Source organism: Otolemur garnettii, unplaced genomic scaffold (assembly GCF_000181295.1).
Source record: "Otolemur garnettii isolate 467f Iridium unplaced genomic scaffold, OtoGar3 scaffold00023, whole genome shotgun sequence".
NCBI lineage: Eukaryota > Metazoa > Chordata > Mammalia > Primates > Galagidae > Otolemur > Otolemur garnettii.
Window position 1 is genome coordinate 17353795 of NW_003852418.1, and position 142416 is coordinate 17496210.

The 142416-nt window shown below is 48.3% G+C and overlaps 3 protein-coding genes across 4 annotated transcripts; all 3 read left to right on the top strand.

The window, feature by feature from the left end:
* The first annotated feature begins 43267 nt into the window (after positions 1-43267).
* Positions 43268-57036, top strand: SPO11 (SPO11, initiator of meiotic double stranded breaks). 2 transcript variants are annotated; one of them, XM_003787722.1, is made up of 13 exons: positions 43268-43398; positions 45347-45460; positions 46794-46882; positions 47303-47369; positions 47601-47709; positions 48023-48109; positions 49589-49625; positions 49957-50066; positions 51921-52020; positions 52321-52358; positions 54300-54376; positions 56302-56413; positions 56917-57036. In XM_003787722.1, the coding sequence occupies exons 1-13, from the start codon at positions 43268-43270 to the stop codon at positions 57034-57036; spliced, it is 1191 nt and encodes a 396-aa protein (XP_003787770.1). The 2 variants fall into 2 exon arrangements, with proteins under 2 accessions (XP_003787770.1, XP_003787769.1); XM_003787721.1 differs by lacking the exon at positions 45347-45460.
* Positions 57037-63497: 6461 nt separating this feature from the next.
* RAE1 (ribonucleic acid export 1) lies at positions 63498-86179 on the top strand. The gene is made up of 12 exons (XM_003787723.3): positions 63498-63667; positions 67052-67148; positions 67703-67807; positions 69915-70007; positions 73341-73427; positions 74484-74570; positions 74688-74759; positions 75666-75773; positions 81311-81417; positions 81502-81577; positions 82158-82352; positions 85724-86179. The coding sequence occupies exons 2-12, from the start codon at positions 67059-67061 to the stop codon at positions 85808-85810; spliced, it is 1107 nt and encodes a 368-aa protein (XP_003787771.1). The 5' UTR covers positions 63498-63667; positions 67052-67058; the 3' UTR covers positions 85811-86179.
* A 13026-nt stretch (positions 86180-99205) lies between these two features.
* RBM38 (RNA binding motif protein 38) lies at positions 99206-114346 on the top strand. The gene is made up of 4 exons (XM_003787725.3): positions 99206-99553; positions 100396-100519; positions 100950-101004; positions 112718-114346. Exons 1-4 carry the CDS (start codon positions 99314-99316, stop codon positions 113019-113021), a joined length of 723 nt encoding a protein of 240 aa, XP_003787773.1. The 5' UTR covers positions 99206-99313; the 3' UTR covers positions 113022-114346.
* The last annotated feature ends 28070 nt before the right edge of the window (positions 114347-142416 follow it).

Genomic DNA, 142416 nt, shown 5'->3' on the forward strand with positions numbered 1-142416 from the left:
GGTGGGTACCGGGGTGCACCACATGCCCATGGGTGCTGCTCTTCAGGAATCTCCAATGATCCCAATCAAATCTAGATCTGATTTTGGAAAGAAGCTGGAAAATTGAGCTTGAATGTGGTAATTCTCAATACTCATCTATTGGTAACTAACTCAATTTGGTTGACTGTTAGACCAAAGAAGACACGCCAGCCTGCTACCAGTCAGATTCGGCGATTCCAGTTTCCCCCTGACCTTATAATGGGCTCCGCGGGGCTTGGAGGATGCATCCATCGTCTTCCTGACCCACCTGCCCCCAAACCAAAGGACCACCAAGGCTGGCTCCCTTCAATTCACTATGCAAGGATCACTGTGAGAGTGGTTGGAAGGCTGAAACTGCACACTCCCGAGGCACCACCTGACCCTGACCCTCTCCACAGTCCCCTTCCCACTGACACCCTGTTGTTTGGCCCTAGGGACTGAGCTTCTGACAAGCACCCTCCCTTCTAGAAACATCAAAGAAAACAGAACTCTATCTTTATGATCAGGAGTGAGTGTTTAGTGCTCCTTCCTTCAGCATCTCCCTCCTCCCAGAAATATCTGAACCTGTTCTTTTTTTTTTTTTTTTGAGACAGAACCTCACACTGTCGCCCTGGGTAGAATGCTGTGGCATCACAGCTCACAGCAACCTCCAACTCCTGGGCTCAAGCAATTCTCCTGCCTCTGCCTCCCAAGTAGCTGGGACTACTGGCACTTGCCACAGGCCCGGCTATTTTTTGGTTGCAGCTGTCATTATTGTTTGGTGGGCCCAGGCTGGATTTGAACCCACCAGCTCAGGTGTATGTGGCTGGCGCCTTAGCCGCTTGAGCCACAGGCACTGAGCCTAAACCTGTTCTTACATTTAGAGATTTCCCATCTGGTGAAGAAAAACCTGCCCCCGCCTAAAATAGGAGCTGAGCACGCAGGAGATGAGCTGTCCCAGACAGCTGTGCAGTCAGAGTACTGGGATGTGAGCAAGTCTTGACCACTCAGAGGCACCTGTCTCAGAAGCTATCAGTGCGTACCCAGCCCACCCCACTCAGTGCTCTGGGGCCATGTTCCCAATTGCAGAGCCCCCAAGCTGGGTTCTCTCATCTTCTGTCTTCCGGGGGCTTCTGTGAGCCCCTCAAGATCCCTTGGTGAACTCCTTCCCTACATCAGTCAGCCAAAGATGGTTTCCTATTGCCTGCAGCTAGGAGCCTTGCACGGTAGAGCCCTGGAGAACTGGCAGGGGATGGGGAGATCATGTCAGTGATAAGACATTCTTTTCTTTCAGCAGCTGAAATTTTTGATCAAGGAAGTTTTTCAGACACCTACCACAGAATCCTGAAATAGAGCTTTTCTGGTTAAATAGAGCAGGGAGGAGTTACAGTTGCCACATTAGGCAAATTAAAAATACAGGATGCCCAGTTTAATTTGAATTTCAGATAAACAATGAATGAATGTTTACTATAAGAGTATAAATATGTCTCCAATAATTCACAGGATATACTTATACTACCCACTCATTCATTGTTTATCTGAAATTCTAATTGCCTGGGCATCCTGAATTTTATCTAGTAACCCCTAGCAGGGGCCAAGAGCCCTGAAATGCTGTTTCCTTTCTCTCCCCTTTTCCCTGATTCCAAGATTCTACAGAAAACTTTTTGGAAACTGCTCATCTAGTTTGAGACCCCTGTCTTTTTTCTCTTTCTTCTGGTAAGAGTTCTTTTATTTTCTTCAGTGAAAATTCCCCTTCTTCACTGTCAGCCCTGCATTTTAGGATGGACTACCCCTCTCTCTAAGTTCCGGGTGGAGGTGAAGGAGGCGAAATCAGGCGCATGACCAGGCCTGGCCAATCAGAGCAGCATATGTGATTGGCTCAGTGAAGGTCATGTGATTCAACCCAAGCCAATGAGACTCAACTTTAGAACTTTCATAGAAGCTACTGAAGAAAAGGGTCCATCTTTCCACTGAGGTCCCTTAGTCTGGGCCTGCTGCCAACCACCTTTCCTCTCTTCAGGGAGAGCCTGCCAAAGACAGAAACTATAGGGGGCAGCAAAACAAGAGAAGGCAGGAGGCTGACACCATCTATGAGCCCCTGGAGCCCACTGTGCCTGCAGCCAGCCCCACTCAGGACTTTTCAGCTCAAGCCACTGTGTAGTGAGTCTGCAGTCAACTCCATCAAAAGTCCTGCAGACACATGGTTCAACTCCTTCATCTTAAAGACAGAGAAATTGAGACCCAGAGAGAAACTGTTGGGCTCAAAGTCTTACAGTGCGTCAGGGCAGAGCTGGAATTAGAATCTGGGCTCCTGGCTCCCACTGTCCAAGGGATGTTTACCACTCCACACGGCACTTTCCCTCTTCTCTGCTCGTTTCTTCCTTCTGTGTCTTCCCTCACTGTTTCTGCTCATTGTTAAAAATATTCTTTCTTCTACTTCAATGTTCAAAATGAACATTGTTATCTTCAAATATTATCTTTATTCATTTATATTTTTTAAATCATAGTTGTGTACAATAATGCAATTATGGAGTACAATGTGCTGGTTTTATATACAATTTGAAATACTTTCATGAAACTGGTTAACATAGCCTTCATGGCATTTTCTTAGTTCTTGTGTTAAGACATTTATACTCTACACTTAGTAGATTTAACATGTAAATGTGCCATAGGTGTGGTCCCACCAATTACCCTCCTCCACCCATTCTCCCCCCTTCCCTCTCCTCCCCTTCCTCTTTCCCCTTCATCTTGGGCTATAATTGGGTTATAGCTTTCATATGAAAGCTATAAATTGGTTTCATAGTAGGGCTGAGTACATTGGATACTTTTTCTTCTATTCTTGTGATACTTTGCTAAGAAGAATATGTTCCAGCTCCATCCATGTAAACATAAAAGAGGTAAAGTCTCCATCTTTTTAAAGGCTGCATAATATTCCATGGTGTACATATACCACAATTTATTAATCCATTCATGGGTCAATAGGCACTTGGGCTTCTTCCATGACTTAGAAATTATGAATTGGACTGCAATAAACATTCTGGTACAAATATCGTTGTTGTAAACTGATTTTTGGTCTTCTGGATGTATACCTAGTAGAAGAATTGGAGGATCAAATAGCAGGTCTAGTTTTAGATCCCTAAGTGATCTCCAAACATCTTTCCAAAAGGAATGTATTAGTTTGCATTCTCAGCAGCAGTGCAACAAATATTATCTTTATTGCCTCCTCCTTGGTAAACCCTCACTCTAAGTAGGTTAGTCTTGACTGATGTGAAAAAGATAATATGGGATGATTAACGGGTTGGAGCTCATCTTACATATGATGCAAAGACAGCTGAGAATTAGCATCAGTGACACTAACTAATGTCAAAGCTGCACACAGTATCTCTAATCTTCTAGTCACCCTGAAACTAGATGTGATGCCTCCCATTTCACAGAGGAAGATATGAAGGCACAGAGGTCAAAAGAATCTGGCCAAGGCCCACAGCTGGTGAATGACAAAGCCAGCATTCCCACTCAGGATGACCCACTTCGGAGTCCCCTATTTCGTCCAGCCAGTCGCCCTTGTAAAGATGGCCTGTGATTTTTATTTCTGGAGTTCTCATGTTACCTGCATGCTGAGTGGGGTGCCATATTTGGCAAATAACAACAGAGAACACTCAGTTAAATCTGAATTTCAACAAACAGCAACTATTTTTTAAAATATAGATATGTTCCAAATGGCAAGCAACGTACTTATATTAAACATTAGTCACCGTTTATCTGAAATGCAAGCATAACTGGGCACGCTGTACTTTATCTGGCAATTCCACACTGAGGAGCTCTTATTTAAAGCAAGAAGCATTAGCTGAGTTCTCATTTCTGTCTTGTAGCAAAACACCCACCCCAGGGCCTTAGCACTTGCTGTCTCATCTGCCTGGAAGGCTCATCTGCCAATATTTAACGTCCCCCTCCTTCACCTCCTCTGGGCCTCAGTCCAAACGTCATTTCACCATGGAAGTTTTCCCTCACCACTCCATCAGAAACCATCCATGGTTTCTTTTCTTCAGTAACAACACTTATCGCCATCTGAAACATCGGATTGCTACATGTTTCTATGTTTATTGTCTCTCGCTGACTGAAGAAATGTGGGCATGGCGTTGTTCACTCCCCTGAGCAGAGTTGCATTTGCTGAGTGCGGGAACAAGCTCTCAGAGACCACATCCTGGTTTCTGTCTGGAGCGCTGCATGACTCGGGATCAGGAGCCAAGACTGTCACCACACTCAGTCACCTGGTGAGTGGCAGAGGGCATGACCCTGAGCTCCCCACTGCTTGGGTGGGGCTCACCATGCAGCCCAGCATAGCTGGGAGATCAGGAAACAAAGCAGCCTTGACAGTGGGCTGTAGACTTGAATGAGTGGCGTTCAAGTGCTCAGATGGCCTTTCCTTTTCTCCTTCAAGGGCTCCTGCCCCAGACAACTGCACCTCGGGAACATAAAACCCTAAAAAACATCCTTTCCCATTTGTACTAAGTGGGCAGGGTTATGCAAACTGCCCCACTCCCAGTGTCACTATGGACAGTGGCATGAAGCACCCCTAGGATGGAAAGGACACTTAACAGACATCAGCACGCTGGCTACAGTCCAGGTTTCTAGCTGTGTTACCTCATGCCCATTTTACAGATGAAGAAACTGAGGCTCAGGGAGATCAAGCAGTTTTCCAAGGGTCACACTACCAGAAAGCAATGGAACCATGTTGAACTCAGCTATCCTGAAAGCAGTCTCTGAGCCCATTTCTTCACCTGTAAAACAAGTATAAGAATAGCGCTACCTTGTTGGAAGGTTGTAAGCATAAAACACGATGTCGTGTATAAAATATCTGGCAGATTATGTACACAGGCAAACTTGTCCCTTTTTAGCCAGAAATGATTAGGTTAGAAGGTGTTGCATGAGGACCACCATTCCAAGCTGGCTAGAATAACTAATGATGTGGCTTAGACATTAATAAAGCCAGATTTATTGGATTCACTCCATCAGGTATTTGTAGAAAATTCTGAGTAAATGAGGTGATAGGAATGAGGCTTGGTCAAGAAGTAGCAGCAAAGCCAGGATGGCCACGATGAAGGATGAGCAAGCTGGCATTACAGGGAGCCCAGGGCCACTGGGTCCAGTGGTATAGTTTGTGCGCTGCACATTCTCTGATCACTATTCCCATTCTCGACTTTGACAATGGTGCAGTGCACACCCTGAGCAACTGTACCCAGCAACTCTGAGATTTTATCCATTCATTGATTTGTTTACATATATTAGTATTTATTAATTTCCACTAAGAGACAGTTTCTTTTCAAACCCTGAGGCAGTAATAGTGGAAAGCCATTCAAGACCCTTTATACAGGTATTTTAGCTAAGGAGACAGACAAGAAATAAGAGGGATAAGTGGCAGACAAAAAGGTGGCCAAGGGAGGGGCTGAGAGCAAAGGCTGAGGCAGTGAAGCCTAAGGAGCAGCCAGGGGAAGGGCACTTCCAGCAGGGACAACGTGGGGCAAAGGCCCTGGGGGTGCCATGAGCACATCTGGGGCTACTTTCTTCCAGAAGCCGCTTCTAACTCTGACTCTTCCTGGAGCCCGATGGTCCCTGTGCCCAGGTCCCCAGACACACATGTCTATATAATACCACCACATTGTTCAAGTTGGCTTCAGGGAATGCCTAACATTTGCAGCCAAAAGTTCTCCGCATAAACTCCCAGCCTGGTCCCTGTCCCTGAATGGAGTTCAGATATGGGTGCTGTTGGGCCTTAGTCTGTCCTCACCAGCCCCCTCTGCCCCTGACAAGCACCCAGTGAGCTGTCTCCACTGCAAAGCCAGGGAACATGACAGGCCCAGACATCAAATGGTCTGCAAAAGACTGCGGTCAAACCCAGAGCCAGGTGTTGTGCTAACCCCCTTTCCCTTAGGCTCCAACAAAGGGTAGAAGCTACCTTCATCTCAAGCCACCAGCATCTCCCCACCCCCACGACAATCCATGGCTCCCCAAAGCCTCCACCTCTCTAGCTAGCAGTGAGGCCCTAATTTGTTTCTATGGAGCAACATCTTTGATTCCCAAATGCCATGTAGGGATTTGCTGGGGGTGGGGTGGGAACCAGAGAAACAAAAGGATGATTTCCAGGAGTTCAAAAGCCTTATTATAACCAGAAAATTTAATTTGCAGACATTTGGTTCTTTTTTCCCCCATTTTTTAAGGAGAGGAAAAAAAAAGTCAGTCTAGCGCAGTTGTACCACGTCCCCCTGGCTTGGAGGTTAGTTCAAGGCATCTGTGACTCCAGAAAGCTTTCTTGGCGTTAAGCAGTGAACAGGCTGAGCAGATAAAACCATCCTGTGTTTAAAAAGTGGGTCTGTCTCTGAGGCAGAATTTTTATAGATAAAACAACAAAATGTGACTCAGAGAAGTCAGGTTATGAAAATGGCTGCATGTAGAGGCAAAACTCCTAACTCAAGGGCTAAGTCTGAAAGCATCCCAGGAAGGTTTGAGGGATCCAGATAACTCTCTGCCTGGCTTCCAGGAGCCACCCTGAAGTTTTCCAGATGAGTTTTATGCTGCAAATCTCACACCTGTGCTGCTTCCCTGCCTGGAGGGGCCTCTGTCTTTCTCCTGGTTCATCAAAATCTCTGCACATGGCTTGTGTGGAAAAAGGACTTTCTGTCAAGCAAGTTTAAGAAATGATGACTCCAAGAGAGACAGTAGGTTTCTTCACTGCAGGATTTCTCAAGTGTTTAATCAGAAAGAAGAGGGGACAGTGTTTCCAAAGCTGTAGACTCAGGCGTCCATCAAGGGGACGTGGCATAAACCCAAACGCAGCAGACTGATCCCTAACAGAGAAGTCCTGTCCGGGCATGCCATGCCCAGGGTGACCTCTGTCTCCGCCGCTCTGTCTCTAGCTCCATCTTTCCGCTGAGCTTCCCTCTGAACCTTGACTTCACTATTTCTTACCACGACAGGCTTCCTCCGCATGGCGGGGGACCAGGTCACTGATTGCTCCAGATGAACAAGGCCAGCTGGTGACCCTGAGGACGTCAATGTCTTGGCTCATCTCTGGACAAGTGATGGTGAACAGGGAACAGACCATCAGGATTTCCCAGCCTTGGCCGCCTGCTCACCCCTGAGTCAGGGCCGGGGTCAGGGTACTGGGTCAGCTCTACCAGAGACCCATGTCATGGATCCGGAGCAGTTTCCCCGAAGTAAGGGGTGCTCTCATCAAAAATACAGGGAAGGGATAGTGGGTGGATGACAAGTTTGATCAAGGAACCCCTTTTATGGCCACGGACCCAGCTGAGCTGGGGTTTTACAGACAGACAGATGACCTGGGGACAGGCACTAGCCACTGGCAACAGTTCTCCCCCTCAGAAATTCCACCTTCCGGCAGCTGTTGGCAGGTTGTTAGCACTTATCCCCCGTACCCCGGCGCGGGAGGGCGCTGCACACACAGTCTTCTACTTTCCAACACAGAGCTCTGCACAGCCTCGCTCCTCTCCCTCGGTGTACTTTCTGGCTTCTGGTCCTCCCCCCTCGAGGTGATGTTGGCCTGCCCACAAGCAGAACCCGACTGCCGGGGTCACCTGTGACAGTGCCTGGCAGACCATGGCAGTGGAAGCAGCTGCCGAGCTGGGAAACAGGCGGCATTACCAGTGGGTTTTGCTTGCGGGTCCGTTTGCTTTTCCCCGTCTTTGTTCCGACCTTTGATCTTAAGCTCCTTTCCTCCTCTTCTTGAATTTATTTTTCTAGGGGTTCATTCTGTCCTCACATGACGAACACTCGCTGGGTGTTACTCTGTGCCAGGCATTGCCCTGAGAGCAGAGGGAAGAGGAGACAACAACACAGACCAGATGTCCTCACGTGCGGGGCTCAGACCCTCGTGGGAGTGTCAAGCTGGTGACATGGAGCAGGGGTTCGGAGAGAGACGAGCATGTTACTTTAGCCACAGTGGTTAGAAAAGGCTGCCCAGAGGAGATGTACCCGAGCAGAGAGCCCTGGAGGCTGTGGGGAGCAGCATCCTGGGTAAAGGGAACAGCAAGGGCAAAGGTCTAAGACAGGACACCTTCACGGGTTCAAGGAACAGCCAGGGCTCCCTGTGACTGGCGCATTACTGAGCTCAGAGGTGGATCAGCGGCCACATTGAGGGGGGTCTTGGTCAACACCATTGTCACAGACAGACCCGAGGGTGGTTCCTAGTTATTCCTACCGCCCAGTGCTCACACCCTGCACCCTCCCTGCCCTTGATGTGGGCAGGACTGTGACTCACTTCTAACCAATAGCATGCAGAGAAGGTGGTTACGTCACATATGGTGGTATCTCCTGTCTTACCGGCTGACTCGCTTCCTTGCTGGCTTTGATGAAGACAACGCCTTGCCGAGAGCTGTGCTGTGGAGAGACCCACGTGGCAGAGCACCAGGGGCAGCCTCTGCCAGGAGTCAGCAAGGACCTAGGACCTGTCTATGACCCTGGGAACTCGGAAGAAGATCCTTCCTCAGTGGAGCCCTGTCCACCCCCTTGACTGCAGCCTTACAGGGGACTCAGCTAGGCCAACTGCCAGACCCCTGGCCCACAGAAAGGGTGAGGGATAAACACGGACTGTTTTAAGTCACTAAGTTTACAGTAATAGTGTTAGGCAGCAGCAGATGATGGACACAGATGAGGACTCTGGGTTTAAGTCTGGAAACCAATGGATGGTTTTGCGCAGGGAGAAGCAAGATCAGAATGACATATGAAGGGCTCAGCCAGGTGGCCAAAAGGAGACTGGATCCTGGGAGAACTGGAGGAGCAGCAGGGAGCAGTGGGAGTCCCGGGGGCATCTAGACCAGACTTGGGTGGGGCCGTGGAGGTGCTGACATGTAGTCAGATTCTAGATGGTCTCTGAAGGTGGATCCACCAGGTTTTCAGAGGGATGGGATGTGGGATGCAGGATAAAGAGTGAGCTGAGGATGGTGCCATTTCCTGGGGTAGGGGGGACATGGGAGGACGAGGTTTGGGGGTGGGGTGGGAGGCATCGTCAAGAGTGATGCTTACCCGACTTAAAGTTTTACCATATAGAGGGTACTCTCACGTGGGATATGTTTGGCTTCAGGGAACCCCTGACCCTGCAGGCATCTTGAATGATAAAGACCATGCTGTGCTCTGCAGCCCAGGTGGTAAATGGTGGTAGAATGGGGCTGAGGAATCCAAAAGAGCAGCACAGAGTAGTAGTGCACAAGGTCCAACCTTCAGGGGCACAGGATGAAATAAGGTTATCTGCATCTTCAGGAAAGAAAGAGAAACGCAACTACAATTATGACAGTGTTTAAACTACTATGCAGAAAAGTGCTAAGACATCAGTCCTTCCACTTCCTCATGCAGCCTCCCAACTGCTCACTGAACTGGAGAAATAAATGTTGTCATTAACATTCATTCCGTGTCCAAACATGTCGCCTTACCACCCCTGCCTGTGACTCAAGATGCCCCAGAGGACAAGAGATTTTACCTCTGACATTACCAACCCAAACACTGATCGCCTATGAAGTATGGACTCTGTGCCCAGCACCAGACTCAGAATTTGAATCATTAGGATTGTGTTTGGCTGTGACAGAAATCTGTCCATCGCAGCCTGATCACACAGGGAATATGATTTTTCCCCCTATGATAAGTCTATAGGGAGGAAGTCCAAGGCTGTTGGAGCTTCTCAGAGAGACTGAAAGTACGCTCCTCCTCTTACTCTTTTTCTTTGTGTCCTGAGCCTGAGTTGCATCCTTGTGGTTGTATTATAGCTGCTCCAGCTCCAGCCATCACATCAGCCTTCCAGGCAAGATGCATAGAAGAAGGAGGTGGTGAACTTGCCAGCTGAGTTTGTCCCATTTTATTGGGAAACTAATAGCCACTCTCGATACCATCACTTCTTCCTCACATCTTTTCAGCCAGCACAGGGTCACACAGGCATGCTTAGCTGACTGGTGACCATTTTTAAGTGGCACAATGTCAGTTCTGGTAGAAAGGAATGGATACTGGGTCAGTAACCAGCAGCATCTGCCCCCATACCTCACAAGCCTCACTCATTAGATCCTTCCACATCCTTCCAGCACTGAGCACAGCCAACTATGCCCAAGGGCCAAATTCACATGGCTATTTTAGTAAAGCCTCATTGGAACATGGTTCCCCCCGGTGTTTACCTTGTCATATATGGCTGCTTTCATGCTGCAATGGCAGAATTAAGAAGATGTGACAGAAGCCAAGTGGTCTATAGATCAAGGATATTTAGAATATGATCCTTTATGCAAAGTTTGCAAGCCCTTCACTCACTCCCCTCCCTCTCACTATGCTCAGCAGATGAGCCGGATCTCAGTCCCTCCCCACCAGGCCTGACTCAGCACTTGCCACTTACTCACCAGGAGCTTGGACAATTTACCAAACCTTTCTGAGTCTCCATTTTCCCATCTGTAAAATGGACAGATTATTTCCTTCATATATCTCTCTCCTGTTGCCAGGAAGAATCAGTGAGATAATCCACAGAAAGTGCCCAACACAAATTCCTCAAGAAGTGATGGCTGATGCCCATGACCAGGCTCCCGTCAGCCTCACGATCTGCATTTCCTCAGGAGGGCACCTTGGAATCCCTCATGGAGGAGGAAACCTGGGCTCCTGTGCAATCCTGGTTGCAGGGCTTGGTGGGAGGAGCACCCCCGACATCCATCTAGTACAGAATTCTCTTTGGGGTTTTTACTGGACGCCACATGGAAATGCTTCCATACACCTGTCGGCCTGTAGCTCTGGGACCAGTTCTCAGGTGTTTGCTCTCCAGAGTCACCCTCAAGGGTTTGTGGACACATTTTCCCTCAAATGTCCAAAACAGCAACATTGTTCCCACGACTCCTTTCACAGGAGCCCAAAAGAAACTGGTTCTGAGCAGCCTTAGACCTCGCAGGGCCTGTCTAGCTGGCATCGTGGGGGAATGACCATTCCAGAAATCCAAATGAAGAGTCCTCAGAAATTTCAGTACAGAAAATAAAATAAAATAATTTTTTAATGAAAACAAAAAATTTAAAATTTAAACTTCTTTTAGGCAGTCCATTCTAAGGAATAGATGGCACGGCCTCATTTGATGTCCCAGAAAGCTGACCACAAAAGTTCCCATCCCCATGACACAGAAACTACTCCACTTTGGGGCAATTCTCCTTGCTTCCAGAAGCTTCGGAAAGTTTACCACAAATACTCCTGCCTCTTTGGTGCTTCTCAGCAGCAGAAAATCGTTAACCACAAAAGTTTCAGGGCAAAGAGGGGCACAGTGGCTCACGCCTATAATCACAGTACTGTGGGAGGCCGAAGCAGGTGGACTGCCTGAGCTCAGGAGTTCAAGACCAGCCTGAGCTAAAGCGAGACCCCGTCTCTAAAAATAGCCGGGCATTGTGGCGGGCGCCTGTAGTCCCAGCTACTCCGGAGGCTGAGGCAAGAGAATCACTTGAGCCTAAGAGTTTGAGGTTGCTGTGAGCTGTGATGCCATGGCACTCTATCCAGAGGAACAAAGTGAGACCCTGACTCAAAAAAAAAAAAGTTCCAGGGCAGGCATCTAAAATCAACCTAAAGACACTCCCATCTACACGCCCCTCCTCCGTGTGCTTCTTCACCGTCCAGTCCCACACTCCTCCTCGCAGACAGGATCAGCATTCAGCCCAGGAATTCTTTTAAGGCGCTCTTTGTGGGTACGTGTGATCACCTGAGCCTGTGTAGTAAGAGGAGAGCTCCAGTTACCAGGGGCTTCCGAAGGCTTTTAATGGAAAACATTTGAGACAAATAAAAAGGCTTTTCCTTGTGTTTTGCTTCAGCTGTAAATTATCTGCTCCGAGGATCCATCCAGAAATCTCTGCTGAGGGTGAACTCGGCAGCATGGCCGGATCCAGGTCTGTTGCTTGGTCCAGATAGATTTTCAGCTGCTGCATCCAAACTGCAGCCAGGGGGACAATAAGAACAGAACTTCTTTTGTTCTGATGAAACTGTTTTTAATGGTCCCTTCTAGGCCGGGCCCTGGTGGAAGCGTCAACAAGGCTGCTCATTGAAATGCCCTTGAAAGAGCTGAGTGGGGAGTGTGAGGGAACCCTAGGGAGGGGCTGGCGGCCCTTTGCTCAGCCCCGGTGGTCCTGCCGCAGATGAGAGCTGGGCTGTTTTATTTGTTGTCTGAGATGGAAAAGGGGGAGGGGGGTCAGTGAGATGAGGACTGTCCCACAGATTTCCATAATTACTGCCTGCAAAGTGTAAGGGACTCAAACACACACACATGCCACAACATCAAATGTCATCCTGGAGGCATAGGGGGTCCACAACGCTGAAAACCCAGAAGCTGGTAGAGCAAATCCACTAAATGGAACAACATGTGTTCCCCTGGCCCGAGAGCTCTGACTGCATTAAGGGAGTCACATTTCTGACCACTTTGCTTTTCATCTGGAGGCCTCAGGCAGCCCCTTGGTTCATGCAGATTCAGGAATCCAGGACCCAGATGGAAATAGACCCACCGCTCCTGAGGCACCAGCTGCTGCCTGCTCGATCTGCTGTTCAACTCTGAGGTCTGCAAGTGTCAGTCCTCCAAAGGGTCTCCTGGTGGCACTTGAAGGATGCTGTCTGTGATACAACAGGGACAAAAGGGCCAAGAAAACAAAATCTGCTATTTGTCTCTCAGAGGAAGTGAGGGTTTTAAATAAGATTTTAAGTTTGCTTCTGAAGAACATGCTTAATTCCCCACAATAGTGAAATCTAGATCAGTGGTCTCAGCAGGGGGCACACATGGGCCCCACAGAGGACATGGGGCAACATCTGGGGACATTTTAATTGTCACAGCTGGGGAGAGGGGGTGCCACTGGCGTCTGCTGGGTGGGGGCCAGAGATGCTGCTCAACACCCTCCAGGACAGGAGATGGCTGGCCCGAAGGTGAGGACCTCGAGGTGGAGAGAGTGACCTAGACCCCGTCACAGCACCACCCACACCTGTACCCTGAGATGGGAAGGATCTGCGTCCTCACTTATTTGAAGGTTCGAGAAGATGAAATTTCTGCCTGACTGGCGGAGGCACAGCTTCCCTTTCCGGAACACGTTAGAACAACAAGGAGACTGCGGCTCTTTGAAGAAAAGCTTTAGGGTTTGTCTTTATTTGGCATTAAATCATCTTAAATTGTGCAGGGGAAATGGAATACAATTCAAGTTGTATTACTAATCAATCTTTATGTGGAATACATCACAAGGAATTATATTCCATTCAATCTGTAAGTAATTAAAGGTCAGGCAGACTTTGTAGAGAAAATTCTGGACTTTCATCAAGTTTCTCCCCCCCACCCCAAAGAAAACACACCTGCTTCTATCACCAGGGACTGTCTGGAGGTAGAACATGCTTATTATTTGACATATTGATTTATTAATCATGTTTCTTTTTCTCCAAGAAGTAATGGGAAGGGGCTGACATCTGAGAACCTTGAACAGAGAAGGAGGGTGAGACGTGGGATCTGGGTCCCAAGGTTTGAGTTCCAGCTCTGGCTGAGGTGTGACCTTGGGCAATCTGCCCAACCTTTCTGAACCTTGGGTTTTCTCATCTGTAAAAAGAGAATAAAAGTAATTCCTTCCCTGTCAGGTTCCTATAAAGATGAGGGCACATTCCTGGCTCCTGGGAAGTGGTCAAATGGTGTCAGTCATCGTTATGGGCCAGCTTTGTTCTGTGCAGGCTCTGGGAAGCCTGGAGCAATGGGCTCTGTCCCCTGCCTCATGTTGCTGGGCCACCGCACTTCTCTGCACCTACATAATTATCTCAGTCCCAGTGACATTTGTGGTATGGAGTCTTGAGAGTGGAAGCTCTATGAGCACAGAACAGGGCTGTCCCAGCACCAGGCAGAGGGCACACAGTAAGCACTCAATAAATGCTTGTGGAATAAAAGTATGGCAGAGAGAACATTTGCCCCACAGGAAAAGACTGAGATTCTAGACCTTTCTCTACAGCTTGGACTTGGCAGCTGTGGACTTAGAGCAATAGAGACCTCTTTCTCCCTGGCACATCTAATTCAACAGCAGGCCCTGCCTCTTTAAGGTAGACTCTGACTCCATCCACTTCTTCCACCTGCCCTGGGTGCAGGCCACATCTGCCTGGCCCACAGCTGCAGCCTCCTTCCCAGCCCTGCAGTCTATGCCGTGGTCCAAGTTTGCCTCTCCTTATTCACAGCCCTTACCACTTCTCCCCCATCCAGATGTTCTGACCACCTAGCCTCCCCCTCAAATATGACCACCCAGACCACTCTATCAAGATACACCCCTCTTTAGTGTCCTTCCAGCTACTACCACTCTCTGTAATTGTAATAACTTCCCATTCGTCTGCTGTGTGGGGTCTTTCCCTCCCTGTGCAAGCAGAGTCTCTCTCTTCCTCACCTAATCTCTTTTCCTAGTGCCTAGAACAGCACCTGACAATTTAAAAAAAGAAAGGCTCCAGAAATATTTCCTGAACAAGTGAATGTATCGACTTCTATAGTTGATGATAGACTAACAAACAGTAAAGGGCCCAGGTTCTGAACCGCCTCGGGCACAGGATTTGGGCCTTAGGAGCATCAGTTGCTTCCTCCACTAAATGGGGGACCAGCTGTATCCACCATGGAGTTGCTACAAGAATTAAGCTGTGTCTACAGCACACACTGATGGACTCTCATGCTGGCATCTCAGTGAATGCGTGAGGACGACCCCACACATTTCCCTTCACATTGACTCAGGTGGAATGTCATGGAATTGCCGATATTCAACAATTCTGACTTACAAAAATGGCAGCTTCTTAGGGTTCAGAGGGGCGTTTCATAGATCACATCACCGGGAACTGTCGGAACCAGTCTGGAATCAGGGTCCTGCCTGGAGTTCTAACTGGACCCTCTGGACCGTCAGACAGGGCATCTGACGCTAAGAAGTTCAGGTTCACATTCACTTTGTTCTGTCTGATGACTGGGAAGAGGCAACTGCCCAAACAGAGGTGGCAGTGGGCTGGTGGCCACCAGGAGCATCTGTATGGTCCTGGTTCGTGGCCCCTGGTGGCCCGGAGCATCTGTATGTGTAACAAGTCTCCCAGCATCAGCAGGGCCCACTGTCCATCTGAGTAAGAGGTGGGCTCTTCTGCAATGGAAGGAGACGCTCCACCGGCCTCCAGAGCCCCCTCCCTAAGCACATCCCTTGGTTCCCTCCTTTCCTCCTTCCCTTCTTCCCTCCCTTCTCCCTTCTTTGTCTCCTTTCTTTTCTTCAATTTTTAATTAAACAATGACAGGATTCCATTCTAGCACTTTCACAAGGGGTGAAATCACTTAGCAACCTTAATTATTTTCAACTTAATACCTCCCTGGGGTGGGGGAGGCCGAGCCCCTGTGGGTGGAATGCCTCCCCGGCTCAGCTGCTCAGAGGCTGGCTCTGGAGCAAATGAAGCGTCTGACTGAATGCTTCTCATATTTTCCCTCTCCCTGGGAAGGGCTTTTGTTTGGAGGGAGCCTTTCTTCTCCCTCCGATAAACATGAGTGACTACAGTTGATTGCAATTTTTTCAGCTGGCTGTAGCTTCAAAGGTTTGAGGGTTTTTAAATTCCAGGCTTTAAATTACATTTTTCCCCCCCTTTGCTCTCAGATACACCTATAGTAGATAGCAGAAATATGAATCTCATCTTCAAATAAGAGTAATAGGGAGGCGTGTTGTGGGGAGTAGTTATCAGTGAGGTCAGATCAGTGCGAACAGTTTCCAGTGGTGGAAACCCCATAAATCATTGCAACCCACTGAGTAATGACAGAGCGCCCAGCATGCCCCTGCCAAATGTCCATAGGAAGCTGGTACCAAGCCCTGGCCATGGACAGGCACTGGGCAGAGCCCTTCATAGACAAAGTCACTGAGCCTCAGACCACCCTAGAAGGTAGATGCCAACATTCTCACTGGAGGAGCTGAAGCCCAGAGAAGTTAAGCAGCTTACCCTGGGTCACACAGCTCCACAGTGAAGCTGAACCCAAATGTGGCTTGTCATCAAAGCCTACCTGCCTTCCTCAAAACCACTCTTTGCAGCGAAGGGCTAACACTCTATAAACAAGCAGCCATAAATCAAGGCAAATAAAATATCTACTTTGAAGCTCTGCTATGGTGATTCAAGGAGATAAAGGGCATGAGATTCTGGCTCATGATTCCTTAAGAAACATTGGCCCATTTCCTGCCTCTCCCAACTGGCAAGACACATTTGTAAATACTGAAGGCAAAGATTCAGACAGATTAGGGTTCACGCTGGGCACACACATCATTTACTGGCCATGTGATCTGGGACGGATCACTTAACCCCTTCTAAGCCTCAATTTTCCTCATCTGGAAAATAGGTCTGTGGAGAGAAGCAAGGGAGAAAGGAGATCGAGGGCTCGATAAATGTCCCCTGTATTTTAAAAACAGACCGGTAACAAGCTGACAGAATTGCAGAGGATGCACTGGCCAGACGGTTTTTGCAGAAGCAGAAATCCTGTAACACAACCTGGAGAGAGCACCACGGTTCCTTTCCCCAGCATTTGCTTTGTGCTGGACACAGGGCTGAGTTCAGTCCATGAACTGGCCTGAGAACATCGCTGCCTTTCTCTCATTTAGCCCTCCCAACGACCCGGGACCATGCACAAGCTCTGTTTTATAAGTGGGAAACTGAGGCTCAGAGAAAAGTCACTTCTTCGAGGTCACACAGTGAGGGGAGGCAGTGAGAATTTAGGGCTAGGCCAGTTCAAAGTACCACTCTCTGCGTCCAGACCCTGCTGCCATCACACCATGGTAGCCATTTCCTTCCTATTAATGTTTTCTAAAAGCTCAGTATCCACCTACAATGGGTCAGCCACTGAGTGACCAAGAGCACTATGGCCAGAACAGTCACGGCAGGCCTGTCTGACACCTTTGTGATGTAGAAGGGACAGGAGAGCAAATGATCGCATAAGGAAAAGGCTTTGGGGGAACTTCTGGGACCCCACCATAGCAAGCCAATGGGTAGCATCACTTAGGGGAGAACAGCAATGCAGTGTGGAAGCAAATCCTGGAATTCTCGTCCCTGGCCCAGAGCACTGGTCTGCTCAGACATTCCCATCCTCCTCAAGGGTGCCTGGAGACCAGGCCATTCTTTGTCATGCTAATGAATCATTTTAATAGGGTGTTTTAACAGAAACATTCATCACCTTTTGTGCAAGAAGGATTTTCTTTTTGGTCCTACTTAAATGGTTAAGTAGGTAATAAACGCCTATCAGCTCCACCAGCCCAGTCCAGTAATCCCTCCAGGCATAAATCATAGGGGGATTATTAGTGTCCTCATGAATTAACACGCGGAGGGACCTGAGAGGCCAGGGTTTGGGGCTGTCAGTCCCATGGGACTGGGAAGGAGAAGCTGGGTTTTCTTGGAGCCCAGTGGATTGGCCAGCCAGGGTGTGCCCGCTCAACAAGGCTGTGGTGCCACCCAGGAGATGGGTGCCTCTCTCCCCCTGCAAATCCCCAACTTCTTTTGTCCTTTACAAAAGCCTTGCAAGGTATCTGGAACTTTGCTGGGTCGTCGGGCAACCAATAGAAAGAAACTGAGGACACTCTCACCACTGGACCCTGAGGGAGCCGGCAGGACTGTCCAGGAACGGAGAGTGCTACTTAATCACCGCTGAGGGTGGCACCAGGAAGCAGCTAGGCAGGGGCTGGCCTAGATGGGTGCACAGGGCAACCTCCATGAGGAGGCGACATTCAACTAAGAAGCTAGGGTGGCACTGATGGACCCACGGAGCTGGGCCAAGCCACAGTTCCCAAAATTCCCTTTTCCGCAAGTATTGGGTGAGGGGCTCAGATTGCCTTCCCCGGGCATCTGTACGTAACAAGTCTCCCAACACTCATTCGGTGGCTGAGAACCACAGGCAGGTGTTCTCTCACAGGGCTGGGGGCCCGAAGTCCAAAGTCGAGGTGTCAGCATCACTTCCTCCAGCTCCACACTGTCCTGCAGTCTTCCCGCTCTGAGTCAGTGTCCACATCTTCCCCTGATGAGGGCGACATCCTATTGGATTAGGAGCCCACCCTGCTCTGTACGATCTCACCACCTCATCTAACTACACCTGCAATGGCCCTACTTCCAAATAGGGTCACGTTCTGAGATCCTAGGGGTTAGGATGTCAACAAAGCTTTGGAGGCCACAAGAGAGACGCTCCCCGTCACCAGCTGCTGGGTCTCTTCCATGGCCTGACGCAGCCGCTGTTGCTCTATTTTCCCCTGGCTTGCCCTGCAGCTTCTCCAGGGCCTGGGCCAGGTGTATTCGGGTCCCAGCTGCTGCAGGACATGCTTGTCACCCTGGTCAGAGGCAACAAGAACTGACACAGTTTCAGCCAGTCCTCGAGGGCTCCAGCTCACACTTATGGATTTCAGCTTGTCCCTGCTGTCCCCAGTCTGCACCTGCCTTCCGTCCCGGACTGTTCTCCCAACTCCAAGCGCCTGTGTCTGCCAGGGTCTCCTCAGACCCCGGTTCTGCTTTCATGCTCTCCTCCCAGCTGCCTCAGGCCCCCTCACCGGCCACTCCTGCACAACTGCCACAGCCAGGAATTCCAGCCCCTACCTCCAGGCCGAGCTGGAGCTTTGAGTGAATACTCCAAAAGGAATTCCTGTGGGATCAGGCTTATCTGGGATTGTGCCTAAAATCACACCCATTTGTTTGACTTCTTCCCCTCCCTGCCCTGGATGCTCACACATCCTCAATAAATCCCCAGCAAGCGAATCTGTGTCTCTGAGTTGTCTTCAGATAGATGCAGAGACATTTAGCAAAGTGGTTTCAAACAGCAGGTTAGGAGTCAACCAGACTGTAGTTTTTGGAAGTTAAAACTGGGGTATCCGCGAGTCAACAGGTATCTCACATCTGTACATCACAAGAAGCTATGCTGGTTCGGCCATGCTTTGTATTAATAGGGGACACACCTGGCCAGGGCTTGTGGCTTCATGAAGAAGAGACCTTAATCCACAGGACCAGGAGGTCCAGTCACACAGGCTGCTCTGCCCATGGGACAAGTGGGGGCTGAAATAAAGCCCACTAACTGGAGGGACAGGAACATTTGCTTGTTAAATTGTTTTGGAAATCATTTTAGGCTTTTAGTAAAGTTGCAAAAATAGCACAGAGTCTCTATGTACCCTTCACCCAGATTCCTTTAGTGTTATCTATCAGAATCACGGCACAAAGACATCTTTTTAAGGCTCACACTAAGGTACCTGTGGCCAGCAGCTAATGTCCATCTAGAGCAAGTGGGCAGGTCAAGGAAAATGTTACCTAAGATGGGACGGATGGGTGGGGTTCTCCAGGAAGGGGTAAGGTGTACCCCAGGAACAAGGAAAGTGTTCTGGGAAGAAGGAACAGCTTCTGCAAAAAGCTCAAGATCTGTTGGGTGCAGCTAGATGCTGGGGTGAAGGCTGCCAGGCTCTGGGGAAGGCTGGGGGACCCCAGACGGGTTCCTGGGGGCCCTCTCCAACCCCAGAGATTGCTGTCTTCACTCCAAGAGAGTGCACAAGGTGAGGGCAGGGAATAGGTGAACTTGAAGTCCAGGGCTCCACAAGTACATAAAGAATCTACAGGGAAGAGGATTCCCAGGACCAGACTCAGGAACATGGGGTAGGGGATAGGGGCATCCCAGCTGGGACGCCAGGAAATAGGCTTCCAGATGCAGATGCAGGAAAGGCCACACCCCAAGGGCTCTGTGGGCTCTTGGGAGGGGCTCGGAACAATCCCACCTCTCCTCCAAACCTTCCTCTGGCCCACCCTGCTGGGAAGACTCCACCCCAGCCTCCTTCCTAGGGGTCAGGAAAGGCCCCTGGAGGCAGCTGTCTCCACACTATCAGATGGTCACCCCCACTCAGCCCTGTAGTCTGTCTCCTTCCTGATAAGCCTCGGGGAATGGGATTGTCCCTCCTTCCTACAGCCTTAGGCCCACATTTGGACATCCAGGAGGTACCTGGGAAGGGGGGAGGTGCTGATCTAATAAGCCCAGTAAAGTAATTGGCACTGAGGTGTGAATACCTGCAGCCTTCACCTGGAGGTGGATGTTGGTGGCTACAAAGGGAAGCAGATGGGGACGAACATGAGGTGGCTTCCCCAGAGATGTTAGAAAACCCCAGAAGAGATTCACCTCGGGGTTATCTGATAGGGGAAGGCTTTCTGCCATCCTTCTTCCCCTTTGCAGGAAATTCTCTGCCCTTCCTCTTCTGGCTAAGTGGTATCCAAGTCTCACCCTGGGAAGAGTTTTTGCCCTCCCGAGGATAGAACGCTATCCATGTCTGACATCTGTTCCCAAATTATCCAAACACCCTATACGTTCATGGGCACTGTCTCTGCCACCCCAAAACGTTACCAAACCAAACAATGACACGTACCAGAATAATTGGGAGAGGAGTCACTTGAGTGGTCCAGGAACCCCTGGGTGGCTGTGGACTTCTTAAAACCACTTCCCTGTAGCTTCTGTCTAATAGATTCATGATTCAAAATCCCTTTGTACTGGCAGGGTGGTCATAAGCAAGAATCTAACCTCCGTCATTTAACCTCCATGCTTTGCTTTCCCATTGGTTCCTATTCCACCTGGTGGTTGTGAAGAGCACAAGGGCATGGTCTGTGTGAAGCATTTGGAAGTGTCCCACGAGTGTGAGCCCAGCACAAGGAGAAAGGCCCTGTTGGCAGTAGCAGACTCGAACACCACCTTTTTGGAAGTCGATATTGGGATACAAGTCACAAGTTAAAAGACACCTCTTAAGAGCTTTGTGATCTTACTTAACCACCCTGTGCCTCTGTGTCCACACCTGGCAATGGGGCTAATCGCGCCTGTTTTCTAGAACACTATAAGGATCAGATTAATGAATACCCGGGAAACATTTTAAACACTCCCCAGCATCTAGTGAGCACTTGATTATATTATGACTATTATTTGACCCAGTGATTCCATTTTGTCCAATTCTAATTTCAATTTTCAATTTTTATGATCCCAAGTATCTTCTTAGACACGTAGAGGCTATTTGTCATGGCAGAACTGTTTGTCGTAACAAAGAATGACTTAATTTGGAAGGATGTCCAAGATGTGTCTGAAGTTAAAAAAAACAGGTGACTAAACAACATGAATAGTGTGATCCCATTTTTGTTTGAAAAATACTGTCAGGATAGGCAAAGAAATAAATTCTAAAAGAATTTTCACAAATTGCTCACTTTAGGAGAAAGAAATTTATTTTCTATATCCATGCCTTTACACTTTCATGGTAAGAATATATGACTTTTGTAATCTAAAAGTAAAAATACAATAATAAAGATACATTGAAATAAAAATGTCGGCTCGGCGCCTATAGCTCAACCGGCTAAGGTGCCAGCCACGTACACCTAAGGTGGCGGGTTCGAATCCCCAGCCCGGACCCGCCAAACAACAATAACGGCTGCAACCGAAAAATAGCCAGGCGTTGTGGCGGGCGCCTGTGGTCCCAGCTACTTGGGAGGCGGAGGCAAGAGACTCGCTTGAGCCCAGGAGTTGGAGGTTGCTGTAAGCTGTAATGCCACAGCACTCTACCCAGGGGGACAGCTTGAGGCTCTGTCTCAAAAAAAAAAAAAGAAAAAAAAGAAAAAAAAATGTCTGTCATTGCTCTCCTTGGAGAAAATTGGGAACAGACTGGGGGGAGACACTGGAGGGGACAGCCAAGTTCCTGAGGTCAAATTCCACTGCAGTGACCTGGAAAGGACTGTCAAAGACTTTGCAAAAGGAATCTCAGGGCATCGAATGTGACTTACATGGGTGATCTGTGGGCGAGGCTGGGAGGCATGTTGCTAAGCCGAGGTGTGGGCAGGCAGGGAGTGGGACCTGAGGTGCTGGTAGCTTACCAGGGCCAGCCAGCCAGACCTACTTGTTAACTTTTTACAGTTTTTACAAATTGTAAAGGCAGGAATTTCAACTCATTTTATGTTGAAACCAGCACAAAAGAATAAATCAATCAACAAACAAGAATGCCATTGCTGGGAAGCTCAGTAGACCCCTCTCATCACCCAGTGAGTAACCATCGAGCACCTTCTACACACAAGACACCGTCCAACCAATCTGGATCCTGAGGTCCCTCATTGTACTGCAAACATTCCTGAGATTGTGCAGGACCTCAGCCGTGCCACCTCCAGGGATGAACCCTATAGATCCACTCTCAAGTAGGAGGAAAGTCATTTTTGTGCAAGATTATTTACGGCAGTTCTGATCCACAACCTAATATTTCCAACAAGGGGGCAGTCCTTACGGTACATCTACTTAGTAACCGCTGCAGAAGGAACGGCCTTGTGGGGTGCGGGGTGGAGGGAAGCAACCCTGGCCACTAGTGACGGCTGCGGGGAGCCAGGAGAGAGGGGTGAGATCGCCCCCAGATGGGAACCTCAGGGAACAAATACCGAGAGTGTCACAGCAAGCCTGGCCTTGGAGAATAACAAAGTTGGGACAGCCTGGGGCGTGGGAGGAAAGGGTTGAACCCAGTGGCGCATCTCCTGCCTGGTGTGGAGGCAGGACAGGGAGGGAGGCTTGATGGACAGAACAGGGTGTGAGTCCTGACACCCTTCTGTCTGCATGAAACAGACCCACTCTCTTCATCTGGGAACTGCTGTTCCCCAATGTGCTTCTCCTACCTGGCCCTCGTGCGGACTGCCAATCCCTGTGCCCATGGTGTGGGGTGTGGGGCATGGGACTCACAGCTCCACATCCCCCGCCACAGTTCTGTGCATCTTCACAGAGAGATTTAATGATGCAGGTGAATGGATACATTCCTTAGGTGAGGAAGCAGCACGCACAGTCCTATACCTACAATGGCCTCCATTACATAAACTGTAACGCATAGAACAAAAGCTGGAAAAAATATGGCTTCCTCTGAGTGTGAGATGACAGCCATTTTTTCTCTAGGTTTTCCAATATGGCCACACATTATTTTATAATCAGAAAACATTATCATAAGGGGGAGCCCACCCCTCAGGAGGAGCAGCTGCCCAGAGACTTACACGAGGGGCTGTGGAAGAAGGATTGGGGCTACGGCCAGAACTCCCCCAGCCAGAACCCTGACAACAGAAATGGGGAGGAGTGAACATTCTGAGAAATTTTTATTAATATTTAATTTAAAATTTTTGTAGAAGACATTTAATGGTTTTTTCTCTTAATATGTTTAGCACTTTCTTCTAGAAATTTCCCTTGCAGACTGTTATAAACCCGAGTACTTCTGTCTCCCAAAATTCATACATAGACACTCTAATCTCCCCCCACCCCCACACTGTGACAGTATTTGGGGATGAGGCTTTGGGGAGGTAATTAGGATCTGATGAGGTCACAGGCCCTGGTATGATGTGATGGGATCAGTGGCCTTCTAGGAAGAGATGCTGGAGAGCTCACTCTCCACCCCAGCTCAGCTCCATCCACACCCCCTGAGCAGAGGCCATGTGAGCACACAGTGAGAAGGTCGCTGTCTGCAAGGCAGGACGAGAGTCCTCACCAGAACCCAATCATGCTGGCACCTGGATCTCAGACTTCCAGCCTGAGAACTGTGGGAAAATACAGGAGTTTAACCCACCCCGTCCATACCGTGTTGCTATGATATCCAGAACAGATGAACACAGATACCCATCCTCTCAGCCCATGCAGTTCAGGCAGAGCTGGCCCTGGCTCTGTCTGGGGTGAGCCAATCAGGCAATCAGAGTTCTGCCTCGTCCCCACCACCCAGCCACAGTGATCGGTTCAGGGATGGACACCTGACCCAGGCTAATTATTCAGAGTCAATGCCACTCAGCCCTAGGATTTCTTCTGGCCTGCTGGTGAGAGGCATTTTTCTCCTCTGGGGTTACTGAGAGCTTGGACATAGCCTGCTGACCACCATCTTTCTGAGAGAGTGCCAGCCTGAGAGAGGGGACAATACAGAGAAAAGCATCTTTAAACACCTGGAAACAGCCTCACCTGAAGCCATCTGATCTCCACTTTTCAGCTACATGAGCTAATGTTTATTTTTTACATTGGGCCAGTTTGATTAGGTTGTCTGTCACTTGCAATCCAAAGAGTCCCACTGATACCCAAGGACAACACACACATAGTTGCTTTTGAAGTTGCTATGGTGACCACACACCTCCTGGATTTGTCCTTGGAGTTCTAAAGATGGCTGTAAGCTGACCCTCCTGCCAAACAGGTCAGGCTCCTCTGGGAGGCCAGGGGCAAATCTTCCCAAACTCACTCCCTGACACCTGAAGCGCTACCTTCCTCTGATCCTCCCCCTTATACTCTTTTCTCTTCTTCCCTTCACAGGCTGTCTTCTTTCCTATTTTCCTAAGAGAGAGACTCATGGACCAGCCAAGGTTCGAGAGAGTGGAGTTATAGTCAGACATCCCAGCTATGTGGCCTGGACAGATTACTTAACCTCTCTGAGGCTGTTTCCTTTTCTATAAATGGGGATAACAAGTCCTATTCAAGGGGAGTTTTCAATAATTCATGCCCAGTGCCTGGCCCATAGGAAGTACTAATTAACACTGACCACTCACGGCTCCATGCCTATAGCTCAGCGGCTAGGGCTCCAGCCACATACATGGGGCCTGGCGGGTTCAAACCCAGCCCAGGCCTGCCAAACAACAATAACAACAACAACAACAACAACAACAAATAGCTGGGCATTGTGGTGGGCGCCTGTAGTCCCAGCTAGTTGGGAGGCTGAGGCAAGAGAATTGCTTAGGCCCAAGAGTTTGAAGTTGCTGTGAGCTGTGACACCACAGCACTCTACTGAGGGCCATATAGTGAGACTGTCTCAAAAAAAAAAAACACTGACCACTCACTACTTCTAGCTTTTACCTTTTTGCTCCAATTTATCCATGCCCATAGCCTTTGTGACCTTGAGCAGTAAACAGCCCTTGGCCATCTCCTTCAAAGTCTCTGTGAAGTCATCTGCAGACTCTGTTAGCTGATGGCTTAACTCCTCAAACAGGCCCACCCCAATGAAATGTCTGCTTGCCCAACCAGGTTTTAAGAATATAAATACCACCATCGGCAAAGTTCAAAGGCAAGGACTGGCTAATGACTACCCTGATGGGCCCTTGTCTAAGGCAGGTCTCAGCTTGCTATGCAGGGGATGGATCGGAGAGGCTGCAGCCCATAGTCAAGACTTGCAAGGAGCAGTTCATCTCAGCTCATGGGAGCTGCACTGTTTGTCTTCTGGGTCCCTGGGCTTAGCACTCTTAAAGCAGAAATGAAACACAGTCAATGCACAGACATTGCTAGAGGATGGTAGTAAGTCTCACAATTGAACTTAGCCTGTGAGTGAATCAGAATGGCATGGCCACCCTAAGCCTTCACTGAGAAAGCTATTGGGTAGTGATCTGTCTTATTGGAGCTTTTTCTAGTCACTGAGCTCTCTTTTTGTAGAATGCTTAACCCCTGATGACACTGAGGTCATATCCCAGCCTGTGTCCTTGCATAACTGGGGATTCCCTTGGAATGACAAAGGAGTCAGTCCAAGGCATGAGGATGTCAAGGAATACAGGTTTGTGACCCGGGTATAGGCTGCAGGGCTGGTCCTTCTGTAAGGAAAGGGATCTGGACGGTGGAAATGAAGTGCCTCGTCTGCATCAGACCCTTTCTTACAAGTGTGGTGCACAGCACCCTCATTTGTGCAGCCGTCCCCTCGCCCAGACAAAACTGCAAACTCCTTGAGGGCAGGCTGTGTCTTCCTGGGCTCTTGCTTGGCATTTCTGAGTGCTCTGGCAGCTCCCTTCTTTCCTCATCTGCTAAATGGGGATCTTAATGGGTCACAGGGCTGCAGTCAGGGTAGCCGCCTTTGGCACATCCAGCAGGGTGTCTTTCTAAGTGCGTTGCAAGCGCAGCCTCATTTAATCTAGCAGCATCCCACTGAGACAGGTGTTCCTATTACCCCCCTTTACAGATGTGTAAACTGACACAAAAGGATCCTGAGGCACTTGCCCAAGGTCACGGAGCACCAAGTACTGTGGCCAGAAGTGAGCCCAGGAATGTGGCTACTAGAGCCCAGCTTTCCGCCCACAAGCCCCGCTGCTCCCTGGTTCAGGGTGACAACAGATGTGGAAGATGTAGCTCAGCACCTGCGCCCAGCTGTCCACAAACCGCACCCATCTGATCACTGCCTGTGCCCCCTGCGGTGCTCAGCTCATGCTGCGGGACAGCCCATAACTATACAGTACTTAGTGAATGCGTTAGTGCCAGTGTTCCTCAAATACTACTCGAGCTCCTGCAAGGCACAGGGCACTCACGGCTCTGGACACTGGGAAGGAAGCAGCAGAGACTTGCAAGGCTTCTATTCTGAAGCTTCCACCCACGGCTGGCAGCAAACCAAGAGTCAGATACGACATCAGATGTGCTGCCATGTCAGGTGGTGACATGAGGAAAAGTGAGGCAGCCCCAGGGGAAAGACATGGCAAGGAGCTGCAAAGGGAATGATTTCCAGTTTGTTTGAAATGTATTATTTTTAAAGTGGGAGGGGCAGTGAGGAAAGTCCCCAAGGAGATATATTTGTGAGTTTGTCACAGTTTGGTCAAATTAAATACCACCATCTAGCAGTGAAAACGATAAGAGGGATTTTGAAATGACAATAGAAAGAGATGGCTAGACAGCACCTGTGGCTCAGTAGGGCGTCGGCCCCATATACCCAGGGTGGTGGGTTCGAACCTGGCCCCGGCCAAACTGCAACAAAAACTAGTCAGATGTTGTGGCAGGCACCTGTAGTCCCAGCTACTCAGGAGGCTGAGGCCAGAGAATCGCCTAAGCCCAGGAGTGAGGTTGCTGTGAGCTGTGATGCCACAGCACTCTAACGAGGGCAACAAAATGAGACTATGTCTCTAAAAAAAAAAAAGGAGATGGCTGATGAGGTTGCCCTGGGGAGTGGAAATCTAATACCATACCCTCTCAGCTCAGTGTGAGGACAGGGACCACTGTCCACTGCCCCTTACCTGCAGCTTAAATGACGTGGGAAGCGGCATCTTGAATCTGCATTTCGCCTTCTTTGGGGTGAGTGTGAAAAAGACCAACACAACCTAAGATGGAAAGTTCTAGAGGGTCATGGTGCAGGTGCCGTACCCCAAGTGACAGCATCTGGACACAGAGTGAAAGTTAACCGACGTGGAATTTATAAGCACATGATAATGAGGACAGCGTTCCTCGTTGCATATTATGCAAAAGAGGGTGGGTACAGCTGCAGATAAGTGGATAAGAAGAAACAGAGAACAGATCTGCGTGCAATTATCTGTCAGTGCTGAGTCACGAGGCACACAGGCCTATTGCCCGTGGGAGGCTGGGACTTACAGGCTGACAGCCCTGGCTGGTGGCCTCTGCTGCCGTCTCCCAGCTTCCTCCCTTTCTTTGAAGACTCCTGGGAGCTCTTGGTGACTTCATTAGAGTCCAGGTCTAGCACTCCAGACAGAACTGGATATGTACAGTCCAGGGTGAAGCTGGCCAAGGAAATCTACAGAGACGGCATGGGATTTTTTATATATAGAGAGAGAGAGTTGTACTCTGTCACCCTGGGTAGAGTGTTATGCATTTAGTAACCTCAAACTCTTGGTCTCAAGTGATCCTCTTGCCTCAGTCTCCCTAGTACAGGCACCCGCCACAACACCCAGCTAGTGTTTCTATTTTTAGCAGAGACAGAGTCTCCCTCTTGCTCAGGCTGGTCTCGAACTCCCAAATTCAAACAATCCACCCACCTCAGCCTCCCAAAGTGCAAGGATCGCAGGTGTGAGTCACCATGCTGGACGAGGGATGGAATTTTAAATCGTAAAAAAGGAAGAATTTTCTGACCCAGAAAATGAGTTTGCCCTGGGGAGCAGAAATCTAATACCACACCCTCTCAGCTCAGTGTGAGGACAGGGACCACTGTCCACGTACCCCTTACCTGCAGCTTAAGTGACTTGGGAAGCGGCATCTTGAATCTGCATTTTGCCTTCCTCTGTTTCCCTACAGTCAGTCTGGGAGTTTCGTTAAGATGGTCAGAGAAGCCCAGCAGGGGACCCTTCCCACAAAGGTGCCTCAACCTGGCCTTCATGGGCTGATGGTCATAAAGACTCCCAGTAGGGGTCATCACACCCTTTTCTGTCCTAGGGATTGAGGTCTTGCAAGCTGACATGGAGAGCACCCTCAGAAGAAAAGGGCAACATCAGACATAAGTAGGAAGTTCAAGTTTATAAAAATCATCAGTGCTCCTCAGTGAAGTCAGATTCAGTGTGCATCTAAGAGCCGGCTCTCTGCATGCCTAGCTCCGGAGACTGAAGCATCGGCTGCTGAATGACACGTCATGTTTGTCCTTTGTCTCTAGCAGCTGAGGACGTGGCTTACTGGGCCATTCCCAAAAGAAATCCTTGACAAGAACATTCTCCTTCCATTGAGGAGGGATTTGAGCCAGCGGTTCTGGCTCTTCCCTGCCTCTTCAGGGAACACACCAGGACCAGCCCTAACACAGAGAGGCACAGAGACTGACAAGGAGCCCCTGGTGACCCCACTCCCCAGGGTTTGCAGATCATAGGACAACACTTCTTCCCCACTCCTGTCCCTGGAGGAGCTCTGTGCTTTTGGAGACACGCCTGGATTCAAGTCCTGGCTGCACTACTTTCTCGCTGCAGACTCTCTGGCAAGTTGCTTAACCTCTCTGAGCAACAGTTTCCTGGTAAAATGAAAATAACAGCACTGATCTCAAGTGACTTTAGAGGGACTCAGTGGGATAATGCACCCTGAATAGTAGCCAGAGACTCACACTGGAGCTGAGAGTGTTTTTTTCTTTCTTTCTTTTTGAGACAGGGTCTCACTCTGACACCCTGGGTAGAGTTCTGTGGTGCCATAGCTCACAACAACCTCAAACTCCTGGGCTCAAGTGATCCTCCTACCTCAGCCTCCCAAGTAGCTGGGACTAGAGGTGCTTGCCACAATGCTTGGCTAGCTTATCTATTTTTAATAGAGATGGGGTCTTGCTCTTGTTCAGGCTGGTCTCAAACTCCTGAGCTCAAGGGATCCTCCCACCCTGGCCTCCCAGAGTTCTAGGATTACAGGTGGGAGCCACCTCACTCAGCCCTAAGAGTATTTCTTAATGAAACTCACTTGGTTGATGGAAAAGCCAGGACTGGCAGAAAGACTGCAGTGACAAGAACCACAAGGGCATGTGGAGTGGCACTGGGATGAGTGAGATCAAGGGGCTGCCCAGAGCCCAGCACATGTGGACAGAATTACAAGGCCTGTGGGCATGGCTTTCATGGTAGGTAAAAGAAAGAAGCACGAGGAATGGAGAGGACAGCTCTCATCACTGCCACCTCTAGAACAGGAGCCAAGGGCATGATTCTCACCTACACCATTAAATAAGACAGCACTTAATTTTGCCTAAAGACAGGTGGGCTGAGCACATGCCTACAACAGGCTGTTAGGCAACAAAGCAGGGTCTTGCATTCTGCCCCTACTGTGGGGCTTCATAAAGTCAAAGGGGAGGGAAGCTGATCCAGCTGACCTGCTGAGGGTCCTCGGACACAGTGATGATGGAGATCAATGCATCTTCTGCAGTGCCCCAGATACACAGGTCAGCAGGGAGGCAGGAGAGCCTTGTGGTTAGTTCTCCAGCTCTACATCTGGATGGCCAGGGCCTCAGCTTCTCTGGATGACTAGAGCACCCGGGACAGTTCACTGCTTTAGCTCCCTCCTCTGCTCAGTGGGGATTCCCTCAATGGGGATTCTGACAATACTCATGAGTGTGACACAGGACTGCATGTGCATCTCCCTTAACACAGCATCTGGTGCCTGGTAACGATAATACTTTTGTTATTTCCTGCCATCGTTACTCTGTCCTCTGAAAATGATCACCAGGCCTTGTCCCCACTGCCATGCCTGGACATAGTGACTCTGCGCGCCTCTTCATAAGTAGCTGGGCCCATCATGTCTTCTCAGAGGTCAAGAGGCTGGTTCTGCCCACACAATTGCTGTGTGACCTTGGACAAGGGTCTTAACCTTTCTGAGCGTCATAGAAATAGGGGTCGGACAGATCTACATGCCCCACAGGGTTGAGACGAGGATCAAATGAGTAACAGTGTGAACAGCACTCAGCATGGCACTGAGCACATGGGCGCAATCTCAGATCTTATCTATGCACATTACTCTTGCTCCATCCATCTAAAACCTGAGTGCATTCTGTGTGTCAGGAGGGCTCTAAATGCTGCAGGTGCAGCAGTGAGCAGAACCAGATGAAGCCTTGTCCCTGGGGTGGCAGTATTCTAGGGGGAAACGGGCAGGAAGAGCAGAAGGGGAGCAGTGAGGAAGGACATCAGAGCAGGGCCCCACTGAGCATGTAGGGTGACTAAGGAAAGGGTAATGCTGAGCTCTGCACTGATATTTCCGGCTCTCCTCCCAGACACCTGTGACTTGCTTTGACCAAGAAATGTGAATGGGAGTAAAGAGCCACACTCTCCCTGCCCCCAGCACTGTGACCATAAAAGCACAGACAGAGCTGGGCTCCTCACCAGTCTGGGTCTCTGACAGACCATCATTGGCCCACTGGCAATGACGCTGGAGGTACAGTGTGCATGAGAAACAAAACTTGGGGCTCGGCGCCTGTGGCTCAAGTGGCTAAGGCGCCAGCCACATACACCTAAGGCGGCGGGTTCGAATCCCCAGCCCGGGCCCGCCAAACAACAATAATGGTTGCAACCAAAAAATAGCCAGGCATTGTGGCGGGCACCTATGGTCCCAGCTACTTGGGAGGCAGGGCAGGAGACTCGCTTGAGCCCAGGAGTTGGAGGTTGCTGTGAGCGTGATGCCATGGCACTCTACCCAGGGGGATAGCTTGAGGCTCCGTCTCAAAAAAAAAAAAAGAGAAACAAAACTTGGGTGTGTCTGAGCATAGAAAAGTGCGGGGTTGCTTGTCACTGAAGCATAACTGAGCCTGATACAAAAATCCTGAGTTTGGAGGGGGCACTTGGGCAGAAACCTACAAGCAGTGAGTCCTCTTCCCAGGATTAGGTGTGAGAAGAACATCACAGGCAGAGGGGACAGCAGAAGCAGAGGTCTTGAGGTGGGAGTGTGCCTGGTGTGTCTGAGGACCAGTGAGGGGCTCTTGTGGCCAGAGCCCCAGCAGAAAGAGGTGTTATGAGAGTGTGCCAGAGAGGAGAGGGGCCTGATAATGTCCTGTAGGCCACTGCAAGGCCAAGTGGAGTGATTACAAGTATTTGGGAAGGGGTTCTCCAAGCCAACTAGCGCCTCTCCTTCCGTATCTGTTTCCAATGCAGGCTTTTCTTTCACAAGATGTAATGGTTGGAGCCCCTATCCGCCCCCTCATAGGCTGGTGTAAGTCGGGCAACCCTCCCCCAACCCCTGTGGTCCCCTGGCTCTGGGGGGGTCCCTCCTTACTAGCTGGGGAACCTGCAGCTGGCTACACGTTTGGCTGCAGGTCCTCATTTGTTTGGGGCTTGGACAGACTTTGTGAGCAGCGTCCCTCTATTTACAAAGATGACGCTGCTGTACGCACCTCCTGGAGCTGCTCTGTTCGTTATCCAGGCATCTGCTCAGCCGATCGTCTCCATTTATCTCTCCAGTAAACAACCAGGGCAAAGACATGGCTCTGTTGTATCTCCACAACTCCCGCCGCCTGTGCCAAGATCTAATAGGACATAGAGATAACGAGGGCTGATCTGAGAGGAACAGAGCGGGAGGCTTTGGAGTCTCCACACAGAAACCAGGTCTCTGCTGTGGGCACCGCAGGCCCAGAGGTATGGGCCGAGCCAGCTCCTCCAGGGGACATCTGCTCCTTTGGCCACCAGTGTCTGTTCCCTCTCTGGCTGCACAAAGCACCCCAGGGGCCCTCTGAAGGAACACCCTCCACTTTCCCATTCTGGTGGGTCGGCTTAAAGTCCCCTGCCCCCCTCGCCTCCAGGAAACGATGCACGGCCCAGGCCCAGTCACTAAATTTACTCTAACCTCTGGCCTTTGTGGTTGGTTTTGCAGCAGTCATGTGACCCAAGGCATGTCATCTCCAAGAATGTTAGAGGAAGCAGTGAGGCAAGTGCAGGATGGTAGGATGCAGGCTCCCACCACTGCTGAGCCCTGCCTGAGAACCAAGATGGAGCAGCGTGAGGGATGGAAACAAGAGTTTTCTGAAAACGCTATTTGAGCTCCTTGATCCATCTCGGCCTAAAGTCCCTGGATGCGGGGGTTAAGTAGTTTGTGCTGATTTCCTGTCCCTCACAATCAACAGAGCCTCAACATACACACACTGAGCGGTAGATGGACAGATGTCAGGAACTGGGCAGGCTGGAACACAGGAGGTGGCCGCGTGAGCAAAGCCCAGGGCAGTCTGAGAGCTGCACCTTCCCAGCGGCTTTCTACTTCCCTGGGCATAAACTCCAGTGTCCTCACTGCGCCCCCAGAGCCCCACAGCCTCAGTCTCCCTGGGCCTCGTCTCCTCTTTCCCACTATGCCCTTCTCCTGGCCACACAGATTCTGTATCTGTTTTCTATGCTATGGACTAAACTGCACCATAAATTTAAATTTAGCAGCTTAAAACTCCTGCTAAATTTTAGCAGCTAAACACCCACTTAATTTTTTTTATTAGCTCCTGGTTCTGTAGGTCCGAAGCCCTGCACAGTGTGCTGGGTCCTCTGCTCAAGCTGACACCACGGTGTTGCCAGCTGTGTCCTCACTGGACCACTGGTTCTCTTCCATCGTTCCTACAATGGGCAGAATCCAGGACCACATGGTGCAGAACCATGCTCCCCATTTCTTGGTAGCTTCTGGTGGGGGGCAGCTTTCAGCACCTGGAGCAGCCACCTGCCTTCTTTGTTTAATTGCTCCCTCCATCCTCAACCCAGGCCCCCTCAAATTCTTCTGTTTCCAACCCCTCTGACTCTCCTTCTGCCACTAGTCATACAGAACACTCTGCTCTAATTGGAGCAGGCCACCAGGGGCAGCTTGGTATCCTAAAGTCCATTGACTTGGGCCTTTAACTATAACTGCAAACCTTTCATAGCAGCACCCAGACTCATGACTGAAAACAACCAGAGAATGAGAACAGAGGACCAGTTTCACAGTGCTGCCTTCCCCTGCTTCCTTCTTGTTCCTGAAACACCCCAATCATGGTCCTCTGTGAGTCCCCAAATGTGCTGTCCCCTCTGCCACAAAAGCACTGCCCATAAGTGGCCATGAGTCTCTCTCTCTTGCTCTGTCCAGGTCTCTGTGCAAACGTCCCTTCCTCAAGAAGCTTCCCTGACCTTCCAGCTCAGACATCTCCTGCCCCTTAGCCTGCTTCCTTTTTCTTCCCGGAACTTACGTGGTTTTACAGACTTACTTGGTCCCAACGCTGAGCCATAAGCCCTAGGAACAGGGATTTTATTTTGTTCATAGACCTGGCACAGGGTAGATGCTCAACATCTGTTTGTTGAACGAGAGAAGGAACATGGTTCTTAAATTGCTTGTTAGTCTCAAATAGTCACCCAGAGGTCCTCCTCTTGTTTATTTGTGAGCCCCAAGCTGTTGGAGTCAGACTGCCTGGCTTCGAGTGTTATAGGCCACCCTCTTGAGCCCTCAAAGCCTGTTTCCTCTTCTGCAAAATGGGAATACTACTAGTAATTACCTCCAAAGGTGTCTGCAAGTGCTAAATAATCCAGGTAAAGGACCTAGCGTTCAAATTAAAACCACAAGGTGACACTGTGTCACACCTACAGAAAGCAGGAGATGCTGGCGCTATCACGGGGCTGGCAAGGATGGCGTGGCCAGGACTCTAACCTGGGACTGTACCTTGGTTCAATCACTTTAGAGATTCGTTTGGCAAAATCTAGTGGGGGTGAAGAGATGTGTGTCCTGTGTCCCGCCAAAGAGACAAGCGCAGGAGTCCTCACCTCATGTTGGCAGCTGCACCTGCCAGCACGTACCATGTCCAATGCCTGCATTTCACAAGAAGATCTCACAACACTCACTCATGGATGCTACCGGCAATCGTACAGCTTCAACCAATTGACTGCTAGGCAGGAGAGCAAGCCCTTTACTCAAACAGCCTCATTTCATCTTTATACCCATTTTGCAGATGAGAAAATGAAGCTCCAGAGAAATATGAATCATTTGCTTCAGATCAAACAGCTGGGAAGTAGTAAAGTTCTGATCGGCAGCCAGGACCATGGAGAGGACAGTGGAGGCTGGGGGAAGAGGAGGCAGGAGGAAGGAAAATGGCCGGGGAGACAAAGTATCAGCACCCCAGATCTCAGAGATGCTGAGCACAGAGCTGCCACATGACCCAGCAATTCTACACCTAGGTATCTGCCTACAAGAATTAAAAACACACATCCACCCAAGCACTTGCACACAGGTGTTCCGAGCAGCATTATTTGTAACTGCCAAAAAGTGGATATGACTCAAGTGTCCATCAACTGAAGAACAGGTAAGCAAATACAGCACGTCCACCCAGAGGAATATGATTGGTCAGAAAGAGGAGTGAAGCACAGCACAGGCTTTCAAGCATATGCAGTGTTTTCAAGGGTCACATGGATGACCTTGAAAACACTGGGTGAAGAGAAGCCAGTGGGGAAAAGGCCACGTATGATATGAGTCCATTTACACCAAACATCCAGAACAAGACAATCCCTAAGGACAGAAAGTATCTTACTGGTTGCCAGGGGCTGAGGGAAGGGACCTGTGAGACAAGGTGGCTAATAAATACAGAGTTTCTTGCAGGGGGTGGGGGGAGAAGAGGAGGAGCCAAAAACAGTCTAAAATTAGATTGGGATGATGGTTGCATGACTCTGGGAATATACTAAAAACCATTGAATTGCATACTTTAAAACAAGGAATTTTATGGTGTGTGAATTATGTCTCAATAAAGTTGTTTTCAAAATGTTGTCTAAGATCCCTGATTCGCTGAGTGTTTGGGGGGGGTGAAAAATAAATTTGATAAATACAGACTAAACAGGTTCAGCAAGATCTTTCCTGCAGGTCTTCTCCAAGACCTTAATTTGTCGATATGACACTCCTAGGAAGGTTTGTTATAATATATAATGTTTACTAAATAGTCACAATATTCTAGGCATACATTAGCCACTTTGCATGTATTAACTACTTTACTCCTCACACCAGCACTCTGAGGCAGACACCATTATTACCCCCATTTCACAGGTGAAGAAACTGAGGCCCAGAGAGGTTGAGAATCCTGCTAACAAGTGACAAAGCCAAGATCCGAACCTAACAAGCCTTGCTCTGGGATTTGAGTGAGACTGCTTATCTTGATATAGTATAAAGCATTTCCAAAACACGTTTGACCATGGCTTACCTTAATAAAAAAAGAAAATCCCCAAACATTTTCCTTCTCTCCATCCTCAAGGCCAGCACTCTGGTCCAGGGGCATCTCTCACCTGGACATCCGCAACACTTTTCCTGAGTCTCCCTGCCTCTACCCCCTCCTGCAATCCAGTCTCTTTTCTTAACATCATTCCCTTGCTTCAGATTCTCCCAATGGCCTCCCAAACTCTTAAACCAGGGTTTCTCAACCTCAACACTGTTAACATTTGGGATTGACCATTTCTATGCCCTGCAGGACAGCAGCAGCAGCCCTGGCCTCTTCGCACTAGCTCCCAGTAGCAACTTCCCCCAAGTGGTGACAACCAAAACGGTCTCCTGATAGTGCCAAATGTCCCCTGGGAGCAAGGTCAGCCCATTAGAATCACTGCCTTAGTATAGAGTCCCAACTCCTCACAGGGCTGACAGCCCCCTGCCGGGCTCCTGGCCACACCTGCTGCTTTCGCTCCCACCTTGAAACTCCCCAGTGAATCTCGCTCCTTCCTCTGCCGACAGAGCTAACCCCCAGGCCGTCCTCTGTGTTCAGGTTTGAGAGAGACTCCCCAGTCACTTGCTTTCCTGTCACATGAGTTTACCGTCGTGATTGAATTTACATTGTGTATCTGTTTTGTCCTTTACATAATTCGCCTTTCCCACCAAAACAGCAGCAACATGTGTGCAGGCATCAGCAATCTTGTGCTTCGTGGACTCTCCTTCTCTTCCTGGGAACCACGAAGCTGCTTACGGTGTTCTCGGATGAATCATGAATCTGCCAACATGTAAGTCAGGCAGTCCTTCTGAGGGGGAGAGATGGGATTTCCCAGGCAGAGATGGGACTCAGATGGAAAATGCCTTTGGGGTTTCCTCACCTTGGTTTTGACACTGAACTTTCGTAGTCCTTCTGGACCTTCACAAAACAGTTTCTTTCTATCAAAACCAGTTGCTAAGAAGCCTTAGAAAGAAGGGAAATAAATAATGAAAGGAGAAAAGGAGAGGAGGAGGAGGAAAACTGCCTTAGAATTTTAAGTCTCCTTAAATCAAAGCAAGTCTCTGTGTAGAGTTGACTGATTTTCAGAGAAAGCAGAGACGAGGTTTTGGAGCATGGCTGCACACAGTTGTGTTGTGGTGTCTCTAGGTCACAGCCTCAGCAAGTCCAACCACGGGGGAGGGTGGAGGAGAGCAATTAGCAGCCCAGTTAGGGTGTGAGGATAAAAGAAATAAAAAGCAGAGAGGATGAGTCAGGCTGGGCCTTGGCAAAAGCCACCCTGTATGCATCGAGCAGGAAGGGGACCAGTTGAGAAAACTCCCTGAAGATCCACAGGAGGCAACTTGCTCCTTCTAAAGCCCTCCTTGGGCCGGGTGTGGTATCTCATGCCTGTCATCCCAGCACTCTGGGAGGCTGGAGCAGGTGGACTGCTTGAGCTCAGGAGTTTGAGACCAGCCTGAGCAAGAGCAAGATGCTGTCTCTACTAAAAATAGAAAAAAAAAAAAATCCTAGCCAGGCATTGTGGCAGGCACCTGTAGTGCCAGCTACTTAGGAAGCTGAGGAAGGAGGATTGCTTAAGGCCAGCAGTTTGAGGTTGCTGTGAGCTATGATGTCATGGCACTCTATCCAGGGCGACAGAGTAAGGCCGTGTCTCAAAAAAATAAGTAAGCGGGCGACGCCTGTGGCTCAGTGAGTAAGGCGCCGGCCCCATATACCGAGGGTGGCAGGTTCAAACCCAGCCCTGGCTAAACTGCAACAACAACAAAAAATAGCCGGGTGTTGTGGCAGGTGCCTGTAGTCGCAGCTACTTGGGAGGTTGAGGCAAGAGAATCGCCTAAGTCCAGGAGTTGGAGGTTGCTGTGAGCTGTGTGATACCACGGCACTGTACTGAGGGCGATAAAATGAGACTCTGTCTCTACAAAATAATAATAATAATATAAAAATAAATAAATAAATAAGTAAAGCCCTCCTTGGGCTTCTTCCTCTGGGTCAGTCTTCTGTGAAGGGATTTGCAGGCCACAGGGATTCTGCTGAGCTTGACTTAGCCTCCTTTAGTCAATAAGAGGCTTAGGCTAGCTCTGAAGTTCTCAACTTAGAGGCCCCAGCCACAGACGTTCTAGAAGGTTATAATGGAAGTCCTAAATATTTCAAGCCACCCATAAAATATTTTTACTAAAAGAAAAAAAAATCAAACTGGAAACAGTTAAACCTCTAACCACTAATTTGCAGGAAATATCTGGAACATAAAAACGTGTTAAATGATACCACAGGGATCTAACCCCCAAATGAATAATTGCACAAAACTCCCTGGGACAAATGACTCAGTTTCTTCAACACACAAACTGCAAGGAAAGAAAAGTGGAGGAGACCCCCTAGAAGTAAGGAGACTTAAGAGACATATCAACCAACACCCATGGACCTTATTTGCACCTTGATGAAAACAAACTATAAAAATAATTTATGATCCACATCTTTGCTATTGTGAGGAACGCAGCAATGGACGTGGGAGTACAGATATCTTTTCAATAGATTGATTTCATTTCCTTTGAATATATATCCAACAAGGAGTTGCTGGATCATACGGAATGTGGATGTGGATGAAAAAAGCCTGGCCATGAGCTGACAGGCCCAGAAGCTGGTGTTGGGACCACCATAGTACGTGGTCTCCACCATGGTAGTACGAGGATCACACTCCCTCCTCAAGAACAAACAGACGTCCTGTCCTCCCTACTAAGAGGACCAACAGGTTTGCACATATTTTGGTGGTCCTATTAAATTAGATTTAACTTAATTTCTTCAAATTCTTTTACATCACACATCCCACTGGCTTAAAAAAGAAAGGCAAATTATTAAATAATTTAGCATACAAAATGACCTTGACTTTGAGGCAACACAGCAACTTAGATGAAAGAAATCTTCCCATTGGTGCTCTGTCACTTGCTTGTCTACGAAGCCCAGCAGCTTTATTTATACCTCTCAGAGCCTTGGCCTTCTCCCCTGTGAAATGGGAGAGGGTAAGTGAGCTTCCGTTCACAGAGCACTTGGTCCGGTGTTTGACGTCAGCAAACTGCAGTTGCTATTATCACCCCCAGCAGCAATATCAGAAGCACACAGGATGAAGTCTTATTCTATAAACAATTCACACTAATGTGGGCATGTGCAGAAATATATCTGGGATGGAACATGATGAATAGGTAACAGAGATGACCCCACGGGGAGTCATTCATTCATCCAACAAAGGGTTATGCCACATGGAACAGTGGGGTACAGGGTCAGTCCCATCCATGTTCTCCTTGGGCTTGCAGTGTAGGAAATATAGGTATGTCAAGACAGGAGGAAAGCAGGAGCTATAACTTGGGGGGCATGGTGGGTCCAGGGAGATGTTCAGAGGGTGACCTGAAGCCGGCAGAATTTGCAGGTTGGACTGGGTGGGGAGGGGAAGTGTTGGGAATGAAAAGGAACAGAGGATGCCAGGCAAGGTGGCTTACTCCTGTAATCCCAGCACTCTGGGAGGCTGCGTTGTGGATTGATTAAGCTCAGGAGTTCAACACCAGCCTGAACAAGAGCAAGATACCATCTCTACTAAAAATAGAAAAACTGGCTTGGTGCCTGTAGCTCAGTGAGTAAGGTGCCAGCCACATATACTGAAGCTGTCAGGTTTGAGCCTGGCCCGGGCCTATGAAATGGCAATGACAACTGCAACCAAAAAATATCTGGGCATTGGGTGGCGCCTGTGGCTCAAAGGAGTACGGCACCTCCAGTCCCATATACTGGAGGTGGTGAGTTCAGACCCGGCCCCAACCAAAAAAAAAAAAAAATAGCTGGGCATTGTGGCAGGCACCTGTAGTCTCAGCTACTTGGGAGGCTGAGGCAAGAGAATTGCTGACACCCAAGAGTTTGAGGTTGCTGTGAGCTGTGATGGCAAAGCACTCTACAGAGAGTAACAAAATGAGACTCTGTAAAGAAAAAAAAATAAAAATAAAAAAACTAGCTGGGTGTTGTGGTGGGCACTTGTAGTCCCAGCTACTTGGGAGGCTGAGGCAGGAGGATCACTTGAGCCCAGGAGTCTGAGGTTGCTGTGAGCTATGGCACCACTGCACTCTACCCAGGGCAACAGAGTGAGACTCTGTCTCAAAAAGGAACAAAGGATTTGAAGCTGCTAAGGGAAGGGCAAGTGCCAAGGAAGGAACAATTTGGGGATCCCAGAGGTGGCAGAGTAAAGAGCAGGACAGATAGCAGTGGAGCCAGGATGGCTGTGTCGGTAGTGGGGGGCTTCTCTTTCACTTTTACTTCACACACTTCCGAATTATGTAAATATTTTATGAGCAGCGTGTATCATTTTTATAATTGTTTGAAAACTAAACTAAAAGACCTTAACCGAAAAATTCTGGTAAATTCTCAAAAAGTGAAGAAAATAGAATGCATCTTTCTCTACTTCTTTTTCCTTAAGAATCTAGATTAGTTTAAAATTCACCGGCACTTGCTAAAGAACCGATACCGGAATTTTGCTCCTCAGTAGGTTCTCGGTCTCGGTGAGTCAAAGGCTGACTCTGCGGCCCACAGATCACTGGTAAGACGGGATTTATTTACAGAAAAGAATACAGAGGTGCCAGAGCTCCCGGCAGAGACAGAAAACTCTGAGTTAGGAGAGAAAAGTGCTCCCTTTCTCTCTCTGTCTGTCTCTAGGCTCTTTGTGGCGGGGTCTATCTATATAGTCCCATGGGGCCCTCAGTAGTTACATTTAGCGGGGCTAGGTAGTTACATTTAGTGTGTCTGGGACATCGTTTCTGGGACATGTCTGGAACAACATGTGTATTTGGGGCATGCCTGGCCCTTGGTAGTTACATTTAGTGGGTCTGGGACATAGTGTCTGGGACATGTCTGGAACAACATGTCTGGGTTGCAAATGAATGGCTACAGTCCCTTTTATTCCCAGGTCTAGGAAATGGGGACCCTCTTACCACCCTCCAGCCTGCTGGTTCTGCTGCTTGCTGCCACCGCACCAACATTGCCAAGGCGGAGGCAGCCGGTCCGTGGCCCCCTCCAGCTCCACAAGCTGGCTGGGATACCACTTGTCCTGTATCAGAACCACCTTAAATTTCACATGCCTGCTGTCCTCCCCACTCTTCATCTCCCACCTTTCCCTTTTTTTTTTTTTCCAGAGGCAGAGCCTCATTTTGTCGCCCTCAGTAGAGTGCTGTAGCATCACAGCTCACAGCAACCTCCAGCTCCTGGGCACAGGCGATTCTCTTGCCTCAGCCTCCCAAGTAGCTAGGACCACAGGTGCCCGCCACAACACCCAGCTATTTTTTTTGTTGTTGCAGTTTGGCCGGGGGGGGGCGGGTTTGAACGTGCCACCCTCAGTACATGGGGCCTACCCACTGAGCCACAGGTGCCAACCTCCCACCTTTCCCTTTTAACCCATGCTGCATTCCAACCTGCAGGGAGTTTTGGCCCTAAGACAGGTTTTGGGGCCTGGGGTTGAGCTTGGAGGAAAGATCCACGGGGAGGGGGGGTGGGGGGGAAGTTGGGGAAAGTTTAGCTGGCCCAAAGGTAGAAAGAACTAGGTAGCTGCACTCCCTGCCAGTTGGCATCGCCAATTTCATTTGCAATCTGTTGCGAGGGGGTAGAAGGTTTCTCTGGTTCCTTCTCACAGCCTGAGGCTGGGACCTTTGACTTGGATGTGGAGTTGGTACAGCAGCTGCTGGGGCTGGGCCGCCAGTTATCTGAGAGGTGGGGGGATGCCCGCCCAGGGAAGGCAGGGCGCAGATGGGAGGGAGGTGCTTTTGTCAACACCCAGGGAACTCCAGCCTACCCCAGCCAGGCCCTTTCAAGTGCACCCTGAGGTTTCTGCCTGCAGGCTAGGTTTATCACTGGTCTGTTCCCTTCACCTTTCTGGTCCCCTCTTCAGCCCCGACTCAGCTCAGGGCTTCAGTCTGTCAGAGATAGGAGGCTACTGACATCTGTTTGAGTCTAATGTTGGGCAATCTCCTCAGGAGACAAGAAAAATGGACAAAAATGTTTCTAGTCCTGAGAGAGAAGCACCTCCCAGCAGACAAGCCTTGCTGATGTCACTGACTCCCCTCTCTCTTCATCAGCCTTTGGTTTGCTCGTTCCCACATGCTATAACACTGCCATCTAAAAGAGGAGAAAACTGAGGCTACCACCAATGAAGCCCCCACAAAATGATGACACACTCTGAGCCAGTCCTCCAGAGGTGTCTCATATCCTAATGGTGAAATGTATGAACCTGGAGTCAAGGTTTACCTCTCAGCTCTGTTACTTACCAGATGTGCAATCTTGCACAAATTGCTCAATCTTTCTGAGCCTCTGGTTCCTCATCTATAAGATGGGGACAATAATTTTCACCTCTTAGGGTTATATTGATCTGTTTTAAGTGTACCTCTCACCCAGTCAACTGAATTTTTTAAGTGTTCACCTGATTGTGCTCCCTGAAATGAAGGACTCTGCCTGCCTTGTGCACAGTGCGTCCTGAGTAACTAGTGTGAGGTACGTGGTGAGGAAGTATTTGTGATACTGGTAATGGTGCTTGGTACTGGAGAACCACCACTAACACAGGCAACCACCAGTCTCAACAGAGAAGGTCCATTGTTCATGATGAAAAACTAGTTTTAGTTTGAAAACAATCAGATAACCAGGAACTGAAAGAACCAACTTTTCTGGGGTGACTCTGGGGCGAAGCCCTCAGCACCCCATCCATGCAAGCTCAGAGCCACCTTGCTCCAGGCTCTCATCCCCAGAGTTAGGACTCCTTTCCTAGGGCTTCGACATTCCTACCTTCTGGTCTGGAAGGCTTGGAGCAAGTGAGAGAAGGGCATGGGTCCCCCAGTCTGCACAGGGCGAGTGTGGGAAAATGGTAGCATGGCCAGATAAAACTCAGGATGCACAGTTCAGTTTGCATTTCAAATAAACCACAGAATAACTGGATTCAAGCCATATTCCCGCGTAGCGGGGACTACAGGCATGAACCACTGTACCCAGCTATGAAATAACGTTTTAGTGACATATATTCCAAATAAAAAAACACAAGAGGTTATCTTTTTTTAAAAAAGTTTTTGTTATTTACCTGAAATTCAAATTTAGTTGGCTGTCCTGTGTTTCAAGTTACTAAATCTTCCCTACAAAGTGGGAGCGCTGGGGTTGTAACTCAGGCCTGCCTGTGTGCACCTTTCTCGGGTTCTCGGGATCACATCAGGAACTTCCTGGGGATCTCGAGGGAATTAGGAGAGGCTGAGTGAAAAGGGCCTGGTAGAGGACCACGATACGTAAACATTAATAAAGGGAGGAATTTTCCTTCATCGGGGCGAACCCAATGCCTAGACCTGCATGTGACATAGTTGATGTCCACAATTACTGGCCGCGGTGAAACCCTGGGCTGGGCGCGGGTCGCTCACCAGTAATCCCAGCAGCCCGGGAGGCGAGGCAGGCGGATCGCTCCGGCCCAGGAGTTCCAGGCTGCAGTGGGCTGTGACCCGGGGACAATGAGACGGAAAGAGAAAGGGAAAGGGAAAAGAGAAAAAAAAGAATAAGAAGGAAGGGAGGGAGGGAGGGAGGAGAAAGGAAGAAAAGAGAAGAAGAAAGGAAAAGAAGGAATGGAAAGGGAAAGGAGAAACATCGCTGGAGCGCAAGAGGGCCCACCCCCTCAAAATATTAAAATCATCTCAATGAAATCTGGGTCCAACATCCCAAGCAGGCTATAAAAATTGTCTCTCAGCTGAGCGCGGTAGAGCCCTGCTCCACGCAGCTCCGGAAAGTGCCCCCTCTGTACCCGGCCTCCCAGGTGGGACCGCACCTGAGAGGCTCTGCGCGTGCGCACCCTGCTGGGGGCGTGTCCGCGAGGCCTCGTGGCGGGGGGAGGGTGCAGCGTGCGCAGGCGTCACCGGCTCCAAAAGCGCGGGAAAGGCGCGCGCAGCGCCACTTGGGAAGCCGCGGTAAAACGCACGGAGCGGCGTGTGGGCTTTTTGCTGCCATCCGCCATCATGGCCTTCGCACCTATGGGGCCTGAGGCCTCGTTTTTCGAGGTTTTGGACCGGCACAGGACTTCCCTGCTGGCCGACCTGAGGAGTGCTGGTGGGGAACCCGCCACCCGGGAGACCCGCCTGGCTTCTAGGTACAAAGCTCCTGCCTGGCTGAGGCTTCAGCCGGTGGCTGGGGGCAGCTGCTCCGCTGGGGATGTGGGCGCCACCTCCCGCCGCAGCCTCCCCGGTGCTGAGGTGGAGCAGGGGCCCAGTGGCGGCCAGCCCAGAGCCCAGAAAGGACTCCCTCAGTTCTCTACCCCCAACTGCCCCCTCTGTGGTTATATAGGCACCTCCATGTAGCCTAGCTCCTTTCTAGAATGTTCCGGGCACTTACTATGTCTTCTAGAATGTTCCTTCTAGAACGTTCCAGGAGCTTCCCCATGTCTTCTAGAATCTTCTGGAATGTTCCTGGAGCATCCCTGCTTTGAAGGTTTCCTAAGATACTTACAGCTCAGGGAGTTTGGGGCATAGCTTGGCTTTACATTTTAATTTTTTTCCACATAAAATTTTTAAAAGCTTCAGGACTTTGTAGAGGGAGGACAGTGGGCGCAGGATGTTGTGGGCCCTCCATCAGCTGAGCGCCACAACACGTTTTAAGACATTTAGAATAATTCCACGTTTTTCTTGACTTGGGCGAATGAATCTACTTTAAATGACTTATTTGCAGTTACAGGGAGTCACCAGCTCCTCAGGTCAGGACGCGGTTCCTTTTCTGGCCACTTTCCCTTAAGCTGTTTGGTTGTTTTGCTCCTTGAGCTGCTTTTCTGGTCATCCGCAACGGTTTTTCAGCCCAAACGAATTTCTTTTATTTTTAAGCCCAACCCACAGGCAGACTAATTTTTGCCAAAGGGTCTAAGATTGAGAGAGAACTTGGGGGTGGGGGGTCGGAGGAAGGCGACAGCGGGGAGTCCCTTGTCGCAGATGCAGCTCACCCTGGGGTGGGGGCGCCCCCGTCGGGGTCTGTTTTTATCCTCAGTGTTAGAAAACGGCAAATGTTTTAAAGTCCATTTCTGATAGCATTAATTTTTCAGTAAACGCTCTGCAGTCCCTGTGGGAAGGATGGCCCTCCACGTTTTGCCCATTTTCCAGATTCATGTTGATTTCTCTTCTTGGACGACGCAAGTGGTGCTCACAGCAGAGCAGCAGGTTTTGAAGCTGATGGGTTGTGACACTGAAAGTCAGCTGACAGAAAACTGGGCTCAGCCTTAGCGTTTTGCCCATAGAGGGGTGTAGTGGTTGCCAAGTCAACTGGTGCGGAAGTTATGATTTATTCTTTTCATGGTAGTGATTAAACTTGTTCCTTTGTGTAGCCCTAAAATTCGAAAGGGCTGGTTTTAAAGCACAAGATTAACTAGGATAATGTACGCGGAGATGATGTGTGTCTTCTGAAGTATTTTTTTCATTCCATTTTTGGGAAAGAAATTCAAAGCCAATATTGCATCATTTTTAATTGAAACATTTATAAGTAGTATTTCAAGCCAACAGTTTGTATTTATGTACACCCAAACTAGGTTAATATGAAGAGGAGACAAAAATATATCCGTAAATCAGATAATCCAGTCCAGGAGTGGGAAACCTGCGGCCTTAAGGCCACACATAGCCTTCTAGGTCCTTAGTGAGGCCTTTAAATTTGTTCTGTAAAATTTGGGTTTAGTTAAAAAGGCTGCACTTAGGGGCCTAGAAGGCCATGGGTTCCGCACCCCAATCTAGACATCAGCGTAAAGGGAGATCTTAATTCAGTGGTAATTGAGATACAAAATTACAAGCATCTCAGGGTAAGAGAGAGGAAAAAGAAAAGATCGCAAGTAAACAAAATTTCTTTGTAAGTAACCACTGTAAACAGTTGTTTTATTGCAGTACTGATGGCAAGATTCAATGGTAGCGATCATTATTGATATGGATTATCTAGTCTTAAAAAACAACCAATGGAAAAAACCTCAACCAATGGAACAGAAAGTGATTTTAGTATCAACTGAGAAAATCTGACATAAAGTTATAATTAATTATTAAGATTGAATCATGATGTGTTTATTGTTTTAGTTCTGAGGTTCTTGCATCTATAGAAAATATTATCCAAGACATAATCACAAGCTTGGCAAGAAATGAAGCCCCTGCATTCACGATAGACAACAGATCAAGCTGGGAAAATATAAAGTGGGCATTTTGCATTTTTATTTTTAAATACATTATATATGTATGTCATTATTCGAATTTATAGTTGGATCTCATTCTTTTTATTGACTTTACCCTGCCAGATGTAGGAAGTTTACGAAATATGTACATACTCTACAGAATATGTAAACAAGAAGTAGGTGTGAAAAATAAAGCAAATGAAAAACAATGCTAGCAACAACAACAACAAACTAGGGCACTAACAGAGGTTACAATTCAAAATGTATGTGATAAAGTCTTATAATCTTGCTTAAAATAGACACTAAGCTTCGATCTGAGCTTTCTAGTTCTCAGAGGGGGAGATAGGATGGGTTCACTTCTCACCTATACTACAAAAGCAAACCACTTGCTCAGAGGAAGCATAATCAGTCCTGATACTTCAGATGCAAATAAAAGTATCCTGAAGGTAAAGCATGTATAAGAGGCTTTTTTTCCCCGGCATATTTTCTACCCCTGCTAAGTCATTTGTTGGAGAGGGGTAAAATCAGCAAATAACAGTATCAAAGTTCTTAAACCTAGTTATCTATGTATGGATACATTAGGCTATAAAATCTTCTCTACTAAATAATGAAAAACTTTGGAAGAATGGTTCTCATAGAATAAAGGGAATTTTGAGGCTCTTCACTCACTATTTTATGATCAATATAATTAATATAAACCATATGCTTTGAATCATATTTCACATCATTTTGAAAGATGGATTTCATCTAGCTTTGAAGCAGCGGACACCTGGTATCTTTGCCTGGTGACTTCTGCCCCCTTTAGGGGAGGCTGGGCAGTTCAATTTAACAACCTAGTATAAATTGTTATTTTGTGTAATGTAACTATCCAGGCAAATAAAAAATAAAATATTTTATATTAAATTGAGTAAAATTATTAAATGAGTAAAATAAGTATATTATTAAAATGAGTAAAAAGCTCAAATTGTGAAATATTTGAAAACAGTTTACCTACACTAAAATGTCTTCCCAGGAAAGAAATACACGTATACATAAACACACACACACACACACACACACTCTCTCTCACACACACATACTTTCTCTCTCTCACACATACGCCCTAATCAAAGATATTTAACTGATTTATTTTAAATGCTTTATCTTGGTGCCTCTCTATGTTACAAACCTAATCACCTAGTTACCACCTGGAATCAGGTGCTTACAATCCAGCTGATCTTAAAGCTTTAATGCTCAGAGCCAGGAGAAATGTGGGATTTAAATGATGTGCAGAAGAGAACATTAAGTGTATGTTGTTTGGTCTTCAGATGTTAAGTCTTTTTCACTTTATTCTCTTGCTTTAAACAAAATGACAGGTTTGACGATTCTGTGGGACTGCAGATGGTACCTCATTGTATCACAAGAAAAGTCAAAAGTGATTCACCAAAATCAATTCAAAAGTTTGGTAAATTAGTCTTCCTTAGCTTTTAGTAGTAAACAATAAATATATTTTGTTACCGTCTAGATTTTATTTGCTCCTAGTTAAATAATTTTACTTGTTCTTCAGTAGATCACACGTGAATTTGAAATAAATTTCTAGAATTTTTCATGTCAATAACCACGGAAGTAGATTATCATTTCAAAATAAATATATTTTTCAAGGAATATAGTTCAGTGAAAAATTATGCTCTCAGTTCTGCTGTCCATAGAGCAACTAACTTTGTCTAATTCTTTAAGCAATTATTCTGTTCTTAATCCTTCTATTTTGGAAAGATAATTTTTTAAATGTTATGGAAAGTAACTGAAAATAAGTTAAAATCCTTAATAGCAGTGTCCTTTAGTAGGAGAAATGATGAGTAATTTATTTTTGCATCTCATTTTCCAGCTCTAATTCTTAAAATATTGTCCATGATTTATAAATTAGTACAGAGCAACACTTATGCAACCAAGAGGTAAATATATTGTTCTAGTAAATTACTCTTTAAAATGTAATACGAGATTAATTGGATTAACTTTTTTATATGCTTTGAAAAGTTATGTAAGACTAAACTACGGGTAATAAATTACTTTCTTTATATGTTGTGTTTTTATTCAGTTAAAGCTTTCTTCAAATAGCATTCCAATACTTGTCATATTTAAAGAGAATATAGTTAATTAAGAGTATATCTTTTAAATTTTCATAGAGACATATATTACACTGACAGCCAACTGTTTGGTAACCAGACTATTGTGGACAATATTATCAGTGACATTTCTTGTATGTTAAAAGTGCCAAGGAGAAGTCTGCATATAGTAAGTAGCACTTAATATAAAATATTGTATTGTAAAACAAAATGTATAAATTATATAAATATAAGCTTTGCCTTTTGATATTATTTGATACTATTTTTTCTCACTATAAATTTAAATTATCTGTTCTCAATATATCCTTTTGGATGAATGGATCAAAACAGATGGATTACTAAATACTTTTAAGTCCTAAATACCTTTATATATTTTCTTCTTCATCTCTTAAATTACAAATAATTTAGCAGATGAACACAAAGAGTGACAGGGTAAAAGACATTAGTGAAACGATTTCAGGTATGTCTATTATTTTTTCTAGATATCCACATCAAAAGGTTTAATTGCTGGCAATTTAAGATATATTGAGGAAGACGGCACCAAAGTGAATTGTACTGGTGGTGCAACAGTAAGCATCATTAATGTTTTTACACTTTAATTCCCTCTCAATTCCTTTGATTTTGAAATTTATTTATTTATTTATTTAGACAGAGTCTCACTATGTTGCCCTTGGTAGAGGGCCATGGCATAACAGCTCACAGCAACCTCGAACTCTTGGGCTTAAGTGATTCTCTTGCCTCAGCCTCCCAGGTGACTGGGACTACAGGTGCCTACCACAATGCCCAGGTTTTGTTGTTATAGCTGTCGTTGTTCAGCAGGCCTGGGCTGGGTTTGAACCCGCCAGCCTCGGTCTATGTGGCAGGTACTCTAATCACTGAGCTACGAGTGCCAAACCTGAGGTATATTTATTTCTTGCATTGTTGTAGTTCAGAGCTTAAGATTTTAAATAAAACTGAAAGATGACTAGGTGTATGCTTTACAGCTATAGGTCCCAACCCCTGGGCCACCAACAGATACCAGTCTGTGGCCTGTTAGAAACTTGGCCACACAGCAGGATGAAGAGCTGCTTGTCACCTGCATCTCTGTCTGAGCTCTGCCTCCTGGCAGATGAGTGGGGGTGTTAGATTCTCATAGAAGTGCAAACCCAACCGTAAACTGTCCTTGCAAAGAATCTAGGTCACACACCTTTAGAGAATGTAATGCGTGATAATTGGAGGTGGAGATGTGATTCGCTTAAATCATCCTGAAACCTCCCCACCCTACTACCCTGATCTGTGGAAAAATTGTCTTCCATGAAACCAGCTCCTGGTGCCAAAAATGTTGGGGATAACTGCTTTATGGGGTGTACATTACATAGTTGCAAAATATAATTGTCAAATGTCTTATTGAAATAAACATACAGCCAGGCATGATCGCTCACTCCTGTAATCCTAGCACTTTGGGAGGTTGAAGCAGGAGGATCCCTTGAACTCAGGAGCTTGAGACCAGCCTTATCAAGAGAGAGATCCCATCTTTACTAGAAATAGAAAAACTAGCTGGGCATGGTGGTACATGGCTATAGTCCTGGCTACTTGGGAGGCTGAGACAAGAGGATCACTTGAGCCTAAAAGTTTGAAGTTGCTATGAACTACGATGCCACGGGCACTCTACCCAGTGAGACTCTGTCTCAAAGAAAAACGAAAGAAACATATACATTTCTTTTAAAAATGTACTGTTATTTTAAGGTAGAATGTGGCTTGACCATTTTTAGCATGGTTATTTAGTAATCTTCCTGATGTTTTGTGGTTCTGAAAGTAATTAATACTAAACTATTTGGTGGGCTTTGGTACTAGGGCCCACAGTCCTAAACTAGTTCTCCTGCTGGGAAAATTCTGTGGATCAGGTGCCTGTTTTCTCCCTGAGGGGCACATCTGTTTACTACTACTGTCTTACTGAGGAATAAGTTTCTAATGACTGATAGAGTTGAAGAAAAATGAAAACATTGTGATAAATTGTAAAATGTGATTGTGCTTGCTTTTTATTTAAAATTAAAACTTTTCTTAATTAGGCTGTTGCTGTGCCATCTAATATTCAAGGAATTCGGAGTATCCTTTAAATGGGAAAACTATTTAAACTTTTGGAATATGCGTTTATTCATTCTCATAAACCAAGCCTTCATAATGTGACGAACAAGTTAGACCCTATAGCAATCAAGATGAACACACCATAGTCCCCTCTTTGGGAGTCTTTTAGGAGCTCATTATATAGTGAGAGACAAATATCAGAATATATGAATGGATATGTTTATATATTTGAAGGTAAAAATGAAAATATTATATCTGTAACTGCTTTGAATTGATCTATGTGGCACGGTAATTTAGTTAGTGATTAAATTGAAATACTCTTGCCTCTAATTCATCAGCCTTAACTTCAAAGATTTAATTACAGATGCAAAATTTCTATTAATTGTAGAAAAAGATGCAACATTTCAGCGGCTCCTAGATGACAACTTTTGCAAAAAAATGTCTCCATGCATCATGGTTACGGTATATTATCCACCTTTACTAAAATTCCAAAGCTAGCATATACCAACATGGTGATTCATTGTCTTTACAATATTCTGTTTTCAATATAATGCATCATTTGGGGTCATAGATCAGGAATTTCCAAGGTGTTTAAACATCCTCAACTCTGGCTATTACTTCAAGTTCATATTTCTAAAACTTCATGCAAAATCTTTCTTCTATGAAGAGCTGAGTTCCTGTCACTTGTCCAGGAGTTATCAATGGTCATATCTCAGCAGAGGCATTTTGACTCACTCCTTACACCCACAGTCAACAAGGCCTTTTGAATTGGCCTTGGGAATGTCCTTCATTTCAGTCCTTTCCCTTTAACAATTCTGCTTTCACCCTTACACGAAGACAACCCCCTGATAGCCTCTGGACAAGCTGGGGCTCCAGTTATCTCTCACTCGACCTAATTGATAAGCTCCATACTAGTCCTCCTTAATTCCCTTCTTGCCAATTTAAACACTTTTGTTAGTGCCTGATATTTCTACACTAAACTTCCCAGATGCCTCCTTGCAACTGACCAGGCCCTCCAAGATTCTGTCCAGCTGCCTAAACCTGCCTCCTCGCCTGGGCAGCTCTTTTCACTGCTTCCACAAACATCCCTCACAAACACCCAGAAGAGGGGGCTGGGGATTGAGGACCAGACTCAGAAGGAACCATGTTCGCTTTGGTACGGTTTGGCTCCTCTACGACATTCATGTGTTATCATTTCCCAGAGGAAAACATTAAAATACATCACTGTTCACCAAGTGCTCATGATGAGCTGGGAACCCTGCTAAGCACCTTACATAATACGAGGTCACATTTACTGCTATTTATCATATACTAACTTGTAAAGACACAGGCAAATGAGGTAGGTATTACATCACCAGTATTTTAATAACGGTACCGGGATGTAGGTAAATAATTCACCACAATCCTACAGCTGATCAAAACCAGGCCAGTGATTCAGATGGCTGACCCCATGTTGCTATAATGCCATATCTTTATGTAGCAGACATACTTATCCTGCTTTTATAGATAAATCCACAACTGAAAAAGACCAAGAAACTTGCCCAACGTCATATCACCAATGACGGGCAGAGGGGGATTCAAACTCAGAGCTATCAGATCCAGAGCCCATTCTTAATCCATGTGTGTGCTCTGCCTTCTGCCTCTGCTCTGTGTGTCACTTGGTTTGCTGCTTCCTTAACATCGTTGTAACACTTTAAATTGCTTTCCTACATAATTATTGTTTTAATGCTACCATTTAAACTTTATTAAACCCTAAATTTAAGCCAGGTAGTCTTCTAAGTGCTTTATGATTATAAAATAACTTAATTCCAATAATAACCTTATAGGGGTTTACAGAGCCCCAAACCACAAAGTGGTTTCCTTGCTCATTTAAGTTCCTGATGCTAAGGAGCGGCAGAGCTGAGATACCTGCCCAGGCTACCTGGCCTTGCAGCTGGTACATATCACCACTGTACACCATGTTCCTGTGGCTAGATATTCTGGTTATTTATATTAGTTTTTGCCATTTTAAGTGATATTGCAGTGAGCATGTGTAAGTCTGTAGGATTTTTATTATTTCTGTTTTTAAGTATTTCCTTAGTCTTATTTTCTAGGACTGGGATAATCCCCATCCTTCAACTTGTTATATGTATATATTATACATTTTTTTCACAATTAACACCAGTCTTTCACAACTTGAAATTTAAGATAGGGGGACATATCCTTTAATATCCTTATTTTTATATAAGGATATATATTTTTTAATAAAATAAGGATATAGTTGTATTCATTTCATTCTGCTGAAATTGGAATGCCTAATTTTCATCTTGCTTTTAGGGAAAGGGAGTTCCTGATCTGAACACGAGACTTCTGGTCAAGAAGCTGTGGGATACGTTCCGCACACCAGTGTTCACACTCGTAGATGCCGATCCATACGGTGCTTAGCGCTGGGCTGTTCACTATGGTAGTCACAGCTGGGTCACGTTTGCAGTTGTGTTGCAACTCTCAGAACACTTTCATAAAACATTTTAAAAGAAAAGGATTCTATTAAATTAGAGCTATAATCATTTGAGGCAATTTATAGTGGGGTTTTTTTGCCATATTAAACTAAGAACCATACATTTTTCATCAGTAATGTCCACAAAATTAAAACTGCAGATATTAGATAAAATTTGAGAGTACAGATTATTTAACTTATACAGCAAGACTAATTTCATATTTAACTTTCTTTTAACAGGCATAGAAATAATGTGCATCTATAAGTATGGATCTATGGTAAATATAGAAGAGTGGTTTTCCTTTTTTCACTGTTTAAATATTTTGTATTAATTAGGATTGATACCTGCATTTACTTATCACCCTCAAGTAGACTGAGAGTTCCTATTTTAGGATCAATATGTGTTTCAGGGGCTGTGATTCCAGGCTCCAGCATGACCACTGCAACCACAGATGACAGTGGGATCAGCTAGGAGCAAGATATCCTACACTTTCCTGACCTATCAAAGTAACAACACTGATTGCTAAATATACTCCAAATATTTTTTTACTTAAATATTATATACAGGGTGGACACAAAGTTCATGTGCAATCTACTGTATTAAACTGTTTTAAATTGCACATGAACTTTATACCCACTCTGTATATAGCAATTTTTTTTTTCTTTTTTTGAGACAGAGTCTCACTATGTTTCCCTGGGTAGAGTGCTGTGACATCACAGCTCACAGCAACCTCAAACTCTTGGGCTTAAGTGATTCTCTTGCCTCAGCCTCCCAAGTAGCTGGGACTACAGGCACCTGCCACAATGCCTGGCTATTTTTTGTCATTGTTGTTTGGTGGGCCTGGGCTGGATTCGAACCCACCACCTTAGGTGTATGTGGCTGGTGCCCGAGCTGCTGAGCTGCAGGCGCTGAGCCACACCATGTATAGTCTTTAATTCTGCCTTTGCGAATCCCTTTTCTCCCACCATAGGGAGAAATGAAAACACCAAATTTCACCACTCTGAGTCTGCAATTACCATATATCAGTGGTTCTCAAAGTGGGGCAGCAGGATTAGCATCATCTGGAGACTTAGAAATGCAAATCTCATTCCCCATCCAGACCTACAGAACCAGAATCCCTGGGGGCCCTCCTAGTGTTTCTGATGCATGGTAAAGTTCATAGCAGATAAAAAGGACTGGTGGGAGGGAGGGGGCTCACTTAGTTCCCACCTGTCTCCTACAACATAGGAGTATATGGCACATTTCCTGGGTGAAGGACTCAACTACAGCTCAGACTTTGGACTTTACCTTAACAAACACAAATAATGTAACATAATCATAAGTACCTGCATGTTAGCTCAAAATTAAAAAGACAGTGGAGAAAGGTGTAAGATGAAATCACAATAATTAATGCAAGGTGGTTTTGGTTTATAAAATATTTTTTATTTTTTTGAGATGAGTCTCACTCTATTACCCCAGGTAGAGTGCTATGACATTATCATAGCTCACAGCAGCTTCAAACTCTTGGGTTCAAGTGATCATCTTGCCTCCTCTTCCTGAGTAACTAGGACTACAGGCCCTTTGGCTAGTTTTTTCTACTTTTAGTAGAGTTGGGGTCTCACTCTTATTCAGGCTGGTTTTGAAGTCCTGAGCTCAAGCAATCCACCCACTTCAGCCTCTCAGAGTGCTAGGGTTATAGGTGTGAGCTACCATTTCTGTCCTGCTTTATAGAAAATTAATACAGAAATACAGAGAAATTTTAACACCTTCACTGAAAACCAGCTTCCAGTTTAGTGTAACTCCCAGTGATTTTCTTACTTCTGTGGACTCTGGACATTTGAAGCCAGTTTTATTTTTTTTCTTTGTTTTAAGACATGGTCTCCATTTGTCAACTGGGCTAGAGTGCAGTGGTTTCATCATAATTCACAGCAACCTCAAACTCCTAAGTCAAAGGATCCCCTTGCCTTAGCCTCCCAAGTAGCTGGGATGACAGGCACATGCCCAGCTAATTTTTTAATGCTTTGTGGAGATGGAAGTCTCACTCTTGCTCAGGCTGGTCTTGAACTCCTGGCCTCAAGCAGTCCTCTCACCTCAGCCTCCCAAACTACTGAGATTACAGGCATGAACAACCATACCTAGCCCTGTCCTTCTTAAAACGTAAAATAATTGGCTGCAAAAACAAGTATGCTAGTTTTCTGCAATTTAGCCTCACCTAACATACTTTTGTTCTTTATTTTAGTCTATGTCTTTTGAAGCTCATAATCTCACAGTTCCAGCTATTAGATGGCTTGGTCTCCTCCCTTCTGATCTGAAAAGGTTAGACAGTATAACAGAACGAGGGTATTTAAAATTACTCATTGTGTCATATGTGACAGTTAGCCTAAAGTCACTATAAGAGAAAGCTCTTAATGTCTTTTAATTTTACTGTCCACTGTGACTCAGGATTATGTAATTATGAATTAACTTCATTAACATTCCTATTTCAACTTCTAAAATACTTAACACATGAATTTGGTTATCTGCACTTTCAGCTGGCTAAAAAATGTTTGTGTTTTTTGGTTAAAATATTTTATAAATTTTTATACTTAAAAATACAAAACATTGAATCTAATTACATCATAACATTGACATCATTTGCTGTGTGAATCAATTTTATCATTTTAAATTTTAACTTCAAAAGAAAAATATTTTAAGATTATTAAAGTTTAGGAACCTCAAATTTGACAAATCTATTGTATTGGTTCATTATAGAAAAAAAAATATCATGAAGTAACAAGATAAAAATCACCTCCAGATGTTTTACTTTTGTAGATTATTATCTGTGCATAACCGTAACTTCTTTTCAAAAATGCCATCATACTCTATTACTTTGTTATCTGTTTTTTATTACACAATACAATGTAATCACTTTTCCATGTCAATAAATATTTCTTCTTTCAATGTCTCCTATTACTGAGTTATGATTCTGGATATGCCAGTGTTTATTCAGCCAATCCCTCATGCCCAGACATTTAGGTGGTTTCCAAATCTCTTGCTCTGATAGATGCTGCTTTATGGGCCCTCTTGTAAATAAATCTTTACCACATCTTTAATTAGGTCCTTAGGCTGAATTCCCAGAAGAATTGGTGGGTCAACAAGTATATGTATTTTAAAGACTTTGATTGCCCTCTGGATAAGTTATTTTGCTCTCCCTGGAGAGTAAGAGGCATTAACACTTTTAAAAATCTGTGCTAATGTGATATTTTAAAGTGTTTTCTTATTGTTTTAATTAGCCAGTAAGAATGAACTTCACCAGGTTTACTGGATTTTTTAAGCAGTGAGCAATTCTTGACAACAGGTGTTTGTTTCCTAAATATAATATGTGAACAGGTTGGGGGGTGATCAGCTCCTTACAAAATGAGAGTCAAGAGGAAACATCTCATTTTTGTCTTTTGAATATTTATACTCCAGTGAATCAAAGTTTTGTTCAATTTAGTGTATATATAATGGTCAAAATCCCTTGGCCATGATCTATTTGTTTGAAGACCATTTTATTAATAAACACAAATTCAGAACAAATGTTCTGATAATTATTAAGGTGGAGGGCTTGGAGAAACTCTTAACTATACCTCATAAATTCTATCAGTGCTCTCAAAAGCCAGTAGGAAAAGCAGTATAGCTGCTACACAGCCTGGCTTCAAGGGGAATCCTCTAGGCCTTCCTTTCAATCAAATTGTCACCCCCATTCAGAAGCTGCCCCTGGCAAATTCAATAGTCATTAAAAAGACTATTTGAAACTGCAACTCTTCTGGGAAATCTAGGGTTTAACTTTATAAAGTAGACCACACCATAAATCCCCAGCTTCTCATGTTCTCTTTTTAAAACACATATCACAGTAAAGTTATCCACTACTTGGTGTCCACATCACATGTTGTCAGTGCTGACTGCCCTTTGTTCAGTAACTGATGTCTGCTTTCCTGTCATCATCACATCATGAGTGTGACATCAAGAACACAAAAACTTACAACAGAATTTAATGTACTGTGGAAACACAAACTTCCACAACAAAACTGAAAACTTTCTGGTCTAGAACATGACAGTTTCTCAAATCCTGGATTTAAGAGGTAGATCTATACTAATTTTCCTATCTGTTATTTCTGAGTTTCTTGAAATAGTAAAATAAATACAAGCAACATACATGTGATATTCTTGTTATAGAAACACTTTGGTTTTTACTAATTTTTCTGCTCTATTTTTTACAGGTTAAATATACCTAAAGATAGTTTGATCCCACTGACAAAACGGGACCAAATGAAACTTGACAGTATCCTACAGAGACCTTATGTTACCTGCCAACCATTTTGGAGAAAAGAAGTATGTTTCTTTTTAAAATTCAAGCATAGTATATGTGTCTTTCACTTCAGTAGTGACTATTCATATAGTACTTTGAAAATAACCTTCTTAAAAGTTTATTTAACCAAAAACAAACATTAATGTTGTTTGGCAGTAAATAGTTGTTGAAATGAATCTTGTATATGCTAATAGATGACATCAGCTGAATGGAGCTGGTCTATTTATATTTTTTTCTTAGTTATATACCTATTGTTGATGGCTGTATCACAGTTTGGGGAATTAAAAAAAGAAGAAATTATTACAAAGATCTCAGACCATTCCTAATTATTGAAAGCATCCATACTAGGTATTCTCAAGCCTGATATTCTTAGCTGTGGCACCTCTAGAATATTCTGGCTGACTTTAAAGGCTATTTATTGCCCACAGTTTTAGAGAATAAAACAAGTGTAGATTTACTAGTTTGTTGGAATGAAAGAACTGCAATGAAGAACTTTGATATGATTATATTTTACTTTTATTGACAGATGGAAATAATGGCAGATTCTAAAATGAAGGCAGAAATTCAAGCTTTGACCTTCCTATCATCAGATTATCTTTCCAGAGTATACTTACCTAACAAATTAAGATTTGGAGGATGGATATAAAAATATTATAAATCAGTTTGTGATTGCTGGAGGCTTTTCATTAGTTTTAATTGGTAAATACTGTTTTGTTTTGTTTTTTGAGACAGAGCCTCAAGCTATCCCCCTAGGTAGAGTGCCACGACATCATAGCTCACAGCAACCTTCAACTCCTGGGTTCAAGTGAGTCTCCTGCCTCAGCCTCCCAAGTAGCTGGGACCACAGGTGCCCGCTACAGCACCCGGCTATTTTTTGGTTGCAGCCATCATTGTTGTTTTGGCGGCCCGGGCTGGATTTGAACCTGCCACCTTAGGTGTATGTGGCTGGCGCGTTAGCCACTTCAGCCACAGGCACTGAGCCAATTGGTAAATACTGTTGTGGAAAGAATATATATTCTAAACTCTGTAAAGGTAAAATAAAATAATTTTCCATTAATTAGATTTTTTGAAAACAAATACTATACACCAATTTTATTTACAAAACTTTATTTTCTCATCTGTAGAGAATTATTTCTAGCCTATGTTCTAGAGTAAATCATAAAAGGATATATATTATTTTGACTTTTATGTTTTATTTGAAAATATTTTATACATGTCATCAAAGTCTATAAAAATATTTTACTTACCTTCTACAATAATAATTAGTGTTAAAGCATGAAATACCTTATTAATAACAATAATCATCATCTACATCTGAGGTGTTGCTAATGAATTAAGAGCGCCCAGTATTTTCATATTACGTTTCCTTTGCCTTCCTGGTGTAGGGGCCTTAGTATAGGGAATTAACTCCATTAATTCATTTGTTAAATTAGTAAAATGTATTATGAATAAATATTTGGGTTGATGTAGCCTTCAGTGTTTTTGCTTATTTTGTATTGCACTTACTTTTTACTGATTATATTACTCATTTGAAAAGGTGCTCCAAGGTCTTATGGGTTATCACCCAAATTCAAGCATTTGAATTCTTCTCTAGTCTAGGTCTATAGAACAAAGAACTTCAGTTTTAACATTTATAGAAGCTTTAAATTTTAATGAGGAATTTCTGTAATAATAAAGCTGTGATCTTTTCCCTTTATAAACCTAGCTTAATTTTGCTAACGAGTAGTTTTATGGTTTTACTCTGTACTTTCAGTAAACCTTTAACTGCACTAAAATTTTCTTATAATTGAAAGCAAGAATATGAATTTATAGAAGTACAGAAATATTAGGTTATTTTATAAAAGTAAATGGTAATAAAACGAGGTATCATTTCTGAGAATTTATATGTGCCAATCACTGTCATGTAGTAGCTCATTAATTCTCCCAAGAACCTTGTGATGGCTCAGTAATGACACCGTAAGTGACAGGTGAGAACAATGAGGATATTACTTGTCCAAAGCCACAATAATACTAAGGGACAATTGTACTGTCTGCCTGAAAAATATGCAGGTCCAATGCAAAATATAAATGCTGGTTCTCTTGTTCAAAAATTGGGCAGTGCCTGTAGCTCAGTGGGTAGGGCGTTGGCCACATACAGTGAGGCCGGCGGGTTCGAACCCAGCCCAGGCCAGCTAAAACAATGACAACCAACCAAACAAACAAAAAATAGCCAGGCATTGTGGCAGGCACCTGTAGTCCCAGCTACCTGAGAGGCTGAGGCAAGAGAATTGCTTAAGCCCAAGAGTTTGAGGTTGCTATGAGCTGTGATGCCATGGCACTCTATCCAGGGCTATAGCTTGAGACTGTGTCTCCAAAAAAAAAAAAAAGTTATTATAATTTTTAAGATAATAGCAGCAGAGAATTAAACCAAGCATGGGCCCTTCTAAGCGTGGGTGCTGTGGACTGCACAGCCTGCACACCCACAATGCTGGCCCTTCTCAAGAGGCTGTAAGAATTAAATAAGGTCATATAAAAATAAAGAAAAGTACCTGTATAGAATTTATTTTATGCCAAGTATTTTTCTGGGTGTTTTGCAAACAACACCTCATTTCATTTTCACAGAAATCCTATGAGCTAGGTACTCTTTTTATCATCCCCATTTTACAGATGAGAAAACAAACGTATAGAGAGATTAAGTAACTTCCCCAAGGTCACATTAACTAATAAGCAGTGGAGCTGGAACTCCTCTGGAGAGTCTGGGTACTCACTGCTACACTGGTGCATGTAAAGTGCTCCTCACATGGTCTGATGGGCACTCTGCTGGGGAAAGATCTACCTATCTCATTGTTGGCTAGTGTCAAATCAAGACCTCCTGATGCCATGCCTGTGACATTAACAAGTATGTTATTTCCCTGGTCAACAAAGAGTTAATTTTGAGAACATTCTGATATGCTGTTAATTTAACTGACTTGTGAGATTATCAAAATTTCTAAAAACATTTTTATAAATTGCAAACATTTTATAAAAATTTATACCACAATTCTTAACATGCAATAACATCATTGAACTTTGACAAGTTCTGTAAAGGAAGAAATTACTAACTTAAAAATATGTTTAATCCTCAACACATCTGGATAAACATATACTATTAAAATGAAAGGAAATGGAAAATCTACAATAGTCATTCAAATTTAAAATAAGTTTTAAAATGGCTTGCAGATATATCTTAATTCAGAGAAATTATTTCAAGTTTATTACTAGAAATTTACTTATATAATTGTCAGTAATTTGGGAAATGAAAATAAAGAGAGAAAAATACATTACAGTTTGACTTTACCACCTTTATTAGGTGAAGAAAAATTACTGGTAGTGCTAGTTGATATTTGGAAACCATCTAGACTTATAGTTCTTATCATATGTTTCTAAAAAGGATTACTATAAAATAGCTATTTAATACAGCAACAGACAAGTTATCCCGTGTACTATGATTTACTATATCTAATTTGAATATTTCCATAATTTTAATCAGGAAAAGAACATTGGATTGGAATCAGTTTATAATTAAAGTGAATAAAAACTAGTACAACAAATGGATACAGAGAGATTCAGTTTTTCTTTAAGGGCTCATAAGGACCCTCACAAAATAAAATTCCATATCCTGAGCTTTCTGGGAAATTTGTCATTGGTGGTTCTAAGTGATTTCAGCAGTTATGATTTCATGAAAACAAAACAAAACATAGTAAATGCTCTACAAAAACAAGCAAAATCTTCCAGGATTTCTACCTATGACATCCTTGTTAAGTGTCTCAGTTGAACTACTAGTTTACTGTAGATACGGATTCCGTGCTGCTGAGAAGAGCAGATGCTTTCAAAACTAAGCTGCGTGTACATGTACATTAAAATATTTTCTGTGTAATGTTTTAATAATGAAATACTGAGAAACGTTTACTTCTGTTTGCTAAATGAGCTGTTCACCAAGAAAACAATCCTATAAAAACAAACCAATGTTGCCCTCTGCTGGCAAAAGCTCATTGTTCTCCCAAATCCACTATTTTGGGTGGAAATTTCTTTAAAATATTTTTGAGTCTACTTCTGAGCAGTTGTAAATGTCAATATATAAATAAATAAGTCATTTTCATAAGGAAGGAGCTGAAAGAGTTTGAGACACAACAAAAGAGTTTGTGGAAAACAGTGAGGATTTCTGGGTGACGCTGAGTATTTCTAGACAGAAATCTGCTTTGTCCATCAGCTTTGGATGCCCTAGTTGACAGCGAACCTATGTTTTATGTGCTTCTTTGTAACCAAGCTATTTACAAGACTTTACACCAACATGTTAGAACTTTTCTATTAACTTTTCAGAACTAAGCATCATTTAAAATGAAAATTAATGCTACAATTATAAGCATGTTCAGTTTCTATTTGCCTAGAAATGCACACCCACAAGGTGGCCCTTCTCAAGAGGTTATAGTAAGAATTTAATAAGGTAATAATAATAAAGGAAAGTACTTATATCGTGTTTATTTTGTGCCAAGTATTTTCCTAGGTGTTTTGCAAACAAAACCTCATTTCATCTTCACAGAAATATCCCCTGTAAAAATGTCGGAAAAGTTTACTAGTTTCATACATACTACCAAAATTTAATTTTAATCATTTTCTATCTTTATTTTTCACCCATACTGTGTGGCTCAATAATCACCCATAGTGGGTGGCGCCTGTGGCTCAAAGCAGTAGAGCGCCAACCCCAAATGCTGGAGGTGGTGGGTTCAAACCCAGCCCTGGCCAAAAACTGCAAAAAAAAAAAAAAAAAAAAAACACACACACACACACACAAATCCAGAGATACAAATTTTATTGATCTTGCTTTGTGTTTCTAGAGGGGTGGAAATGAATAATCGCTACAATCTGCTTCCTCTGTGTGCATAGAGTTAGGTTTGAGGGCAGGCTGTTTGCACTCCAGTTCTGCCTCTGCTCACTGCCTCTGTGGCTGGGATAAGTTACAACCTGGTCTTAGTTTCACCAACCATAAAACGAGGATCATAGCAATAATAATACTGATCTGATAGGGTCATTGTGAGGATTGAGATTTTTCTTTTTTCTTCTTCTTCTCTTTTTTTTTGAGACAGAGTCTTACTCTGTCACCTTTGGTAGAGTGCCGTGGCATCACAGCTCACAACAACTCTTGGGCTTAAGCAATTATCTTGGGCTCAGCCTCCCAAGTAGCTGGGGCTACAGGCGCCTGCCACAACACCTGGCTATTGTTTTTGTTGTTATTGTAGTTGTCATTGTTGTTTGGCAGGCCTGGGCTGGGTTCAAACCTGCCAGCCCAGGTGTATGTGGCTGGTGCCCTAGCCGCTGAGTTACAGGCACCAAGCCTAAGATAGATTTTTCATGCAAAATATGTGTTTGAATAATACACTTTATAAAGGATGTTAGTTAGTATTATGTTTGGGTGAGTATATTGCTGCTGTTGTTCCACTGATGGCATAAGACATGCAAAAGTAGTTTATCAATTATATACCTCTAAATATAAGGAAGATTTTTGAAGGTATGCTGAATAACCAGGATTATAGAAAAATCTATATGATACTAGAAGCTTGTGGAAGACTCTTTGGGCATAGGGCCATATAACTCAACAAATATTAATACTGGATATATGTAAGACACTCTGATTGGTGCTGTGGAGGATGTACATAGGTGTAGACACAAGTTTTAAAATCTAAGAAGCTGGACAAGACAAATATACACACTATATGATGGGGGCAGAATATGCTTTGTAAGCCCTGAGAGAGCTTTTGAGCGTTTAAAGGAAGGATGATGGTAAGAAAAGATCCATCAGGGAAGAATGAGGAAAGATGGTTGAAGAGGAAGTATCTTTCCGAGATGATTCCAAGACTTCACTTGTAGAAGAGTTAGACACAGGACAGATTTCACTGGCCCAACTGCTTGTCAGCTGTGTGATCTCTGATAAGTCACATCACCTCTCTCAGCTTCACTTTCCTTATCTATAAAATGGAGACTATTATAATACCTATCTTTTAGGGTTGCTCCAGAAATTACAAAAGATGGAACATCTAAAGAGCTTAGCACAGGAAAGCGCACAGTGTGTCAAAAAGGTTTTATCATCCAGAAAAGAGGTTCTCAATCTTGGCTGCATCTTAGAATCAACTGGGGAGTTTTTAAAAAATATTAATTCCCTCAATCCTACCCTAGACTTACTAAATCAGAATCTCCGAGGGTGCAGTCAAGGCATCAGTTTTTAAAAAGCTCTTCCTAATTCTAAATGCCTGATCTACATCTTTGGTACTTAGCTGTGGTTTGAGGCCCAGCAACCTCAGCTGGGAGCTTGGTAGAAGTGTGGTTCTCTGGCCCATGCTGGACCTACTAAATCTATATTTTACAGCAAGATCCACAAGTCCAAAAGCTTCCTAAGGAGGTCAAGGCATGCAGACCACAGTGAACGGAGGAGAGGATCCAGTGTTTGCACCACAGTCTCATGAGATCCCTTCCTTGTGGTTTGTCCTTCCTTCCCTCTCTCCCGCCCTTCTCTTCCCTTTCTCTTTTCTTTCCTTCGCTTGCTTCCTGCCTCCCTCCTTTCTTCCTCAGACACTTCTAAAAGGGGAAGAAACAGTCAACAGCTGTAATGTGTGAAGTGGTCCTGTGTCGACCCTAATTACGGACAGCCCTGGAAGTTAGGCATTATTTTATCCCTATTATGCAGCAAGAAACTGAGACCCAGAGAGCCCCGGGGTGGCTCGAGGTGCCCCCGTCTGCAAACGGGGAGGTCGGGGCAGGAACTCTGGCATCCGACTTGCAAGCAGCTCCTCGGAGGACGGACTTGGACGTGAGTTGACAGCAATCGGAATTTTTTAAACGTTTTAACACGCTAATTAATACACAGGCGAAAACAACTATCTACCGACCACCAATACAAATTATGGATTTATAAAAGCGGTCGCTTAGCAACTCTCAGCGGGCACAACAACTTTCGACCAATCCGCAAACTGCTGGCATAAGAACTTCCTCTTGCCATCAACAGGGCTATTGCGCATGTGCGACCGCCGAGCGGAAAGAGGCGGTTTCTTCTTGGGTGTTTTCCGGACGACGCCGGAAGTGGCTTCGGGCCCCACGCGCACCGTCTCTGTGGTAGTTAGGGCAGTTTCCATCACTGGAGTGAAGGCACCTCCGACTCCTGGGATCCCTGCTGGCGCCACCGGTCTTCTCCGCGCTGGAGCAGCTCCATAGGCTCTCCAGTGCTCTCCAGTCCCTGCTGCCACTTCCCGCCCGGGTGCGACTCACAGGTAGGCCCCGTCCCCACGGTACCTGCCGCCATGGCGCCTGCGGAGGCCTGGTCCCTTCCTTGGGGAGCGCCTCGCTGCGAGATGCTGAAGCGCGAACCGGGCTGTTGACCGAACTTCTTCAGTGGCCCCTGGAAACGAAGTCAGAGCTGAAGGGACGTTAGGAGGTCACTTAGGGTCCAACCAGCCGTTTTCCTTGTGGGGAAACTGAGGCCCCGGGAAGGACCACACTGAGTTAATAGCGATGTCTGTCGCCTCTGTCTTCCGCTTTACATGTGTGGCTTGTCAGACACCTATCACTTTCTCGGAGAAGCCTTTCTGCAGAACAGCATCCTCTTTATTCTCTCCCATGTCAGCCTGCTTCGTGTCCTTAGCAGCACTTAGCACTCTCTGAAACTGTTTGCTTCGGCCTTCCCCAGCCAAGTATGTATTGCATATGTATATGTATATGTATATGTGTACAGTTGTACAGGCAATACTTCTCCGGGTAAGTGTTTTTTAAATACCAGCAGCTCTGGGCCAGTCATTGTGCCATGGGACCAAAAGCACATTTAGAAAAGAACCCAGGCAGGTCCCTGCCCTCTTGTAACAAAATTTAGATGAATTTGAGAAATTTTATGTAGTTGCATAAACATCACAGCAGTGCAGTTTTAAAACATTTACATCACCCCAAAAGAGTTCGGAGGAGGCAACTTTGAACTGCCATCTGAAGGGGCAAGGTGTGTGGGACGGGAAGGAGGCAAATCATCCCAGGCTGAAGGAACTATGGGCGATAACGCTCCAAGGCACAAAGGAGGGGCTGGAGTGCGGGGAAGAGGAAGAGTGAGAGATTAGGTCGAATTGGTTCTGCAGGTTCTTGTGCCTTCTGAGCTTTTTGAAGCCTCCCAGTGCTCAGCATAACACGTGGTCCACATGGGCTGATTAACAGGTGAATGCCACTTGTCTACCATGTTCTTTTCCCTAAGTTCATCCCTGCTGTTAGAAATGGTCTTTGCCTACTTGAAGGTTGAAGAAAGGGAATGGAATGGAAGTAACATTTGTTACAAATTGATAGTGTTTTAGGCACTGTGTGGAACTTTGCAAAGTAAATGTTAGTGTCCCTATTTTACAGATGAGAAAATCAAGGCTAACTAACTTGTCCAAAACCCTGTTGCTAGCTCCTGGATCTGACTGTGAAAGGCTTGTCGTTCCTTTGTTCATTCATACAGTTAACTAGTGTTTCAAGTACATTTGAGGGCAGACGTGTAGTTGGCAAGCACCATGGCTTCTCACAGAGTTGCTTTCTGATATATGAATGTGCTTTTAGCTGTTTGCTCTGACCTTTTCTTCTGCACTTGCTTATTTTTTATGAAGCTGGGGAAACTTAATGCCTTCCCAAATTTCTTGCAGTTTCTCCATTCAGTGTTGGTGAAGATGCTACACTTGTTAGCAAGTATAGCTGTCAGCTATTAGACCCCTTTTGGAGAGGTAAATGCTACTGCAGACTTCTGTGTGTACAAATTTGCTAACTGGTAACAATTAGAATGTGGCATCAATGTATGTGGATCATCAGGGAGTTATAATACATAGACTTTCTCCTTAGAAGGAAAAAAGAGGAGAAAGTTGTTTGTTGCCCCCACTATGTGATAGACATTGCAGCTTCTGCATAATCTGATTTGATCCTCAGAGCAGCCCAGGAAAAAGTATTGATTTTTCTCAGTCTGTGGAGCAGGAAAATGAGGCCTGAAGAGATTAGAGTCCCATTCCTTGTGAGTGGTAGAGGCCATATTCAAACCCTCATGGGCCTGCTAGACCATGATACTCAAGAAAAAACTCAGGATAGGAGAAATTCTTACTGGCTAGACATCTGCAATATAATGCAGATGCTTTGGTACTCTCTCTAGCAGACTAAAGTGGATTACTTTCTAAAATTTACCCTCAGGCGGTACCTGTGGCTCAGTGAGTAGGTCGCTGGCCCCATATACTGAGGGTGGTGTGTTTGAACTCCGCCCTGGCCAGCTAAAACAGCAGTAACAACTGCAAGAAAAATAGCCGGGCGTTGTGGCGGTCACCTGTAGTCCTAGCTACTTGGGAGGCTGAGGCAAGAGAATTCGCCTAAGTTCAAGAGTTGGAGGTTGCTGTGAGCTGTGACTCCACGGCAGTTTCCCTAGGGTGACAAAGTGAGACTCTGCCTCAAAAAAAAAATTATCCTAGAGAGAAATTGCTGCCAGGACTAGTTATTCTAAGTAATTTCATACAGAGACATTGACCTAAAGCAGAATGCAGAAATTAGTAAGAAGTAGTAAATTCCCAGTAGTGTCCTCTGGTGTCCTAGAGACACTAACATCTACTTTGCAAAGTACTGCACATACAGTGCCTAAGGTAGAGAATGAGGACTTTCTGGCTCGGCGCCTGTGGCTCAAGTGGCTAAGGCACCAGCCACATACACCTAAGGTGGTGGGTTCGAATCCAGCCCAGGCCCACCAAACAACAATGATGGTTGCAGCCAAAAAATAGCCGGGCATTGTGGCGGGCACCTGTGGTCCCAGCTACTTGGGAGGCTGAGGCAGGAGACTTGCTTGAGCCCAGGAGTTGGAGGTTGCTGTGAGCTTTGATGCCATGGCACTCTACCCAGGCGGACAGCTTGAGGCTCTGTCTCCAAAAACAAACAAAAAAAAAGAGAATGAGGACTTTCTGTCTTGTTTACTGTTGCATTCTTCGTGTACTGCTTGGTGTCTCTATGTAAAGAATGAGTGAATTTATTTTTTAACTGTTAACTAAAAAAAAAAAATCTAATGCATTGATACAGGTTCATTAATGGTGGTAAAGTTACTATACTAATATAAGATTATTAATAGGGGAAACTGGATATGGATTGTATGGCAATTCAGCCATCTTTTATAATTTTCTGTAAACCTAAAACTGTTCTTTAAAAGTTTATTTTTAAAAAGCACTCTGCAGCCTGGTGTAGTGTCTTACATCTGTATTTTGGGAGGCCTAGGTGGGAGATCACTTGAGGTGAGGAGTTCATGATTATCTTGGGCAACATGGTAAGACCTTATCTCTAAAAAAAAAACTTAAAAAATTAGGCAAACATGATGGTGCACACCTGTAGTTCCAGCAACTTAAGAGGCTGAAGGAGGAGGATCTCTTGAGCTTAGGAGTTCAAGGTTGCAGTGAGCTGTATTAATAACAGTGCATTCCAAGAAGACCCTGTCTCTAAGAAAATTTAAAAAGTTTAAAAAGCTCTCTGCTTATGGTTTATTTAGATCTCTTCTAAAGAGAAGCCTGGCATCAAGCCATTTAGAATATTTCCCTTATGTGACTTAATTTATTTTTACACTGCCTTGCAGTAATATTTATTACTTAAGAAACAACCTGTCCTTAACATTCTCTATTTATTTTTAGGGCCAAAATGAGTCTGTTTGGAACAACCTCAGGTTTTGGAACTGGTGGGACCAGCATGTTTGGCAGCACAACTACAGATAACCACAATCCTATGAAGGTACCACATAAAGCTTCACAGGGAGAGTTCAGGCAAGACTTTCTCACACCAAGGACAGCAAGGGAACCCAGGATGGCTTGGGAGCCTTCCTTGAAGTGAAAGCTCTGAAACTTCATCTAGCCCAGCTTTCTCAAACATTGGAGCATAGGAAATGTTTTCCCTAGACTAGCGTCCTGGTCCTCTTGACCTGGCAGATCTCCAGAATTATCCAAATTGTTTGTTAATGCTGCATATTCCTAGGGCCTAGCCCAGGACTGTTGAATCTGAATTTCCATGGTTGGGAAGAAGGGAGAATAGTTGATAACTACAGTTAAGCTCTGGGGCAGAGTGACCTTGTGGAGCCTTATTTAGAAAATGAGGCCAAGGCCATTTATTTAGAGTTTTAGTTCCTGTCCTGGCAGCGCCATTATCACTGGCTTGTGTGTTTCTGCTCTTTTTGATCAAAGTAAGAGAGGTCTAATTCAGTTAGTTCTTGAGATGATTAGTGAGAGAGAAAGCAATTTTGAATTAAATTGTGATTAAGCATACATTTTAATATTGACTTTTTCCTCCAGGATATTGAAGTAACATCTTCTCCTGATGATAGCATTGGCTGTCTGTCTTTTAGCCCACCAACCTTGCCAGGAAACTTTCTTATTGCAGGCTCATGGGCTAATGATGTAAGTGCTCCTTAAATGCATGTTTTATGAAGCGTATCTCTTGTGCAGGCAAGCCTAGCTTTAGTGCCATTTTTTCCCAAGTCAGTGAATCAGAGTTAAGATTTATTCATAGCCTTTTTAAAGAAATCAATTTAGAGGGTCTAAACCCTTCTGAATGGCAGACATCACTGATTTTGTTAGGAAACCACAACCATTTGATTGCTTAGAAATTTTTACTGTAGAATTCTTATTGTGTCGAAATGTATTCCCAAATCAGATGTAGTGTTCAGCAAGAGAGAATGCTATCCGTGGTGACCCACCAAAACGAATTTTCTTGGCATCCTCAAAGTGTTCTCCAGGCATGTTAAACTTTTCAACTTTAGATAATATAAATCCTTTATAAACATTGTACATTTCTCTTGTGTAGGAAAAAGGACAAAATATTATAGTGTAAAAAAGAAACATAAAAACTGGTAGAAAAGGGCAGAACCTGTGGCTCAAATGAGTAGGACGTCAGCCCCATATATTGGAGGCGGCGGGTTCAGGCCTGGCCCTGGCCAAAAAACTGGTAGAAAAATAGAGGATGTAAAGAGGTACTTCAGAAAATAAACTTATTCTGGGGTGGCACCTGTGGCTCAAAGGCGCCAGCCCCATATGCTGGAGGTGGCAGGTTCAAACCCAGCCCCGGCCAAAAACTGCAAAAAAATAATAAATAAATAAATAAACTTATTCCATCACATAGGTAAACACAGATTTACATGATAAATTCTTTTTCTATCAAATTAATGAAAATTAAGTTTAAAAGAATAATACGGTACCAGCAAGGATAAGCTGGAACTTCACCTGTACTGCTGCTCGGTGTGTTGGTTGGTTGAACTCTTACGAGGATAACAGGCAACATTTATCAGAGATCATTAAGTTTATATACCCTTTGTGTCAATGATTCACCTTCTGGGACTTCAGGAAATCTGTAATATAGTTTATATACATTATCTAAATTAAATTAGTCTTTATGACAACTAAAGCACTTTGAATACATTGTGATGGCTATTTTATGAATCAGGATGCTGAGGCCTCAGGAAGTAAAATAACTGGCCGTGAGTCACTTGTCTGGCAGTGCAGGAGGCAGAAGCCAGCACAGTCACGCTCGTGGTCTGTGCTCCTAGCCACTGCCTAGTATTGCTTCTCATAAAAACATATTCCTAGAGAAAGTTTTGAAAATTATATCCAATAGTAAAGTCAATTTGTGGTATGCAAATTTGGGGGGAAAGATTCAAACTGGTCTGCAGCAGGGAGGCAGGGCCTGTTGGAGGAGGAGGAGAGAACAGAGGGAGGAATGTTGTCAAGGTTGAACAAGTTTGATTTTTACATATAGTTTCTGGAAATACCAGTTAATTTGCTGCTAAAAATGTTAGAATGTTTAAAGACAATAGACTAATGATGCAGGTGAAAGAAGTGAATATGCCGTGTAGTTTAGTGTTTTCAAAAAAATACCTGCACATGAAAAGGAGATTGAGCACACAGAGCTGATAGCCATGCTTGTCTTTGGTGGAATTAGGGCGATTTTTATTTTCTTGTCATATTTAGAAAATTTATAATCTGGAAAAATTATAGTAGAACCTCCATGGTTGACCACCCCCTACAGTTAATCTAATTTTCATAGACCAGATAGGCACCAGTACTGTAGGCCTGGTTCCTTATGTTGTTCTCCTTTGTATGTTGACCACTTTGTTACAGTTCCTTGAGTGGTCAACTTACAGAGGTTCTACCCTGTATAGAAACTTGAAGTATTCAGAGAGGTAAGTTTTCACGTTGGTCTCTCTTGACTGTCTTAATGGTAGTGAGTAAGTGATATCTGCTTTAGAAGACAGGTATCTTACAGATATGATGGGGAAAATCTTTGCAATTTTAGATGTAAGAGGTAGAATTTGTGTTTTTAAATAGCTTGGGAAGAGAAAAGCAGCTGGTTGGCATATTTTTTCAATTACTTTGTTCTTAAAGGTAGATGATTAGGTCAATCTGAGAGATCTATGCATAGTTAAATTGTACCCCATTAATTATAAGGTGTTAAATGCAACTAGTACTTTGCAAATTGGTTCATCTGCATTAATTTGTTTTGTTACCACAGGTTCGCTGCTGGGAAGTTCAAGACAGTGGACAAACCATTCCAAAAGCCCAGCAGATGCACACGGGGCCTGTGCTAGATGTCTGCTGGAGTGACGTATGTTTCACTCCATTTCTAATGTTCTTGTTTACTTGAAGTACAGTGTTATTCCAGTATTAAATAATAAGCTGAACATCATTTAGCATGGATGTATCCACACTGTAGGGATTATAAATTTTTAAATGTAAATATAATTATTGATGTTTTTAATGTTAGCTTTACTTAGGTGCTCCCTCTGAAATTAAATTTTGTGTGTGTGATTGATGAGAGTTTAATGATAAAGGGACCATTTACAAAGAAGGCCAGGTGAAGCGCCTAGGGCAAGTGTGCAGCCTCCTAGCTGGGCTGCCTTGGCCTGGCCTTGAGGAGCCTGAAGATTAAGGTCCCTGCCCGTCTCCTCCCTCTTCTGCCACTGTGATGGAGAAATGGTTTTTCTTTATGTCCTGACAGCAAAGAAAAGCAAGCTTCAAGACAGCTTCTCTTCTGATGCTCATTTAACTCATTCAGAACCCATCTCTCCAGCTTTTTTATCTTGCTGATTTGGTTCAAATGGTCCCATAGTCTTGGAACAGTAATGTCAAACTTTGCTACTAATTCACTCATAATTTGGGATTCCATTACCTACTGCTTTAAGATCATCATTATTCACCTTGGTCTCAGGTTGCCCATCTGGCTCATTTTCAAGGGTAAAATCACCAGAACAGGACTTCCTAAACAGTTGACAGAACTCTGCATTCGTTAACCACGTCCTTCCTTTGAGCTGTCTGTCTTGCATTGGTTCCATGACAACTCATAATTAAAAAATAACAAATTTTTGAGTTATCCATAGTTTCACAAAAATTGCTCAAAAAAATTTTTGGAAGGTAATCACAAGCCAAAGCAGGCATTTGAAAGAATGGGGATGTACCTTCACAATAAAAATAAAACAAGAAGTGTCAGAAATACCAACTATCAAATTTAGTACTTAAGGAAATTGGGCATTTCATACTAAATAACCAAATACAAAGTTTGGGAGGGATTCTGTGAATGCTTTACAGAAGAGATAAGAATTGAACTGAATCATAAAATGAGAAAAGTAAACCATACACTTAAAGCTTGTTAGCATTGTCTCATCCAGTATAAGCCTCGGTTCAAATTCAGCTCCATCTCTTACAACCTTTTGACTTTGCCAAGTTAATTATCAGGCATCTCTTGTATGCTAAGCCCTGGGGATAGGAAGTCAGGGTAGGTAAACAAATCTATGCTCACAGACTCAAGACCTCTCAGCACAGACAAATATAGAAACAAATAAGGATTACAGTTGGTGGAAAGTTGTGACAACTAGATTAAATCTACGTAGAGTCACAAAGTGGCTAAGGGGCTCACTTCCTTGAGCGAGCACAAGTGGAGTGACAGAGCCTAAGCCCAGACCTTTCTGACTCAAACCCGGAGGAACTTTGCAGGAAGGTATGTGCTAGCCTAGGGGTGGAGCCACAGCTGGGAGTGAAAACCAAATAGTAGAGGCACTAACCCCCAAACTTACCTTGGGGCATGAAAGCCAAACTTGGTGGAAGTAAATCTTCAATACTTTAAGGGCAGGGTTGAAGCCATAGGGCCTAATCGCGTAAAAACGTTTCTCTCCCCTGTTTTTTGTTAGCTTCTGCTCTGTGTCTGCCATCCTCTGGGAACTGGCCCACTCCACTCCACAGTGCCGAACACAGATGGTGGGCCTGGTATTATGAGTTGGGGAGGCCAGCGTTCCACTCAGGCTCAAGGCAACTCACTCCATACTTGATACCTTTCTTTGGCTGTTTTGAAGGATTTATAGAATTATCTTTGTAACTTTAATAGAGTGAGGAGCAGGTTTTATGTCTTCTTTCAAATGAAATGATATCACAGGAAGAAAGTTTTGCTAGGGGAAGACAGTGGTAAATCTTTTGACTGTGAAACTAAATGTGAAAATACTCTAGCCCAGGGGTCAGCACCTAAGCCAAATCTGACCCAGTGTCTATTTTTGGAAATAAATTTTGTTAGAATACAGCACACTTGTTCATATGTGTAAGGTACCTGGCTGCTTTCCAGCATAGTGACAGATAAGACCTGCCTTTGAGTTGCATGTGCAAATGTTTTAAAAACTATTACACAATGAGTACTAATTTTTTTTTTTTTTTTTTGAGACAGAGCCTCAAGCTGTCCCCCTGGGTAGAGTGCCGTGGCATTACAGCTCACAGCAACCTCCAACTCCTGGGCTCAAGCGAGTCTCCTGCCTCCGCCTCCCAAGTAGCTGGGACCACAGGCGCCCGCCACAACGCCCGGCTATTTTTTGGTTGCAGCCATCATTGTTGTTTGGCGGGTCCGGGCTGGGGATTCGAACCCGCCACCTTAGGTGTACGTGGCTGGCGCCTTAGCCGGTTGAGCTATAGGCGCCGAGCCATGAGTACTAATTTTTAAAACTGTTCTTCAGTTTAGATAGGACCAATGAGTATTGTAAATTTTATTGCATGTATTTTAAAAGTATTATTAGACATGGAACTGTACAAAAGTAATAATGATTACAGGTGTATGTGTATAGAGAAAGAGAGAAAGTAAGTGTCAAAATGTTTACAATTGGTGAATCTAGGTGTAGTGTACATGGGAGTTTATTGTATTATTTTACAACTTTTCTTATCAAAATAAAAAATTTTAAAAGTGGCTAAGTGTTGCCTCAAAGAGGAGCACTAGGATTAGGGTTACTAGAGTCACTTTTCACTAAGTTGTGATTTTTGATTTTTTAAAAATCCTGCTTCTGGGCTACGTCTTACACAAAACAGTAAGTTGGTAATAACAGTAATAAAACACAGAGATTGGGAGTGATGGCTCAAGTGCTCTGAGAGGATACCTTGAGGTCAGGAGTTCTAGGTGGCACTACATTCCAGCCTGGGTGGCAGCAAGAGACCCATCTCTTAAAGAAAAAAAAAAAAAAGGTCAGGCATGGTGACTCATACCTGTAATTCCAGCACGCTGGGAGGCTAGCACAGGTGGATTGCTTAAGCTCACTAGTTTGAGACCAGCCTGAACAAGAGTGAAACTCTGTCTCTAAAAAATAGCCCAGTGTTGTAGCAAGTGCCTGTAGTCCCAGCTACTTAGAAGGCTGACACAAGAGAATTACTTGAACCCAAGAGTTTGAGGTTGCTATGAGCTGTGATGCCGTGCCACTCCACTGGGGGCAAGAAAGTAAGACTCTGTCTCAAAAAAAAAAAAAAAGTTAAATTAAGCTGAAATGTGTTTTTTGCATGACACTGTAGTTGACAATATACTGGAAAAATTAAAATTACAAAACAAAGTTTGCTTCAGTATGTTGAACCTAATATCTAAATATAGAGAGAGATTTAATTTTTCTTACAATGCAAAATTTTCTACATTTTATTTTAGGATGGGAGCAAAGTATTTACAGCATCGTGTGATAAAACTGCTAAAATGTGGGATCTCAACAGTAATCAAGCAATACAGATTGCACAGGTAACTAAGAGGCTGACGAGACTGGGAGGCAGGACTGTGATGATTCCTTAATTATATTTATTAGTAATTCTCTGTTGTAGGAAATGCAGTTTGACTTGATCAAATTAATTAAACTTAATATTAAATTAAATTTTATATAGCAGAAACATCTTTAACACAAAAGTGACACAAGTTTTACAACCATTCTCATTCTTACTAGTATTTCAGATTGCTTTGTCATGGGTCTTCCATATATGTGTAGCTGGCATCATAAGGAGTTAATGACATTAAAAGCTGTAAAAGAGGGCAGCACCTGTGGCTCAAATGAGTAGGGCGCTAGCCCCATATGCCCGAGGTGGAGGGTTCAAACCCAGCCCAGGCCAAAAAAAAAAGCTGTAAAAGATAAATGTTACAGGTGGTCTTTGATGTTCCTGTGTTTGACACTCCACCACGTGTGCATGGCTTGCCTTCTGCCAACTATCTTTGGTCATTTAGGAAGGGTTTATTGAACGACTGCTATTTGTCAGGCACTTAACTGGGGTTAGGAAATACAGCAGTGAGGAAGGACGACACTGCCACACACCCCTGGGGTTTATAGTCTACTCAGGGACATCAGGCAGGTTCTTGTGTGAAGAACGCTAAGAGAAGGCACAAGTCACAAAGGTAAGAGAACTTAGGACCAGAGGGTACAGCCTGGCTGGGGCTTCAGGAAGAGCTGCTTGACACGTTTTCACATTCTTGAGATCACAGTCTGTGTACCCGAAGCATCTCCTTGATCTCTTAGTTCATGTCACCTTAGTAAACAAAATGGTAAAGTTCTCTTCTAGTTGTTTATGGATATCTCCCGAGAGAAGGGTAGTTTGACTCTTATGTATTAGTTATAGGTAAAAATCAGATATGTTCCTATTAAATTGAATATTTTGGTCATAGAGAAACACTGATATCCTTTGGTATTTGTTTGGTGTGATCTCAATATTTAAATTAGTTCCCTTCTCTTTGAATTTTCAGAACTAAAACTATTTAGTTAGTACCTTGTTACATTTACCTTGACCTGTTTTATTCTTGTCTTGTTGAAAGCATGATGCTCCCGTTAAAACCATACATTGGATCAAAGCTCCAAACTACAGCTGTGTGATGACTGGAAGCTGGGATAAGACTTTAAAGGTATAATGTGTGCTGAGGTATTATCTGGCCCAGCTGTGCTCGGCATTTATTTTACACCATTTGAGCATCAGCTCTGAATGGTCACTTTCTGCCTTCTCTTTTATTTGTTGCTTTTAGTTTTGGGATACTCGGTCATCAAATCCTATGATGGTTTTGCAACTCCCTGAAAGGTGTTACTGTGCTGATGTGGTAAGGAATTTCAACTTAATATATATTATTTCGTTTTAAAAGACAAAGTCACTTTAGGAATAGGAATAGATATGCCCAACATAGTTCAGATTGCCTCAGCCATCTGAGATTTTTGTGTTGCATTTATTCCAGAATTATTAAAAATTGGGGGTCTGGTTTTTTGATCACTTGTTTGATCATATGTAGCCAGCTGTGTACTATCCCTAGTGTGATATTTATTGTGGACAGTAGGAAAACTAGCAGTAACTTTGTGGTGTGGTACCACATTAGGTCTTTAGGACCCTCTCTAAGGGAGATAGAAACTGAAGAATGAACTTGCCCTGTTCATTTATTCCTAAGTCTTAAAGTTTTGTACCAGCTGGCCCAGTAATTCCATTTTAAAGAATTTATCATGAGAAAAATAATCAAAGATGCAAATTGTCTTTATTTTATATGTATAATATAGTTAAACATTGGTTCGTTAGAGGGAATGGTAAATGGCTGCCTCTAGTCTGTGACATGGGCTCACAAAAGTTTGAGTAAAGGACAGGGATTATACAGAAGCACACACACAGACACAATGCTCAGGGGAAGGACGGGAAGAAAATATACTATGTTAGCAGTTATAGTATATTTGGAGAGGCAGTATAGGTGATCTTTATTTCTTTTTAGTTTCTAAGTATACTTTCTAAGTATTCACATATTTTCCAGTTAATTTTACAAAACAAGTCTTCAAAAAATATATTAAGGTTCTACTTTCAACTTCTGTTTCTCTAGGTTTTTGTACAGTGTGTAGATATCATGGGATTATTAAACTTTGAAAATTCAGACTTAATTTTGTGATTAAAAAATCAATCTAATATGTGTGTATAAAAAAAACCACGTTCCTTCATTTGAAGCATGTTTCTCCTTTCCTCCATTCCCTAGATATACCCTATGGCTGTGGTGGCAACTGCAGAGAGGGGCCTAATTGTATATCAATTAGAGAATCAACCTTCTGAGTTCAGGAGGATAGAATCTCCACTGAAACATCAGGTGAGTCTAAGTCAACTGAAGAAGCATATGTTTAGACTAACATAGTGGCCACACCTACAGTTGTAGCATTTTGGGAGGCCAAGGCCAGAGGATCACTTGAGGCCAGGAGTTTGAGACTAGCTGAGCACAACATAGTGAGACCCCATCTCTACAAAAACTTTTTAAAAAACTATCCCAGGCATGGTGGTGCACTCTGTTAGTCCTAGCTACCGGAAAGGCTGAGGCAGGAGAATTGCTTGAGCTAGGGAGCTATCATGATACCACCACTAGGTGACAGAGATTGAAAAGAATTTTTAAAAGAAGCATGTATTTGGCTGGGTGTGGTGACTCACACCTGTAATCCCAGCACTTGGAAGGTTGAGGCAGGATTGCCCTAGGTTCATGGGTTCAAGACCAGCCTGAGCAAGAGCAAGACCCCATCTCAAAAAAATAGCCAGGTGTGACAGGGGCCCATATTCCTGCTACTCAGGAGGCTCAGGCAAGAGGATCACTTAAGCCTAAGAGTTTGAGGTTGCTGTGAGCTGTGATACCACGGCACTCTACCTAGAGTGACAAAGTTAGACTCTGTCTCAAAAAAAACAAAAAACAGTTATTTAGCACCTGTTACATGCACGGTTGTGCTCACATATGGAATACAGTTGTACTTAGAAAAACCTGTATTTTCAAAAGGGGTAAATTTAAGTATGCAAACACAAATATTTAGTGAATAAAAACTACCCATCCCTGGATGAACTTTCTGTGTTATCTGTCCTCTCCAAAGAAGCCCCTGGATAGCTGAGCACTGCTGAATTTTATGTACCGAGGGGAAACTTTGTCTTTGCCCTCCTGAGGCTCACTGAAAATCCACTAATAAAAAGCAGATTATATAAGAACAAAAATAAACGGCTAGATGGTTGATGATTTTTTGTCATCTTGAGATTACAAAAGAGATAAATAGGTGTTTAGAGCAATTGAGGTATGGGAGGGGCGACTAGGAGGCCTGAGTAGCTGATGTGGTCTTGTTATGCAGATGAAACCGCATAGGTAGCAGCCCTCAGAGAGAAGAGGGTAAATGTTTCCTTCAGACCTTCTCTCGCTCCAGCGCTCCAGCGCTCTTGACTCTATCCTAGATCTGGATGAGGGAGGGCCAGAGAGAAAGCCTGGCCACCACATGCATATTTTCTCTGTTGATACAGAGCTCCTCCACAAAAGACAGGTTTTCAGTTATTCTTGTATTTCTAGCCCTTCCAAATAACCATCTTGAAATATGTTAAAGAAGTATATTTTGTGGTGAAATATTTTGGTTTCCTTCAGAATGAAATTGCACATTTGGGTGAATTGGTTCCATTGTAAATTTCTAGCCACCTCCTTCAACTCTGCCTTCATCACATGCTGGTGGTTACTGGGATTTTCTCTTCCCTGCTCTTACCGCAAGGCTGCTGGGCCTTTTTCATGCTTGCTACACTCTACCTCCTTTAGCCTGTGTCTCAGCAGATCGGATGAGCTGCTGCTCAGGAACAAAGACCCTGATGGTTGGGAGCTACTCATCTTTCTCCTGCTAGATCTAGAAACCTACCTGTGTCTCCTTCTCTGCCTTTCCTTCCTTAGGTGGAGGCTTCTCGGAGGCCAGTTTTGTGGTGAGACCCGGCCCTCCAGCCTTCTCTGGAACCTTATGCAGATTATCACCTCTCCCCTGTATCTTCATCTCTTGTACTTCTTAGTACTTGCCATTAGCACTAAGACATGCTCAGGTATAGTTCATCCTAGAAAATCAACCTCCCTTGACCGCCCTCCCCCATCCTCCTCTTATACTGCCTGGGTTCCTGTTTCCCTTTACAGTCAGGCATCTTGCGTGACCGGTCTTTGTTTCTTATGTCCCTGTCATTCCTCACCTACCCTGTTACTCCACTGAAATTATCGGCAGGACCACCAATGGCTTTCTAATTCCAGTGAACACTAATCAGCTGGCCTCTTCCTGTAACAGGGCCCCATTCACCACTGTTAATGTGTTCTAAAATGTTTCCCAGCTTCTGTGATGCCAGCCTCTTCCCCCCACCTCTCTGACTGCCACTTTGTTTTCCTTGCTGGTTCTTTGCTAAGTATGGAGATTCCTTAGATGTGTGCCTGAGGCCTCCACCTTCTCACACATAACCTGATCTCCCATCCATTGTAGTTGCTCACTTACACCCTGTGGACTGGAGACCTGGATCCCCAACAGATCTCATGTGACTCAGAACTCCTGACAGTTTGTGTGTGTCTTTCAGACAGCTCAGTCACACACCAAACTCAAGCCTCCTGACAGTTTGTGTGTGTCTTTCAGACAGCTCAGTCACACACCAAGCTCAAGACTCCTGACAGTTTGTGTGTGTCTTTCAGACAGCTCAGTCACACACCAAGCTCAAGACTCCTGACAGTTTGTGTGTGTCTTTCAGACAGCTCAGTCCACACCAAGCTCAAGACTCCTGACAGTTTGTGTGTGTCTTTCAGACAGCTCAGTCCACACCAAGCTCAAGACTCCTGACAGTTTGTGTGTGTCTTCAGACAGCTCAGTCACACACCAAGCTCAAGACTACTTTCTACAGCTCTTTACTAAAACGTTACCCTCTCATCAGGATGCTTCCTGGTCACTGTCCCGTATACCACATATTTTATATCTATGTATGTAGGCAACATATGTACATACTAAATATTTTACTAATTTTGTCTTGTTTTGCCTACTAGAATATGAGCTCCATGAGAGCAGAGGTGGTGGTTTGTAGTTTTGCTGCCTCATTGCCAGCACCTGGAACTGGACTGACGTATAGAAGGTGCTCTGCTGAGCGAATGGTTGATCACCCCACTCTCCACTACCAGCCCCAGCTTATTCCTCCCAACATGCCCCTCATCCTGTTAAATGAGATGGCTGTCTGCTTTGCTGGGATGGCCAGAAAGCTAGAAGTCGTCCTTATTCACCTCTCCCTCCTTTTATGAAGGTATCAGTCTTCTATCTTGTCAGTCATCAGGCTCTCTCTCACTTCCTCTCAATAGGTGTTTTGGAATCTCTTCATTTTTCTCCCTCCCTCCCTTTTGCCACATCTAATCCAAATCTCCTTAGCCAGTACTTAGATCAAAACTTCATGACATCTTGGCAGGGATTTCATGGATGTGACACCAAAAGTGAGAATAGGCAAGTGAAGCTGTTTCACACTGAAAACCTGCAAAGCAAAGGAAACAGCAGAGTGAGGAAGCAACCTGTCGAGCAGGAGAAATATTTGGAAACTATTCTGACAAGGGGTTAATTTCCACAATGTATAAGAAACTACTGTAACTCAAAAACAAACTAATGACCCAATTAAAAAATAGATTAGAAGCTTGAATGGACATTTCTCCAAAGAAAATATACAGATGGCCAGCAGGTATATGAAAAAGTGATCAACATCACAGCTCAACAGGGAAATGCAAATAAAAACCACAGTGAGATATCAGCTTGCACTGACAGCACTGCTGTCATCACAAAGGCAAAAGATAACAAGGCAACAAATGTTGAGACCGGAGCCCTCATACACTGTTGGAGGGAATGCAGAATGGTGAAGCTCTTTGGGAAAACAGCATGGAGGCTCCTCAAAAAATTAATAGAACTACCTTATGACCTAGCGATCTCACTAGGGGTATTTATCCAAAAGAATTGAAATAGGGATCTTTTTCTGTGAGACACAATCTCACTTTCACCCGGGCTGCAGTAGCACCATCATAATAGACTGTAGCCTTGACTCTTAGGCACAAGTGATCCTTCTGCCTCAGTTTCCCAAGCAGCTGGGACTACAGGTGCCAGCATGCCACCACATTACACTAATCTTTCTCTCCTCTCTCCTCTCTTCTCTCTTTTGTAGAGATAGTGTTTTGTTTTGTTGCCTGGGCTGGTCTTGAGCTCCTGGCTTCAAGTGATCCTAAAGTGCTGGAAGTATGGGCATGAGCCACTGTGCCTGGCTAAAATTAGGATTGTGAAGAGATAGCTGCACTCTATTGTAGCATTATTCAAAATAGCCAAGTGAATGGGTAAAATAAAACCTCTCTGAGACCAGAAAAGAAGGAAATGTTGCCATTTCCGACAATCTGGCTGAATGTGAAGGATGCTGTTCTAAGTGAAATGAGCCACACATGGAAAGAAACTCGGTGAATCCAGATGTGTTGCATCTGTAAAGTCAAGCTTTTCATAGATGGAGAGTGGAATGGTAGACTGGGGAGTTGCTTATCAGTGGTATAACGTTCCACTTAAGCAAGATGAGAGAGTTCCAGAGATCTGCCAAACAAGATTGAAATTTTGTTAAGCAGGTGGATCTTGTGTTAATTGTTCTTACTACAGTCAAATTAAGAAAAGAAGCAAGCACTTAGATCTTGGCCCTCTGCAGTCTGTCCTCATAAGTACTGCAGGGGCTCATCTCCTAATGGCACCTCCAAGCTCTCTGAGAATCTTGCTTAATCCCTTCACTATTTCCTTTTCTTTCTGGGTGAATCCCAAACTTCTTGATAAAACCTGGTCTGGTCTGACTTTACTTCCTGCTACCTGTGCAGCCACCCTGGCCATTCAATTGTAGAGGACTGCCTTCAGTCTCTGCAGAGGGCAGCTGCATGTGGCTGTGCCATGTAAATGGCACCTCCTAATGGCGTGCAGTTCCTGGTCTGTGTGTCAAGTCCTGGGCTCTTCTGTTCTCCAAGAACTTTTAGACTTCTGTGTCTCTTTTATTTTTTCTACTCACAAAACGGGCTGGTTATTTAAAAAAATAATAATAAGGGGGAGGCAAGCAATAGACAGAGGATACAGTTTTCCTTTTTACTCAGGAATTTGCAATACCAGAAACTACCTTCTACCTTCATTTGCGTAGTGTGGGCCCCAGCTGTGATCCTGCCCCAGCTCCTCCTGAGTTCCTCACAGCCCCTGGGATGTAGTCAGGCTGTCACTTCTGGGAGGAGGAAGTGACCTTCGGGTAAAGTGCCATGTCTAGCTTGCAGGCAGCACATCTACGGTTTGGAAAGTATTGTCACATCCTCTGTCCTCCTCACCCTGCTTCCCTTTCTAGCTGGGGAAGTAGAGGCACAGAAGCACTGGGGACCTCCTGAGAGGTGCTCCCCTTGTGAGAGTGGTGCTGCATTGGAGCCTCCTTGCCCTGGGGGCTCTGGCGGAGTAAGTCCAGCGTTCAAGTAAGCCTGAGCAACATGGTGAGACTGGCTGTACAAAAAGATTTAAAAGTCAGCCAGGCATGGTGGCACATGCCTTAGTCCTACCTGTTGAGGGGTCTGTGGCGGGAGGATTACTTGAGCCCAGGAGTTCAAGGCTGAGCTATAATGATGCCACTGTACTCTAGCTTGGGCAATAGAAAAAGACCCTGCCTCAAAAAAAAAAAAGGAAAAAATTAGAAGGTAAAGCTTACTGGGGAATAAGGATAGCTTCTTTATCATAGTTGAGTGATATGCTTCTGTTTTTCTAAAACTCAAAAATTGGATAACAATTGTTTTCCTTCACATTAGTCATGAAATCTTATATCACATTGTGATAATGTCCTTTTTTCTTTTAACTATAGCATCGATGTGTAGCTATTTTTAAAGACAAACAGAATAAGCCAACTGGTTTTGCCCTGGGAAGTATTGAGGGAAGAGTTGCTATTCACTACATCAACCCCCCAAATCCGTAAGTGGGACTCAATCAGCTTGCATACTTGGACTTGAGACTTATTTGTAGAAAGGAAAACTTAGATGAGCCTTTGTTTTTCAGTGCCAAAGATAACTTTACCTTTAAATGTCATCGATCTAATGGAACCAACACTTCAGCTCCTCAAGACATCTATGCGGTATGTTTTTAGAAACTTTAACCTTGAAAATACATCTAGAAACTTGATGTGGAGGTGGCTGAGTAATTATGGGATCAGAAAAGATTAATCATTGAAGAGCTTACGTGTAATGTATTCATGTCTAGAGATAAGTGGCTTATGCTGTGGGCTTTGGTTTTCTGTTTTTATGAAACAGACTGACTTGATTCTCTTACCTGTCTCTGAATGCAAGCTTCAGTCTTTTGGGGAGAGCTTCTACCTCTCTGACAGTTTACACTTAGCGAAGACTGAGGAAGACTGAGAAAGTACTGTTTGCTCATAAAGAAACAAACAGGCATTGCCCTGAGCTGTGCTCCTCAGGTTTCCTTGCTGAATACACATGTTAACTTTTGCTGATGTTCTCATCACAAGAGATCTAGGTTCTGGGCTGGCAGCTCATTCAGCAAGTGTGGCTGGTTTCTCTTATAATCAGTGGGCAGCCAGCTCAAATGAAATGTGTGTGCACACTTTGTCTCCTAACGTAAAGAGAAAGCATCTGTTTACGAAACCTACCTCTCCCCCCTCTGCCGGGACTTCTCCTGGTGTGTATCCACCCTTGCAGGTAAATGGAATCGCATTCCATCCTGTTCATGGCACCCTTGCAACTGTGGGATCTGATGGTAGATTCAGCTTCTGGGACAAAGATGCCAGAACAAAACTAAAAACTTCAGAACAGTTGGATCAACCGATATCAGCTTGCTGCTTCAATCACAATGGAAACATATTTGCATATGCTTCCAGCTACGACTGGTCAAAGGTGAGAATTCCCAGGCCTGCTCCAGACTGACAGGTTGTTGTCACCTCCCTGTGAAGGGAGATCACAAGGCTCCTTGCTGGGTTGTGGGGATTCATTACAGCCTTTGGTCAGAGCCTGGCATACAGGAAATACCCAGTTAGTGTCAGCCATTCCAAGCTGCTATTCTGTTCCTGGGTACAGAAGTGAGGTCAAGCTGAAGGCTGGTACTTTGGGAGACTAATTCACATAGTGGTTGGGAGTGTGCAAGGGGCTGGTGGGGGAGTGAGCAGCTGGCAGGCTCATGGCTGCATTTTGTTTTTGGAGACAGAGTCTCTCTTTGTTACCCTTGAGTCCCATGGCATCATAGCTCACAGCAACCTCAAAATCTTGGGCTTAAGTGATTCTCTTGTCTCAGCCTCCCAAGTAGCTGGGACTATAGGTGCCTCCCACAATGCCCAGCTATTTTTATGGATGGAGTCTTGCTCTTGCTCAGGCTGGTTTCTTAACTCCTAAGCTCAGGTGACCCACCACACTCAGCCTCATGGTTGCATTTTTGAGGCTCCAGGAGCTGTGCTGAAGTGTGCAGCTCGGCTTCCTAGCCCAGACCCCTTGTGAGGTGTGTCTGCCGACTGGCCTGTGCTGCCCTGCCCTGACTGTTGGTTCTGAAGAACATGTCTTCAGAGACATGCTTGTTGTTTTCAACTTTCTTTTCCCAATTGTCTCTGCTTCCTAGACCTTTTCCTGCCACAGTGCCTTCACTCGTGGACAGGCATGTCCACTGCTGGCCCCTGCCAGGCATGCAATTCCCTTACACGCTCCCAGGTCCTTGATGCCGTTTTTCTCTCCCACCATCTTCTACCCCATCCATCAGCTCCTGCCTCTGTCCAAGTGCACAGGAAGCCAAGAGAAACCTGTTGCTCTACTGCTGAGCTCGTCTGAGAGTGGGTAGTAGCACCTGCTCTTTGTTCCCTGACCTCTGGCTCCTCAGTCCTGGAGCTGTACTCAGGAGTCTTGGCCATATCCTCCTTGTCCAGTGCAGGTGCTTCCCTCCCTGTGTCAGGCGTGTTGTCCATCCTGTCCTGCACAGAACTCTCCTCCCTCAGCTTCTCTGCATCTCTTTTCCTCGTTTCTTCCAGCTGCTGCTGGCCATCCTCCTTGAGGTCTTCTGAAGCCTCTCACCTATGGCCTTGTCCTGTCAGCCTAGGTGGTCCACGACTTTCCTCCCCCGTGCCTGGGATTCTCTAGGTCTTCATTCCTGAGGTCCAGGATCTACTCACAGAAGCCAGTGACTCTGGGCTCCTAACGTAGGACCTGGCCGTTCCCCTTTCTTTTTCAGGGTTTCCCAGTCTTCAAGAAGGAATGCATGCATCCCCCGAGATCCTTAAAACAGGGAGATCCTGCCCCTCCCACCCGTGGCCTCTTCCAACCCTGAAGGCAGCTGCTCCTGTATTCCTCTCTTTGGTACTTCCTTAGCACCTGCTTTTTTTCTTTAAGCAACTTTATTGCAGGACAGTGAAATGCAGTAAATTGGACATGTTTAAAGCGTAGAATTTGGTCAGTTTCAACATCCTCAAATACTCTTGAAACCATCACCACAGTCAGGTTCATCCCGCTCAAAGGTTTCCATGTGTATGCTATTCCCCCACCATGCATGGAACCACAGGTCTGTGTTCTGTCATTATAGATGAGCTTGCATTTTCCAGAATTCATATAATGGGGGGTCATACACTGTACATTTTCCCCCAGCTGTTTTTGCTCAGCTTACTGATTTTGAAGCTCACCTGTGTCATGGAGTACTGTGTTCCTTTTACTGCCAAGTTGTATTCCATGCTGTGGGGGTACCACCATTTGTCCATTTACCTGTGTAGCCATGCCCAGTTCTGCAGAGAGCGTGCACTGTTTCATCTGTGCCTGGCTCAAAGTGTGCATGGGGCCTGAGGCCCTGGTCTGTCATGGGACTTCACCCAGTCTCTTCATGTGCTCAGCCCAGCAGCTGTGTCAAAGTACTACATTTTATCTCAAATCACACTCAGGGCTTTGTGCATTGTAAGCCTTAAAAAACATGGTAGTAAATTGAAAGAATAAAATCTCACTGCTTTGAGTGCTGCTTGAAATTGACATAATCTTAATAATTTGTCAGTTTATAGTGGGTATTACAAAAATTATGGTCTTTTTAGTTGAAAGAAAAATTTTGCTTCAGGAATTTTTCATTGCTCTCAGTTCAAGGACAGTTAACTCTAGTATAAATTTGGGATCATGTATGATTAGTATTATTAGCTTGCAACTTGGACATAGCCATTCACAAAAGCTGCATGTCATATGTTATGATGGGAATCAGTGGTCATAGATGAGCCCCTCCAGGCTTCCTCTGGGCTGAAGGCAGAAGCCACAGTGCAAGGTGGAGCATGCCCAGTGCCTCCCACCCCACCCCCAACTCACCCCCCACCCCCCCACAGGCTTTGATCCCTTGCTTGCAGGCTCTTCCAGATTATCTTCCCTGACCACCGACTCGCCTTTCTTCTTAAAACTCAGATGTGGCTCAAGTGGCTAAGGCGCCAGCCACATACACCTAAGGTGGTGGGTTCGAATCCAGCCCGGGCCACCAAACAACGACGGCTGCAACCAAAAAATAGCCGGGCCTTGTGGTCCCAGCTACTTGGGAGGCTGAGGCAGGAGACTCGCTTGAGCCCAGGAGGTGGAGGTTGCTGTGAGCTGTGATGGCAGGGCACTCTACCCAGGGGAAAACCTGAAGCCCCGGCCCAAAAAAAAAAAAAAAAACTCAGATCTGGTCATCCCATTGACATGCTTCCTTTTCTTTGTGGGATAACGTCACAGGCCTTTCATGGCCCTTTATAGACTAGCCTCATGCTGATTAATTAATATTTTGGGCCCCTTTGCTATTACACAGTCCTTCATCCCCTCTAGCATGGGCACAATGCCATGGGGGCCCTTATCCATTTCTGTGCCAGCACTTCTGTGTGGACAGGTAATCCTGGACACTCATCCCGGTGACACAGGTTGGATGTCCTCTCCTCCATGAAACCCTCTCAAGTCAGAGCCAATCCTGACCAAGGGACCCCAGGATAGTCATTTTAGCATTAAAGGCATACTGTGTTAAGAAGGGACTCAGTACCAAAAAGAGAGACAAGGTCTCTCCCAGCAGGATGTTAATGACAGGCTTGCATGAGGTCCTTAGCCTTCTCTGAAGACTAAAGTTTTTTTTATACCATTTAACTTTTATTTCTGTCTTTGTTATTTAGCTTTGTTCTCCCCGCCTTCTGAGAGATTTGCTTCGAGCACATAGGCACAGAGCTTGACAGATAAACAGTGGCCACAGCATGCTGACTGGTGCTTTTAATAATAAGCTCATTGGCGTTTGTTTTCTTCTTTAGGGACATGAGTTTTATAATCCTCAAAAGAAAAATTACATTTTCCTGCGTAATGCAGCAGAAGAGCTAAAACCAAGGAATAAGAAGTAATGGCCTGAGACTTCTAGGTTGTCTGGAGTTGCTTTCTCTCCATGCTGCCTGGTCTCTGTAGGAATTTGGGTCCCAGCTTTGGCGAGTTGTCAGCCACGGACATGGATTTCAACCCTTGGAGAAAACGATGTCATTGTTCAGCAGTAGAGAGCCAGCCATCCTCGGCAGCTTGCTGCCTCTCCATTCCACTGCCTGTTGCAGAGCTTTTCTGTAACTCTAAGGGGATTGAAATTATTATAGAAGTTAGATTTTTGTGAACAAAGCCAGGTATTTTACAGTGCTTCATTCAGCAGTGTCTGTATTAGAGAAAATTAAAGACTGTCTGTGAACTCTGTACTGTATTTTGTAATAAAATGTTTTGAAGATTGCCTGCTGAGCTTCCTTGTCCTTCTCCCCCCTGCCCATCCTGTAAGCTCAGAAATGGTGATCTTGCTTGGTCATCAGCATTGGGATTTGAATCAGGATTTCAGGCACCCTTTGGGAAATGCAGAACTCTTGTACTTTAGGAGAAAGAGAATCCTGGGGTTCATACTGTGCAGAATGTCTTAGCTTCTCAAGTGGTGGCAGGCAGAGTTCAAGGGTGGTTTTCCCCTGCTTCCTTCATTCCCTTCTGTGGCTTCCCCAGTGTTTTCTGGCTCTGCTGTGCAGACTTCCTAGTGACCCTGAAGTGGGGACTGTTTCTTATACTGAGTGACAGGAGTTTTGTGATCTAGCTGTGCAAGGTTCAAGTGGGTGACACTTGGTGTGGCTTTCAAGTTGGAACCCAGGTCTCCTGTATGGGAATTGCTCTAAATGTGTGCACCCAATAGTGGTTATTGGGGTGTTGCTTTTTTATTTCATGTAGTTTAAAATTGCTGATTGGTAAGTATTCAAAATGAAATTCAACGTAATGTTTGACTTTTGAGTCTCTTGTATTTTTACCCTGTGATCCCAAATGCTGCTTATGCCTTTTGGGGCGGCGGGGGGGGGGGGGGGGGATGCTGTGTGAACTTTTGACTTGCTGAGTGTGAAATCCTGGTGGTAATGTAAGATGTGTTTGCTTACGCATATAAAGCAATGAAAATAAAATTTTTTACTGAAAGAGACTTCCTGAATTCAGCAGTTGAAATTCTTTGGTGGTTCACAAATGAATTTAGAAACCTGTTTCTTAGAGATAAAAAGGTTGTGCATGAGAAAAATCTGTATTTCAAGTTAACTGTTTACAACTAATTTTTCCCTTCCTTTTATGAATCAGGCATGTGGTTCAATGATCTGTACATATGAGAAGGTCTAGCAAGTACCAAAGACTGCTGTGAGGAGAGATTCAAGCTTGATCATCTCAGTAGCCAGCTTTCATTGGAGGTGGGAATAGACTTGTCAGCTTCAGCTGAGCTGGAGTTTCATTATTCTTATGAGCTGGTGACTGGTTCTGGTTGAAATATGACAAAACTAATGAGTCTAAAACCATGGGCCTTTTAGGGCGCTCTTTCTAGAATTGGGGCTCACTACCTCACCCAAGGGGTAATCTTTGTGATTGACAGATTGAAAACATTGGCCAAAATCCAAGGGTGGACTTGAGCTGCCAGCAACCAGGAGTTGGGAGCTCTTTGCTGCCCACCAGGTCATAGGCCCTCATAGCAGAGGCCAAGACTCATTTCTCTACCTCCCTCAACCTAATGCATAAAAGTATCCTACATGTTTGCTGATAATGGACCAGTAAACACATTCACTGAAATCATTACACTTTGTAAAATATTTACTTCCATGCTTCCTAAAATGTATATGGCATCCTCAAGGAACTCTTCATCTTAAACTTCATCATCCCTGCAGGCACCTGTATGGTAAGTTGCATGCAGTAGGTGCTCATTAAACATCGACAAATTTGATGGCATCTCCTAATTTAAAAGGATACCAGTATAATCTTGACTCTTCGTTTTAATAAATGTCATCTTCTACCGTTAAATATTTACTCCCTGTTAAAAACAGAGCTGCTCTTATTGAAAGTGGAATACAGGCAGTCCTCAAGTTACAAACAGGATAGGTTATGTAGGGTTGTTCTTAAATTGAATTTGTATGTAAGTCAGAACAGGTGCATTAACCTATTATTGCAGCAACTCCAAAGTGCCTGTCATACATCAGCTGGATGTTTGTAACTCGCGGACTTACTATTACAGCCTCCATTTGCAATTGCAAGTTGTGCATGAGTTGGATGTCTGTAACTTCAGGACTGCCTCTGTGTAAAGCATATGTACAAGACAAATTGTGCCCTTTCACTTACATTTTCCCAACATTGTATTATGAAAATTTTCAGGCTCGGCGCCTATAGCTCAACCGGCTAAGGCGCCAGCCACGTACACCTAAGGTGGCGGGTTCGAATCCCCAGCCCGGACCCGCCAAAACAACAATGACAGCTGCAACCAAAAAATAGCCGGGCCTTGTGGCGGGTGCCTGTGGTCCCAGCTACTTGGGAGGTAGAGGCAGGAGACTCGCTTGAGCCTAGGAGGTGGAGGTTGCTGTGAGCTGTGATGCCATGGCACTCTACCCAGGGGGACAGCTTGAGGCTCTGTCTCAAAAAAAAAAAAAAAAAAAAAATTTTCAAACACAAAGTTTTACAGTGAACACATGCCTGCCATCTGTCTACCACCTAGATTCTGCCTAAAATAATCAGCATTTCATCCGGTTTTTCCATTCAGTTTTTTTTTTTTTTTTTTTGAGACAGAGCCTCAAGCTATCCCCCTGGGTAGAGTGCCATGGCATCACAACTCACAGCAAACTCCAACTCGTGGGCTCAAGCGAATCTCCTGCCGCAGCTTCCCAAGTAGCTGGGACTACAGGCACCCGCCCCAACACCTGGCCATTTTTTGGTTGCAGCCATCATTGTTGTTTGGCGGGCCCGGGCTGGGGATTCGAACCCGCCACCTTAGGTGTATGTGGCTGGCGCCTTAGCCACTTGAGCCACAGGCGCCGAGCCTTTCCATTCAGTTTTGCCTGTTCCTTGATGTGATGCCACTTCCTCAGCAGCTGGATGTGGACACGGTCTGGCAGCCAGGATGAAGTAGAAAGGTGGTGCTGAGACCAGACGTCACACATTTGGGGCAGCATGCAGGAAAGTGCGCTTCTCTGCTCTTACCATTCTTATTCAGACCCTGTGTAGCTGGGGACAAATACTAGGAGTCGTGTGGCTGCCTGTGGTCCCCATCTGCCTGTGCCCAAGTGTGTATATGGCACTCACAAGCCTGCCTGTGAAAATCCTCTCTGTCAAGGGGGCCATCTGAACCCTGCCTTCCGCACCCCATCTTAGTCTTAATACTTCGTGCAGGAGGATCTTTTGGTAACAGATGATTTGGGGGGAGAAAAAAGGTGTGCCCCTGCCCAGTTTATTGGCAGCACACAATCTGAGGAAGGGACACTGACACCACAGCAGCAGTTTATACCTCCTAAAGTTATGCTCAGGGAACAGACATATCTCACTGGCACATTCTACTGAGGTGACACCATGCACGTTAGGGACTTGTGAGAGCACTTCTGCCATGTGAGACATCATTTGGGAAGCATTTCTTTTTCTCATTCAACCAAAATTTTAATCTGCTGTGAAGGAAGGTTTCTGTAGGAAGTGAGCTAGGTGCATGCACCTGAACACACAGGAATGTCTAAACCAGCATTTTCCAAATTAAATCATGCCCCACTCACAAGTCGTGAAATGAGTGTTGCTGCAGGAAGCATTTGTTCTTAATAGAGCCAGAAAAGGTACAGAACATATTCAAGTACTTCACAAAGCAGTAGTAAGTAGGCGAGTACATGCTTGGAGGTGGACTGCTTGCCTTCACGTCCCCACTCTGAGCCTCAGTGACGTCTTGAAAAACAGAAGACATTAAAAGTAGTTGTCAGAAACCACGGGTGTGAGTCAAAAGCATGAAAATTGCCTCCATGGCTGTCCTGAAAAAAGTGCTCACATGTCAGCTGCTGCTACCATAACTGCCAGAGGGGAAGGTGCCCATGAGAAGTTCCCCTTCCACAGGGCCATGCTGTCTCGTTTCAGTAGATTGGGCTGCTGGTCAGGGCCACCAGGACTGCCCCAGAACGCTGTGTTAGGTCAGACCAGCAGGGGGCGCCAGTGACCTCCACTGCCTTACCCAGGACACAGGCAAGGACAGAGAAAAGACCACTTGATGACCTAGGGAGAAGACAAACATCTGCACTCCACAGAGAGGCCTTGGAGGAACCCAGCCCTGCTGGCACCTTGATCTTGGATGACCTGCAGCCTTCACAGCTGAGAGAAAATACATTTCTGTGGTACCTGTCATGGCTGCTGGAGCTAACTGCCACAGTATTCCCAGGTGGCCTTGGCCTTTCACCTCTCTGACCCAGTGACACTGTGAGGTCTGCAGAACTAGCTGCAGCCTGCACTGGCTCCCAGGACAGGCAGCTCGGAGTGGTGGCAGCGCTGCGCTGGTGGGGCTGGTGGGGGACGTGCTCAGTCCTTCCCTGATGTTAGCTGCACCTGCACCAGGAAAACTGCGCTGCCCTTCACCCGCCAACCTGTGAAGTGCCAAAAAATCAAAAGCAGGTAGCCTGAAAAGCAGGTAGCCTTCAGGCTCGGCGGCCATAGCTCAGTAGTTACAGCACCAGCCACATACACAGATGGTTCAAACCCAGCCAGGCCAGCTAAACGACGACAACTGCAACAAAAAATTGCCGGGCATTGTGGCAGGCACCTGTAGTCCCAGCTACATGGGAGGCTGAGGCAAGAGAATCTCTTAAGCCCCAGAGTTTGAGGTTGCTGTGAGCTGTGATGCTACAGCACTCTACTGAGGGTGACATAGTGAGACTCTCCAAAAAAAAAGAAGGTGAGCTGTGGCAGCCATGCCGCATGACTCGAGCCAGCATGGCTGCTTCTATCAGCTTGACTGAGGTGGTGCCCAGAGCTGCCTGGCTCGAGAGGATCAGCCGGGCGTTGTGGTCGGAGGGGGTGGTGCCTCACCATCTCCATGAAGCCAAAGGATCAAAGTACACCAAGGGTGGTGGGGGGGGGGGGAGCGGCATCATGCAAGTGCGCTCCAGTAGCTTCCCGGGCCCCTCGCAGACACACACGCCCATGGTATGCACAGGGACACCAGCACCCTCTTCATGGAAATCCCCAGGGTGGGGAATGACCTTCGGGACAGGACACCATCAGTGTAATGTCACTGTCCAAAGGAAGGAGTGGGCTGTCCCAGTTTGCCACTGGGACTCTCTTTCCCTGGTGGATGAGGGTTCAGCTTTTGACCTGAGCTCTAGTAGCTTCTTGAGGCTGCTATAACATTACCACACAGTTTTGGGGCTTAAAACAATAGAAATGTACATTGTTTTATAGTTCTGGAGGCCAGATGTCTGGTAGGAGTCTTAGGGGACTAAAATCAAGGTGTTGGCCAAGCTGTTTCCTTCTAGAGGCGCCAGGGGAGGGTGTGTTTCTTGTTTCTCCTGGTTTCTGGTGGATGCCAGCATTCCCAGGCTGATGGTGCATCACTCCAACCTCCTGCCTTGCTGGTCACTTCTGAAGGACCCACCTGGGTGACACAGGAGTCTCTCCCTATCCCTAGACCCTTATCACATCTGCGAAGTCCCTATTGTCACGTGAGGTGACATGTTTACAGGTTCCAGGGTTAATGTCTTTCTGTCTGGGCAGGTCTACTCCAGGGACAGATCTTGGATAACAAAGCAGTCAAAAGATTGCCTGGTCCCTCTGGAAACATTTTTTTGGAACCCTGAATTTTCCTGGGGCACCTGGCCGCAGCATCCAGAGCTGCCAGTGTGGGCCAGGAGACTGTGAGGCCAGCCCAGGTATGTTGGTAGCTCTGGGGTTTTTCTCTCCTTTCCTGGCTCACAAGTGTACAGTAATATAAACTACCTCCAGGGAGGCATGTCCTGTTAGGAACCGAGTAGGCCTGGAATCACCAGACAGAGCCCTGGGAACTGAGATGCATGACACAGGCAGTCTTTGCATGGAGGTTTATCTCATGGTTGGGGGATGGCAGTGAAGGGTTGGAGGCTGGACCCCCATGAAGAGCCAGGAGCTCCGAGGACAGCAGCAGGCAGAGGGGAGGGTTTTGGGGAGGGGAGGGTTTTGGGGAGGGGAGGTGGGAGGAGCTGGCAGGGGGCAGGGTTGTACATTCACCTCAGATTGTATTTAGTGACCACAGGAACCATCCCCAGAATAATCTCCACTCCCAGTAGTCACCTGGGCACATGTGATCTTCTGTGGCCAAAGAGGTCCTGAGATGAGGGAGTGGGCAGAGTTGCCGTGGTGGGCCCCATGGAATTCCAGGCTCATTAATGGGGAGAAGGAGGCCGGGCATGGTGGCTCCCTGTAATCCCAGCACTTGGGAGGCCAAGACGGGTGTGCCTGAGCTCACAGCCTGAGCCAGAGCGAGATCTCATCTCTTAAAATCGCCTGGTGTTAGGGCAGGTGCCTGTATTCTCAGCTACTTAGGAGGCTGAGGCAAGAGAATCACTTAAGCCCAGGAGTTTGAGGTTGCTGTGAGCTAAGACACCATGGCACTCTCCCAAGAGCGACAAGTGAGACTGTCTCAAAAAAACAAACAAACAAAACGGGGAGAAGATGGCAGAGGAAGGGAGCATCAGCAAGACTGTGGGAGGAAGAGCTCACCAGTCCCCCACTGGCTTTGAAGACAGAAGATATCCAGGAGCCAAGGAAAGTGGGCAGTGTCCAGATACTGGAGAAGGCTACGGAATAATGGATTCTCTCCTTGAAGCTCCGGAAGGGATGTAGACGACACCGTGATAGTAGCCTACTGGGACCCAGTTCAGACTTCGACTTCCAGACCGTGAGAGCAAACCACACTGGTGACCTGTCACAGCAGAATGGAAGGCTGATACAGAAGATGTTTTCCTGGGCCCATGGCACAGAATCCAGGGCCTGCCAACCTGATGGGGAAGGAGATCTCTATCTTCCCCAGCCAGAGTCTGACCGGAATGAGGAGTCAGGGTCACCGGCCACAGCCCACCACCCTGGCACTCTCAGCAGCACCTGCCCCCCTGAAACCACAAGAAAGCACAGTGCTTCCTGCCACCATGTGCAGCTGCCCCGGGCGTCTTGACAAAGTGGTTCTGCTCATCAGTACGTGAAACTACAGCATCATTAGAGCCCCTTCTCAGTCTTATTATTCAACACATTGATAAAACACACAAATTTGTTCCTACATCATACATTTGCTCTTTAATATTTTAATAGCTGTATTGGTTTTTTGATGGTTTTGATATTTTTTAATTAACTTATTTATTTTGGCCGGAGCTGGGTTTGAACCCGCCACCTCTGGCATATGGGGCCAGCGCCCTTTTGAGCCACAGGCGCCGCCCCTTGATTTTTTTTTTTTTTTTGAGACAAAGTCTCACTCTCTTGACCAGGCTAGAGTGCTGTGGTATCATAGCTCACAGCAACCTATCTCAAACTCCTGGGCTCAAGTGATCCTCCTGCTTCAGCATCCTGAGTAGTTGGGACTACAGGTACCCTCCACAACACCTGGCTAATTTTACTATTTTTTAAGTGGAGATAGGATCTCCCTCTTGCTCAGGCTGGTCTCGAACTCCTGAGCTCAAGGGATCCCCCCACTGCGGTCTCCCGAGTGCTGGGATTATAGGCGTGAGCGACCGGGCCTGAGCTCATTGGCATGCTGAGTCGGAGCTCCATAAATGCACCCTCTTAGACTTTTCACTTTCTCACCCAGCACACATCGGTATGTGTGAGGCACCCAAGTCTCCTCTGTCCAGCTTGGCTCCCAGCCCAACCTCACTGTGGTTTTTCTGTTTGTTTGTTTAGAGACAGAGTCTCACTTTTGTCGCCCTTGGTAGAGTGCTGTGGCACTCTACACAGCTCACAGCAACCTCCAGCTCTTGGGCTTAGGCAATTTTCTTGCCTCAGCCTCCTGAGTAAGTAGGACCATAGGCGCCCACCACAATGCCTGGCTATTTTTTGTCGCAGTTTGGCCAGGGCCGGGTTTGAACCCACCACCCTCAGTACGTGGGGCCTGCGCCCTACTCCCTGAGCCACAGGCACCACCCCCTCACTGTGTTTTAACAGTTTTTTCTCTTTGCTAATCTAGGTGTTTCAAGTGTTTATAAAGCCATCACTGTAAGAGGGGTGCTTAGGCCCAGGAGACTGCTCCATGGTCCACAAAGGATCCCCGTGAGGGGAACACGGTTTGGTGAGGTTGGGTTGGGAGCCGAGCCGGGCAGAGGGAACTTGGGCCACTCACACTCACTGCAGAGGGGGGAGGGAGACCTGGAAACTGACATGTGCTGAGGGAGAAAGTGAGAAGTGCAAGAGTGAGCATTCACAGAGCTCTGACTCAGCGGGGGGATGAGCACAGCACTTTGAATGTTATCTTATTTCATCTCTCAAAAGCCCTGTGAAGAACTTACATCACTGTGCCCATTTTCTGGAGGAGCACACTGAGGCTCAGAGAAGCCGTTGATTACAAACGTGTGTTATACACAGGACACAAGCATAGAACTGTGTGGTCTGAGCCTGTTCTCAGCTGTGGCTCCTGTACTGCCTGGCAGAGAAGGGATGAGAGTTTCACTACTTGATGAGGACAGCCAGGGAGGAACGGAGGAGGCTGGTTGCTCTGCAAAGCTGAAAGGGCATCCTGGCTCGGCTTTCTGTTTGAAAGTCTTCAAGCCTGATGCTCTTAGGCTTCTTCTTCATGTTCTGTTGGTGTTTACGTCAAGACTCTAGGGCACTCAGGTTTGGGCCCAGGTTGGTGCAGGTGTCCTGCACACTCCCATCCTGTGGCTCAGCTCCTTTGAGATGAAGAAGTGCTACTCTACTTTGAATCCGTGTGAACCCTGCCCTGCCCTTTCTATCTGCACAGGCAGAGCAGTGAGCAGGGGTACAGAGACCCATGTGGGGTCCTGGGTGCTTACCCCATACAGGCCAGGCCAAATCACCACACCTATGTCCTTTCACATCGGCCTCCCTGTCCCCCACTGCCAGAGGCACTGCCGTTGTCTCCTGTATGAAAGGGAGCCACATCAGCAAGGTCAAACCCCAGGCTGACCACCAACCCACCAAGCTACACTGACTGGGAGAAGCAGCGGGGAGAAGACCTTTATTCTGCATCTTCATCATTTGGGGACACTTTTGGTTGCCACAATGGAAAACCCAACTAACAGCGCTTAAACACTTCAGGACTTATTGTTCTAATGTAACAAGGAGACTAGCTGTTGGTAGTGGTTTGGCAGATTTTAGGTCAGATAAGCCTTTGATTTGGGGGCTCTCCTGTGCACTGCAGGATGTTCAGCAGCATCCCTGGCCTCCCCCCCACAAGTTATGACTACCTAAAATATCTCCACACATTGGTAAATGTCCCCTGAGTTTAGTCGTATCAAGGACACCACTCTTGACTTTGAGACTTAGTTGAGAACAATGGGGGACTAGTTACAGCGGTTCTCAACCTGGGGTTTGCGACCCCTTTGTAACAGTGAAAATACATCACGGCATTAGGAAGGTTGAGAACCACTGGACTAGTACCAACTGCCTCTGTCTCTTTTAGCAAAGTGGAAACAGACTTCCACTGAAGACTCGCTGGCCACGATCAGTCCATGACATGGCATGGCACCCTTTGTAAAAGTGTGGCTGGAAAAGTAAGTATTTTTCTTACCTCTACAGTATATTGGGTAAGGAAGAAGGTGGGAGTGGCTGCTGTGTAGCCTGCCCACTGCCCATCACAGTCCTGGAACGTTTATAAAAGGGCATCTGTCTTTCTGTGTTTTATCAAACATTAACAGTTAATGACTAATCGCCACATCAATACACAGGGGTAAGACTCATACTAAGACTGTGTCACTTACCTGGGGCTGAGCTGAAAGTTTTAAGTGGAGACATCTTGGACCTGGGTATGGCTTCTGAGATCATGTTTATCTGGAAACTGAAGTGTGCATCTCAGTCCTGCCTCTTGCCTCCTGCGTGGTCCTATCACCTCTTCACTCATCCCTCGGCCCACTCATTTACAAACACTTTCCCAGGTTCCTGGCACAAGATTCCCCTCCAACTGAGAAGTCTGGGGAGCCTCTGCTAGCCAGGGCCAAAAAGAGGCTCCCCAAGTTAGAGTCCTGTGGTGACAGCACCACAAGGGTGGCTGGTACCAGGCCCTGTGCTCTGCCTGCAGAGTCACAGAATCTTCTCATTGACCACATGACAGGCACTATAATTATCCCCATGTTACGGAAGGTGTGCTAAGATGATGCCCAGGCCCAAATGGCTAGTGAGGGCAGGGCTGGGAGCTGTAGCCCTGGCCCTCCTCCCTTCTCTATCCTGCTTTGTTCAAAACCGCACCATAGAGAGCCAAGTTGGTGTTGGTGTGGGTGGGGCCCAAGGTTTTTCTGATAAATGTTTCTGTCACTGTATAGGCAGCACCGACTCAGAGAGCTCAGGGCTAAACGGGGCTAGCATCTGCTGTGCCCTGAGCCTACTGAGAAAGAATCTCTTCTCCTGGCCTCCATTTGCACATCTATGGAAGTCAGGGTTTGGACTGTCCTTTACGGATTTAGGAGTCAAGCTGGCTGCGCTAGAGCTGCCTGAACCCCTACCTCAGTTCACATTGCCACTGGGGTGGTTGGAGTCATTCCCTCCCTGCAATCTAATCCTGACTTTGCCTCACCCGACTTAGCTGTGTGGTCTCGGGCACTTCACTTAACCTCTCTGTGGTTCTACCTGCCTAACCCTCGAAGCAGGAGACAATGTCCTCCTCTGCATGCTGTTGGGAGGACAAAATGGGATCATGGATCCAGCTTGTCATGGTCATTACTGCCCTCAGTTCTGGGGAAGCCACTATGAACCTCAGTTTACTCCCAACACACTGGCCTAAGGGTACTTATATATGAAAAGGTTGTTTTGAGGTTAAATCACCTAATGTCACTCAGTCCAGGGCCTGGCCAAAAACAGACACACCAAGGCAAATGACCTCTATAAGTATTAGTGATGTGTGAGAAATCAGCCACATAAGAGTACCCAGCACTGGAGAAGTACTTACTAAATGGTGGTGGCGGTACTTGTCTCTTCTTCTCCTTTGCATTCTCTGTCGCCTCTGTTCCTTGATCTCACCAATTTTCAGAGGCCTTCCCTGACTCTATGGCACTCTTGGTCCACTCCCCTCCCCCTCTTCTCAAGCTTTATTCCGTGCTTGCCAGGGAAGTTTTACCTGAGTATAAATATAACGTGTCAACATCCTTTCGTCTGTGCTTTGTCTCTCTGGTCCTGGGTGCTGTATCCTTGGGACCTGGGGCCTGGGCCTGGCCCCGACAAGCCATTAACAAGCGTGTGTTCTGATGAATGGAGGATTGTCCAATGCAGGAGTTGATGACACTTCGGGACGTCAGGCCACCTGACGCCTGCAGAGAAGCTGGTGACCCAGAAACTCAAGGGGGCCAGGTCAGAATGAGTGAACGATTGAACACCTGGACAGCAACATTTCCAGATCCTGAGCACCTCCAGCCCCCTTCCGGGCCCGTCAGCAGCACGTGGAGGCCGCCCGCCCCGGCCCGAGTCCCGCCGCCTCTGCACGTGCTGTGCAGCCCGCAGTGGGCTGTGCCGTCAGGGGTGGGGACAGGGTAGCGGCCAGGCGAGGCGGGGCTGTCCCGGGGGGCGGGGCGGGCGGCCCTAGTGGCGCTGGGACTTGTAGGCAGGGAATCTCCTGTGCCTCCGGGGCCACAGGTCGCTGCTCACGTGCGGCTGCCGCCGACCGGGTCCCAGCCCGCCCTGGCGACGGGGGACTGTGCGTCACAGAAGGGGAAACTGAGGCCCAAGCGAGGGGACCCAGTTGGCCCAAGATCGCGCGGCGGACAGTGACTGCCTTCCCTGCCCTCCAGGGGGAAAGTGAAGGTCACACTTTTATCCAAGTTTTGAAAGGGAGCTTCGAGGGGCCTTTGGGTGGTCGGGAGCTTTCCCTGCCCTTTTTTTCCATCGTGGCTTTACTCACCAAACATCTTCCGGGTCCCCTCTATTTCAGCAAAATACACAAGGTCCCTGTTCTCTTGGAGCTTGAACAGCAGTGGGGAGAAGCCTGTAAACAAGCAGGCTGATGTGTGTTGTGGGGGAAAGACTTTGTGAAGACTTGAGGTTTCATTCCCAGTGTTCCTGGGCGAGGGGAGAGAACGACCACGCTCCACTGGCAGCAGCGTGGAGAATGGGTCTAGGGAGTGGGGGAGGGGCTTACGGTTAGTCTGCACGTGGAGCTAAGGCAGCTCCGGCAGATAAAATGCTGGATAAACGCCAGGAAGATGGCGCTGAGCACCTAGTGAACTCTTCGCCTGCCTCGACGCCCCCTCAGTCCATGAGGTGCCACTCTCAGTCCCCACGGACTCTCCCTGTATCCCACTTTGCCAAGACAAGGGCACCGAGTTGGGTCCAGGAGTGCTTCCACAAGCGCTCCTACGCGCATGAAACGCCACTACAGCTGTGCCTGGAGATGGGGACTCCACGGGGGAGGGGGCGCCGCGGGGTGTGACCCACGGGGTGGGGTGGTACTGCCAAGGAGCGGCTCCCAGGACCCGGAAGCAGCTCCAAAATGCCCGGTAGTTGGTTTTTAATGTTCAGCTATTGGGAACTTGAATCCGTGACTTTTGAACAAGGGCCCCTCGTCTGCACTTTGCATCAGGCAGGCAATTCTGTGGCTGGACCTGCTCTTTGTGAAGCTCACGGAGACCACCTACCCCACCCCCCAGCCTCGTTCCCATGGAGGGGACAGGGACCCCTGATACCAGCCGAATGCGAGGATGAGCCCACCCCCCACCACACACCATCCCAGCATCCTTTGGATAGTATGTTGTACATTTGCCTGACGAATTATTGTCTTATTCGTGGGACTCTCGTGGGGCCAGGGAGTGTGATCGTGCCCTGCTGCAGTCCTTGTGCCTGTGTCTCACGTATGGGGGTGGGGGGGCCTGATGAGTTGTATGTGAACATACGGAAATCATCTTACCGTTCTAAAATGAACCAACGTTGTTCCTTAAGTAGCCCTGGCTTAAATACTGACTCAATCATTTACGTTTAATTCACCAGACGGCGGTCCAAGAGAGCAAAAGCTGGCCTTTCCGGTTCAGGGCTGTACCCGGCGGGCAGGCAGTAGTCGCCCCGGACGCTAAGCGCTTGCCAGGTGGCTCACTCCTGCAGGAGCCGGTGCCTGCCGGGGCGGACCCCCGCCGGGTTATTTGGCGCGGCTGGGACTACGCTTCCCAGCGGCCAGCGCGCGCCCGAGACGGGGCGGGGAATCAGGGGCGGGGCCGAGGGTGAGGGCGGGGCTGACTACAAAGCCCAGGGGCGGTGCCAGGGCGCAGAGTCCCCGCGGCGCCGGCCGGGAGCGCAGCGCGGCGCAGCGCGGCGCAGTTCGGCGCGCACGGCAGGATCGGCGTGCGAGCGGACGGGCCTGGCGTCTGGACGGGCGCTCCTAGCTGCCCCGCACGCTCCCCGCCGCCCCCCATGAGTGCAGCCCTGAGCGGCCCGTGTCCATAGGCGGCGGGGCGCCCCCCATGCTGCTGCAGCCCGCGCCGTGCGCCCCCAGCGCGGGCTTCCCGCGGCCCCCGGCCGCCCCCGGCGGCGCCATGCACGGCTCGCAAAAGGACACCACGTTCACCAAGATTTTCGTGGGCGGCCTGCCGTACCACACCACCGACGCCTCACTCAGGAAGTACTTCGAGGGCTTCGGAGACATCGAGGAGGCCGTGGTCATCACTGACCGGCAGACGGGCAAGTCCCGCGGCTACGGCTTCGTAAGTAGCTCTGCGCCCGGGCCTGCACCCCGCCCCGCACCTTATCGCGGCCCGGGGCGCTGAGTCAATTCGGGGGTACCCGCCCAGCCGGCCCGGGGCGCCTCCCGCCGGGCGCCCGCACCTGCCACCACTTTGAGCTTGCCCGCCCGGGCGGGTCCGCCTTCGCTCCCTCAGGCCATCTCCGTGCCCCTCCCCCGCCCCTCCCCCACGCGGTTTTAGAGGGAGACCTGCTGTGTTCATTTAAGACTTACAAGTTTGTAGGGAGGTTTGGGGGCCAGATGGCCACTCTTAGGATTTCCTGGAGCAGCAGCGAGTGAGGGGCAAAGCTCCACCCAGGGGTGCTTTAGAGTCCTTTGGCCCTTCCCCCACGGTTTCAACAACTCCCTCAGCCACCCCAAACAAACATCAACTGAAAAAACGGCGTACAGACACATTTTCTACTTTCTTTCCAAGAACAGTGTGCCACAGTCCTTCCAGGAGGAAATTCTAGGTCTTCACTGGTGGGCAGGATAGACTCATTTAGGCTGGGCTCCCACCTTTGTTTAGAGTTTGTTTTTTTCTTTTTTTTTTTTTTTTTTTTTGCTCCATTTCCCCGGGGGATTGTTTTTGTTTTTGAAAGCAACATTTCCTAGCACTTGAACTATGAGGCGAGGAGCTGGAAATCGGGGGTGGGGGGTGTCTTTGTGAGGAGTGCTCTGGGCTGGGGTTATAGGGGCCTCAACCCAAAAACCTTGAGTGACAGGCACCCTTGGAGGAAAGGAAGAGTGTGGTGCCTTGGCAAAGCCCTCTGCCGCTGTCCCTAGTCCCTCTACAGAAGTCCTGATTCCTCTGTATTCCTTCAGGTGACGATGGCTGACCGTGCAGCGGCTGAGAGGGCTTGCAAGGACCCCAACCCCATCATTGATGGCCGCAAGGCTAATGTGAACTTAGCATATCTGGGCGCCAAGCCTCGAAGCCTCCAGACGGGTGAGAGTTTGTGTTTTCTTTCCCCGGCTCTTCTTGGTTTCTATATTCGGCCTCGGTATCTGTCGGGTGGAAAAAAACACCCTCCCAAGAGTGGCAGTCAGCTATCATGGGCCTGCAAAATGTCACAGAGCAGTCATCCCTGGCATAGGTACTAGATCCTTTCCCAGTAGTATGTGGCCCATTGTACAGGGTAGGGGCAGGTCAGCTGTCCTAGAGGAAGGTAGGGAGGCTTGGAGGTTGAGAACTTCCACACCTGGAGGGTGCTGCCACCTGGGTCCCTTGACGAGGGGGGTGGTCTGAGAGGGGAGAGGAAGCTGATTATCCCTTTTATTAGGCGTGCACAGCCTTTAGGGTTCTGCTTCCCCATATTTGGGCCCTGGGACATTGCCCCTGCAGTGGGACAAAGTCCTTGACCAATCTCTCACTTTAGGCTTTGCCATCGGTGTGCAGCAGCTACACCCCACCTTGATCCAGCGGACTTATGGGTGAGTGGATGTGGCTGGGTGGTCTGGGAAGATGAGAGGAGGTGGGCCTTGGGCTTTCTGGATCTAGGAGGCTGGGGGATGACAGTGTTCAGAAATGGGACTGCATTGAGCCAGGAGAAGAGAAGGCAGCACATGTTTCTCCACCCTGGCAGAGCTACTCCACAGAAAGGAAAGCCTAAAGGCAGGACTGCCCACAAGTCCAAGTGCAAACCCCAGCCCCCTCATGAGTTATATGGCCTTGGGCAGCTCTCAATTTCTCTCTTCTAAAATGGGTATGGTACAGCACATCTGAGTTCCATAAGAGGAGGGCTTAGTGTGGGTACTCTTGGAGTGTTTGCTAATGCTGTTAAGACTGGTTCGCTCTTTGTGAGCACCCCTGACCCACTCCAGTGCTGCACAGATGGTGGCAATAGATTACTGCCAGCCAGGGTCCAGTGTTTGTGAACATTGCTACAGGTGAGGTGTGATCAGAGCCCAGTGTTTTATGTGGCACAGCCTGGGGGCTTTTGTTTGACTTGTTTTGGAGCAGCATGTCCCATCGGTCTTTATCCTAAAACCCTCCAAGCTCCCTCCCTATTTTTTTTAAACATCTCATAAGACCTGGCGGTTGCTTAAAGAAAGACACATACTTCAGGGGCACAAGGACCCAGCCACACAGTGCCTTCCTGGCCCTATGAGTGATGTGTGCTGTTTGCCCCAGTGCAGGGAGTGGGTTTGTGGGATTGGAGTGGTGGAGAGGGCACATCTAAGACAGGCCACCCCTTTTAGAATGTTATAACCTTTTGAGCTTCAGGAGTCCAAATTCTGGCCTTTGGACGTTATGCCTCAAGTTGAGTGTGTGCACATGTGTGTCCACATGCACACATGAATTCTGTGGAAGGCTACACAGCTTGAGGAGAGACCTTCCCCACTGGGGCAGTCTGGACAGAGGCTCCTGTGGAACACAGCTGGGCCTGGCTCACAGGCTGCCAAGCAGGGCCGCCAGATCCCCAGAAGGAGTTGTGGTATGCCCACTCTCTGGATGCACGGCCTTGAGAGGTGGCTTCCATGTGGATTGGCAGGTGTGTGTCAGCTCAGCAGTGGAAGGAGCTGCTGGCTGTGGGGGTGCTTTTGGATGTGGCCTCGGCCCTTCTGGGAGGGGAGCCTGGAGGGTATTGGGGGCAGTGGCTCTGAGTCTCCTTCTCAGCCTGGGATCTGTTTCATAAATGTCTTAGCAGGTGTTTGGGGACACCTTAGGCTTTGCCTTCTTTCTCTGGGGTACGCCACATGAGGAGGACGTTCCTAGTTTCCATTGCTTTGGGGCTGCTGCCCAGAGATCAAAGCATGAGCTTCAAGCGCGTGCAGTGGGACAGGGCCATCTCCACCTGTGTCTGGGCTTGCTCAGATCCATGTCAGCCGCCTGGCACTCTAGCAACAGTCTGAGCCTTTGGAGTCTGCGGACCTGGGTTCAAATCCTGACTTTGTCACTTAAAGCTGGGTCCCTTCTGGCACATGGCATCCTCCTTAATTTTTCATCTGGAAAACAGGAATAACCACTTAAAACAGCGCATGGCATAGGGACTGGGTCTTCATCCTCCCCACATGCCTCCTTCCATCCCCACAACAGGCCTCTGAGATTGGGACTAATACTCTGACTTTGTAGTTGGGGAAACTGAGGCAAACAAAAGGTGAACAACCTGTCTGGGGGCTGAGGTGGAAAGCATCCAGGAGGAGATTTGAACCCCACTCTCAGCTGTTAGAAGGGTCCACCTGAGTGCTGCCCAGCTGAGAGGAGTCAGGCTGGTCACAGACTGCTGCTATGTGCACCCAATTTCAAGCAACAGTGTTTTGTAACTAAATCCACTGGCTGGCCATTTAATACCTGTGATGAGGAAGAGGCCACTAACTCTTTATTTGTTGGTTGCCAAGGGGTGGAGACCCAAACAGGGGTGAGGGTTCAAGGGGGCAGTCCGCTCTTTATCACCTGTGAGCATCCAACTGAAGCCTCTGAGAATCGCGCCCCCCCCCCTGTGCCTGGAGTTGCTGAGGTCCAGGGTGGCAGGAGGGCCCCTGGGTGTACCCCTGGAGAGGCAGCTGGGCCTGGCTGCCTGGGTCAGCTGTCTGCTTGTAGCTCCCGCCCGCCAGCCAGGCTAGAGAATTGGGCCGTCAGCGTCCCTTTTGTCTTTGCAAACAATCAGGCCCTGGGAGCTACCCGGCCTGACTCAGCGGACAGTTTTGTCAGCCTCAGGCTGGCAGCAAGGCTGGCAGCAGGGCCAGGCCTGCTGTTGGCTGAGGGCGTGGTGGGAGGTGGGAGCCCCGAGCTGGGGCAGCTGAGGTCTGTCCACTGGTTAACCCATCTCCTCCCTGACTGAACTTGTCCCAGACTGGCCCTAGTCACAGGCCCTTGATAGTTTCAAAAATTCACAGCCACACTTTTGGGCAAGACCACTGTGGCGTCTTGGCTGACTGCGTTGTGAATGTCAGTTTAGGAAGATCCCCCCCAAACTTGCACACTTTGTTATTTATTTGGATTTCTCTGCCTCTGTTTTTGTTTCTTACGTTGAACATACTCTTTGAGGACCTGACCCAGCCTGTGCATTTCTGTCACCTGTCTGTATGGGGAGGGCCAAGGCCCAGAGTTTGGGGAAGCCTTCCTCAAGAGGGCACTCTGGAAGCCAGTGCCAGATAATCACGGGAGGAGCCAACTGAACATCCCTCTGCCAGCAAGTGGGGCGGGCAGGGGTTTGGAGAGTGTACGTCTAGGCACAGTGTTGGTCTGGCCTGGAAGGGCCTCCTGGCGTCAGGGTGTCTGTCCAGCCCTGGACTGGCTGTCCTTGGGTCAGCTGTTTCTGTGTGTGCAGGTCCCTCTCCTTGTTCTTAAAGGGGCCTTGTGGGCTTGACACTCGTTCTATAAGAGTGTCATGCCAGGCATGAGACCAGGCCCTAGGGTTGAGACAGCAGGACAGGGTTCCTGGGGCTGAGCATCAGGTGTGCTGTATGCTAGAGCAAGGACTCTGGGGTCTGCTCAGGGCCAGGCTTGTCTGTGTCATGGAGCTGATGACAGTGCCTCCAGGGCAGGCCTGACGTGAGGAGAGGGGGCTCCTGTGTACAGAGCCTGTGCGCCAGGTAGGCCTCAGTTTGTCAGAGAGCATCCCTGCCACAGGACCTGGCAACTGTCCCTTATGTGTAAAACCGAGGCCAGAGCAATGGAGAGACTTGCCTGAGCTCACACATGTGGGTGGGAGTCCTGAGTTGGGGGCTTTGAGGGCCTTCTCCTTTCCTTCCTCTCTCTGGCCCTGTGGCAGCTCTCAACAAATCGGACCCTCCTGGGCACATACACCCACTTGGTATGTAGTTTCAAGGACCCTCTGTGACTAAGGTCCCTGGTGCCCATGATGAGACACGTCACCAGGCCATGGGAGTGTGCATGTTGAGGGGCCTGAGCAGAGGGCCTCTGTCCCTAGGGCAAGAGGAAGGTGCAGGAAAGGTCCTGGGAGATGTCTGTGTTCTCCCCACCCCCACCCGAGAGTGGAACACACGGAGCCGCCCCATATTCTGTCCTTCCTCAAGTGTCTGTTAAGCACGTGCTGTCTGCTAGGCCCTGTGCCTGGGGTACTTTGAATGAGAAAGACACTCTTCATCTCAGGGTGCTCACAGTCTGTGCATGTGCATGTGTGCCTGGATGGTGACAAGCAAAAGTGAGCAGGGACCTGGCTGAGGGAGTCCCTTTGTGGAGACTGAATAGTTGGGTGTCTCAGATGTCACACAGGGTAGACATAGGGACATAAAACACGGTAGATGCAGAAAATGGGGCGTCCCATGGAGGCCTTGAGTGTAGTACATAGCGCTGTGGCTGTGTATTTCCTGGTTTTGATAATACACTTGGTCGAAAGAGATGTCCCCTTAGGGGATGATGGAGGAAGGGTACATGGGACCTCTTAGTCCTGTTTTTGCAACTTCTTGGGAGTCTATTATTCTGTAATTCAAAGTGGGAAAGTAGAGCCAAGACAGGGGTTTGCCGGTTGTGGGGGCATGCATATATGCATTATGTGCCTGTGTGTGTGTGCGCCTGCGCGCACGTGTATTGGAGGTGGCCCTCTGGGGAGTGAGGAGGTTGGCCCTGTGGGCACCTGCAGAGGAATGGTCTGGGCCTGAGCAGCAGGCGCAGGGTTGAGGTCAGAGGCCAGGGGGAATGGGGAGGCCAGTGCCCCCACTGTGGCATCACATTTGTGCCCTTGGGGTGTCTCTTTCGGTGGTGCCGCCTGCTCCCCCACCGTGGCTTCCTGTTTGGCAGCTTGTCTGGAGCGAGGCGTGGGCTGGCGCTGTGGCCCTCCCAGCGGGCGGGCGGCCCGTGCTGCACCTGTTGTTTGTCCGCGGCCACTGTAACAGAAACCAGCCTTGGGCGGTTACAGGGTTCTAGTCCTTCGGCCAGGCCTGGCTTGCCCTGGCAGGGTCTCCTTCTGCTTGGCCTGGACAGCCTCTCTGGAAACCTCAGGCCAACAGGCCAGGACCTGATCACAGACACAGGTGTCAAGGCACAGTTCTGACCTTTCCTTGTCCAGCCTGTTTCCCCATCATCCCTGTGGATGTGATGAGTGCTCTGCAGGGTGCTGGGGCCATCTGGGCCTTTCTCCCAGCCCCACCTGTGTGGGTAGAAGGAAGGAGGGAAGTGTGCATCAGTCACTTCATCCAGTGGATACTTGCTTTGTGCCGGGCTGAGGACACCGTCAGGGTGAGAGGAGACCTGGTTCCAGTGCCTCTGGCAGCGAGGTGGTGAAGAGGGGAGACAGACCAGAAAGGGAACAATTAGGTCTCAGGTGCCAGTGAGAGTTTCAGAGGCAGGGAGGAGGAAAGAGGGTGGGGAGGGAGGGAGATAGGGTCAGGCCCAACCAGGTGGCCTCAGCTCAGGGAGGACGCTGGTGCCCCAAGGGAGTGCTGGGACCTTGCTCTGATGAGGGGCCACAACAGGCTCTGAGTAAAGGATGGATGGGTCGATTTGCATATTTGCTTTTGTTTTGTTTTGTTTTGTTTTTTTGAGACAGAGTGTCACTGTGGCACCCAGGCTAGAGTACCATGGTATCAACCTAATTCACAGCAACTTCAAAGTCCTGGATTTAAGTGGACTTCTTGCTTCTGCTTCCCAAGTAATTGGGATTACAGGCACCCTCCACAATGCCCAGCTAATTTTTCTATTTTTAGTAGAGATAGGGTCTCACTGTTTCTCAGGCTGATTCCAAACTCCTGAGCTCAAGCGGTCTTGCTGCCTCGGCCTTCCAGAGTGCTAGGATTACAGGCACGAGCCACCACGCCCCACCTTGCATTTCTGTTTTCAGAGCATTTGTATGTCTAGCTGCTGGGTTAACCTGGCCTGCCAAGGGCTAGAGGATGGAGGCTCTTAGGGGCTGCCCAGTGATCCAGGCATGAGGCAATGGTACTTTCTGGCAGAATTTTAAGTCCCGGCAGCTGCCCCGTGAGGCTTCCTGTCCTCCAGAGGCAGACTTGAGGAGATGTGGCATTTTGGATACATGTTTTAAAGAATTTGTGAAGGAAAGAGGAATCCAAAGATTCTAGAGTTTGGGAAAGTTGGCTAGGCCTTGACTACTGTGGAGTACAGTTCTGGGGAGCAGGGCAGGAATTGGGGTTTGGACAAGTCCAGGTAGAGATGCTGTCCTGCGGGCAAGCAGTGTCCCACAGAGAGATTCCTCACCCCTTCCTGTGGCCAGCTGCCCCCACGCTCTCCTGGCTTGCCTAAAGGGCCCCAGAGAACCTGAATTCCCCCCAAACCTCAGTCCTCCCCCTGCAAGGCCTGGCTTCCTGCCTGCCAGGTGGCCATGTGCTAGGGCCCCCCATGCACTGGGCCCTTATACCCCAAGCTGGAGGTGCAGCCCAGGCAGCTGCACCTCTGTCTCCAGCACAGTGGGCAAGGCCCCTAGAGAGCAGAAAAAGTGAAATGGGCTCATTTGCCTTTCTCATTTTTATTTTCAGAGGTGCCTTTGTGTTCAGAAAATGAATCCTCCTGGGCTGTGGCCAGTTACTACTGCAAGCTTTACTCTGAGTGTGGGGGCAGCACACTGCTCTGTCTCCTGGGTACTGGCTGTGTGTGACTCTGGCTGGCAGCTCACCAGGCCCGGCATAGAGTTCTCAGAGTCCCAAGCTCTGTCTTTTCAGGGAGAGCCTGTCAGGCTCTGTAGCACCCTTAATTTACATATGGGTAAGCTGAGGCCACACAGGGCCAGGGGAGTCCCTCTGATAGGCATGGCCAGAATCTGGACTCAGGTTCTCACCCCATGCACCCCTTGATCTCCATGGCTGAGTCAGTTGGGGTGTTCTGGGCTGGCCATGGGTGTGTTGGGGTACAGTAGGGGGTGCACACACTACCTGCATGCTTGAGAGGGGAGCTGGGCACCTTTTAGGTCTTCTGTCTGGACCAAGTTTTTGGGCCCCAGACATCAGATCAGCTAGTGGCAAGCTCTTCCCACACAAAGATCCCTCTCAACACAGCCTTTTCAGAAAGCCTTAACCGTGGCCTATTGCAGCAATGCCAGGATTTGGGGCTTTGGTATTGCCCAGGCCGTGAGAACTCTTGGGTCCCCTCCCAAATATCCCAGCCCTTAGCCAGCATCTGCCTCAGGTAGGGGTCGGCCTTGCTGACCCTGTCATTTCTGCCCTCCTTCTGCCTGGTCTTTGCACACCGGGGAGATTAATTTTTCTAGGGAGTAGATCAGCCCTTCGCTGGTGGATAATCCTTCACTGGGGGAGTGGTGGAAGGAAAAGTGTATTTCTGAAGAGGGTGAGGAACCAGGTAGTTCTGGGGCTGGAACTAGAGGACCTGGAAGGGGACTGGGGGACAAATGGGACTCCCCTGTGGACATGCAGAGAGCAGTTTCAGAGAAGCCTTGAAAGGAGGCTAGGGAAGCCAGTCCTATAGAAGTCCCAGCCAGACAGGAGCAGCCCTGGTGACCTGGGTCACCTGCCCTGCAATTCCAACTCCTTTGTGTCTGACAGACCCTGGCCTGAACTGTTCTCTCATCAGGGCTCCTCAGCTGCTGTTGTCTTGGTCCAGGGCTGAGTGTCCTGGGAGGGGAGGATCTCTGTCTACCCGGCCTTCAGCAGACCTGGGGAGGAGTTATTGATGCTACCTGCGGCAGATTGTTAGATCCCCATAGGAGCCCCAGGGGGCTTATCCCCTCCCACAGGGGGAGTGAGGAGGACTTCTCAGGACTGCCAGGCACCTGGCTGGTGGATCACGGGTGGTGGGCTCTGCCTCTCCAGGGTCTCTCCCCCTCCCAGGGTCTGCCCAGCCTCCACCCCACCAGCTGTTCTGGCTTCTGCTCCTCAGCCTCTCTTGCCTCTCATATACCTGCAGGGTTAGGACCTGGCTCAGGCATCCAACACTTGACAGTGCCTTGCTGGGCGCTAGGGACACAGGGACACGGTGGTCAAGGTCCTGCCCCTGTGTGGAAGGGGAATGACAAGGGAGTTTCAGATCATAGGAAGAGAATAAAGCCACAGGTCGGGGTGGGCCCTGCAGAGTGGGCGTAGAGCTGTGGGAAAATGGGGTATGTGGGAGAAATGGCAGATGCCAAGGCCCTGTGAGTGTACAGAGGTTGGCCGGGGCCTGATCTCTCAGGAAGCCCTAGCGGGGAGGCAGGACCAGAGTCCTGTTGCTGAGTGCAGCAGGAGGCTGTGGTCCTGGGAAGGACACGGTCTTCTTGTTTCAAAAGGACTTTCCTGGATTCTGGGAGGGGCAGCCCTGCCTTGGTGTTAATGAACAGAGGCTGGCCCTGCAGAGGTGGTGCAGGGGAGACGGAGGATTGAGAACTCTGAGGAAGCCCCAGTGGGGCTGCAGGGAGAAAGTGGGCAGGCAGCGCCTGGAGCTCTTCTCTGAGGCAGCAGGAGGGCAGGGGAGTTGGTGCCGAGCAGGCACACAGCCAGCAGGGCCTGCAGCTCCAGCACTCCAGTGCTGTGGTACCTTGACCCCATCTGAGCTTGTACTGGGGAGCAGGAGGGCTGCTGAGGAGCCCACTGGGCATGTATGCCCCTTCTCCCACATTCTCCATTGCTGGATGGTTGAGACTCGGGCCTGAGGGGTGTGTGCTGCTCTTGGTCATGTGGCCAGCAGTGACAGGGATTCCTTTTTCACCCGAGGTGGGGTTCCAGGTGTGTGTGAGTGGGTGTGACGCCGCATGCAGGTGTGTACCCCTCCTCTCCTCACTTTCTCCCTGGCCCCCTCGCCAGCCCCCTGGCTTGGGCACTGTGGTCATCACCGTGGGAATGTTTGGCTGCTGCCTTTGTTGTTCAGCTTACACTGCCCAGCCTGGCCCACTCCTATCGCAGGCGTCCTGGGCATCGCAGGGTAATGTCAGCTCCCACTAAGGCCAGCAGCACCCCGCACTTCACCCCACTCCTCGATTATGACCACCAGAAATGTCCCCAGGGGTCACTGCTGTCCTGGGGAGCTCTTGGGCTCAGCCCCTGTGAGCCCCATGCCACACACAGGTGATGAAGGTGCAACTTGGAGAAATCTCGCACAGGCTCAGGAGAGAGGGAGAAAGCGCCAGTGCCTGTCCCTGCCCTGGGGGCTTCTGACTCCTCCCCCTTGATTTTGCTGCTCCTTCAGCCCTTACCTGGCGAGGCCTCAGCCCAATTGGGCAGCTGGTCCTTGTCTGTGGGGTCTGTACCCCTCTATTCTGTCAGTACTGCATGCCTGGTACCTGCTCAGGCCCTGACACGGGGTCCAGGCAGAGCTCTCCCTCTGAGGTCCTTCCACTGGGGGTCAGGTGGCTCTAGGAGGTGGCTGTGACCTCAGTGTGGAGCTGGGGGCCTCACCAGGCACAAGCTTCAGGATGAGGCACTGGCAGGCCCATGGCCCCAGCAGGGAGGCAGCGAGGTGTCCAAGTGCTTCGGGATGTGCAGTGTAGGCTCTGTCTAGAGTGCGGGGGGCGGGGGGGGGGCCTGCCGTCACAGGACCGTGCACCAGGGCTTCCTGGGCCCTTGGTCCAGCTCCTCAGATGCTCTTGCTTGTGCCTCAGCCTTCCCTTGCTCATCCATGTGCCTGTAACCTGTAAGCTGTTCCTGCGCCAGCTCCCTCGAGCCCTTAGGTTTCCTGCAGCCACCCCTCCTCTCATAAGAAGTCGCCTCTGAGCCCCACTCCCATCCCTGTCCCCCAGGTCTCGGCCTTCTGCTGTCTTGTTTTCTCAGGAGTCCCCTCACTCTGGTTTACAGGCCGTGTGTTTTTGTGTGTCTCCCCACCCTCCAGGGCAGAGTCCTGTGGTCTGCTCCCTGCTGCATCCCAGCAGGTGTGTGGGAAGGTGTTACACAGCCCCAAAGGCTGGACTGTGGCACAGGCCTGGCTCTGTTCAAGGTCTTGTTCTTGTGGCAGAGGCAGGGTTGGTTGGAGGAAAGGGATGGCTCCTGGGGGAGGCATCACTGGTAGTTCTGGTCACAAGCTACAGGAGGGCCCTGTGGGCTCTAGTGTCCCCTGCCTGTGCAGGGAACAGCAATGGAAGGGGCAAGAGCTTCTTGCCCAGGGAACCCAGGCCCAGCTGGACTCCCTGAGTATTTGCTGCCAGACACGTTATCTGCCCAGCTCCACCCACACCCCATCTGCCACGCACTGTACCCTCACCCTGATAGGTCACCCTAATGCATCAGGATTTTTTCCTCATACGTGTTTTTTTGTTTTTGTTTTTGTTTTTTAGAAAAAAATTGTTACCCTAGGTAGAGTGTTGTGGCATCACAGCTCACAGCAACCTCCAGCTCTTGGGCTTAGACAGTTCTTTTGCCTCAGCCTCCTCAGTAGCTGGGACTACAGGCGCCCACCACAACACCTGGCTATTTTTTGTTGCAGTTTGGCCGGGGCTGAGTTTGAACCTGCCACCCACAGTATATGGGGCCGGCGCCCTACCCACTGAGCCACATGTGCCACCCATTCATGTTTTTTAATAGTGATAAAATAAACATAAAACTCACCATTTTAACATACAATTTGGTGGCATTGAGTATCTTCCCAAAGTTACGCAACTATTATCACAATCATCTAACTTCAGAGCTTTTTCATTGCCCCCAAAGGAAACCTGTTAGCAGTTATTCCCCTTTCTTCAGCCCCTGGCAGCCTCTGATGGGTTTGCCTTTTCTGGACGGTTCATATAAAGGGACTCAGAGCACACGTGCCCTTTTTGAGCGGCTTCTTTCACTCAGTGGCGTATTTTCAAGGTTCATCACCTTGTAGCACATGTTGGTGTTTTATTCCTTGTGGCTAAATAGCATTCCCTTGTGTGGATAGACCACATTTTGTGGTCCACGCGTCAGTTGTTGCTGTCTTTGGCGTGAGCCCATTCTCCCTGTTTAGACGTGCGTGGACCCTCCCACCACCTGCCCTGTCCTCGGTGTTCATCCCATTACACCTTAGACAGCCATGGTCACCTCCTGGGCCAGTAAAAATGGCAGTGCCATCCTGTCTGACCTGTCGTTAGCCTGGGTACAAAGGCATGATTTATTTGATTTCCAGCATCAACAGTGTCATGTGTCAGCAGAGTTGCCACAGGTTTGCACTCAGCTTCTCCCTCCCAGCAGGGTGGGGGGCGGGGGTGTGTGGGCTGAGCAGGGCCCTCCTCACTCCCTGAAGGGATGTTGGATCCTGCTCCAAGTCCCCTGTGGGTGATTCTGGGGAGAGAGGTGTCCTCTTTGGTCCTGAGGGTGGCTAGCTGCAGGGAGAGAGAGTGTGTTTCAGTGGCACTGTGTGTTACCAAGACACTACGAAAAGCTGCCCAGTGCCATCCCTGCCATGTGTGGAGAGCATGGGGAGGTTGCTGTACCTGTCTCTAGAGCCACTTCCCTTGTAGGGACAGGGCTAGTATCCCAGAGTGTCTCATGGGGGTGGACGGAAGGTGAGGTTCCAAGTCACCCCATAGCCGGCCTGTCCTGTGTAACTCAACACAAGCCTGATGCAAGGGGAACGGCATCCTGCCCAACATGGTCACTCTGTGCCCAGCACTGTGCAGCATCCTCTGATGCCGCTAGGTGGGTACAGTTGCGCTGGGAGGCTCAGAGAGGCTCGGCTGGTTGGCAGGGCAGGCAACTGCCTCTGTGAGCCTATGGGTGGGGGCCGGGAGCTCAGCTCTGCCCCATCAGCTGTGGGACCTTGGGACTCCATGTGTAAAGTGAGCATAATAAGGGGAGTTTCCGCTTGAGGGGGTGGACTCGACCAGCTGCCGAGTGAGCCTTTCACTCAGGGGCATAGCTAGCGTCACTCACACCTCCACTCAGCAGAAGCAGAGCTACAGACCAGAGACCATGCTGCCACAAAGGAGACACAGCCCCTCGGGACCAGCATAGTGGTTGTAGAGACAACCGTGATGAATGAGTAAATCACGCAGGTGTCATTGGTGTCCCTTAGTGGGTGTGAGTGTTGGGAGATGAGTGGGTGTCAGGTGACAAGGTTGGCTTCATGGACAAGTGAGCTGGGGTTGTGCACACAGGCTTTGTGTTCTGCTGTCGCTGTCTTGAAATTTTTGTTGTTTTTTAAACAAAGATCCCTTATTGTAATTTTTCCACTGGGCCCCCAGCTCGTGCTGCTGTCCTCTGGGGGCAGATAGGTGGGTGGCCGTGGGGGAAACAGCGGGTACGACCTGGGAAAGCCTTGCTGAGCAGATATAGGGGGAGCAGGAGAGTCCCAGCTGTGGCGCCCCCACTGTCTGCCACCTGCCCCTAACCACTCTGCCTGGCCCCGCAGGTTGACTCCGCACTACATCTACCCACAAGCCATTGTCCAGCCGAGCGTGGTGATCCCAGCTGCCCCTGTCCCGTCACTGTCTTCACCCTACATCGAGTATGCACCAGCCAGTCCGGCCTACGCCCAGTACCCGCCGGCCACCTATGACCAGTACCCCTATGCCGCCTCACCTGCCACGGCCGCCAGCTTCATGGGCTACAGCTACCCAGCTGCTGTGCCCCAGGCCCTCTCAGCCGCAGCCCCCGCAGGCACCACCTTTGTGCAGTACCAGGCACCACAGCTGCAGCCAGACAGGATGCAGTGAGGGGCGTCCCTGCCCCAGGCACCGTGGTAACATCACCCCAACAGCAGACAGACCCACTAAGCCTCGATGGGTCAGCAGCCGACTTGGCTGAGCTTCGGTGTGACCAGCACTTGTGCCTCCGAGACACCTCGGGCACCTGCCTGTGCCCTGGGACAGCTGAGACGGCTTCTCTTCAAATCTAGGTCCTGTCACATCTCTAGGGAGGACTTTAAGAAGAAAGAATGACCGGAAGATGTTACCCCATATTCCTTGCACACCATGGCAGCCTTTTCTCTGCACCTTTTCCTGCCCCATCGTCACTCCAGGTGCCCTCAGGCTTGTCCCCACAGCTGCCTCCAGGCGGGTCAGTCACGAACCCTCTACAGACCCAGCTGCTGTTTGGACTGTACGGAAGCTTTGCCCCGAGCGGAGGTGCCTTACTCCAGGGAGACCTGTGAGAGAAGCTGGTTGACTATTTATTGTAACTCACCCACACCAGCACTAGCTGCCAGCCTGTCTGCGAGCCTGTCGGGGGTGAGGGGAACCACCTCCTTGTTGAATTCTTGTTTTCTACTTCATCACACTCGGTGGCTTGAGAAACCTGCTGGTCCCCAGGCACAGCAGCTCCAGCCGGAGATCCCCTCCAGTCGAAGCACTGCAACCTTTGTCTTATCCTAATTGTTTTGCTACTAAGATGATTTCAGTCTATTTTTTCAAGGAGACAACCGCCACCAAGAATCCAAAACCTATTTTTGACTTGGAGCGACTTTCTTTTGTTGGTTTTACCCATGGAGACGATGATATGTCTCTGTACAAGAAAAGTACAGAGAGCCGGGAGCCCTGGGTGGGGTGGGCAGCGGCAGACAGGCCTCTCACCCACAGTTTGATGACCCACCTAGGCGGGCAATTTGTCATCTCAGAGCCATTGTTGCAACACCTGGGGCAGGAGGGAGCAGGCCCAAGGTGTTCGGCTGCTCAGGGTCTAGACCGTAATGGCTCCTGGCTTGTGGGTGGGGGACCCTCAGCCCTGCCCGCTGGGGGGCTTTAGAGCACAGGATTGGCCACCCCGCCCCCTCCCTCCTGCTGAATACCAGCCCAAGATGCACCCTTGCCTTCCTTGGAGGTTGGTGGATGGGGGTGACAAGTTCTAACAGCCGTGATGTCTCCTCTGGGGGTGTGCAGGGCCTGTAGAGCCAGGAGCAGGGGTGAGGAGGCTGTCCTGGCAGGAGGAGGTGGGGGCAGCTGGGGGTGTCCTTTAGACCTACCTCAGGGAGGGGAGGCCTCAGGGAGCTGAGCGCACACGCGCTCCTTGGCACGCGTGGTAGAGTCAAGGCCCAGAAAATGAAGGTAGCTAATATTATAATAATATTTTTATTAGAATTGTTCTGATTATAAAAATAAAACTTGTTTTCTTTAAAGAAATAGTCTAAAGAGTGAGGTCCTTGGGCCTGGCTGGGCCCCTGGGATTTCACAGACATCCAATCCACTGCAGTGTGCTACACCGCTGCTGGCCACTGAGACTCAGGCTGGCCACCGACATGGGAGGACTGGTGTCTTCTCTGTGGTGTGTCCTCAGCTGAGTCTGCCACACTTGGGGCACTTCTTAGAGCAGAACCCTTGGAGCTGTGGCCGGAATGGGGCAGGGCAGTTGTGGGGTAGTGGTCGGCAGTTCCACCAGGACCCCATGCATTTAGGGGCCATTTCCCCAAGAGAAAGGGGTACCACAGAAGGCCCTGAGTAAAGGTTGGCAGCCAGGTCAGGTGGGCACCTGGGGTGAAGGTCATGGATTTGGCCTTCCCTGGACCAGTTGCTCTCAAGGTAGGGCCAGGCTTGTCCTGACCCTGCAGGTGATCAGTGCCCATCACAATCTCTCATGTCCCATATAGCTGCTAAACCAAACTCCTCTCTTTCCCTTAGCCCACATCCAACTTGGCAAGTCCTAAAGGTTCTGCCCTTGAGCCTGTTTGGAATCCACCCCTGTTGCACCCTTCTTCTCAGAGCCCCAGCCCACGCACTCTCTCCCCTGGACCCTCACCATGGCCACCTCACTGTTGCTGCTGATTTCCACCTGCAGCCCCTGCATCACATGCAGCCAGGTACCTTTTCACACAGGGAGGTGACCTTCCCCAGCTCAGCACCTGCATGGCTCGCCATCATCCTTGAAGGTAAAGCCAAAGCTGTCACAGGGTCCCTGGGCCCCCCTCTTTCCTACTCAGCCACTTGGCTCTAGCCACCCCAGCCTCCCCACTTTTCTTGGGCATGGCCACAGGGCCTTTGCACTTGTGGTGCCTGCTGCTTAAGCTGATCACCTTTAACTTCTCCCCTTATCTGCATCCGAGTTGGTCCCTGTTTCACCCAGTTGGGACACTGATTCTGGGAAGACAGCAGCCTTCAGCCTTGTTGCCTGTAGAGCTCTCCCTGGGGTTGTGCCAAGCACAGAGCTGGGAAACAGGCCTACCACAAGCAGTCTGATCTGGCTTCCAGTGATTTCTGCAAAGCATGAGCGCTGGGACACATCAGCAGAGCTTTAAGACTATCCACTTAGACTGGAGTATACTGGGCAGATCTGAGCCAGCAGAGACTGAGTTTACGGGACAGAGACCAGAGTCACTGCCAGGCCTACATTGGACAGATAGAGGGATGCATGAGGGTCGTGGGACAGAGCCTGCCACCACTTCTCACCCAAGGCCAAGAGTTGCCTCCACCCCACAGAGGAGGAAATAGTTGCTCAGAGAGGTGAAGTGACTTGCCCAAAGCCACATAGCCAGGAAGACCTAGGGCCAATTCTCTAACAGGGTCTGACCCCAGAGTACAGAGATACCTCCATAGGGTCAGCCCCTTAACTTTGAAGAAAGATGGGGTCTCCTTGATAGGGGAGGTGTCTGAGGGAGTTGGGAAAGATCCTGCCAGGTTTGTTTTTCTTCCCAGGCCCTGCCTTGGTTGCAGGCACCAGGGAGGGTCAGGGAGGTGAGTGCCCTGAGAAGGAGACATTTGCTGCCACAGATAAGGGCCTCGGGGCCGCAGAGGGGAGTTGTGGGCGCTGCCAGGGTTATCGGGGAGGCCACCCACGGCCAGCGCATTTCCTGTTGCTATCAGCCAGTGGCAGCCTCTGGGACAGGCCGTGAGGCCTTGAAAACAACCTCCTAGCTCCCAGTATTGAGCTCCTTGGATGGTGAACCCGGGCAAGAGCATTTCCAAGTCATCCAAACTGCACCAGGAGCAGCTGTGGGCTGAGAGTGGCAGGGACTTGGAGCATGGCCACTAGTTAGAGCAGCAGGGATCAGATGTAACAATGGCAGGGTAGGTGCTGTAACAACACCTCCCACGTGGTCTCATTTCTCTCCAGGGCTTTTTCATCAACAAACACCTACCACCAGCACCCTGGGCCCTTAACCTGCCGGCTGAGCTCAGCAGGGCCTCCGTTGCCCTGCTCCGCTGTGTCCCTGGCAGCAGGACAGAGGGCAAAGAGCTTCTTGGCACAGTTGACCTGGGCACAGGGAGGGGTGGTGGGCAGGGGCCAGGCTGCATCAGTCCCTCTGTCCCCTGCCCTAGTCCCATACCCACCCAGAGGGCCACTCAGGCATACATACACACCCACAGGCACACGTGTGTTTGTGCATATGTACACATTAACACACTCGCCCTGCCCCTACACAGGGATGCAGACACACGCACACATACCTGACACATGTGCTGGGCACAGACACTCCTGCTCATCACACAGAAACACCCCTGTGCGCACATGTATGGAAACAGACAAACGTACTCGGACACATGGTCACCCATATGCACATGTCACATGTATACTTTACATACACGTATGTAGAGACACACTTGTGCACATCTACACACATGTGACGTGTGCCCTTATATACAGACGCACATCCATATACACATACAGGATGCACAAATACGTTCACATCCAGACACACATGCACGTGTTCAGTGTCACAACCAGTTTCCACTGTCGTCTGGGCTCACACTAAGTGAGGGCCTGGGGGACAGGAAGACGCCCTGGTTGTGAGGGTGTAGTGACAGAGATCGAGGTGATGCCAGCACCAGGCCTGGAGGCTGGGAAGGGAGAAGCGGGAGGATGGGGAGGGGGCCATGCCTGCCACAGCCCTGGCTGAGCCATTGGTGCTTCTGTGTCCTCCTGGCACTGTGAGAGCTGCTAACTGCCAGCATCTGAGACTTGAGGTTGTCAGAGGGAGCATGGCCCCTAGAGCAGGCTAGAAGGGACAAATGCCCTAGCCCCAACCCTCAGCAGGTAGGGCATGTCCCTGTGCTGGCCCCCTGAGTCTCCATGGCAGTGACTGGCTTCGTAACACGCGCTTTTCTTCTTCTTTTTTTTTTTTTTTCGCCCTTGGTAGAGTGCTGTGGCATCACAGCTCACAGCAGTCTCCAGCTCTTAGGCTTAGGTGATTCTCTTCCCTCAGCCTCCCGAGTAGCTGAGACTACAGGCATCTGCCACAACGCCTAGCTATTATTTTGCAGTTTGGCTGGGGCTGGGTTCAAACCCACCACCCTCAGTATATGGGGCCGGCACCCTCACTGAGCCACAGGCACTGCCGCACACCCTTTTCTTCATCCAAGTCCTCAACCCTGTGCCACATGCTTCCTGGGGTTGCCTACCAAATAAACCACTATTTGTGGGACTTGTACACTCAGCTAAGATAACGGTGAGTGGTCACTGCCCCAGGCATGAGGTACCGCATCCTCTGAGCCCTGGAGGCAGCTTCTGCTCACTCCCCTTTCCAGGAGGTCACCAGGCCTGGAGAAGCCGCTCAGTGTGGCTGGGATGCTGACAGGCAGGACTTGCTCAGTGTCAGGTGTGTCTAAGTCGTTACCCTCAGAGCTAGTGGATGGACAGTCCTGGGGAAGATGCTCTAGGAGGAGCGAAGCTGGCCTGGACTTCCAGGGAATATGGCTGTCATGTGAGCTGTGGAGGATCCCAGCTGGGGGGCCGAGAGGGTCCAGGGACACCCACCCCATCCCATGGCACTGACTTGGGGATTTTCAGCTGGGCAGAGGCAATGGCAGGTGCGTGGCGCATCCCTCACTGATCGCATCCTCCTTGTCATCCCACTTTCCAGATGAGCAAACTGAGGCCTCGAGAAGAGATAGGCCTTCTCTGAGGCCATTTGGCTGTCACTCCCCTTCTGGGGGATGTAATCACCAAGGGACTGTGCTGGGGCAAGGTGTGGGAACCACAGCCATCCCAGCCCACAAGAAGGAGCCACACAATGGTGAGGTCAGCTCCATACTGCGACCGCTAGTCTGCCCTGACCACTGTGTCCTGGGGGAGAGCTGGCCTACTGCCACCCTCTCTGAGCCTCAGTTTCTTGCCTGCATAGATTGTGTTGGCCAGTGAGTAGCCCCTGTCCTGGTTTTGCTGTGGGGAGCTGCCTCCACCCCACCCTCAGGCCAGATGGTTCAGTGGGGCCACATCCACCCTCTGACACTGGCAGCTCAAACTATCAGCATATTCTATTCCCCCAGCCCCAATGATTGGTTCAGGGACAGGCATGTGTCCCTGTGTGAGTCGGTGAGAGTCAGTGCTGGGAACCCTTGGAGAAGGAAAGCTGCCTTTCTGTGGGGAAGCCAACTGGGGGAGATAAGCCCAGGGCAGTGGGTGAGGGGAAGGGAGGAGTTTGTGCTGGGGTAAGGCAGCCAGCACAAGAGACAGAGCTGAGGAGTGGAGAGAAGCAGGAATATTGTTGTGGGGTTATTTGGGGGGCCCTTTGATCAAGCTATGCCTGAAGCTAAACCCTGGAATTGTTTTTATTCAAGAGCTAATACATTCTCCCTTTTACTGAAGCCTATTTAATTTGGTTTTCATGTCCCTTGCAACTAAGACTCTGGACTTGTGCAGTCTTAAAGGACTTGCATTGTTTAGAATTATGTTCAGTGACATACAAGTGAAAATCCAAAATAACTGGTTATTAGATAATTTTAATTTATTACTTCCTCATGTAAAAGAAGTCTGAAGCAGACAGTCCAGGGCTTGAATGAGAGCTCTACAGTCATCAGGAACTCAGGCTCCTTCTGTTTTCCCTGAGTACCATTTTAGGGCATAGCTTTCTTCCTTAAATCATCTCAGGGACTAACGTGAGTGCTGGAGTGCCAGCCATCACATCCAGTCCCAGACAGCAGATGAGAGAAAGGGGAAGGCTAGTGTGCCTCAAGCTGAGACTTCCCAAGGTGCCTTCCCAGAGGTTACACACATTCTTCCTTCTTATTGGCCAGAACTTAGTCACATGGCTGCACCTCCCTACAGAGGAGGATGGGGAATGCAGGTGTTTTGCAGGACACAGAAAGCCTCTGCCACCCAGGAAGAAGGCAGGGCTGGCTTTATGCAGTTCTGCCTCAGGTTCTTATAGCAATAATGCTCAGTCCATGATGATAGTAGTACCACATGGCACTTTGTGATGACCACGACTGACTAAACCTGTGTTACCTCTTCCCATCTTCGTGCCAAGAGCGGGGTGAGCTGGGTCTGTCAGTATGCCCATTTCACAAGTGGAGAAATCAAGGCTCAGATGCACTTCTTGAACTTGGTCTGAGCCTACCTGGTTCCTTAGGGACAGTTCAAGCTTCTGCCTAATGGAAGTTTGGCAAATAGTGGCCATGGGCAAGGCACTCCTATTTCTGCAGGACTGACAGCTACAGAACCTTCACATTCATGGCCCTTGACTGAGGCACTAGGTCTGGGGCCACCGGAGAGGTGGCCTTTGATATTCCCCAGTGTGCGGGCTGATTGCCTTCTCTTTAGCACCCTCCCATGAGGAGTAGATTAATAGTCCCATTTTACAGAGGGGTAAGGTGGCCTGGGTGGGAGTAGCTGATCGAAGCATTGGACTGTGGTCTGTCTCCAAAGCCTGGGTCATTGGTGTTTGGTTGCATGACCTGTGGGGAGCTTGAGATGGGACATTTTGGCCAGGGCTCAGTCCCCCAAGCCCCACCAATGCCTCTTTCAGGTGTGCAGCCCCATAGTCAGTCCTACTGCAGGCTGGTGCAGGGGGAGCGGCCATGTGCTCAGCCTCCATGGCTGTGCTGTTCTCTGTAGCCTCGTGTCCTTGTGCAATTAATTGAGCCATTGTGATATCACCTGTCAGTGTGTTAATAACCAGGGTCCTGCTCCCAGGATTGTCACTAGAACTAAGGGGGATGAACTAGGGATGTGCTTGGCAGAGCCCAGCAACTTGTGGGAGATTGACTGTGTCCAGTTTACAGATGGGAAAACCAAGGCCAGAGAGCTGGGGAACATTAGAGCTGGGTTCTGGGCGTGAGCACCCTGAATCTGGAGCCACACACTGCTCTGCCTGAGGACGGGTCTAGCCACCACCCATCTTCCATCTCTCTCACCCCCTAAAGCCAGCCAGATGTGTCCTCCCACATCTCTGCCCTAGCTGCTGAGTCATGTAAACAATGAACCAGGACTCTCCCAGGCCACAGGTTGGGGCTGTCCAGATGCAGCGAGGACACCAGGGCAGCTGCCCAGTGTGCCCCAGGCAGGGCGTCACATGAAACGCAGCCTGGGGCAGGCACTTGGCCCTCCAGATACCTCCTGGGCCTCCCTTGAGGCTGATAAGTGCCCAGCCCTGCTTATCAGCCCCTCGGCCCTGCCAGTGCCTCCTCCGGCCTTGGTGCACATGTTGAGGTGCCAACAGCCTGGAGAGGATGGTGGAGTCCAGCCCAGAAGGTAGCTGACTCCCCTGCTCCAGGAACAAGCATGTTTAGAGATATTAAAAATAAAGGGGTTTTGTTTATGTATAAAACTAATACTGTTTAAAAGAAATTTATTAAAATAATCTACATATATGTATAAAAAAGAGAGGAAGGAGATAGTCCAGATGTTAACAGCGGCAGGACTGCAGGAGGCTTTTACTTTTTACTTAATGGCACAGCCCTTATTGTTTACAGCTGAGAAATAATGGCGTCTGGTCATTTCATACGGCACACACTCCAGGTACTACCCAGGCGGCTCCAGCTCACTCCCGGTGACCTGAGTTTCCCTCCTGGACATAAGCCTGGGGGTCCAGCCACCATCTTGCTCCCTCTAGGCTCTTATCTAAGGAAGCCCTTCCATCTTTGAAAATGTAACTCAGAATATGCTATTTCCTGGCCAAAAAAAAAGAAAGCTCTCTGTGGTTCCACGTTACCCTGGAATGAAATCCCAAGTCTTTGCTGCAACCTGCACTGCTAGAGTGAGCTGGATGTGCCGCCTCTGTGACCCCATGAGAGAGAGGCAGAGAGAAAGGCAGAGACGGAGAGAGAGAGGGATAGAGAGAGACAGAGACAGAGGCGGAGACAGAGAGATCCACTCTCCTCCTTCCTAGATGCCCTTTAACCCTGGTTCACATGTCACCCCTGGAGATCTCTCTGGAGACTTCCCCTGACCCCATCCTTGTTCTCTCTTTTCCTTCTCTCTGAGCAGGTTTCTCCTTTCTGTCGCCACCATCCTGGACAAGGCCTGGCTTCTGAGCATCATGGGCGAGAGTCGGGGCCACTTCTGCTCCTCCTTCCTCCTGCGGGGCAGGCAACCCTATTCCTGGAGGGTGGGCCTCGGCCCCTGCCTGACCCTGGACCCTGATTCTGTACTTCCCGTCTTCCTGTGCCCATGGCAGGACCAGCATGCCCCAGGCCATCTGCCCGTGCTTGTGCACACTCTCCACCTGGTTTGAAGCGCAGCACGAGCCCTCTGAGCCATAGGAGGGGGACATAGCCAAAAGCTGCTAGGCTACTACAGGCCAGGTGCGGGGAGTGGCCCATGAAGGCTGTGGTCCTGAATCTCAAGCTGAGATTTAGCAAAAGCTCAAAAGTTGGGCAGTCGTGGTCCTTATCCTTGAGGTAAGCACAGAGAAGCCTGTATTTATTGAGCACCTGGCCGGTTCCAGGCCCTGTGCCTACCACACACCTGAGTCACTTCATCTTCGCAACAACCCATTTTATAGGTGTAAACACTGAAGTTCAGAGCAGTCGGGAGCCTGCTCAAGGTCACGTGGCAAGCAGCTAGCAGAGCTGGGGTCTGAACGCCAGAGGGCCTGGTGCCAAAGCTGCCCTCCCATCCTGCTGCTGGGGTCTCTGCTGGAGTGAGAGGTGGGCGCCTTGGGCTACTATGGCACATCTTCAGGGGGAAAGGCCATGGAGCGGTGAGGAGCAACGAACTGGAAGCCTATCAACAGACACAGAGAGGTGGCCAAGAGCACATGGGAGAAAAACAGCAGCTGTGGGCAGGAGCTTCCCTGAAAGCATCTGGGGAAGGGCCTGGCATGGGTTTTTTACGTGCTTCTGTTGTGAAGCCAGCTTGAGGACCACACTGGGTTTCATTTAATTTTGTTACGTTTCCACCTGTCTGTCTATCTTTTCATGCGAACAGACTCTGCTTTCTGTAATTGGATGGAGAGTTTTCATTTGTCTTCCTTTTAGGGTTTTTTGATGGTTCGGTATAAAATCTATTTCTTGTTAATCTTCTGGTTAGAGTAAGGGATGGGGGCTCTAAAATCCTCCCCAAGTAGAGCATGAGGCTGACTTTGATTACAACTTAAATCCATTTAAAAGAATAACACTAACCATTAATCAAAGCCCCCAAATGAGATGCCACTTCATGCTAGGAGGAAAAAGCCATCCTCAAGTGTGCAGCCAGGGCATGGCCCCTTGTGGGGACGGAAAACAGAAAACTGTCAGGCAGGCGGACTCTTCAAGTGATTAAAAGTAGAGAGCTAGCACGTGACCCAGAAATCCCACCCTCAGGTATATACCCAAGAGAAATAAGAACATGCCTCCATGCCGGAATGTGGACACAGATGTTCTTAGTAGTTCTACTCATGCTAGCCAAAAAGTGGAAACAACCTAAATGTCCATCAGTCAGAAAATGGAGAGACAATAATGGTCTGTTCATACAATGGAATATCATAATATTTAGCCATAAACAGCCCCTAGGATGTTTGCTGTCTGAGGAAGGCCCTGAGCAAACTGCTTAGGTTCCCCTTGGCCCTAAGCAAACTGCTAATTAATTTCTGTTACAGATTTACCTCCTCCAGCCTCCCTCCCCTCACCAGGCCCAGGCCTGCGGTCCCACCTTGGTGTCATCCATTCCTGTCCAGCCAGAGCCCACAGCCCCCACAGACTTGGTGAAGTGACCAAAGCCAGAGTGACTTCAAGGACAGTGTTACCCAACTGTGTGAACCTAGCATAGTGCTTTGCACATAAAAGCTTCCTAATATCTGTTTATTGAAACACCGGGGGATGGAAAGTATGGACTAATGAGCCCCCTGTGCTAGTTCATGCTAAGCTGTCACCGTAGGGCTCAACTCACCACTGCTCCTGCCTATTTATGTGTTAGGACGAGCCACCAAAACTCAACCCGAAATTCAGCCAGGTTCTGGGGATAGTTTTAGCACCTGGGCTGCTGCCTAGGGGAGAGTTCTGATCACCCTAAGAACATACCTTCTTTACCAACCCCTCATTTACAAGAGCTTGAAAGGTAGAGACCACCAGACTCAGATTCAGGTGGTGGGGCTCTGACTTCCAGGTCAGCCACTGTGCAGATGCGGGTGCTCACCTGTGACCTCTGCATCTCCTTGCTTGCCCGCAGAACCCCAGTTTTGTTCAGGACCCAGGGGTGGGCCAACTCCACAGACCACAGGGGGAGGCCTGGATGGCCTAAGACAGCTACTTCCTTCCCTCCTGTGGGGTTGGGTCGGGAGGACATGTGACAATGCTAGGCCACCAACAAGGAGGAAGGGCCGCTGGGGATTCTATGATGAGGCCTCCCCACCAGTGAAAAGTGGACTCAGGCCTCTCTTCCTTCCCTTGGCATTGTCAGGTCAGCCTGTGGCCTTCGAAGCAACAGCAGCCACTTCATGACCATGAGGACAAAGGGGATTCATGGAGGAGGCAGAGCAGAGCTGTGTGTCTGGCTCTGATGATGTCGCCCAGCCCCTGAGTCCACCTGCCCTGGAACTGTCCCTCCACCCTGTGTTCTGTATTAAGGAAAATGACATCTATATTTGCCTCATTGCATCACTTTGGGTAGAGATTTTTGTTACTTGCGGCCACAAGGATCTTGAGTAATACCGAGCCCCTGAGGCTACGGGCTTCCTCTTGCAGCCTCAGGTTGCTTACCTGCAAACTTGCTCTCCTGTGATAGAGTTGCTGTGAGAGTTCAGTAAGATCACAAATTGATTTACAAACTGTAGCGCCTCACCCAGATGTAAATTGTGTGATTACATTTGAGAAAGAGGAGGTGGACACTGATGTTGTGGCAGGCACCTGCTAGACTTGGGGGCTGCATGGGAAATAGCCAGGATTTCTGGTCTCAGGGAGCACAGAGGCTGGTCATGGCATAGACATTAGTGATAACTAGGGACACAGCCTGGCATAACCCCAAGAGCAGCATTTGAATGGCTGAGGTGCTCTGGAGGCAAAATTCACACAAAAGACAGGGTAAATGGGGCCCCTTAATTGTGCGAGGGGCAGACTGCCTATCATCATACCGGTGTATGGATCCTTGCCAAGGAAGACACGCTCTGTCTGTGGCAGAGACCCTCTCCTGGACCCAGAAGGCAAGGGAAGGCTCCCTAAGGAAGTGCTCAGGCTGAGACGTGAAGCATGATGTGCTGGATTAAAGATGGATTAAAGATGACAAAGCAGCATTGTCTCTCCCCCAATCAAAAGGAGAAGTGTGGGCCCCTCTCCTGGACCTGGCTGTCCTGTGGCTGAGGTTAACAGTGGAAGTGATGGCATGGCCTTTCTCAGCCTGACCCTTAAGATGAACTGAAAGATTCTGCTGTCACCCGTTGGGAGCCCTAAACCACCTTAAAAGAAGTCCAGCTACTCTAAGGAAAGATCCTACAGAACAGTGTTTTCAACCTTTTTTATATCACAGCACACTTGAACCTATAGTTAAACTTGCATGACACGCTTAACTTATGTTGATCAAAAAAAAATGAGTAAAAAATACAATATACCCACTCTGCTGTTAACTTCTTTTGAAGATCATTTAATTAATGATCTTTAAAAATTTTTGTGCCACACCTGAGATCCCCCCGCGGCACACCACTGTGCCATAGAGAGACCACATGGAGAGGCCATGCGAGAGGAAATAGGCCCTGGGATGACAAAAGGATCAGCCTTCCCTCTCTCCCTACTGAGGGGCCAGCCCTGGGTGTGCACCACGCTATACGTTCGAGCTCCTCAGTTGAGTCTCCAGACAACTGCAACATGAGAAGAATCACCCCGCTGAGCCCAGTCAACCCACAGAATCATGAGCAATACTAAAATGGTGGTTGTTTTAAGTCACTAAGTTTTGCAGTAGTTTGTTATGTAGTAATGGATAACTGAAACAGGTGGCAGGGAGACATAGGGAAGAATCTTCTAGATTGAGTATTAAAGATCCAGATTGGGGGGCCAGGCTCAAATGCACTGTTTCCAGTAAATGTTCCTTAAATTTTGTTTTCAGAATGAATTCTTCCTTCCCCCGTGCTTCTGACATGATCTGCTGCACTCTGTCTCTCTCATCTTTGCCACCTCTGCTCCCTGAGTGCTGGGTTCCCCTGGGAATCCCCAGCCCCCAATGAAAACATAGCACATAGGCACTGAACAAACAGCAATTTTGGCTGGTGTCTCAGAGGGACAGGTGGTCTGAGCTCACTTCCTGCTAACAGGGTTTATACAGTTCCTCTTGAGATGGTGGGATTACTGTCACCTCACATCTCCAGAGATGGTCCAGGGGCCAGTGAGTGTGAGGGCACATGACTGGACTGGATAAAGCAATGGCTCTTTTTTTTTTTTTTTTTTTTTGAGACAGAGTCTTACTATATCACCTTTGGTAGAGTGCCATGGTGTCACAGCTCTCAGCAACCTCCAACTCTCAGGCTTACGCGATTCTCTTGCCTCAGCCTCCCAAATAGCTGGGACTAAAGGTGCCTGCCAAAATGCCTGCATATTTTTGTTGTTGTTGTTGTCATTATTGTTTAACAGGCCCAGGCCAGGTTTGAACCTACTAGCCTGAGTGTTTGTGGCTGGTGCCCTAATCACTGAGCTATGGGTGCTGAGCCAATAGCTCCTTTTTAAAGCACTGCCCAGGATGAGTGTCAAGGATGCCCTGGTCAACCCCAGGACACCTGCCCAGGAGTCACCCAGACGTGCTGCAGAGGGGCCACCAACTTAGCAAATGTCAGGAAGGAACCTAGTGATGTTTATTGAGCATGTGGAATGTGCCAGCAGTGTTCTAGGGGCTGTGGACACAGCTGTGATAAAACAGACAGTGACCCCCCCCTTGAGGAATATACTATTCTCCTGAACAAAGAACTCAGAATTGCACATCAGATGGTGGCAAGAGCTGGGCAGGATGGCAAAGTGGAGTGGAAGGGACAGAGACCCGAGGAGGTGCCGGTTTCCATTTAGAGGGTGTTCAGGAAGCCCTCCCTGAAGTGGTGACACTAGAAGGAAGGCAGGCAGGAAGCCGAGGGGGAAGCTGTGGAGACATGCCAGGTGAGAGAATGAAGGCAGAGGGAACGGCACATGCAAGGGCCCTGGGGTAGGGGCCTGCTTGGCATATTGGAGGAACAGAGAGGTGTCTGCCATGGCTGGAGGAGAGAATGGTAGGAGAGGACAGAGGGAAGCTGGGACAGATCACAGAGGCCTGTGGTCGGGGGAGGAAGTGTGGGTTTAATTTCCTGCACGAAGCCATTGGCGGGCTTTGAACAAGGAGCAATGTGAACTGCTTAGTGTTTAAAGGGCTTGCTGACTGCTCTGTGGTAACAGACCAGAGGCCCTCCTTCCCATCCCCCCCTTGGGAGTCCTCAGGAGAGTTGAAGGATGCCCGTGGGAGGGCAGGAGCTGAGGCCTCCCCCGTGACTCCTCTCAGGACAGTCTTACTCTCCTCCAAGGGCTGCAGAATTCAGTTTTGACCATATTTGCCTCAGCGCCAAATGGCTGTCCTGTGGGGCCCCGGTATAAATACCAGTTTATTTACTCTGTATCCCAATAAAGCCTGCTTTGGAGTAACAGAAGGCTTCCCTGCCCCTTAGCACAGGAATCTGGAAATGAGGCTCTGTGGCAGGAGACCATGGCCAGGTCCTTGGGCAGGCTGGGATTTTCTGGAGGTTCTGAGTCATTGCTGGGACTGCTTTGGGGGCTGGGAAAATGGGAACTTCTCCTCTACACAGGTCGCCCCGCAGAAAGTAAAACAAGGCAAATTCTTTTTGAGAATGGACTTCCCACAAGTCCCTTTGTGCAGGAGGCCGCTGGACACCAGACAGCCTGCAGGTGTTCCCCTGGTGAGCCATCCTTTCCCTTCTCCCAGTCCCTGGGTCGTTTTTGGGGGGAGGGAGGGGGACAGAGACTCAAGCTGTCTCCCTGGGTAGAATGCCCTGGCATCACAGCTCACAGCAACCTTCAACTCCTGGGCTCAAGTGAGTCTCAGGCCTCAGCCTTCCAAGTAGCTGGGAGCACAGGCGCCTGCCACAACACCTAGCTATTTTTTGGTTGCAGCTGTCATTGTTGTTTGGTGGGCCGGGGATGGATTTGAACCTGCCACCTTAGGTGTATGCGGCTGGCACCCTAGCCACTTGAGCCATAGGCGCCGAGCCGGTCCCTGGGTCTTAACTGGGCCCAGATCCTCCCCCAGCCCCACGGTGGGCACGTGACTCAGACCTGGCCAGTAACAGCATTTCATGCCACCAGGCTCAGGGACTTGTTCAGGCATGGACCCACGGCTCAGTGATAGCCAGGGGGATACAATGTGCTTATGCTGGGGGGGGGTGGGCAGGAGAGAAGCAGAACCCCTTTTCTGTGAACTTTAACCTATGGGGAATTAAGAGCCTGAAGCTGCCAGGTCAACCCCATGGAGCCTGAGCATAAAGCCAGTTTAGGCGGTAAAGCAGGGAGGAAGAAACAGAGATCAAATCCCCACAAAAAGCTTTAAGCTGCTGGATCCAGCTATTTCTAAAGCTAGAGCAGGGAGCGAGCCGGTCAATTCTCTCCTTTCATTAAACCAGTATACTGGTCTTCTATTATCAAACCATCACCAACTTAGTAGCTGAAGGCAGTACTTATCTATCATGTCACAATTTTGTAGGTCTCCAGAGACAGCATGACCCAGTTGGGTCTTCAGCTTGGGGTCTCTCAAGGTGGAAATCAGAACATCACCAGGCTGAGTCCTTTACCACAGTCTCTGGGGAAGAACCCATGTCCAGGCCCATTCAGGTGCCAGCTGCATTCAGCATCTCATGTGCAAGGCCTGAGGCCCCCACTCCTTGCTGGCTGTCAGCTGGGGGTGGTCTTTGCTCCTGCCAGCCACCTGTGTCCCTTCTGCTTCCCCTGTGGCCCCTGCAGCCTTAGTGGGTCATTTCCTCACACTCTTTGAACCTCTTCAACTTCCCCTGTCCTGCCCGGCTCCCCTGGGCCTCCAGGTGGAAAAAGTTCTCTGCTTTTATTGTTTATGTGATTAGATTAAAGCCACGTAGATAATCCAGAATAATTTTCCTATCTTAAGGGTCCATAACCTTAATTACATTTGCAAAGTCTCTTTTGTCCTGTTAGGACGTATCATGAGTTCTAGAGATTAGGTATATTGGGGTGGTGTTATTTTGCCCACCAAAGCAGTTAAAGACTTGGGTTTTCTGTCATTTGTAATGAAAGAATCTTGATTGATTTGCCTTCTTTCTGGAGAATGATTGGAATTACTTGGCTCACGTATCTGAAAAGTTCTGGCTTTAGGAATGGCTGGATCCAGCAGCTCAAACACTGTCATAAGGACTCACATCCTCTCTATTTCTTGACCTATACTGGTTTCAGAGGCTTAACAGGTGGCCCCTGGCTCCTACCCTTGGGATTAGTCTAGGGAAAGGAAAATGTACCTCCTTTCCTGTGGTCCGTAAAACAAATTTAATCTCCTTTCAGGACAATCTTTTTATTTTTTTTTTTGCTCTAAATTTCCCACCCGGTGTTGGACTCTGGCTCTCCTTTGATAAGCTTTAGAACCCCTGAGTATTTTCCCCCTAAGTGACAGCACATGGAACCCCAAAGACTCTCCTTTTGTTCCTTCCACACCCAGCCTTCTCCTTTGTGCCAGTCACCGAGGAGAAGGCAGAGAAAGGCAGGGTGGCTCCCGCCCCGGGGAGCTCTCTGTTCTCTGTGGAGTCCTGGATCAGGAGGAGGCTGTAAAGGAAGCCAGCAGGACAGCAATGGGGAGAATCGGGAGGGTCCAGGTGAGGGGCAGGTCCAGCAAAGCCTGGCTGGGAAGATCACCTGGGACAGTATGTGCGAAGCTGGGCAGGGACCTAGACAGGGATGAAGTCATGTTGGTCCCGCCTTTCAAAAAAAGACACTGGCGGAGGCTTAGGAACAGCAGCTTTCTGGGTGCTGGGAGCTGATGCTCCCTGGCGGCTTTCCCCTCTCCCCCCATGGCCAATAGGACTTCTGTCACTGCTGCTGTCACTTCAGAACAGTGCTTGGTACCTTCCTGAGGTTTCCACCTGGCACCCGAAGCCCTGCAGGCTGTGTCCATGGAGCCCTTCCTGACCCAGACAAGGGGCAGCATCATTGTTCTGTGATGGAGACGCAGTTGCTGGGATGGGAAGGCAGGTCGCACAGCAGGTCGCCCACATCCCGCTTTGCAGCCTTGTCCCTGGTCCTGCAGAGGCCAGTGGCAGTTCGCTTCTGCTCACAGTGCTCAGCTGCCATTTACAGAGGTGCCAACCAGGTAACAAAGAGTTTACCGTGGGAGGTCTCCCTCCCCGCCCATCCCCCACCCCAGCACCCAGTTCCTCCGACTGGGGCACACGTTTTGCACCAGTGTGTGTTTACTCTCCCCCAAAGCAAATACAGGCCATTCACTCTGCAAAGGGTTGTCGCTCTCCCTTACACGCATCGTGATCGCTCCCCTCCTGCGTGCAGAGCTTGTCCCTTAGTCGTGGTGTGGAGTTCCTCCGCCTGGGTGGGGGGGTGTCGTCACTGTCCCCTCCAGTGGAGGTGAAAGTCAGCTCTGCTCTGGGGCTCTTTCAGGAACATTCCAGCCATCAGATTTGCTGTATGCACCATCCTCTCAGTCCCCACACAGCTCTACTACCAAGGATAAGGAGGGGGTGCTGGTACAGGGTCCCACGCTGTGCCTGTGCAATATTTTCTCATATTCTGTGACCCCGCAGGACCTTGACCTCTTGAAATGGTTTCACTGTTATTTCTGGGGTCTCTGTAAGTGGCTGATACAGGCCCCAAACCCTCCTGGGTGACTGTGGTCTTCCCTGTTCTTTTCCTGCTTGTGCCTGCTGCCCTGGCCCAGGGCGCAGATGTGAGAGCCAAGGTCTCTGGTGCAGGTGCTCAGGCCCTGATGCTGGGGAGGGATGGAGGGAGCCCCCTTCCTGATGTGCGGTCCTGAAGGAGACAGGGCCCCTACTAATTATCACTCTACCCACCTCACTGTTATACCCGCAGGCCTGCCTTCCTCCCCACTCCAAGGCCTCAATGGTACTGATGGAGACCCTAGCCTGCGGGGTGGGGAGGGATGAGGCAGATGTTGTCCATTCCAGCAGAAACCAGTCCTGCTGCAGGGCAGGGAGTCCCATTCAACTTCTCTCCAAATCATTCATTCATTCATCCAATCTTTCCCCATTCCCTTATTGCGCACCTAGGACCAAATACAAGGTCCTAGCAGGAAGACAGAAAAGCTGTAAGTCATCATTGAAATATTTAATCTCAGTCTGATAGATGCCACTGTGAAACGCTGAGCCCTCCAAAGCATGCCCCTGCCTCAGGGCTTTTGCAGATACTGTTCCCTCTGCCTGGAAGGCCCTTCCCCCGGGTGACCACGCAGCTCTCCAGCCCTTCCCTTACCTCTTTTGGGTCTCACCTTCTGGCTGAAGGTTTTCTGACCACCGGATTCAACATCGCAGCCCCTCCCTTCCCGGCTTTCCTTTGCTCTGTGTCTCTTACCACTTCTCCCAACCTGTACTTCCTCAGATGCCACTTAACACCTGGCACTGTGGGTGTGTGTGTCTCATCACGTGTCCCTCCTACGGGATGTAAATCCCCGGGGCAGGCGCTTTGCCGTATTTCCTGCTCTATTCCCAGCACCTAGAAAAGTGCCCGATAGAAAATAGGTGCCCAGTAAATATCCATCGAGTGAACGAGTCACCTAATGGGGATGTCACCTACTCTGCTACTCAGCAGCTGGGGAGGAAGATGTCAAAGGGACAGTTTCCTACCACTAGAAGCAGACCCAAGTTTTGCAGGAGTGGAGGCTTAGACAGTTTGGGGTATGGTGTTTATGAAAGAGAAGATAAAATCACATGCATAAAATTACGCATCTAATTTATGGAAGCTTAGCTTAGGACCTGGCTCCTAAACTAATCTTCCACAGCCACAAAGCAAACCCTGTGGGCTGAGACCTAAAAGCATGGCCAGTGCTGATGAGGAACAGCATTCTAAGCAGTGGGAATAGCCTGTGGGAAGCTTTGAGGTGGTGAACAACCAGGGAGAGGCGGTTGGTGTGGCTGCCGCTTGGCAGGTTGGGAGGAGGGGCTGGGGACCCAGTGGGGGCATAATCAGGAAGTGGTGGGTGTGATGTGTTGTGGCCCTAGTTTCCAAGGGATCAGAGCACAAGCCTGATGAAATGACCTCCAGGTGCCAGCAGGGGCCGGTGCTCTGCTGGCTGCCGCTTTCCCACTCATTTCAGTGGCCCGAGCCCTCCTTATCAGCTGCCAGGAATACATCATTCTGCTTTGGGGCTTTTTTTCCCTCGAACCCACTCAGAAAGGTCTCGAGGCTGGCCAGGAAGGCACCCACCTCCTCCGCTGGCTCAATGAGGTTTGCCTGGAGGGGGCCTGTCCTGCCTGGCGATATGTGCCCGCCCCACCCCCACAGTCACTGCCACCATTTGCATCACAAATGAGGCTCCTCAGGCTGCTGGGCATCAGCCAGACAGCCTGGTTCTACCCTCGGTGATTTAAGGACACAGGCCAGGATCCAGCTGCTGAATGGGCAGCCTTCCTTCGGCAGCCTAGATGTATCCCTGGGGAAGGATGCCTGGGTGCCCAGCCCACCTGGGATCCCCCTGGTCTGGGCCGCTCTTCCCACCAGCCCAGGAGAACAGCCATTGTCTGGCCAATAAACTCAGAGCCGGGCAAGAAGGCTCTGAGCATCAGGCGGGAGCTCCGTGCTGGACAGACACTCCTTTAGTGCTCACGGCAGCCCACGTTACAGAGATGGAAACTGAGGCTCAGACAGGGTGAGTGTCCAGGGCCCCTCAGCTATTACCTGGCACAGCTGGGGCTTGAATCCATGTCATTCTGCTCTAGAAGACGCAGTGTGAACACAAACTGTCCCCAAGGGCCATCTGCACTTGTCCGGGTCACGCAGTGGGTGCCTATAGCTGCATGCCACATGGAAAAGTGACTGTCTATGCCGAGCCCTCTCCGGACATGGATGGTGGCTCACTGGGAAGCCTCTCTCTCTTTCCACATTCTGAGCCGCAAGGGGCCAGGCCCTGCCTGTGCCTACTTGTGACTCTGGTTTCCTACACATCTCCCAGCATGTAACAGGTGCTCCATAAATGCTGCGAGAGTGAGCAGCAGAATACAGGAAAGGAACATGTGAACTCGTGTGAGCAGGTCGTGTGTGTCTGAGGCAAGGGTGGGGCTGTGCCCGCTCAGCTTCCCCAGCACTGAACACAAGGTCTGGCCCCCACAGGGATGCTGGAAAGTTCTGAGATTTGCAGCTACGTGTTCACCACAGGGCTTGTCCCAGACTGGCAGGAGCTCCCGCCTTGGAGCCAGCGAGCTGGGCTTCGGGTGGCATCAGGGGTCCAGGTTCATAGGGCAGCCTCCTCCTGGCCTCCCATCTCTCTCAGGACCTTGGTCTTGCTGTCCCCTACCCTAGCCTGGACATCTCCCCGCGGGTCCTCCAGGGCTGCTGTTTCCTTCCTTCAGGTTTGGCATCAGCGTCAGCTCCTCAGAGAGGCCTCCGTGACTGGGAGATTCCCCTCTCCACCTCCAGCCCATCTGCCGCACACCCAGCAGGGCTTGTCTTGCTTTTCATTTGATCTCCTGGGGTTTGCCTTTGTCCCCTTCAGAATGACAGAGGGATAGACTCACACACGGTGATGCTAAGGTTTTAGAATCTTAGAGAGACAGAGGGGAGTGAGAGATGCAGAAATAGAGAGATCAGAGTAACTCAGAGGCGGGACCCAAACTGAAACTGAAAGGAAAACAGAACTGGAGGTGCAGACAGACCGTGCTGGAGACAGGGCCAGAGGGAGGACAGCAGTCAGGTAGGGAAGGAGGTGAGCAGGGAGGGGACTGGCCTCTTTCTGGGTGACAGGATTGTTTTGGAATCAGACAGAGGTGATGGTTGCACAACTTTGTGTGTATACTAACACTACAGCATTGTACACTATAAAAAGGTACGTATTAGGGAACATGAATTGTGTCTCATTTTAAAACCTGAGAGAATATCAGACAACGTTCACTTGAGGCACAATCTGTAAAAATGGTGAACTAACAGGTCATGAAAGACAAGGGGAGATGGAGCAACCACCCATGTTGCCATGCGGTGTGGGGACCTGGAGCAGAAGGACACAGGGACACAGTTGACGCTGTGAGGCCAGAATGGAGCCCTTGGTCTAGGCAGCAGTATCGTGTCAATTCCTTAGTTTTGCTAACTGGCCTGTGGTTTTGTAAGATGTTAATATTAAAGTAGCTTTGAGACTGATACTGGAATTTTGTTCCTCAGTAGATTCTCGGTCTCAGTGATTTGAAGAATGAATCCGCGGACCGCAGATCAGTGGTAAGACGGGATTTATTTACAGAAAAGAATACAGAGGTGCCAGAGCTCCCGGCAGAGACAGAAAACTCTTGAGTTAGGAGAGAAAGGTGCTCTCTCTCCCTCTCTGTCTGTCTGTCTGTCTCTACGCTCTTTGTCTGGGGGTCTATATAGGGCATGGGGCCCTCAGTAGTTACATTGAGCGGGGCTAGGTAGTTACATTTAGTGTGTCTGGGACATGTCTAGAACAACATGTCTGGGACATTGTGTTTGGGGCATGTCTGGCCCTGGGTAGTTACATTTAGCAGGGCTTGGTAGTTACATTCAGTGTGTCTGGGCCATCTGTCTGGGACATGTCTGGAACAACATGTCTGGGACATTGTGTTGGGGCATGTCTGACCCTGGGTAGTTACATTTAGCATGTCTGGGACATCTGTCTGGGACATGTCTGGCCCTCGCTTGTTACATTTAGCATGTCTGGGACATGTCTGGAACAACATGTCTGGGTTGCAAATAAATGGCTACAATCCCTTTTATTCCCAGGTCTAGGAAATGGGGACTCCCTTACCACCCTCCAGCCTGCTGGTTCTGCTGCTTGCTGCCACCGCACCAACATTGCCAAGGTGGAGGCAGCTGGTCCGTGCCCCCCAGCTCTATGAGCTGGCTGGGATACCACTTGTCCTGTATCAAGACTAGACTGGGCAACATACAAGACCCCATCTCTATAAATAAAAATTTAAGGCTCAGCGCCTATAGCTCAACCGGCTGAGGCGCCAGCCACGTACACCTAAGGTGGCGGGTTCGAATCCCCAGCCCGGACCCGCCAAACAACAATGACGGCTGCAACCAAAAAAAAAAAAGCCGGGCGTTGTGGCGGGCGCCTGTGGTCCCAGCTACTTGGGAGGCTGAGGCAAGAGACTCGCTTGAGCCCAGGAGTTGGAGGTTGCTGTGAGCTGTAATGCCACGGCACTCTGCCCAGGGGGATAGCTTGAGGCTCTGTCTCAAAAAAAATAAAATAAAATAAAATAAAATAAAAATAAAAATTTAAAAAACCCCACTTAGTTGGGCTTGGTGGCAGCTGTGGTCCCAGCTACTCATATGCTGAAGATGATGCTAAAACCGCCAGGGAGAGTGGCAGCTGCAGCTGCCGAAAAGACTGCCGAAAATTCAGGGGTTGCCTCTTGTTCCCCTGAGGGGCTCAGCTATAGCTGTGGCAGCCTAGAGGGCTCCCCCCAATCCCTGACACATTAGACTATGCCTAAATGTCCCTACCAGATGCCACCCTGACATGGCAGGCCTCAGCACCACAGGCAAATTCCTGCAGATCCCAGTCATCCTCTACAGGAGGAAAAAAATACCCCAGACTCAGCTTTCTTCTAAAAAGAGGAAAGTGGCAGCCACGCACCAGGTGCTATCACATTTTGAGGGTGCCTGCACAGGACAGGGGACACAAGAGCCCTCTTCCTCTTCCCCTTGCTGGGTCAGGGGCTTCAGGAGGGACAGCGCTTGTTTCTATTTTCCTGGATCCACCCCTGAGCCGGCACACAGTAGGTGCTCAGTAACACCATGTGTGTCTGGGTTCCTTACTCATAGATGTTAGCAAGAGAACAGCTGTTTTCTCTTCCACCTGCCTTCAGGCTTCTTCTTCTTCTTTTTTTAAATTGATTTTTCTGTATATTAGGTTTCCACTTTTGCCTTCACAGAATTAAAAAGGCTAAATTTAATGACAACAACAATGTTTAACATAAGGACTGAGAACAAAAACCTCATTAAGAACGAATGAAGAGGGCAGCACCTGTGGCTCAAAAGGGTAGGGCGCCGGTCTCATATGCGGGAGGTGGCGGGTTCAAACCCAGCCCCAGCCAAAAATGGCAAATAAATAAATAAAAGTTAAAAAAAAAAAGAATGAATGAAGATAAATACATTGAGAAAAGAAATTAGATGACTGCTGCAATGAAATATTAAATAATAATAGTAATAATGCAAAGAAAGTGACATTCACATTGTCAGATAGGAGTGTGTCTATTACAGAATACTTTGATCAGTTAACTTCTTCTTATTTTGTTTTTTCCAAAGTCTCAAAAAAATAGACAACTAATATTTATAAATAAAAATAAAAGATAATTTCAAAAAAACAGATCATGCCAAATCTTATAGACAATAGAAAAAGAAATACTTCAAAATCATTCTACTTAATCTGGATACACCTGATATTAAAATTGGAGGAAATATATTATTATAAAGGGGAAATTACAAACATAGTTCACTTATAAATGAGGATGCAATAGGATAAACAACATATTAAAATGTTGAATTAAAAATTAATGTTTAGGCTCGGCGCCTATAGCTCAAGGGGCTAGGGCGCCAGCCACGTACACCTAAGGTGGCGGGTTCGAATCCCCAGCCCGGACCCGCCAAAACAACAATGACGGCTGCAACCAAAAAATAGCTGGGCGTTGTGGCGGGCAGCTGTGGTCCCAGCTACTTGGGAGGCGGAGGCAGGAGACTCGCTTGAGCCCAGGAGTGGGAGGTTGCTGTGAGCTGTAATGCCACGGCACTCTGCCCAGGGGGACAGCTTGAGGCTCTGTCTCAAAAAAAAAAAAAATTAATGTTTAAGTAATGTACTTTGGTCAAAATTAAATACAATTTATATGAGAATTAGTCACTATTTTTTTTCTTTTTTTTTCCTTGCCCACACTCCCTCCTTCTCTGTCTGGTCTCCCCTTCCCCATGCCCCACCGTGTCATTAATTGTCATTAATTGTCTTCACATCAAAGTTGAATACATAGGATTCTTACTTCTCCATTCCTGTGATACTTCACTAAGAATAATGTGTTCCACCTCCATCCAGGTTAGTACAAATGCTGTAAAATCTCCATTCTTTTTGATGGCTGAATAATATTCCATGGTATACATATACCACAGCTTACCAATCCATTCCTGGGTTGAAGGACATTTAGGCGTTTCCACATTTTAGCGATTGTAAATTGGACTGCAATAAACAGCCTAGTGCAAGTGTCTTTATAATAACAGGTTTTTTTTTCCTTCTGGATAGATGCCCAGTAATGGGATTGCAGGATCAAATGGAAGGTCTAGGTTGAGTTCTGCAGGCTTCTTTAAAGCAGTGCAATCTTCTTAAAACACAAAGATAATGGGTGTGGAGCTGCCTCTTCCGCCAGGATTCATCTGTACGTGGGTGGTTACAGCCACTTGGGGGACCTCGTTTCATGAGTACTGTTGAAACAACTCGCAAGTGAATGACACTGGGCTGTGTACAGTGCTTTGATTTTGTGTTTTCCTTTGGGGCACATGTTGAGGTCCATGGGGGAGGGTCAGGGGGAGAAGCCCATTCTGGTGAGGGGCTGCAGCCCCACCCACCCCAGGCTCAGCCCTGTGGCACCCAGGCCCGGCTTGCTGGCATTTACCTTTTTGCTTCTCACCTCCTTCGTCACATGGAACCGTCACTTGGGGGCTGGAGCAGGGAATGAAAACCCCACTCGGGCCTACACCCCTCCTCCGTGGGCCCCTGAGGCTCCTCCGATAGGAATGTTATGGTGATCCTGATCAGACTGCACTGAGTTTCGTGCTCTGCTGTCACCATTTTGAAATTCTTGGTAATTTTTTCATCAGGGGCTCCACCTGCACTTTGCACAGGACCCTGAGCTGTCTGAGGACAGCCAATACCTACTGAGCCCTCAGCATGTGACAGACCCCGTCACAGGCCAGTGGCCACACACACTGCCTCGCTAAAACCGCCCAGGGGTCTGTTATAGGCACAGTGATTTCCAGCACATTCTGCAGGTGGGAAATGAGGCCCAGAGAGCTCCTGATCCAGGCAACACCGGAGTTGAAAATCAAATCTGAACCAACCCCCTTTCTTTTAAGATGAAGACCCAGGAAGGTTAGGATTCACTCCTGGGGACCCGCCCTGTGGTGCAGAGCCCGGTTCCCAGCCAGGAGCCAGAGGCCACTTGCCTTGTGGGAACTGCCTCTTGGCCTTTTCGAAAGGCCTGTTCATTTCACATTTCCCTTCCCTGGGGGTAGGGGGGATGGGCGTAGGGTGGGGAAGACTGTCTCAACTCCGGTGAACCAACCCCAACCCCGGGGCTTTAATCACACCAGCCACTTCCTCTCCCCAGACAAGCAGCCTTCTCACCACCTACCTTCTATATTTAGCTCCCACGCCTTGCCTTGAGCTGAGCCAGGACTGGGGTGTGGCTGGGTCTGTGGCTGCTTCCTGACCAGGGACGGAAGTTTCCACCTGTTTCCTAATAACCCGAGGCCGAGGAGCCTGCCAGTCACAGGCTGAGTGTGATTCCCTGCCAGAGGCTCCTCCAGCTTCCCCTCGGCCCAGCCCCATGGCCATGTGGGGGCACAAGGTGCACTCCCAGGACATGAGAGACCACTCCCGATTCACTTGTTCCTTCATAAATCTAGTGTTTCCTGAGCGTCTTCTGTGGCCTCAGTGCCACTCCTGACCCTGGGGACACAGCAGGGGAAGGTTGTGGGAGAGGGAGCTCAAAGGCAGGTGAGGGTGGTTGGTGTACCTTAGAGTAGAGCAGGGGCCAGGTGGCTGGCAGGGGGTGAGAACGTGAGACCAGCCAGAGACAGGAAGGTCGGAGCCTGAGGGCTTTGCAGGCTGTGAAAAGGACGCCACAGACAGCCTCTGAAGGCAGAACCCTGGACGGGGAGTCCAGAGATGGGGCTTCAGACCGGAATTAGCCCCCCCATTAGCCCCCGACTGGCCGTTGTCTTCGAAGAGCATCATTTGAGGGGGGCTCCAGTTCCTTCTTCTCAAAGTAGGAGTGATACCACCATCTCCCCTCTCTCTTGTGGGGCTTCTACACAGGGTCAGGGATGTGCTGGGCGATGGGACCCAGGGTGTGTGTAGGATGGATGGAAAGTGACTGCATTCTGCTCTGAGTGTTTTAGAGTGACCCATGAGGCCAGGCTCGGTAGTCACACCTGTAATCCTAGCATTCTGGGAGACTGTGATGGGAGGATCGCTTGAGCTCAGGAGCTCAAGACTGGTGTGTGCAAGAGTGAGAGTGTTACTTAGGCTTAGTAGAGAGCCTACTAAAAAGAAGTAAAACTAGCTGGGCATGGTGGCACATGCCTATAGTCCCAGATACTGAGGAGGCTGAGGCAGGAGGATCACTTGAGTGCAGGAGTTTGAGGTTGCAATGATCTATGATACCACTGCACTCTAGCAAGGGTGACAAAGCAAGACTGTCTCAATAAAAAAGTGACCTCCCAGACCTGTGAATTCAAGTCCTAAGTGGGCCACCCAGGCAAGAGTCCAACCAGCATGGGAACCCAGCAGAGTGAACAAGTGTCCACAGGACTATTCCAAACTCATATTTGACAGATATTTAACACATATTTGGTGGCATGATGTCATGGCAACAGCAGTGACGTTTGGCAGTGGACTGACCTCTGCCCTCAACCTGTGGGTTGAGGAAGACTTTGGGGTCCTTGGATGACTCAAAGTGAGAGAGGACTGGAGAAGGAGGTTCCTGGCCTCTTGCTGATAGAGAATCTAGGCGCCTGAGTGATTAGGGAACAAAGAGCTGTCGTCATCCTGGCTTCCTAAGGGGTTGAAGTAGTTTATTCTGACTTCATTAGGGGCACTCAGGAGAGCCAGGGCAAGGGGCGAGATGGTGGCTGGAGTCAGGAGAGGTACCTGACGCTTAGGCCTCGCTGACTGGTCCTTTCTTCGTCCCCACTCGGCCTTGGTACACTTCAGTTTGTCACATGCCTGCTATCCTGATCCTGGGAAAGGTTTCCTTAGCTGGCAGGCTCACGATGAAAGGAAGGCAGGGATACTGTGGACGGGGTAGGAGGCTCTCACCACCCTCCCAGCTGCAGGTTCTCCCCGCTCCCCTTCAACTCAAAAGATGCTTCCAACGTGGACCTGCCAGCTCAAATGACAGTCACAGACGCCACTTGAGAAAGAACCAAAGGAGGGGAGCAAACTGTTTATCCCTGGAGAAACACAGACAGTTAACTGTTATGTGGAAGAATGCACAGCTTTACTGGTCAAATGAAAAAAAAAAAAGAGTTATGAAATGATAAAGCCGACTGTCAACAGGGGGAAAGGACGTGTCCGATTTTGAAGATTCCCCAGTTTGCGTGAAACCAGCACCGTGCAGCATACAACCCCTGACCCAGCGTGTCATCTCGAGGCAGTGTGCTATATCCACGGGAATGACCCTTTGGGACAAAGTGTTCATAGTGGCATTATTTGAAAGGGAGATGTGGAAAAATGTTAAAACCCAGACAGCCTGTGCTAACACTTGGAAGTGCTCACACTATTTGAAGTGCCGAACGTGTTCTAACTCTGCTTCTGGTACCAGTCTGGGAGCCATGTGCACCCTAGCTTTATGAGTGCCCCCACTTTACAGACGATCAGGTGCCAGAGTCCAGCCCCTCCTCCTCAGCCACAGAAGGTGGCAAGCAGCAGAGCAGAGGTTTGAACCCAGGCACCCGGCCTGGAGCCCGGAGCCCGTCCTCCCAGCTGTTCCTTGTCCATGTGAAAGCAGAGTCAGCTGTCTTCTGAAGAGAAGGGCTGGCAGCTCCCAGGCTGTGCTGACACCAGGACGCTTCCTGAAGACACAAGGACTTCTTTCCCCTTCTGCCTGGCAGCAAATGGGAGCCTGCTGCCCAGAAGGCATGTCCCAGCTTGTGGCTGTGGAATGCGGGCGAGCCACCATCCTTGGAGACCTGCACTGGTGGCCAGGCCCAGCCCATGGACCCACCAGTGCACACTTTCTATATTTGCCAAAGGATCTGAGTCATGCCCCTCCCACTGTCTTAGTGGGAGATGAACAGTTGAGCTGATGCCCCCAGACCCCAGGTTTTCTTCTGGGAAGACGCCTGGGGACCTCGAGGCCATAGATAGGTACTGGAAGGGTAGACGCCTGGGGACCTTGAGGCCATGGACAGGTGCTGGAAGGATAGATGCCTGGGGACCTTGAGGCCATGGACAGGTGCTGGCAGGATAGATGCCTGGGGACCTTGCGGCCATGGACAGGTGCTGGAAGGGTAGCCAAAGTTCCAGGCACCTGTGGCTTAATGGTAGTTGTGAAGTTTTGAGGATGCTCTTGGCACAGGGTATAGCTTAGGGATCCCCTGCCTCCCAAAAAGAGAACAGGAGGAGACACACCCTGGTGACACGTCTGAGGTTGCTTTGACTGGTGATATGACTCCTGTTCTTGGAGTCCAGCCTCCCCAACTGTACAGAATGGGATCAACCCAGGCCCCTGTGGTCCACCATGTGCTCTGTGTGGGCACTTGTGGGGCACAGGGAGCCGCTGTTCCTCTTCAACCTCTCCTTGGCCCCTGATAAGACCACTCCAGATAGTATGGGTCTCCCCACCACTTTCCCTTCCTTCCACTCTTCTGCTCAGTCACCCTCATATGTTGACTCTTAGTTCTTTTGTCAGATGCTTCGTGGTCACAAAATGGCTGCAGCTGCTCAAGGGTTCCTGACCTCATAGCAACATAGGCAGGACGGCAGGGAGAGGGCTTCATCTCATTGGCCGGAACTGGTCACATGGCTACCAGCTGCAAAGCAGCCTGGGAAAGCAAGTCCCAGGCAGAGTGGCCATGACTGAAACAGTCAAGGTGTGTTGCTGGCTGAACAAAATTGATATTTCAGTAGCAAAAGGAAGAAATGGGGACTGGCTTTTGAGAGGTCAGCCACTTGTGAGTGTGACAGGGACCATAAATATCTGTGTCCTTCCCTTGACACAGATGTTCCGATATTTTAATTTCTTGTCTGCATCTCCATCCTTATAAGCCCCTAGGCAGGAATTTTTGTCAGATGTGTTCTCTGCTACGATAGTGCCTGGCACAACAGAGATGCCTAATAAATATTCGTTGAGTAAATGGCCAACCCTCCATGGTGGGCGTCCCTGTTATTCCTACTTTATAGGTGTGAACTTGGCCCAGAAAGGTTCAGCAGCATGCTGGAGTTGGGATCTGGAGCAGGTGAGCCTGGAGTTGAGACCCTGCTCCCTACCCCTGAGCAGCAGTGCCTCCCTGCTGGGCAGGCCCTGAAGCAGAGGGCTCTGGGCTACTCTATGGTTACCAGCTGTGTGACCCAGGGCAGCTGTCTCAACCTCTCTGGGCTCTGCTCCTTCTTTGCACAAAGAAATAGCCGGTCCTCCCAAGAGTGCCCCAGCATCCCAGGTGATGGTTGGCACAGCTCTTAACACAGAGCCTGGCATCTGGCAGCTCCCTGGCAAGTGCAGCTTTAGTTACTCTTCCATTGTATAGGTCATGAAACAAGGGTCCAGAAGATGCTTAGGGTCACAGAGCACCCAGGGCTCAAAGGCAGGTTTACGTGTGACTCAGAGTTCCTGCCTGGGGGAAGCAGGGCTGTTCCTAATGTCTGTTCCTGCTGCTCTCTGCTTCCTGGGCCACCTGCCTCCCCCACGGCCCTCCCTTTGTTGTGCTGCCCATCCCCCATGGTCCTCCCTTTGTTGTGCGGTCCCTCACAGAAGGCGTTGCCCTGGAGCTGGGGGAGGCTAGGGCAGGCCGCAAGCCAGTTGCTATTTGCCTTCCTCTTCACAGCACCTTCCGGGTGTGGGCAGAGGTGGGCCTGTGGGCAGAGGTGGGCCTGTGGGCAGAGGTGGGCCTGAGGCCA

Coding starts and splice junctions, on each gene's coding strand:
- RAE1 (XM_003787723.3), top strand. CDS start 67,059: ATGAGTCTGTTTGGAACAACCTCAGGTTTTGGAACTGGTGGGACCAGC. Junction 73,428..74,483: donor AAGCAATACAGATTGCACAG/GTAACTAAGAGG, acceptor TCTTGTTGAAAG/CATGATGCTCCCGTTAAAAC. Junction 74,760..75,665: donor GGTGTTACTGTGCTGATGTG/GTAAGGAATTTC, acceptor TCCATTCCCTAG/ATATACCCTATGGCTGTGGT.
- SPO11 (XM_003787722.1), top strand. CDS start 43,268: ATGGCCTTCGCACCTATGGGGCCTGAGGCCTCGTTTTTCGAGGTTTTG. Junction 43,399..45,346: donor GAGACCCGCCTGGCTTCTAG/GTACAAAGCTCC, acceptor TTATTGTTTTAG/TTCTGAGGTTCTTGCATCTA. Junction 49,626..49,956: donor TAATATTCAAGGAATTCGGA/GTATCCTTTAAA, acceptor TTAACTTCAAAG/ATTTAATTACAGATGCAAAA.
- RBM38 (XM_003787725.3), top strand. CDS start 99,314: ATGCTGCTGCAGCCCGCGCCGTGCGCCCCCAGCGCGGGCTTCCCGCGG. Junction 99,554..100,395: donor AGTCCCGCGGCTACGGCTTC/GTAAGTAGCTCT, acceptor GTATTCCTTCAG/GTGACGATGGCTGACCGTGC. Junction 100,520..100,949: donor GCCTCGAAGCCTCCAGACGG/GTGAGAGTTTGT, acceptor CTCTCACTTTAG/GCTTTGCCATCGGTGTGCAG.